The sequence below is a fragment of the Anabas testudineus genome, chromosome 1 (assembly GCF_900324465.2).
Source record: "Anabas testudineus chromosome 1, fAnaTes1.2, whole genome shotgun sequence".
Classification (NCBI taxonomy): domain Eukaryota; kingdom Metazoa; phylum Chordata; class Actinopteri; order Anabantiformes; family Anabantidae; genus Anabas; species Anabas testudineus.
In genome coordinates this window covers 11,231,952-11,352,547 of record NC_046610.1, presented here as the reverse complement: position 1 = coordinate 11,352,547, position 120,596 = coordinate 11,231,952, and the positions used below count along the sequence as shown (strand labels likewise).

Below are 120,596 nucleotides of genomic sequence, written 5' to 3'. Positions count from 1 at the left end.
TAATTTAAACTTATACAATATAATATTTTATATGATTTATCAGGTTTATTGGAGCAGAAACACACAAATAGCTCCCTCAAACACCACACTATGATGCTATGAGGGCTGCACCAAAATCAGTTACTGGGAAGAGAATATGTCAGCATTATCATTTAGGTGACCACTTTGTCCACTCTACCCATTATGGTTTTACTGGTCAGAAAAACACAGCAATTACCATTTGGTTTATACAGAGAAGGTACGTTAAGGTCACACAACAGTATTTGTTAGGTATGAGAGCTTCTGCTAAATGAAAGATAAATAAAGAGCATTGTTATATATATAATATTTCCATGTGCCTTGTGATTGTACTAAAGAATACTGAGGGGCTGTTTTGACTGGGCTGCTTTGTGAACATGAGAGTGATGCTGAGAAAATCAGTTGGAACCAACAAGGTGAAAGTCACAGTTATCCCTCATAGTGACCAAATCTACTTGATGATATATGGGAGTATTGCATTGACAGTTTGTTTCTGCTGACAAAACAAACATGAAAAACAAACATGAAAACAGTTATTGAATATTCAAGAGAAGAATGTATTCACGGGAAATTATGAAAACAAATGAGTCCAGGTTGAATTCATCTTTGTTTATTTTTTATGAGATATTTATTATAAAGGAAAAAACAATGAATTGAATGATTTTCAATGTCCACAGGTAGTAAAGTGAAAAGATGATTAATAAGAAGTGTCATTGCTAGTTTTCTTTACTGGTGTGTTTCATGCTGCCTCAGTAGATGTTATAGTTTCTTGTGGCCGCAGTCTCGGACCTGGTTTCCCTGTGTGTGTTGGAGTTTCGGTTGAACAGGTGTTTGGACTGTGGCTGCATCCTGCGGTGCTTTTTCCAAACCTACAGGGACTTTGTTTGTGTCCAGCTGTGGTCCGGAGGCAGCCAGCCTCTGTGTCTGTGGGGCTCCTGCTGATGGCGTCCCGACAGTTGGTACAATGCCTTGTTGTTCTGGATTAGCGAGCCCCGCGGCCTGGCTCACAGGCTGAGTTTGTACAGCTCCTGCCGGCGGGTTTGTGAGAACAGTGGGCATGTACACACCCAGCTGACTCATTTTAGCTGCAATCTGAGATGAGAGACGAGAGGAAAGGTACAGTACAGTAAGAGGGTAAGAAGGAGGAGGACAGTTGGATCATTATTGGGATCAGTGAGTTCATTTAGCAGATTGTTTGAACAAGCTAAGAGTCAGATTAAAATCTTGGCTGTGTTACTGTACCTCAAGCTCCTCTGAGCTAAGGCTGCCAAGTGGAGAGCGCTATTAAAGAATGACAACACACATCATCAGTTAGAAAATTGTGAAATGATGATCAATTATATAATATCCAAGTTTGCAAAAAGCATTTACCATAGGTTGCTGGAGCATGTACATGATCTGGGCATTCTGTGGATGAAATTAGAACTTTAGGTTATTTATTACATGATTATATTTTATTTTATTTATTTTATAAATGTTGCCTTTTCATTATATGGTCTCTGCGGTCAGATTCAAATTTATCTAAAAAACAAAAACTAAAAATACTACAACACCTGTTGCATTGGCTGTTGTGCGTCTCCTGGAGGAGCAACTGCGGAGGGTGCTTCTGCAGGTAACAATGGATTGTTTGGAGGAAGATTTGCTGGACTTTGGGGGAGAGGTGCGTTAACACGCATTGGTAATCCATAAGTAGAGAACTGGAGAAGCGAAATATGAAATTTTCACGTAGATACAACACATTATAAGTAGAATATAATATCACTGACAGAAACAAACACATGCAAGACACAGCAGCATCTGAGTTTTCATTCCAGAGTCATGCTTCATCTGACAGATTGCAGCAATCAGATAACTCTATTTCCACAACACAGTCTGTTAGGAAAGAGTTGAAGGGTTGTTTCAGTTTCCGTACACAGTGACAGCACATGTAAGCACATGTAAAAGACAGAACTCCTGCCCTGCACTGTGGAGACATGTTAAAGATCCCCTAGGTGGAATATTTTAAGGTGGATTGTGGTCGGAAAATATTTTTGTGCGCAGGATTGCACAGACAGCACTATTGTAATGTATGGGAAGCTAAGCACAGTTTCCAATGACTGTGTTTATAATAACTTACCAGCTGGTTCATGTATGGTGAGATAAACATAGGGTAGTATCCATAAGGGGGGTAAACCTGAAAACACAAACAAGCTCAAAATGAACAAGAAATAATTTGGGCTATTGTATTAAATATACTGTCTGTTCTGTTTGCTGTAACTTTATCTCTAGATTATGATTTTCTCTCTCTCTTTCCTACCAGAGGCTGCTGTGGTAGTGCTGGCTGGTTAGCAGGCAGAGATTCCTGGATGCTTGGCTGCAGAGGCATCATCATCAGACTGCCCCCCAGTGGAGACCAGGTAAACTGTTGCACTGAAGGAACAAACTGAGGACCACCTTGTGGACCCTGCTGCTGTAAAACTTCAGGCTTTGCTGGCTCTAGACTGGGGGATAGTGGGGCCAGAGTCAGAGGTTTCTGGTTTGTGGCTTCAGAAGGTTGAACTTGTGGAGCTTGAGTGGCTCCTCCTTGTGACACCGGTGGAGGAAGGACATCAGGACGGACCTGAAAATAAAAAAGAAAATGTCAGTGTGATACCTGTTGCAGCAAATCTAACATAATGTGAATTTAACTAACTATAGACAAATAGCAAGTGTTAAAAAATAAATTTTGAAAATATAAGTCCACTTACTGGTACTGTAGACACCCTAATGGTGACACATGCCAACAGGATTAGAATAATCATTTCCAGGACTAAAACAAAATGAAACTGAATCTATCCTAATATCAGTGAAATCTGTCAATGAATGTCCACTTAGAGCTCTAAGAGTAAATGAATGAATGAAAACTGCAAGGAAGGGAAGCCTAACTTATGCATTGCTCTCAGGGTGAAACAACCAATCACACAACAGAAAAAGCAGACAAATTCAACATAATCTTTTAGTGTGAATGAAGCAATGAAGGAAATTGACTGAATACCCTAAACTGCATGTTCCCCTTCAATTATGATGCTGTAATGTCTACAGAAAAGAATAAGCAAACCTGTGGGTACGAGTGATGTGTCAGAGTCTCGCTGTTGTAATTACGGAAAACCAAATGTGCAACAAGCTGCGAAAAAAGGGGGTACGAGGCAATGATGGAAGAGCTGGCTCAAGGTTTCAGTCATGAATCGCCATTGTGCATCAAATTCACAATATAAACTAATGTCAAACTCCTGTGTTGAATTTAGAGTGGGAATCAAACCAATATCTCTGAGATGTGAGGTAAACTAAATTAATCAAATAGAACATAGGTATACATACAGTGTGTGTTGATTAATTCCTGTGTGAGAGGAACATTATGTCGTTAAAATGCTTACAAACACACAATTATTAACTCATCATGCTAATCTGATTATTTGTACTGTATTTTTGTACAGAAACGCACTCAACACGTTATATTAATACCAGGTTTTGGTCATTTTGAGATTCAACCAATAAATTAAATCTAGTATCTACAAACAGACAAAGGATTCATGATAAAAGAAGATTTTACAACAAAAATGCCAACCCAACAAAGAAATTCTTTCAAAGTAAGATTTATTGCTCAGAAACTGTAAACCCTCAACATTTTCAAGTACAAATAATAAAACATACAAAAGACATAATCCAAAAGTGTCAGTTCACACCAACCATATTTTTTGGCTGTTTTACTTTGTCTCAAATGTCAAGTTAAACTGACATTAAAACACAAACTTAGAGATGAGATCACATAAAACCTACTGTTGGGGAACAAACATAACACAAGCAAAAACTGTGATTTGGTGGTACAATAAGAAACAGCTGTATATTTGTGAGAATGCTAATGCAGTGGTACAAGTTTCTGTGTATAAATTCAGCAGAGATCTGGCAGTACAGGGAGCAAAACACTGGTCAAGAGGCTGAGTCATGATAAAAAATAAAAAAAAACCGTCTAACACACTTCACTGATGAAGCAGAAAGTTGGGTATTATAGGCTTAACGCTCATCCTTTTCCTAAGCTGTGTTCATCCAGGGGTGGTGATATGTGTGCACACTGAGTGGATATTACAGCAGTATGTCATCAGGATACTCCCTCTGGTGTCTCTGAGACCAGCATCCAACAAAAACTAATTATACCTGTCTTTATAGCTTCCAAATTACAATTTATGACTACATTCTACAGGTTTTTTATAGTCTTGGCATGACACGATAAGAAAATGCTAATACGACATTATGCCGACAACTACAACATATTCGAATTATTGAAAAGTGATAAACATGAATCAAATACATTTCTATTTTTGTAAACATCAGCAATGTCTTCCAAAATCAAAAATACTACAAACATGCAAAAACACACACAAACAGTGGACATTTTCCTATCACTGAGCACAATTTCTGTTTTTGAAAGAAATTCAACGTAAAGCAAATTTTCGTTGATCAGCACCGATCATCTGCTGTCTCCTCGTGGGTTTGTGGTAGTAGCAATGGTGGTCTGAGGGGTTGGGTTTATAGTTGTAGTTGTGGTTGTAGTTGGAGTTGGAGTTGGAGTTGTGGTTGGAGTTGTGGTTGTAGTTGTAGTCGTGGTTGGAGTTGTGGTTGTAGTTGTAGTTGTGGTTGGAGTTGGAGTTGTGGTTGTAGTCGTGGTTGGAGTTGGAGTTGTGGTTGTAGTCGTGGTTGGAGTTGGAGTTGTGGTTGTAGTCGTGGTTGGAGTTGTGGTTGTAGTCGTGGTTGGAGTTGGAGTTGTGGTTGTAGTCGTGGTTGGAGTTGTGGTTGTAGTTGTAGTCGTGGTTGTGGTTGGAGTCGGAGTTGTGGTTGGGGTCGTGGTCCGAGTCGTGGTTTTGGTTGGGGTCGTGGTCCGAGTCGTGGTTTTGGTTGGGGTCGTGGTCCGAGTCGTGGTTTTGGTTGGGGATCGTGGTCTGAGTCGTGGTTTTGGTTGTGGTTTTGGTCTGTGCCGTTGTTGTAGTTGATTTTGGTGGAGATGTGGCAGGAGCAGGTGGTGGTGGAAACAGACCTGGAATCAGTGGCCAGAGAGGGAAGGAAGGCTGCGGAGGCTGTGGCCTAAACCCCGGGTAACGACTGCCTCTCTGCACCCAGACAAAACAAAAATAAACTCAGTGGCATATTTTAAATACCAACCCTGTTTTGCTGAACTCCATGGTTACTAAATGATCAGATTCACTTTATTCTTACCTCGTCACTGTCAGACTCACTGCTATAAAGATGAGAATTTTTTCTTACCTCACCACTGTCTGAGTGACTTCCAGAATGATGATGGCCATCCTGCAAAGGACAATAAATAAAACACTGATTTGCTTTTTTGGATTAGCTGAGTTCATTTATAAGTAACATTAATTCTCCCCAGTAAAGAGTATTTGTAGAATTGTTTTGTACTTACAGAGGAACCGATGAAGAAGAAAATCAACAGAAGAAAAAATGTCATCTTGCAATTCAGGTCCATTATGAGTGAGAGCGTCCTGCGCACCTTCAGTCCACGAGTGTTAAGTGCTTAATAATAATTAAAATATCAAGCTCGTCGATTTTGTCTTGAAGTGAGTCCCTCCAAGAAACTCCAATTGCTTTTAAACAGCTTCAATGTGTCCACAGCTCACACACTTTAAAGGTGTGTTACTTCACGTCAGATGTGATGGGTTTCATCGCAGTGTGACAAAACCAGTATAGGTGTGACTAATGTGATCTTATTATCTGACTAGACTGTGTTTTATGCAATATTAGGCTCCACATCCTGTTTATAATCCTAATGACACATGCAGACGTACATACTCCACATCCCTTTGATTAAATATGGTATATTATTAGGTATTAAATACAGTACAGTGATTTTTTAGAGGACAATTTCAAATATTTGCTGTCAAAGTCTGGATTAATATGTTGTTTCTTCATACATGCAGTACAGTAATACCTGTTGCCTAGAGCTATGTTTCGATGTGATTCAATACTTACTCAGCGCTTTCCAAATATTACAATCACCTTGATTACTAATGATTAAAAGCAGTGATTACATTTCATGATCCATTGCATGTATCATCCAGGGATTAACCTCTCACTAAAAATCAATTAATCTTTTATTTCTCAATGATGAATAGACATGTGGAAACAAACACTGCTAAAACTTTGATGTACTGCAAAAAGCAGAGGAGTGAGAGGCTTTAGGACTTTTAGAGTATAGTATAGTACAGCATCATTTTGTCTTCAAGGAATTGTTTTGATGTTGGTTTTTATGCTTAACAGCCATTCCTGTCTCCTTAATCAATGTAAAAATAGTAAAACATTGTAATAAATGTGAAGAAGTGTTTTATATGAATGAAGCGGAACAGCTGTTTCACCTGTTCAAGCAGCTACAACAATGTTCAATCCGATATCTGCTTGTAGCTGCATGATCATGACTAATGTTGAGGATTGGCTAATGAAAGGATTATGGTATTGGTTAAATATTTTTAAAAAGTCAAAATTGATCTTGAAAAGGCCGCAGTCAGTGTGAAGGCCCAGTCGTGTTTATTGCTTCTTGAGCCTTTCATTTGATTTTGCATCTATCATTGTTTAATATGATAAGTTAAATGAAGACAGTTTCATAAAACATACATTATTTAACAGTACTAATAAGTTGATATATTTTACTTTTTAACTCTGTGTTCTGTTTTCCATATGAGGTAGTCCTCCAGCAAAAAGGAGAGCCCAGGGCATGGAGTTAGATACTGTAAAGACTACGGGTGTATCTTATCTTATCTCCAACATTGCAGGTGTGATTCTGAACTAAAAGGGATACAGGAAACTTGAGGGGAGAGAGAGGGATGTGACATGCAGCAAAGGTCCCAAGAAAGACTAGAAACCAGGACAGTGTGTACATTTGATGATCCTTTGCTGGCCCATTTCACCTCCTAGCATCCACTTTGGCATTCTTTATATTACACCACTTAGCTTTCTACATTGCCCTTTTTTTATTTCATTTATGACATCTTCCTTAAGAACACTTTTTTCCCCCTCGGGGAGAAAAGCATAAGGAATCACCGTGAAATGTGAACCACTGACAGGTAACTCATAAAAACTTATCTCAGCAAGAGGTTGTAGGTGGTTTCCTGAAAAGATGTATGTTCACTTAACATCTGACATAATGTTAAAACATTGACTTTACTCATCATAATAATCACAATAGACCCCTGCATTGCAGAAATGAAGCCCTGCAGCCACAACATTAAAGCAACCTGGTGGTTTCAATGCTGTGGTGGAGAGGGTGGAGGCGCCTCACTATGCACACAAGTCTGCAGCCATACACACAGCTAACTGCGGTGCACTGTGTGTTCTGACCCCTGCTGAACATGACCAGGATTACAGTTTTCCCATGCTGAGCCCTGTCTACCACAACAACTGATAATTTTATTGTTTTGAATGTAATTGCTTATTTGTTTTTAGCATTTTATTTCTGCACAGTATTTTTAAGAGATCATATGCAAATAAATGTACAAGACTCTTTCTCTATTTTTGGGTGGTACAATTTTAATGATCAATGCCACTTTCTGTGCTGTGATTTTCTGTTCATCTATAGAATTGCTTATCTGTTTCTGCCACCACATAAAAAATTAAGATCTTTGTACTTTCACCCAAAGTGTGAAGCAAAGTATGATTCAATACAAGAAACAGCTGGTAACATACTTTAAAAAAATAATGTGCTAACACAAACAAGTTCATTAGATGGGAAACAGATAACACAGAGAATAACATATTAAACAAGACATTTGCCTCCTGGGAAAGTTTTTTCAGCTCTTTGAATTTTTTGTAGAATCCAAAAACAATGATTGTTAAGACAGTTGAACCGTAATTTGTATATTTTTTTAATTTTGGTATTTAAACCTGATGTTTGTGTCCACAGCAGCAAGTACTGCTTTCAAGATTACATACTGCACCACATTTAAGTGTTAAGTGAGTACACCAGAAACTAGATACTCAGACACCCAGAAAATATAGACAAGGAGGAAAGAAGCACATCATATAACATTTAGTTGTATGAAACTAGTAATTTATTTATTCAGAGCCTGATTACATCATGATTTTATAGCAGAAGTCAGTTTCTCTCAGTAAGCTGAGAAAATATGTTATTTGTGGTAGAGCAGCTGTTGGGGAAAAAATCAAGATGTGTACAAGAACTTAATTCTAATATATACTAATACTACTATTTTATACTGATATATAAAATCAGACAGACTGCAACCAGGGTGTGATCTTGTTGTAGGTTTTCGTGGAGTACAGTAGAGTAGATCAACTTTTGTGTGGCTGCTGTGCTTCATCTAAAGTTTCCCTGTCATTAACAAACAAACTTTCATTCATAAAGGGCATATGTGCAAAAATCTATGAGAATACAAATGCGGTGTTTTTTATTGCCTCTGTAAATACAGTAAATAAAAACAAAGATCTGGCACTGCAGTGAGGAAAATATTGGTCAAGAGGCTGAGTCATGATAAAAAGAACAGCCTAACACACTTCAATGATGAAGTAGAGAGTCGAGAATTACAGGGTCAATCCCTTTTCTAAGCTGTGTTGATCCAAGGGTGGTGATTTGTGTGCACACTGAGTGGATATTACAGCGGTGTGTCGTCAGGATACTCCCACTGGTGTCTCTGACCAGCCTCCAACAAAACTCATAATTACACCTTGAACAAAACACCAAGTCGCTAAAACTGATTGCAAAGCAGATAAACATGACAGATGTTAACAGAGAGATGCATACCGTGCTCAATCAGTACTGAAATGTGTAAACATGCAAACAAATAGATTTATATTTTTAAAAAAGCCAATAATATAGCTTTATAATCACAAATGCAGAACACACAGACAAAGCACTATTATTGAAGAATGCAAACAAAAGGATTTCTGCCCTCAGATCAGACCAGATCATCCGTTGTCTCCTCGTGGATTTGTGGTCTGAGGGGGCAGTGGGCTAGGGGTCGGGCTTGGGGTTGTGGCTGGTATAGGTGCTGGAGGTGGAGCTGTAGCAGGAGCAGGTGGCGGCTGCGGCAGCAGACCTGGAATCAGTGGCCAGAGAGGATATGAAGGCCATGGACGAATCGGCCTCATCCAAAACACCGGGTAACGATAGCCTCTCTGCAGCAAGAGAAAATAAGCACAATGTGTAAAACCCAGCCTTGCTTTGCTGAACTCTCATTATTGTTGATAAATGATCAGATTAACTTTATTCTTACCTCATCACTGTCAGACTCACTGCTATAGTGATGAGAAATCTTTCTTACCTCACCACTGCCTGAATATCTTCTATAATAATGATGAGAATTCTGCGGAAAACAATAAATAAAATATTGATTTGCTTACTACATTGGCTGCAAATTATTTCTGAGTCACACAAATTAACAAGTACAGAGTGTATGTTGATCTTTTGTACTTACAGCAACAGGGAAACTGATCAAGAAGAAAATCAACAGAAGAAAAAATGTCATCCTGCAATTCAGATCCCTCGACAGCGAGAGCTTCCTGCATGCCACGTAGAGTACGAGTGCTTAGCGATGATTTAATTATCAAGCTCGTCTATTTTGTCTTGGAGCCAGTCCCTCCAAGAAACTCAAATAGCTTTTAAACAGCCTCTGTGTGTCCACGTCTCACACACTTTAAAGGTGTGTTACTTCACCGCCGATGCGGTTGGTGTCATAGCAGCCACCAGAGACAATCCAAAACACAGTTTCATTATCTGACTAGACTGTGTTTTTGTAAAATTAAGCTCCCCATCCTGTTTATGATCCTCATAGATTTAAAGTATTAATGACACATGCAGAGCCGAATAAACCACACAGACTGTACCACAGACACACACGCACACACTTTGTTTAGAATCCAAAGAAGTATTTGATTTCTGAGGTAAAAGCAGGATATTGATCTGCTATAACACAGATGCTGTTAGAGGAGAGGGAACATTGATATGTTATCTTAATACCTACAACATCTGTTGCCTAGAATTATATTTCTGCCTGTATCATAACTTGCTCAGAGCTGCAATCACACTATTTACTAAGGGTGGACCTCATGAAGGTCCCTGTATTACCAACATCACATTATTCAATTTGATGCAAGAGTTTATCCCTAACTAATAGGAGATTAAAAAGCATGTCTGGAATGATGTCCTAAATCAACACTATACATAATAATAAAACCTTAGATGAAGGCTGAGGAGTGGCAGTTTTTAAAGTACATTGTCATATTTAAATAATAATAAATTATAATATTTATTTAATTTAAATTACTTGCTTAGGTTTAGGAAAAGATTGTGATTTACTGTAAGTTCTTCTCTAAAGCCAGATGACCTTTGTCATCTTGGTTACAATAAGAAAAAAAAACATGTAGATCAGACTTTTAGAAACCTGAGCTCCCCCAGAAGTAAAAAAAAAAAACTGCCAAATATATAGTTAAGATAAGATTTCTTATGCTGTAAAAAGTAGCATATAGACGACATTACAATAACAAAACTCACTCTGAGACATCTGTTTTATCCTCATCTTAAAAAAAACACACACACATTTGAAAAGTCTTGTGACACTAATTGCCACACAGTCAGTGCAGCCATAATCAAATCATTTCTTCATACCAGCCCAATGTTGAACATCAAAACTATTAAATATTCTGTTTAATTAACCACTCACCTGCTCAACACCTGCCCTTTGAAATTCAAGACATCTTCTTATGTCTGATGTTCTCCTGCAGCCCGTTTGCTCTGCTCCTCTCTGCTGCTGTCACCAAGTAACTGCTGTTTGCACTTCACAATGCTTTAGATTACAGCCCGCGATTCACCATGTAATTAACAAAAACCTGTACAAAAAGAACGCACAAATGCATACTTTTAGGTATATAGTAATGAGATCAAATAAAGGGGTAACAAGCTGGAAACTGAAAGTTTGCTATAGGATTTTTCCATTCATGGGGTATCATAACAAGCACCATTTTATCTTGCAGCCCACATTTGTTAGTCCGGAACAAGGGGGTATACTTACATAGTGATTACCTAAACAAATGGAGCATATTTTTTATTTTTATCATTTAAAACCCCAAATCTATCTAAAACCAAGCTAAATCAATTACATTATAAATTTTAAATGCACTGACATCCACATGTTTAATTTATCATGTCTGTATTTTTTATTTATTTATTTTAATTTATTTATGTTTTTTAATTTATGTTTTGTTTTTTTTTTCGTGGGGTTGAAAGTTCTGCATAGTGGTAAAAAGGTAAGCTTGTTTTTCACTATAGTGCCTCTTCATGATCTGAATGCTGATGAGCAGACGACTGTGGTGGGTAACATTTCCTACTAACAAGAAAGACATCCAGATCTCACGACTCAACTTCTAGATAACCTTAGTTTAGGGACTTTTTACAACTATGACAATTACTGTTGTAGCTAAATGCAAAGACTGTGATCCTATGTAAAAATGTTCCCTTCTCTTTTCAAATGGTTGTTGTTGTTTCAAACAAGCATTGCTGTGTCTGGGATAAATGTCTGTGAGTCAATCACAGACCGCGTTTTGCAGGGCAACAACACATCACTAACAATCACACACCAGCGTCCAGACATTGCTCTGTAAACCACATGCCATCACTTCACGTAATTACTAATTATTGTTTGTTTGCTCAATTTCATGTATGTATTAATAAATCATTTTGACAGTTTTGACTCCACCCTATTTCAAAGAAAAGGATGAATTGAGGTATCTAACATTGGACTGAATTGCTGAATGTTGTAAAAACAAACTCGGTCAAATGTGTACTTCAAAAATCCATCAAATGTGTTTTTTTCCTAGTCTATAGTGTAAACTACAGACTGGGAGAGCTGCCCACAAATATGTATCATATGAAACTTTATGTGAAGATTCTTCAACTGATTGATTGGATTGTGAAATTGAAGTGATTTATTCCTTTACCTCCATCTTTCTGCTTCACCGTCATGTTCACTTCAGTTTTCTTAAATTAAATATTTTATTGCTAACTAAGTATTTTGACATTGGTATTGGTGTTAGATACCAATATTATGAAGTATTGCAATGTATAATAACATAATCACAACTGCAAAGATAAATATAATCTAGATTATTATTGGGATGTCCAACATACTATGACATAAATATTTTTCATAATACCTATAATGATAACTGAAAATATAAATAATTGTGGTCTATAGAATAGAATATCATTTTTTTATGTTTATGGGTTTTTTTGTTTATTTTTAGATGAAAATAATAGGTTTAACCAACACATTTTTTATTTCTTTTGTTTATTTAGCAGATATTATAGAGAACTTGAAGACATGTTAAAGAGTCATGTCGTTTAACAGTAAAATTTCCGGATTTATATTGTAGTTGCACTTGGAGCTGCAGAAGGGGTAGGTTCAATTGTAGTAGATGCACTAGTAGCTTCAGTAGTAGTAGCAGCTGTAGTAGTAGCAGCAGTAGTAACTGTGGTAGTGGTAGTTGGAGCAGTAGTAGTTGCAGCAGTAGTAGCTGTGGTAGTGGTGGCTGCAGCTGTGGTAGTTGTAGCAGGTGTTGTAGTAGCTTGTGATGCAAGGAGCCTTCGAAGAGTCTCAATCAAACCTGCAATCTGAGAAGGATCAATGTTGACAGGAAAGACAGGGCCATTGGGACGTGGCTGATGAGGACGTGGCTGTTGAGGACGTGGCTGATGAGGACGTGGCTGTTGAGGACGTGGCTGATGAGGACGTGGCTGCAAGAAAAAAGCAACATTCATCATCACATATACACTGTCATGTGTGGCATGTTGAATATTGACGTTTAGTGCATACAGGAACACACTCACCTGACGGGGGCCAAAGCGTTCATGTGAGCGCGCCAGTCGTTGGGGTGCCTTGTCATCAATCTGTGGAATAAAAAGAAAGACATTTTAAAGTGTTGTTTGGATGTTACAGTACAAGAACAGTGATACAATCTTTGTCACACTTACAGAATTAGAATTAGCCAGAGCAAGGCAGAGGAGGCATCCCAGCACAATCACTGTCTTCAGCATGATTTCACTGTTCACACCTGTTGAATAATAACAATAATATAGGCTTGCTTAGATAAATGGCTTCTCAGACCTAAATAAAACCGCCACCCCACCAACCTCACACAGAAAACACAAAAAGAAATGAAGGAATATTAGAATTACAGTCAAGTCTTCACGTCAGCAGAGAGCAGGGAGGTTGTGGTGATGTTCTGAACGCTGAACTCCTCTTATAAACAGTTACAGGAGTGGATTTAATCTCATTAGCAAATAGGTTTGCTGGGAAATTTCAGTTATTAGGACACTGCATATTGCCACATTTCTATATTATGTCCAAATTAAGAAATAAGTTTGTAAGATAATTGCAGACACACCTAGACAACATGACATATACAGTTAATTAAACTGCTGATATCGGAAGTATATTCCGTTTGTTTATTCATTTTCAGTTACTCATGCTGAGGTTTCCTCCACCCCAGTACAGACTGCTGAATCATAGACTCAGCTCAAAGATCAAACTTCTGAAATCTAAATCATATTGGGTAATATAGAGGATGGGCATTAGTATTTCATATTTCAATGATCAAGCTAATCCAGTGTAGTAAGATAAGAAACTGGGGGTTCCTGTATGCTTAAGATTGAAAAACTATTCGAGAATTGTTGTTTCGTTTTCTTTGAATGCCTTCAAGACAGCAGGCTTGTTTTCTATTGAAGCTGGTATAGATTTGTAAGTTCAAACAACTAACTTGTTCATTAAACAAAAAAATTTAAATTACCAGCAGTACCCAAAGAAGGTTAACAATTACCGTACTTGTTTAGGAATGACAAATTCCATTTCTTGATGTGACGTAAACATTTTAAAATGTAACCCTTTGACTCAAATTTTAAATGTGGTTAAACACAAATCTATTTCTAGGTAGACTTCTCTTTTTGTTCCTCTAGCAATATTTGATTTATTTCAGTGAAGTTTAGTTTAGCTGTAGCCTTTTTAGTGGTGGTTTCAGCAGCAGTGCTCTAGTTGGCTAAGAAGAGAAATCAAATAGAAGAACAGAAGGACTAGGATAATCTGGAAGAGAAGTGTGAGGGCCCTGCGAAAAAAAAATAGAGACAAATGTGTAGAAATCATAGTATATTTAATTATACTTCTACATTAGAAATGAGTTGTGGAGCCTCTTAAGTACTATACATAGGCCACAGGTAAGCAGTTGGTGTAGTGCATGTATGATATTCAATTCATTTTAATTTAGTTCAATTCAATTTTATTTGTATTAGTGTCACATGACAACAGAAGTCATGTCAAGGCACTTTACAGTGGAAGGTTAAAAACTTACAGAGTATAATTGTATAAGAAATGATACAGAAAACCCAACAATCAGATTTGAGAAAGAATTAGGCAACAGTGGAGACCGGGCTCAGGGTGGGCGGCGATCTGCCTCTATTGCTTGGGGTGAGTGGAAAAAAGAGAGACAAAAGAACAGCAGGCAACAAAAACACAACAGCAAGCAGCAAAAATATTGGACAGGACGGTAGGATCAGTAACTGAACTCAGCTCCAAGGCAGAAGATACCTGCAGAAGGTACAGAGAGAGGGAGACAGAGAGGAGGAAACACAACTATGGTAGAGAGAAGACACAGAGTTAATGATATCCAATGGTGGCATTTGAATGAATAAAGGAGAAAGCAGAACGGAGGTCAGTGTATCAGTAGAGGTCCCCTAGCAGACTAACCTTTGGCAGCATAACTAAGAGATGGTTTAGAGTCACCTGAGCCATCTCTAACTATACTTTACAGTATATTAAAAATGTAAGTTCTAAGTCTAGTCTTAAATGTGGAGAGGGTGTCTGCCTCCGGAACCCAAACTGGGAGCGGGTTCCACAGTAGAGGAGCTTGATAGCTATGAAACTATGTGTGAAAATTGTCCAAATATTTGACTGGATTTTAAAAATTGAAATGATTTTATCTTGAATCTCCATCTATCTGCTCCACTGTCACATTTAATTTTGTTATCTCATCAAAAAGCTTTGATTAAATATGTTATCCCTAACTGTCCAAAGTATTTGGCCTTGTTATATTAGAGATAAAAAAAAATAATATTATTGGGATCATAAATGTCCAACATTCCATAAGATACAAGATGTACCACATGACCTATAATGATGATAATTGTCAGTATCATTAATTGTGATCCAAATTATATAAATGTGAAAAACAGGATATTACATTTCTGTAATTTAATACATTAAATAATTATTTCGATTTTGTTTTTTTTTTTAAATAAAGAAATTATTTAACATACTGTCTATTTTTATTTATTATTTAGCAGACATTACAAAGATCATAAGCCACATGTTAGCAGACAACAATTCATGTAATTTAACACAGGTTTTCTATAGTAACATGTGAACTTTATACTGTAGTTGCAGCAGTAGTAGCTGTGGTAGTGGTAGTTGGAGCAGTAGTAGTTGCAGCAGGAGTAGCTGTGGTAGTGGTAGTTGGAGCAGTAGTAGTTGCAGCAGTAGTAGCTCTGGTAGTGGTGGCTGCAGCTGTAGTAGTTGTAGCAGATGTTGTAGTAGCTTGTGACGCAAGGAGCCTTCGAAGAAGCTCAATCAAACTTGCATTCAGAGAAGGATCAATGTTGACAGGAAAGCCAGGGCCATTGGGACGTGGGTGATGAGGACGTGGCTGTTGAGGACGTGGGTGATGAGGACGTGGCTGCAAGAAAAAAGGAACATTCATCATCACATATACACTGTCATGTGTTGCATGTTGAATATTGACGTTTCGTGCATACAGGAACACACTCACCTGACGGGGGCCAAAGCGTTCATGTGAGCGCGCCAGTCGTTGGGGTGCCTTGTCATCAATCTGTGGAATAAAAAGAAAGACATTTTAAAAAGTTGTAAGTGTTGTTTGGATGTTACAGTACAAGAACAGTGATACAATCTTTGTCACACTTACAGAATTAGAATTAGCCAGAGCAAGGCAGAGGAGGCATCCCAGCACAATCACTGTCTTCAGCATGATTTCACTGTTCACACCTGTTGAAAAATAACAATAATATAGGCTTGCTTAGATAAATGGCTTCTCAGATCTCAATAAAACCGCCGCCCCCCCAACTTCAGATAGAAAACACAAAAAGAAATTAAGGAATATTAGAATTACAGTCAAGTCTTCACGTCAGCAGAGAGCAGGGAGGTTGTGGTGATGTTCTGAACGCTGAACTCCTCTTATAAACAGTTACAGGAGTGGATTTAATCTCATTAGCAAACAGGATTACTGGGAAATTGCAGTTATTAGGACACTGCATATTTCCACATTTCAAAATTAGGAAATAGGCTGGTAAGGTAAGGACACACCTAGACAACATGACGTATACAATTAATTAAACTGCTGATATCAGAAGTAAATTCCATTTGTTCATTCATTTTCAGTTACTCATGTTGTGGCTTCTTAGGCCCCAGTAAAGACTGCTGAGGCAAATCTAAATATTATTGGGAAATAGAGTATAAGTAACTTAACAGGACATTAGTATTTCATATCAAAATGATCAGGTAAATCCAATGATAAGACAAGAAACTGGGAGTGTCTGTATGTTTAAGATTAAAAAATTGTTTCAGAATTATTGTTTCATTTCATCTGAATGTCTGCAAGACAGCAGGTAAAACCTTCTAATGATTTACAAGTTCAATCTAATTTTTTCACTAAACTAACAAATTTAAACTATTCTGCAGCAGTAAAACAAGATAACATTGACAGTAGTTGTTTAAAAGAAATAAAAATAAAATCCCTTCTATTTTAATCTATTAATCTAGGAAAGAAAACAATGGCACTGACAATTTATTATGGTTTTCCATCAAACATTCAATTCAATTCAATTCAGTTTTATTTGTATAGCGCCAATTCACAACAGAAGTTATCTCAAGGTACTTTACAGTGTAAGGTTTGAGACCTTACAGAGAACAATTATACAAAAGAATTATACAGAAAACCCAACAATCCCATTTGAGCAAAACATACAATTATACATACAAGTTTTTTTTATTTTTGTATTTTGTATTTGGCAGATGTAATAAAGAAAAAAGTGGTTTAAATCCAGACATTTGAAACTATGCACTGTAAAAACTCATTATGTGAATCAGCTAATATTTTTTAATGAATCTGAAAAGTTTCACATTTTCTAAATAATTCAACTTTATTCAACCTAGTTTTTATTGTCAGAATATACACAAGTATTTTTCCTTAAAAATTATGACTTTACTCAATTGTATTATTACTCACTGATTTCATTTCATTTATATAGATATAAGTTCAAACTTACTGTCTAACTTGTTCAATAAACCACCAACTCTAAATTAACCTGCAGATGAAATTTACAGTACTTGTTCAAGAGTAACAAATTCTACATTGAAACATTGCAACATCATGCTACATTAAATATAAAACTTTAATGTAGCCCTTTGACTATTTAATTATACTGCTACATTAAAGAACTGAGTTGCAGAGCATCTTAAGCACTATACATAGGCCACACGTAAGCATTTTTATGTGGACAACAATGAAGGATAATACTGGTCAGAGAGTGAGAGGGGTGGGGGGGTTAGAAGGAAGTTGAGGGGGTGAATGACAGAAAGAGCAAAATGGGAATTTGTGTTACAGTACAACATTTTGGGTAAATGTACTGATAGTGTTTTGTGTTTGGAACATATTTTCACATCTGTACACACCTTTACGTGTGTGTATTCATCACAAAATGCTGCTATGCCCTGCACAAAGGAAAAGCTAAAAACATTTTGTTTCCTTGCTCAAACAATGGTTTGTGTGTACTGCATTGATGGAAAAAGTTTAAAGAGACAGGTTAAGGCATGTCATAAATCTAGTTGTCTAAGTGAAAAACCTATTTAAAGCTGGACATGGCACAGACAATTTACTTTCATTCAAACATACAAATATATCCATAGTCAACTTTTTTTATTTCTGTTCTTTATTAAGGAGTTCCAAGTGTAACACAGAATACAGCGATTTTGTCCACATATTGGAAACTCTGGCTAGGACAAAAATCCATGTCAGTACCAGTGTTAAAGTTAACATGTTATGATGTAGCCTTGGCAGTGGTGGTGGTAGCAGCAGTTGTAGTAGTAGCTTGTGTTTGAAAGAGCTGCATAATCAAATACTGCATCAGCAGTGGATTCATTGGACGACTGGGATTGTAGGGATAGTAGGGATACCCATAGAAACCAGGACGCTGCAAGAAAACAAGAAACATTCATCACATGCTGATCATCTAGTAGTGTTAATAGATTAAAGTCTAGTAGGTAGGTGGGGAGGTGAAGGCACTTACCATATAGCCCAAATGTCGTGCAAGTCGTTTGGGCTCCTTTTCATCCGTCTGTGGAAAAAGACAAAAGTTTTTAATTTGTTGTTTGACCATTGCGGTGTAGAAATATTGATACTATCTGTCATACTTACAGGATCGGCCAGAGTGAGGCACAGGAGGCATCCAAGCACAAATACTAGCTTCAGCATGGCTCCACTGTTCACACCTGTTGAAAAAAAATAAAAAAAATATGGGCTTGCTTAGATAAATGTCCTTTAAAATACCAGCAAGATCACCACCAATACAGAAAGCAATAAATTAATGCTAGAATTACAGTCGAGTCTTCACAACTTCAACAGATGGTCAAAATGGCTGTCACAATGTTGTCGTGAACAGTTGGCTCTTCTTATATAGAGGTACAGGTGTGGTCTTTATCTCTTCTGCATACAAACAAATACGGTTAGGAAATTGTAGTTAGGAAACCTTCACATGTCCAAGTGAGGAAACACGTTGATATGGTAATCTTCAGAGACACACCTGTACAGTATGACATGTCCGCCAAGAAATGTGCAATGGTTATTTGTATATTTGTATGCAATAGCTATTATTTTAATGTAAGAGACCAAGAAGGAAACACAAAACATCTGGGTGGTCTATTCAATTAAGCACTGCCAAGCAACTTCTTGCTGTTTGTATGCTGAGATGAGACATTTGAGAAAATTAATCTAATATAGCAAATACATAGAAAGAACAGAATTATGCCTAGAATGTAAGTGACCTGTTTTAAAACTTGAGATCACAGTAGTGTCAGAAAGATTTTGTGGCTGTAAAATATTATTCACAATGCACATGTATACAAATCTGTAATATGTACTGTAAAAATGTTTTTGCATTTGTTTTTTTTTTGTTTTTTTTTTTTTGCATTTATAATAAAAAGAGAGATGTGAATGATTTATTGTTCAATTCAATTAAATTGTTCAATTATTCATATAGCACCAATCATCACAAAATGTATCTTAAGGCACTTTACAGTGTAAGGTTTAAGACCTTACCCAATGTAACTGTATACAGAATTAATAATTATATACAAAACCCCAAATTCCCACTTGAACACACAAGTGCTGGGCTACAGCGGAAAGGAAAAATTAATTTTAACGTAGAACGAGACGTGCAGACTCAGGTTGAGCGGCAATCTACCTCAACTGGTTGGGGTAAATTGATAATAAAATCTATATGTTTATTAGTTCAAACATAAAAGAATTAAAACTAATAGCTGCAATAAAAAATTTATCCACAGACTAGCAGAGGGCTCTCTAGAGCTCCTTACACACAAAAGTCAGATGGCCTAGAGGTTACTTGGACTTTATCCTGTGACTGTTTTATTTGGGATTTGTACTCATGCAGGGACAAAGATGCAATAATAAGTGCCACACTTAAGCACGTAAGTGCTTAAATGTGGCACTTAAGTGCTTAAGAATGGCATTGTCTAAAACTCTCTGTATTACAAACTCACACGTCTTCTTATTATCACCCCTATTTTAAAGGATTGCTCACATGAGAACAGTGCAACTAGTTGGATAGACTTGGTGGTCCAACAACCTTCAAGGTGAGACATTATGACTGCTCCAGTGTCCTTTTGTCGGCATGTTGCCAGGACAACAAGATCAACATGTCATTGGAAAAACCAATAGCTCTGGGATCAAAGTGATCAATAAAAACAGAGTCTAGCTCTTTATTTGTGCTCTGCTGCCTGCCTACTTGATGCAAAATAACTTTTCCACAACAGAATGTTAAAACATGGTGAATATAATGCTGATCAAAGTCAGTTTGGTTGTTTTTGGTTTCAAGTTGTCATAATTAAAAGAAAGCAGCTTTTTTTCCATCATACTGTCTGGGTGTGGCTCTGGAGACTACCTTACCTACATGTTTCCTCACTTTGGCATAAGAAGGTAAAGGTTTCCTAACTGCAGTTTCCCAACAACACTTATTTGTTAATGAGATTAAATCCACTTCACTAACTGTATATAAGAAGAGCTCATTCACAACAGCACTACAACAACATCCTTGAACATCTCAGAGACTGTTTGCTGAAGTTGTGAAGACTCAACTGTAAGTATATTATTATGATATTGTTTTCTGTGTTTTCTGTTGTGTGTATGACAGTGGTAGTTTTGCTCACATTTCATGAACATATTCATCACAGCAAGTCCTTAGTGTTGTTGTTTTTTAACAGTGACACCATGCTGAAGGTAGCATTTGTGCTTGGATGCCTCATGTGCTTGGCTCTGGCCGATCCTGTAAGTGTGACAGAGGCAGTATCACTGTTTTTCGGCTGTAAGAGGCAAATGTACTTACAGCCTCTGTTTCTTTTACAGATGGATGACAAGGAGCTTAGGCGCCTTGCACGCTCACATGGCTCAGACTCCGATGAGGTGAGCGCCTTTCAGACTTCAGCATTTAACACACGACTTTCAGTTAATATTATTAGCGAATCCTCCGCTGTGTGTATATGATTATGAATGTTTCTTATTTTCTTGCAGAGACCTCGTTATCCTTCTCCTCCTTTTTATCCTCCTAATTCAAACATTCCCTACAATCCCAATAATGCTCAAGTTTCACCCTTGCTCCAGATGCTTATTGCCCTATTGCAACAGCAACTCGCTACACCACCTCCTGCTACTACTACTACTGCAGCTGCAACTACCGCCACCACAGCTACAACCAAAGCTGCTACAACATAAAATCTGAAACGTAACTGGAGATCAGTAAATGAGTGAAACAGACATCTGGATGTTTCCAACATCTGGGTCAAACTCACTTTATTCTCTGTAATGTCTCCTAAATAAAGAGAAGAAAGTAAAACGTACACTGACTTAATGTTTGTGTTCCTTATTCTAAAACACTCATAAATTATATTTGTGTATGATTTCATACATTGTAAATGTATTTTTCACATATAGAAATACATAGACAGATCAATAGATAGCAGCAAGACTAATTTCTTAATTAATTTAATTCTTTTGTTATACACCAAGACATTTGAGTTTAACATAAAAAGATAAATACGAGATGAATATCTCAGAATTTCAGCTTTTATTTGATTGTAATCACATTTTAATATGTTAAATGACAGAACGGAGCACGTTTATATAATGTCATACTACTGGTGTCTCAAATGCTGTGGTGCATATTCATAACAGTACCATAGCAGCAAAACTTTAAATCTGATTCATTTAACACAGCTGAAAACTTATTTTTTAACTCATTACACCACCTCCTGCTACTACTACTACTACTACTGCAGCTACAACTACCACCACCACAGCTACAACCAAAGCTGCTACAAGATAAAATCTGAAGATTTTAACTGGAGATCAGTAAATGAGTGAAAACTAGTGTTAAGTGCCATTAGCTTTTGTCTCAATAGTTTCACTGTATTCTCTGTAATGTCTCCTAAATAAAGAGAAGAAAGTAAAATGTCCCAATGTCCAAAATCCCATGCCTATAAACAGAGGCTGATGCTGGGAGCAGCAAATTGCGAGTGGATATACACAGTGACAAATGCGAAAATAGCAAAACCTACATTGGCAGTGCAGACGGGGATAATCATTAGGCACTGTAACAGCACTGATGCTTACACAGATAAGTTAAAAGGTGGCATATTGCGTACTGCGATATCTGCAGCACACACATTAACCTGTTATACTGATGCATTTGTGTAATGCTCTGCGTCGATGGTGCTCAACTGGTCATTCAACACTGTCAACGAGTGAGTTAAGCAAAACTCAAATGGATGTCTCATGGACAGAAATTACAACGAGATTTCTCCTCCTTTTTGTAGGAAGGGAAGGAAAAAAACACTGCAATGTAATTAAATTCACTTTGAACTCAAGCAAGAAATGTATTATTTTAGACATAAACATAGGATTTTGCCTCAGAATGTCCAAACTCCTGTCCTCTATCAGAATTAGGAGAGCTGAGGTCAGGGGAATACTTTCTTTAATCTCTGATTATATTTAACTTGTAAGGACATTATTGCTTGAAATGTTAAACAGGAAGTTTATTTCTCAGGGACTGTGGGGACAGCAGGGGCAGATCTACAGGGGGACAAGGAAGGCAGCCTTACTTCTTTGTGTTGCTTGCCAAGGCACTCCAACTAGTCTAGTCTACTTTTTTTTTTTAACTTTTCTTTTGTTCAAAGCTGTAATTGGATCGTAAAATTATACATTTTGAAAATGGTGTCCATAAGTTGTTCAAATCAATAAAAGAAACGAGGCAAAGAAAGTCAGTAATTATATTCTAAATAACTTTTCAGAACCCATTTCATGTGGGATTGTACTGTCTGAAATTTTAAGCTGCTTTTTTGGCCAAGTGTGTTTAAAAAGAGATGATCTCAAATGGTAAAATACATTTTCAGCTATGTTAAATGAATCAGATATAAGCCGCTTTGGTACTGTTATGGCAGAAGGAAGCACCTTTTATATAATGTCATACATTAATGTAAATACAAATGTATGACATTATATAAAACGTGCTCCGTTCTGTCATTTAACACATTAAGATGTAATTACAATCAAATAAAAGCTGAAATTCTGAGATATTCATCTCGTATTTATCTTTTTATGTTAAACTCAAATGTCTTGGTGTATAACAAAAGAATTAAATTAATTAAGAATTAGTCTTGCTGCTATCTATTGATCTGTCTATGTATTTCTATATGTGAAAAATACATTTACAATGTATGAAATCATACACAAATATAATTTATGAGTTTTTAGAATAAGAAACACAAACATTAAGTCAGTGTACGTTTTACTTTCTTCTCTTTATTTAGGAGACATTACAGAGAATAAAGTGAGTTTGATCCAGATGTTGGAAACATCCAGATGTCTGTTTCACTCATTTACTGATCTCCAGTTACGTTTCAGATTTTATGTTGTAGCAGCTTTGGTTGTAGCTGTGGTGGCGGTAGTTGCAGCTGCAGTAGTAGTAGTAGCAGGAGGTGGTGTAGCGAGTTGCTTTTGCAATAGGGCAATAAGCATCTGGAGCAAGGGTGAAACTTGAGCATTATTGGGATTGTAGGGAATGTTTGAATTAGGAGGATAAAAAGGAGGAGAAGGATAACGAGGTCTCTGCAAGAAAATAAGAAACATTCATAATCATATATACACAGCGGAGGATTCGCTAATAATATTAACAGAAAGTCGTGTGTTAAATGCTGAAGTCTGAAAGGCGCTCACCTCATCGGAGTCTGAGCCATGTGAGCGTGCAAGGCGCCTAAGCTCCTTGTCATCCATCTGTAAAAGAAACAGAGACTGTAAGTTCATTTGCCTCTTACAGTCGAGAAACAGTGATACTGCCTTTGTCACACTTACAGGATCGGCCAGAGCCAAGCACATGAGGCATCCAAGCACAAATGCTACCTTCAGCATGGTGTCACTGTTAAAAAACAACAACACTAAGGACTTGCTGTGATGAATATGTTGTGAAATTTGAGCAAAACTACCACTGTCATACACACAACAGAAAACACAGAAAACAATATCATAATAATATACTTACAGTTGAGTCTTCACAACTTCAGCAAACAGTCTCTGAGATGTTCAAGGATGTTGTTGTAGTGCTGTTGTGAATGAGCTCTTCTTATATACAGTTAGTGAAGTGGATTTAATCTCATTAACAAATAAGTGTTGTTGGGAAACTGCAGTTAGGAAACCTTTACCTTCTTATGCCAAAGTGAGGAAACATGTAGGTAAGGTACTCTCCAGGGACACACCCAGACAGTATGATGTGTGCAGTTAATTAAAACTCTTTACAAAACCTCTTAATTTAGCTTGGTTTACTTTTATCATGTTGATTCATCCCCAGTTAAATGCTAAATTGTGTTTTGTATGTTTATATTGGTTGATTTTGGTCAACAAGCCTAGTGACCACTTCTGTAACGCGCTCCAGTGACCACAATATACAGTCTCATTAAAGTTTTCTGTCTCTGAAAATAATGCATCAATCCCCAGCCTCATCTGTTTTCCCCACCCCCCACACACAAACGCACACAAACAAGTACAGACAGACACTCAAGGAACATAGACAAATACTGAGAATCCAGCTTAATAATGATTAGTAAATTATACTGTGTGACTGTTGAGTAATTAGCAGTTCCAAGCGCCGTCACATCCTTTCAAAATAAAAGGACAAATCAGAAAAGCTTAAACAGCTAAATTACACAACAAAATATGAGTGTGAAGATTATTGGTCATCCAGGTCATGGTTTTCCAAAAATGTTCAGTAGCAACTGGACTTGTTTTAAATTAAAGACATTAAACTTTCTATCAGTAGGTAAAAAATGCTAACCTGAAAAAAATGCACACGATAAAGCCTGATTCAGCATAATAAAAAACACGAATAGATAATATGATATTAGAATATGATATTATACTATACTATAATATGATATTATTAGAATATGATGTCTATTACATAGGGTAATAGACATCTATTACCCTATGTATAGGCTGAACAGAGCATAATTTAAAATCATTGTGCCTATTATCATCTGCCTTTTGGATGTCAAAAACAGATGCAACATTATATATTGATCCTTTTTGTGCTGCATGTGTTATTGAACAAATAAGCATTGTTGAAACTGCAGTTAGGAAACCTTCACCTTCTTATGTAGAAGTGAGGAAACATGTGGGTAAGGTCGACTCCAGAAACACACCCAGGCCATATGATGTGTGCAGTTTATTAAAACTCTTACTGTAATTCAGAAATCAAATGTGAGGATAACATATTAAAAGCAGACAGATTAAGAGTGTATGTAGATCTGCACCTTTTTTCAGTAAAGACCATTTTGTCTCCCAGTTTACAGGTAGTTATTTTAAAATGAAGTTGGTGTGGTTCATTTGGGCACGTCTGAACACAGCAGTTGCACTCGGGTGCAGACCAAAAACAAGTCTACTGAGAAGCTTTAATACATGTGGTCTCGGTGTGGCCCCAAACAAATTCTGGAGCAGTTTGTGATTAATTAGTTCTTCACTAGGTGGGAAATGATACTGTTTTGCAAGTTTATTAAAATGCATTCTGCCAGAAGAGTTTTGCTTGGTTTAATTGGCAAGATAATAATCACAAAGGGGTAAAAATTGACATTTTGCACAGTTTTTTATTTGTTTAATTTGAATCCTTTAATTTACGGAATTTTATGAAGACTCAGTCCAAACCTAAGAATTAGCTATGTTTGATGACAAAGTCATAATCTCTGCACTAGTCTCCCAGAGACAAATGTTATATTTCATCAAGCTGTTGCACATATTGGGATGTGGTAGGGCTTTAACCACTTTTGGGATTTATGATCTCTGACAAAATCAGGGAGTTTATCTTAAAGCTTATTAATTACTTATAATAAATAAGCTGTAATTGAATTCACCCTCCTAATTTTCCATGCAGTACAGCGTCAGCTGTGATGGACCATACAAAGTTTGACTAAAACGGCTTTACTGACCACATCTCCTCCATCTCAAGATCCTTCTCTGCCTTTCTGTGTTTGCTGCTTAAATCCTCGTTCAGGTGTACTTGGTATTCGTATGTCCCTTCTGTAGTGACACTTCCCAGCTAAAGTAAGAGAGGTCGTTTATGAGTTTGCTTTTTATTTGTCAGGTGGTACATTTTTCCATTTTTCTTATTCTTTGACGGTGGAGGTGGTTGTGTGTGATGAGCGGTCCATCCCTGGCCCTTTGTCTTTCTTCTGAGTGTTGGGCTCATTGGTGGGAGAGCTGTCATTTAAACAGGACGCGGACATGGACATGGACACGGACACGTAGAGTGGTCACCACCAAACATGGTACATATACTGAAGGGACAAAAATAAGTACTTAGAATCCAGCTAATGACTGGTTAATAATGTTTAGTGAATAATACTGAGTGGCTGTTGAGCAATTGACAGTCCCTACTTATACAAAATAGAAGCACAAATCAGAAGCACTTGCTTAAACACCTCATTTATAAATGAAAATTTTAGCTTCTTGCTTATTATTAGTGCTCAAAATCCTTTTAAATACTCAAATTAAGTTGCTCCAGTAGCTGAATTAAATAAATTTCTGCTTCTGATTGGTTAATTATGATCTTTACCTGCCCAAAATTGCTTTCTCTAGTTATTCATTATCATCATTATCATCAGTAGTTATAATTGTTAGATAGTTATATGAATCTAGTAAAGTCAGTTTTTAGCATATTTTTAGTATATTTTTTTATCATGTTTATAATTAGATTAATATTAAAGACATTAAACAATTTGTTTTGAATTTGACAGCTTTTAAATTGTAAAATGAAAGTTTAGTTCATCTTACAATTTTTCTTTTACCATGATCCTTTGTCTCTGTTAGTTTTTGACTGCATAGATTATTGAAATTTATTGCTATGTGAAAATTTAATAGCTTTTATGGTGAACTTGTATGAACTTTGATGCTTTCTCAAATTAAACTTAAAAGCAACACAAACTTTGGGGCATCATGTCAAACAGAGTTTAGTTTAGTGGTCACTACACTGCCTTTTAACAGGGCTACCAGCAAGCACAAGCCTCTCCAGGAAATTCTGTTACATCTGCTGATTGATGTTTTTTTGGGGGGAGAATAAGACTGCAACTGCGTATGATGGTAGGTGTAAGATGTAGGTGCGATGGAGGCACCTACACCCACCTTGACAAGCCTGGGGGCTTAGTGAGGATCATGTTTTTTGATTTCTCTAGTGCATTCAACACCATCCGGCCTTTTCTTTCTGTCTGTTTTGACAATAATTGTAATGAGGCAAAATAATTTCCCTCTGGGATTAATAAAGTTTTTTGAATCTTTGAATCTTGAATCTTGAAGAATAACAATATAATAAAGATATGTGGACAGTTTGGACTTATATGTCTGGGAAGATTATCCAGGTGATGATTTTCCAAAAACTGTTCTGTGTCACCTGGACTTGTTTTAAATTCTTGGGGAACGTTTCGCCTTCTATCAGTGAGTCAGTAAAAGCAGAAATCCAAACCTGAAAGAAAATGATGCACACATGATTTCCTTGATCATTTTGTTCTTTATTTTTGATTTTTAGTGATTTCTTTATTCAGCTCTTTTGAAAAACTGAATGTGAAATGAAACTGGTGAACATTTGTTGTGTTTCATCTTTGCTCTGTCCGCCAGTTTGTTTTATTGTTTCATCATTTTCCTGTTGCGGGAGCAGCAGTTGGCAGTCTAGACATCAAATACAGCAGCAATGTTGTCAGGTCATTATTGTTGGCGGCTGGATAGCCAGAGTAAGGCGGATACTGAGGATACGAAGGATAGGGACCCATGTATCTATTTCGGTTCTTCTGGAGAACAAATAAAAATAGATTTTAGAGCATTATATAGAAAAACATCACTTTAATATATTTAGATTAGAGTAGGAATACAATGATTTTTTGGATGAATAACATTTCTTGCAAATACACTGACCTCACTACTCCCTGAACGCTTGACTCGATCATTCTCCTCAGAGGCCTGTAAGGTTTAAATTTCATGATTCATATGGTACCTGAATTAAAAGCAATTAAAAAACATAATTGTCTTTTACAATATAATATTTTACCAATAGATGAATAGAAGTACTCACAGGAAAGGCATAACTCAATGCCAAGAAGCACAGAACGAGGACCAGCAGTTTCATAGCTGAAAAATTAAAGGATGTTTCCTGAAACAGAAATGGGAAAAAACACAATGATCATTCAGTTATAGACGCAGCAGGCTGCACTTACAAACTGTCAATGGTCCCTGGTGATCAAAATCTTACCTTTAAAGTGAAGAGTGTTGAGTTCAGTGGGGACTTTGCTCTGAAGTTACTTGTGTGTCCATGAGCTTTTTATAGACAAATGTTCTACCTCCAGTCGTCCAATCAGCTGTTAAAGCAGTTTTCATTTCATCATTGTGAAATAAAGGTGTGGGTGAAATGAAGTAATTTGTTCTGTATTTCAGTGTTGGAATTAGTATCAAGGCTTGTTGTCCATAGAAAGACTTGAAGCTAATCTTATTACTGTTTGGCAACTGTGGTGATTTTAGACTTCAGTCATGTGCACACTTTTATGTTCTTTGTACAGATTTACATAAGATGTATGTAATAGTCAATGATACTAATGAACAACTAGATCTATTACTATTCCTGGACAAGCCTGGGGGCTTAGTGAGGATCGTGTTTTTTGATATCTCCACTGCATTCAACACCATCCGGCCTGCACTGCTGGGAGAGAAATTTAAAAACATGCAGGTCAACACTCCCCTGATTTCCTGGACCATGGACTACCTCACTAACTGCCCACAGTATGTCCGCCTGCAGAACTGTGTGTCTGACACTGTGGTCTGTAGCACAGGTGCTCCACAGGGGACAGTCCTGTCTCCATTCCTCTTCACCCGGTACACCTCAGAGTTCAGGTACAACTCAGAGTCCTGTCATCTTCAGACGTTCTCTGATGACTCTGCAGTTGTAGGATGTCTTAAGGGTGGAGATGTCACAGAGTACCGTGGAGTGGTGGACAGTTTTGTTGGCTGGTGTGGACTCAACCATCTGCAATTGAACATCAATAAAACAAAGGAGCTGGTGATGGACTTCAGGAAATCTGGGAGTCCTGTCATCCCTCTCTCTATACAGGGAGGAGGAGGAGGTAGAGGTTGTGTCCGAGTACAAATACCTGGGAGTGTATTAGGATAACAAACTGGACTGGACCAAAAACTCATCAGCATTGTACAGAAAGGCTCAGAGCCGGATGTACTTCCTGAGGAGACTCAGGACCTTCAACGTCTGCAGCACCATGCTGCGGATGTTTTATGAGTCTGTGGTGGCCAGTGTCATCTTTTATGCTGTGGTCTGCTGGGGCGCCAACATGAAGGTGGCAGATTCTAACAGACTCAACAAACTAATTAGGAGGGCTGGCTCTGTTCTGAGGGTGGAGCTGGACCTTCTACATGTTGTGGCTGAGGAGCACGTTCAGCCAAAGGATAATTAATATTAAATGCTCCACAGAGCGCCACAGGAGATCCTTTCTCCCTGTGGCAATCAATCTGTACAATTCCTCCCCCCTCTGTAAGGGGTGGGGGAAGTGAAAGTGTCATATACTTGCTGTGAATCTATGTGTTTTGACTCAATTTCATTTATCTATTTTACATATTCTTTATATATATTGAGTTTTTCTGTGTTGATGTTATTGTGTATTTATGTTGGTGTTGGATCTTTCCTGGTTGTGGTTCCTTTTCTTTCTGTCTGTTTTGAGAACAATTGTAATGAGCCAAAATAATTTCCCTCTGGGATTAATAAAGTTTTTTGAATCTTTGAATCTTGAATCTTGAAGAATAACAATATAATAAAGATATGTGGACAGTTTGGACTTATATGTCTGGGAAGATTATCCAGGTGATGATTTTCCAAAAACTGTTCTGTGTCACCTGGACTTGTTTTAAATTCTTGGGGGACGTTTCGCCTTCTATCAGTGAGTAAGTAAAAGCAGAAATCCAAACCTGAAAGAAAATGATGCACACATGATTTCCTTGATCATTTTGTTCTTTATTTTTGATTTTTAGTGATTTCTTTATTCAGCTCTTTTGAAAAACTGAATGTGAAATAAAACTGGTGAACATTTGTTGTGTTTCATCTTTGCTCTGTCCGCCAGTTTGTTTTATTGTTTCATCATTTTCCTGTTGCGGGAGCAGCAGTTGGCAGTCTAGACATCAAATACAGCAGCAATGTTGTCAGGTCATTATTGTTGGCGGCTGGATAGCCAGAGTAAGGCGGATACTGAGGATACGAAGGATAGGGACCCATGTATCTATTTCGGTTCTTCTGGAGAACAAATAAAAAAAGATTTTAGAGCATTATATAGAAAAACATCACTTTAATATATTTAGATTAGAGTAGGAATACAATGATTTTTTGGATGAATAACATTTCTTGCAAATACACTGACCTCACTACTCCCTGAACGCTTGACTCGATCATTCTCCTCAGAGGCCTGTAAGGTTTAAATTTCATGATTCATATGGTACCTGAATTAAAAGCAATTAAAAAACATAATTGTCCTTTACAATATAATATTTTACCAATAGAAGTACTCACAGGAAAGGCATAACTCAATGCCAAGAAGCACAGAACGAGGACCAGCAGTTTCATAGCTGAAAAATTAAAGGATGTTTCCTGAAACAGAAATGGGAAAAAACAAAATGATCATTCAGTTAAAGACGCAGCAGGCTGCACTTACAAACTGTCAATGGTCCCTGGTGATGAAAATCTTACCTTTAAAGTGAAGAGTGTTGAGTTCAGTGGGGACTTTGCTCTGAAGTTACTTGTGTGTCCATGTGCTTTTTATAGACAAATATTCTACCTCCAGTCGTCCAATCAGCTGTTAAAGCAGTTTTCATTTCATCATTGTGAAATAAAGGTGTGGGTGAAATGAAGTAATTTGTTCTGTATTTCAGTGTTGGAATTAGTATCAAGGCTTGTTGTCCATAGAAAGACTTGAAGCTAATCTTATTACTGTTTGGCAACTGTGGTGATTTTAGACTTCAGTCATGTGCACACTTTTATGTTCTTTGTACAGATTTACATAAGATGTATGTAATAGTCAATGATACTAATGAACAACTAGATCTATTACTACTCCTGGACAAGCCTGGGGGCTTAGTGAGGATCATGTTTTTTGATATCTCCAGTGCATTCAACACCATCCGGCCTGCACTGCTGGGAGAGAAATTAAAAAACATGCAGGTCAACACTCCCCTGATTTCCTGGATCATGGACTACCTCACTAACTGCCCACAGTATGTCCGCCTGCAGAGCTGTGTGTCTGACACTGTGGTCTGTAGCACAGGTGCTCCATAGGGGACAGTCCTGTCTCCATTCCTCTTCACCCGGTACACCTCAGAGTTCAGGTACAACTCAGAGTCCTGTCATCTTCAGACGTTCTCTGATGACTCTGCAGTTGTAGGATGTCTTAAGGGTGGAGATGTAACGGAGTACCGTGGAGTGGTGGACAGTTTTGTTGACTGGTGTGGACTCAACCATCTGCAACTGAACATCAACAAAATAAAGGAGCTGGTGATGGACTTCAGGAAATCTGGGAGTCCTGTCATCCCTCTCTCTATACAGGGAGGAGGAGGAGGTAGAGGTTGTGTCCGAGTACAAATACCTGGGAGTGTATTAGGATAATAAACTGGACTGGACCAAAAACTCATCAGCATTGTACAGAAAGGCTCAGAGCCGGATGTACTTCCTGAGGAGACTCAGGACCTTCAACGTCTGCAGCACCATGCTGCGGATGTTTTATGAGTCTGTGGTGGCCAGTGTCATCTTTTATGCTGTGGTCTGCTGGGGGAGCCAACATGAAGGTGGCAGACACTAACAGACTCAACAAACTAGTTAGGAGGGCTGGCTCTGTTCTGAGGGTGGAGCTGGACCTTCTACATGTTGTGGCTGAGGAGCACGTTCAGCCAAAGGATAATTCATATTAAATGCTCCACAGAGTGCCACAGGAGATCCTTTCTCCCTGTGGCAATCAATCTGTACGATTCCTCCCCCCTCTGTAAGGGGTGGGGGAAGTGAAAGTGTCATATACTTGCTGTGAATCTATGTGTTTTGACTCAATTTCATTTATCTATTTTACATATTCTTTATATATATTGAGTTTTTCTGTGTTGATGTTATTGTGTATTTATGTTGGTGTTGGATCTCTCCTGGTTGTGGTTCCTTTTCTTTCTGTCTGTTTTGAGAACAATTGTAATGAGGCAAAATAATTTCCCTCTGGGATTAATAAAGTTTTTTGAATCTTTGAATCTTGAATCTTGAAGAATAACAATATAATAAAGATATGTGGACAGTTTGGATTTATATGTCTGGGAAGATTATCCAGGTGATGATTTTCCAATAACTGTTCTGTGTCACCTGGACTTGTTTTAAATTCTTGGGGAACGTTTCGCCTTCTATCAGTAAGTCAGTAAAAGCAGAAACCCAAACCTGAAAGAAAATGATGCACACATGATTTCCTTGATCATTTTGTTCTTTATTTTTGATTTTTAGTGATTTCTTTATTCAGCTCTTTTGAAAAACTGAATGTGAAATAAAACTGGTGAACATTTGTTGTGTTTCATCTTTGCTCTGTCCGCCAGTTTGTTTTATTGTTTCATCATTTTCCTGTTGCGGGAGCAGCAGTTGGCAGTCTAGACATCAAATACAGCAGCAATGTTGTCAGGTCATTATTGTTGGCAGGTGGATAGACAGGGTAAGGCGGATACTGAGGATACGAAGGATAGGGACCCATGTATCTATTTCGGTTCTTCTGGAGAACAAATAAAAATAGATTTTAGAGCATTATATAGAAAAACATCACTTTAATATACTTAGATTAGAGTAGGAATACAATGATTTTTTTGGATGAATAACATTTCTTGCAAATACACTGACCTCACTACTCCCTGAACGCTTGACTCGATCATTCTCCTCAGAGGCCTGTAAGGTTTAAATTTCATGATTCATATGGTACCTGAATTAAAAGCAATTAAAAAACATAATTGTCCTTTACAATATAATATTTTACCAATAGATGAATAGAAGTACTCACAGGAAAGGCATAACTCAATGCCAAGAAGCACAGAACGAGGACCAGCAGTTTCATAGCTGAAAAATTAAAGGATGTTTCCTGAAACAGAAATGGGAAAAAACACAATGATCATTCAGTTATAAGACGCAGCAGGCTGCACTTACAAACTGTCAATGGTCCCTGGTGATCAAAATCTTACCTTTAAAGTGAAGAGTGTTGAGTTCAGTGGGGACTTTGCTCTGAAGTTACTTGTGTGTCCATGAACTTTTTATAGACAAATATTCTACCTCCAGTTGTCCAATCAGCTGTTAAAGCATCATTGTGAAATAAAGGTGTGGGTGAAATGAAGTAATCTTATTACTGTTTGGCAACTGTGGTGATTTTAGACTTCAGTCATGTGCCACTTTTATGTTCTTTGTACAGATTTACATAAGATGTATGTAATAGTCAATGATACTAATGAACAACTAGATCTATTATTTGCATTAGATGACATATTCATTTTCATGTGCAGCAGTCTCCAGGCTCTAATCATCTAAAACTCTTCTCATATAACATATGTTATTTAATGTAGAGGCAAAACATTCATTCATTACCATCGGTCTATTTTTTATTTCAAAAACAGATGCAACATGATAAATTGATCATTTTAGTCCTGCATCTGTACCCAGCAGAGGTATAGGCATGTATTTAACCTTTTTTACTTATATTACCTACCTATAAACCCTTTTTTATATTTTATGATTGATAACTGATGTGAGTCTGTCGTGGTATTTGATATTAGACAAACATACAATTATTTTGTTTTTTGTTTTGGTATTTTTAAAAGCTAAGCACTTAAACAATAGTAAAGTTGACACCTGCTGTGTCAGGTGATTGTTCACCTCCACATTTCATGATGAAGCTACTATCCAGATGCCAAAACCACACCCGGACTAAAATATGTATAATGTTTATAGCTATATCAGTAGTAGTGCACAGTGCAGCATATGTGTCTAAAGTAGAAATTTAAAAGGTTGGTTTTACTATAGTGAGAGAATATTTTATATTGCCATTGTAATGTAGGTTCAGTTTTGTTACTGTTCCCTGTTATTGCCAAACAGATGCAAGACAAATACATGGCCTTATCATTACAGATCAAGTGTCTTATTGGCTTGGGGAGGTAACACCAAAACCCGATCAAGTGTCCTTCTCCCTGCTCCCTATTGTGGTAAGAAATTAGTAAAGTTAAAAAGTTTGCAAAATAAAATCACATATTGTTCAGAAAATATTTCAAATATCTAATTGATCTTTTGTTATTTTTCTTAATGCTACCAATCACCTTGTTGTTATCACATACTGCTGCTTAGAGAACTGATTAAAAATATTTAAGACATCAGTAGGAAACACTGAGTGGAGAACTACAGTAGTTTATTGGGATCATTACGAAATGCCTGGTGTTTCTCAGTGGACACAAACATACAAGTATACCCTGTGTACTTTGGGCAAACCGCTGATAAATTTCACTGGCAAAATATATAACCATGATTTACAGTGTTTTGTCTACTTGACCATCAGCACAGTGTACAAAATGTAATAGCCAATAATATACAAAGAAGCTACCCCCTAGTAGCAGTATCTTATTATGTACCTGACAATAAGTTGTTAATTTTGCAACATCAGTCCTTTTCCATGCTATAACTTAGGTAAATTTAACGGCATGCTCACCGGAATATTACTTGGTACAATTTTGTACTAATAATATTGTATTATATTTTTGGCACTACTGTCATTTCGTTATATGTAATAATAAAGAACTTCACTCACATGCTTGCTGAGGCCTAATCATAGTTAAACATTGGGCAACTGTAACTTGCTAATGCTAATGTAACTCTGGCTCTAATTTTAAGACAGGACCTTTATTTGTTAAGCTCTTAACCTTTTTTGGACACTGTTTATTAATGATGAACAACACAAATTAGGTTATTACAGGGTTTTGGCATGTCCACTGCAGACACTTCCTCATTTTCTGCTGTTGTTCAAAGAGTAAACCTCATTAAAGCTCAGAAGGGTGTCATAAGAAGTTACTTCTTCTTTGTTCTTCAAGTTTAAATTGTTATTTCTTATATTATACAGAATAATAGTCCATTTTGTGCTTTTTGTAAAAATTATCAAGTTCACAATACATTTGATAAAACAGACATAGACAAAAAGAGTTTTTTCTAGCATGTGATCATATTTGCATTTCCTTTGAAATAAAATGCTAAGTTAAACACGTAGAATTCTTAATGCAAATGCAAACCAGAAAAAGAAAACAGTAGATAGTACATAGTTATTCATTTGATAAATTTTTTTTATGTCAATGTATAGTTAATAAAAAAAAAATCTGAATGTGGAAGAACTGGTGAACAGTGTTTGATTTCAGCTTTGCTTTGTTCACTAGTTTGATGAATCAGCGTTTTCCTGTTGCAGCAGTAGTAGTTGCAAAATTTGTCAACAACAGCTGAAGCAATAATGTTGTGTCTTGGGTGGTTGATGGATAGCCATAGTAGGGCGGCAGGTACTGAGGAAAGTATCCACCCATAGGCATGTATCCGTATCTGCCTCTCTGGTAAACAGAAAAAAATGCATTTTATGGGATTATATAGAAAGGCCTTTAAACAATATAACAGAATGAGTTTGTTTGTAAAAGACTTTGTTATAAATACACTGACCTCTCCACTCCCAGAGCGCTTGACTCGATTGTTCTCCTCAGAGGCCTTTAAGAGTGAAGATTTTAATCATGATTCAATTTTGCATCTAAACTGAAAGTTTTATAAAAGCATGCATGACTCCTACAGTGTTGTAGTAAACAGATAAATACTTACAGGAAAGGCATAACTCAATGCCAAGAAGCACAGAACGAGGACCAGCAGTTTCATAGCCAAATATTAAAGAATCCCTCCTAAAACAGAAAAGGAAAAAAAAAAAGGCTAATACGGTTGTAGAAGCTTCAGGCTGCACTACCAAACTGTTTATTGTCCCTAGTGTTGAAAATCTCACCTCCAAGTCAGAGTCCAGTGGTGAATTCACTCTGAAGTTACCTGTATATCTATCTGCACTTTATAAAGTATTTTTTCACCTCCAGTCGTCCAATCCCATGTCAGCTTTGTTTTGATTTGACATTTGCCCAAAAAGGTGTGAAATGTGATCAAGTGAAATGTTTTCAAATGTTGAAATATATTTGTGAGATTACCTTAAAAACATGTTGTCAAAAGCCCAGGCTAGATTTAGATTTAATCTCATTGGTGTTGAGAAACAGTGTTGTCCATTAAACATGATTCATGTACACACCAGTGGCAACTTGTTTTAATTTACAGACAACCACTAACTCACTTAATTAACATTTCACCCAAATGACTTCAAAGTACAGCAAACCAAAAATTAGTTTTGCCATTCCAGCTCTTTCTGCGACTGGATGACACTGTATATTAACCTCTGAAGACCCAGGCTCTAATTTAATATGCATTTCTCTTTGCTATCTAGGCTTATTGGAACCCTGATAAGTATAAAGACTAAACATCATCTTTTCACAAACAGTTTCAGGAAGATATCATATGCCTACAACAGCAAATTAAAACACATCCAAAACATTTTGCATTAAAAACTAGCAATGTCCTTTTTTCACACACCTATTTGTGAAAGGCTGTGAAACAGTTGCGATCAGCTTGAACCCAAAATATAATAAACACACATGTGTACGCCAGGTCCTAAGAGATCAAAGGAAATATCCGTAATGTAGTTACATTTATAAAATCACTATAATGTGTAATCAGATTTAAGCTTGAGGTGTTTATTCCAGAGCTCAATGACCACTGACAGAGTAAAACATGAATATTACAGCCCAGAAGGATTACAGCCAGAGGCCTACAGTAGTTGACAGATTTTCTTCTGAAGAGGTACACACTAAATTTCAGCTAGAGTTAACTAACTTCTCCTTCTCATCAAGCATATACTGACAACAGTATAAAACCCACCTGAGCTGGTTTATAATTTTCAAATAATAAAAAACGAAAACCTATACATTATCTAATCAACCTACAGGACTCATCATTATTTGCTATTGTAGAAATTTAAGGGAGGAGGCATCAGGCAAAAGTATTGTCTTAAATTTATACTGCAGAAACCCTTTTAAATGCTTAGTGTCAGTGCTGCACATGTTGCCTTTAAAATGCTAATGTTTTAATCCTCAAACGTAACAGCTGCAGATAATGTAAGGACGCTCTGTCATGATCTTTATGAATGACATTTCAAGTGGACAATTTAAAAGTGTCCTGAAGCCAGGTTTTCCCTGACAGTAGTGTACGTTTCCAGTAGAAAAAATGACTGCTATAAAAAGAAAAGAAAAAAAAAAAACAAGTGTGGGAAAAGGGAAACCAAAGGGCTGTGGAAATGGCGTGGCAGCGCAGGCTGAGTCTGCATGCACTTTATTTGTAAAGCTGAAGCCAAAAGCTGAACAAGATTACCTATGTTTTCTATTACATTTGTTTAATTGAATACTTTGTTGAAGAAATAAACAAAATAACCAGCATTTCATTCTTCTGTAGCTTGGTGTAGAAGGGTGTTCTTACTCTTATTATCATTTAATCCATTTTGTCACATCTGAAAAGCATTACATCTGTCCCATGTGTTTCCAACTACTCTCTGAGAGCTCATTTGGATAATTGTAAGAGTGCTACATTTGTGGGTATTTTTATATTAGTCTAAGTAATCTGTAAAGAAATATTTTGCAATAGTAATATGGCAATATGTTATAAATATTTTTCGACAGTAAAACCTGTCACACAAGAAAAACGTTGATTTGTAAGCACATAGAGATAGAAAAGGAGCTCTTTTCACTGTGCTATAACTTCTGCACGCCCTCTCACACAAAGTACTGTTCAGTATGTAGAAGCTAAAATCCAAATTAAAACAGAAAGGAAAACATCATAGACGGTGTCAATCATGTCTTTCTTTATTTGGAATGATTTCCTTATTCAGTCATTTAAACAAATTGAATGTGAAATGAACTGAACATTATTGAACTCCAGTTTTGTTCTGTCAGCCACTTTGTTTTATCATTATCCAGTAGTAGTGGTAGCTGCCAGTCTTGCCAACAAAAGCTGCAGCAATACTGTCATGTCTTGGTTGGTTGTTGGTGGATAGACAGGGTAAGGATATCCCATCATGGGAAACTGAGGAAATCCCATCATAGGATTATATCCATATCCACCACCCCTCTAGTAAACAGAAAAAAAATTTATATGTTAGAGGATCATACAGAAAAAATGATTTTAAACAGCATAACAGAATGATTTTGTGTGTAAAAGCATCTCTTATAAATACACTGACCTCTCCACTCCCAGAGCGTTTGACTCGATCGTTCTCCTCAGAGGCCTTTAAGAGTGAAGAAGTTTAAATGTCATGATTCACTTTGCATCTGAACTAAAAGTATTATAAAAAAACATGCATGACTGCTACAGTGTTATAGTGAACAGATAAATACTTACAGGAAAGGCATAACTCAATGCCAGGAAGCACAGAACGAGGACCAGCAGTTTCATAGCTGAAAACTTAAAGAATCCTTCCTGAAACAGAATTGGGAAAAAAACTAAATGATCATTCAGTTGCAGAAGTTGCAGGCTGCACTTCACTAACTGTTAATGGTTGCTAGTGATGAAAATCTTACCTCCAAAGTGAAGAATAATTGTGACAAAATAGTTGGATATTCTAAGTCCAGTGGTGAATTCACTCTGAAGTTACCTGTATATCTATCTGCATTTTATAGTATTTTTTCTCTTCCAGTCGTCCAATCCGATGTCAGCTGTGTTTTTATTTGACATTTGCCCAAAAAGGTGTGAAATGTGATTAAGTGTAAGGTTTTTAAATGTTGAAACATATTTGTAAGATTATCTTAAAAACTTGTTGTCCACAGCCCAGGCTAGACTTAGAGTTAATCTCATTGGTGTTGAGAAACAGTGTTGTCCATTAGACATGATTCATGTACACACCTTATGTTGTTAGTGCACATTTTTACCAAGGAGTGGGAGAGTGGCAACCTGATGTATGTATTTGACAGACAGCTGCTAACTCATGACACAATTCTGTCCAAAACCACAAGTACTCAAAACAGGTATCCCCAGCCTCAAAGTTTCCAGTATGCTCTTGCTGGTCCTACCAACCTGCCCAGTGGTTTTGCTGCTTCTTGTTGATATTCTTGTTGCGTGCTGTTGTTTTCTCTATTCTCTTTCAACTCATCCCAACCAGTCGAGGCAGATGGCGGCCCACCCTGGTCCTGGTTCTGATGGATCCTGGTTTCTCCCATTAAGGGGATTAAGGGAAGTTTTTACCTCTGCACTGTGACATAGTGATTGCTCAAGTGGGATTGGTCGGTGTTCTGTATAGTTTTATCTATATACTATCAACTATCTATATAGTTGTGACATTTGTCCTTACGCTCTCACATTCCTTTTAAATACTGCCCCTTGTGGTAGCAGACATCTGTTGAAATGTCAATACTTTGGTCTGAAAAGTGAATTCCTTTTCTCCAATCGAGAACTCTGTGCTTTTCATGCTGGTTTGTCTTTTAGACAGCACATAAATTATTCACAGGCAAGGATTAAACTACTGTAGTCATTTATAGATATTTATAGTTTGAATAATATGTGCACACAGACAATAGGTAAACACTGAGCTTTAAATTAGGTTAACTAACTTAATTGGCTGGCTAGCACTGTCATGTTAACATATAGTCATATCAGTTGCTCAAGAGGCCTAGATGGCCCTTGTGGTTCGAGTCTTACCTCCAGCAAGACTCCCTTATGTTTATCTTGTACCTCACTTGTAAATCGCATTGGAAAAGACTAAACGTAATTTGCCATTAAGCAAAAATGGTTAAGGAATGGTTTGAAGTAAATTGCCCAGATTTCAATTCAATCACAGCTATCTGTCCCTACACAGGTTGTAGCCCTTTTCACAACGCATGCCCATTGAAAACAAGAACAAGGATTTCATACTGTAAACTGTAGTTATTAGTCTGTGTGGACAAAGACAAAGACCTCCTTATGCTTACTCTGCCTACCCTTGTTAGTCACTTTGGATAAAAGCATCTGCCAAATTACTAAATGTAAATGTAAATGAGCACATCCATTATGCTATAACTTCTGCACGCCTTCTCACACAAAGTACTGTTAAGTATGTAGAAGCAAAAATCTAAATAAAACAGAAAGGAAAACATCATACAGGGTGTCAATCATGTCTTTCTTTATTTGGAATGATTTCCTTATTCAGTTATTTAAACAAATTGAATGTGAAACAAACTCTGAACATTATTGAATTCCAGTTTTGTTCTGTCAGCCACTTTGTTTTATCATTATCCAGTAGTAGGGGTAGCTGCCAGTCTTGCCAACAAAAGCTGGAGAAATATTGTCATGTCTTGGTTGGTTGTTGGTGGATAGACAGGGTAAGGATTTCCAATGGGATACTGAGGATATCCCATCATAGCCATATATCCATATCCACCACCCCACTGGTAAACAGAAAAAAAAATTTATTTTAGAAGATCATACTGAAAATTTCAAGCAATATAACAGAATGATTTTGGGTGTAAAAGAATCTCTTATAAATACACTGACCTCTCTACTCCCAGAGCGTTTGACTCGATCGTTCTCCTCAGAGGCCTTTAAGAGTGAAGAATTTTAAATGTCATGATTCACTTTGCATCTGATCTAAAAGTATTATAAAACAATATCATGACAATATGATAGTTCACAAATAGTTGAATACAAGTACTCACAGGAAAGGCATAACTCAATGCCAAGAAGCAAAAAACGAGGACCAGCAGTTTCATAGCTGAAAATTTGAAGAATCCTTCCTGAAACAGAAATTGAAAAAACACAACTACCTTTCAGTTTTAGACGCAGCAGGCTGCACTTACAGACTGTCAATGGTCCCTGGTGATGAAAATCTCACCTTTAAAGTGAAGAGTGTTGAGTTCAGTGGTGACTCTGGTCTCATGTTACCTGCCTGTCCTTGTGCTCTTTATATACAATTATTGTACCACCTGTTGTCCAATGAGCTGTTAAAGGTATTTTGATTTGATGTTTGTCAAAACAATGTGTAATGAAACTATTTGTATTTGAATGATGAAATATATTTGCAACAAAACTTGTTGTTCACACCCTGGGTCACACTTATTTATTTTCATAGCTGTTGGGAAAACAGTGGTATTAATTAGATTCGTGTGCACACCTTTAGGTTGTTTGGTAATGCTTCAGTTTCAGTGTCTTATTGTGTAATCCACTGAAAGAAATTTTTGATTAACTCTACAAGTATTAATTAATTAACAATCCTGTTTATTGGTTTTAGCTGTATATTGTATGTTAAAAGGCAACTGAGCAGCAATATTCAAGGATCAAGTAAGTACTGTTGTGTTTGTAACACAAATGTTGTGTAAACTACAAAAGTTTAGGCAATTCAATTTTTTTATTTAGGAAAAATCCCCTTTATTCAAGCACTAGGCAACAGCGGAGAGGAAAAAACTCTCTTTGACAGAAAAATGCTCCTGCAGATCCAGGCGCAGACATTTTTAATTTATTGTGTATTTTATAGCTGATTTGATAAAAAAATGAACTATCTGCAGATACATGCACAGCTTTACTGGGAGCATTAAATACACGTGAAAATTACTGCGTATGAATTAGGTAATCGATACCAGGTCGAGTGACTCACCTGAATGTATTTGATTAGCTGTGAGCAAGATTAGCAGTTTTGAAACTACAGTTCTGGTGGTTGTACTGCAGCCTCTGCTCTCTGTGGCCTCTCCTCAGAGTGGACAACAGGCAGGAAACCAGAGGGAATAAATAAACTAAAAACCTAATATAATAAGAATAAACTCTCCAAATAACTGCTGAGGCATTCAGGGACAGTACAGAATTGTCCGTGTTTCTCAAACTTTTTATTTTGAAACAATATAAATAACTTAAATTGTTGATTCTGGTGTCGTCTTTCTTTCTTTCTTTTTAAAAACTGCCCCTTTGGCAGCAGACATCTGTTGAAATGTCAATACTTTGGGCTGAAAATGTGGCTTCCTTTTCTCCCATTGAGAGCTCTGTCAAGTCATGGAGATCCCACCGGATCACTACGTGGTGCTCAGTTTCCACTCACAGCTATCTGTGCCTACACAAGTTGTAGCCCACGTCACGACGCATGCTCATTAAGAACAAGAACAAGGATTTAATACTGTAAACTGTGGTTGTTACTCTGTGTGGATATATAGTGAGATTAACTGTTTATTATTTACCAGATGATATGATGCAGACCTATTTTAAAAAAAATTGGAATCGTAACCAACTCATCAAAATCATAAAATCATCCAACCCTGCCTCCTAAAAAATAAAACACACATACATGTTTTATCACACAGTTGCTGTTATAACTCTGTAATTACACTAACTTTAACAGAGGACGTGGTGCACGTGTCTGTGTCTATGAGTCATGATTAAATTAGTATTTTATACTTGTTCATTTTAGTAAAATATTTGTATGCAAATAAACTGCAATCACAAATGTCCGTCAGTTGGTAGATCAGTCATTTACAAAGCCCAGTGTTGTAGGTTCGATTCCTGGTTCCTCCTAGCTACCTGTCGAGGTGTCCCTGGACAAGATATCGAAACCCCGTAGTAGTGCTGATATGTACTCTCTGGCAGCTGTCCAACCACAATTTCTCCAAGGGGATCAATAAAGTATGTAATTATTATTATTATAATTTCCAGCTGCTCAGTTACACTCAGTCACACACTTTATTCCTTTGGACACTTTTAAAAGTGTACTGAGATCAGGTTATCCCTGATCGTCATGTGCTTATCTAATTTTCCAATTGGATTAGAAAAAATGACTGCTGCAAACAAAAAAAGGAGAAAGGAAAGGAAAACATCATACAGGGTGTCAATCATGTCTTTCTTTATTTGGAATGATTTCCTTATTCAGTTGTTTAAACAAACTGAATGTGAAGTAAACTCTGAACATTATTGAACTCCAGCTTTGTTCTGTCAGCCACTTTGTTTTACTATTTTCCATTAGTAGTAGCTGCCAGTCTTGTCAACAAAGCCTGCAGCAATACTGTCATGTCTTGGTTGGTTGTTGGTGGATAGACAGGTGGATAAGGACCCATCATGGGATTTTGAGGATATACCATCGGAGGCATAAATCCATATCTACCACCCCTCTGGTAAACAGAAAAAAAACTTTATTTTAGAAGATCATACAGAAAAAAAAATTTTAAACCATATAACAGAATGATTTTGTGTGTAAAAGAATCTCTTATAAATACACTGACCTCTCTACTCCCAGAGCGTTTGACTCGATCGTTCTCCTCAGAGGCCTTTAAGAGTGAAGAAGCTTAAATGTCATGATTCACTTTGCATCTGAACTAAAAGTATTATAAAACCATACCATGACAATATGATAGTTCACAAATAGTTGAATACAAGTACTCACAGGAAAGGCATAACTCAATGCCAAGAAGCAAAAAACGAGGACCAGCAGTTTCATAGCTGAAAATTTGAAGAATCCTTCCTGAAACAGAAATTGAAAAAACAAAACTACCTTTCAGTTTTAGACGCAGCAGGCTGCACTTACAGACTGTCAATGGTCCCTGGTGATGAAAATCTCACCTTTAAAGTGAAGAGTGTGGAGTTCAGTGGGGACTCTGCTCTAATGTTACCTGCCTGTCCTTGTGCTCTTTATAAACAATTATTCTACCACCTGTTGTCCAATCAGCTGTTAATTTGATGTTTGTCAAAACGATGTGAAATGAAACTATTTGTATTTGAATGATGAAATATATTTGCAACAAAACTATGTTCACACCCTGGGTCAGACTTAGAGTTATTATCATAGCTGTTGGGAAAACAGTGGTGTTAATTTGATTCGTGTGCACACCTTTAGGTTGTTTGGTAATGCTTCAGTTTCAGTGTCTTATTGTGTAATCCACTGAAAGAAATTTTTGATTAACTCTACAAGTATTAAGTCTTTATTGGTTTTAGCTGTATATTGTATGTTAAAAGGCAACTGAGCAGCAATATTCAAGGATCATGTAAGTACTGTTGTGTGAACGTTGTGTGAACTACAAAAGTTTAGGCAATTCAATTTTTTTATTTAGGAAAAATCCCCTTTATTCAAGCACTAGGCAACAGCGGAGAGGAAAAAACTCTCTTTGACAGAAAAATGCTCCTGCAGAACCAGATTTTAGATTTATTGTGTATTTTATAGCTGATTCAATAAAAAAAAAAAGCATTTGCAGATACATGCACAGCTTTACTGGGAGCATTTAATACACATGTGACTGAAAATTACGGCGTATGAATTAGGTAATCGGTACCAGGTCGAGTGACTCACCTGAATGTATTGGATTAGCTGTGAGTAAGATTAGCAAATGTGAAACTAGAGTTCTGGTGGTTGCACTGCAGCCTCTGCTCTCTGTGGCCTCTCCTCAGAGTGGACAACAGGCAGGAAACCAGAGGGAGTAAATAAACTAAAAATATAAAATAATAAGAATAAACTCTCCAAAATAACTGCTGAGGCATTCAGGGACAGTACAGAATTGTCCGTGTTTCTCAAACTTTTTATTTTGAAACACTTCAATAACAGTAACTTAAATTGTTGATTCTGGTGTCTTCTTTCTTTCTTTCTTTTTAAAAACTGCCCCTTTGGCAGCAGACATCTGTTGAAATGTCAATACTTTGGTCTGAAAAAGTGGCTTCCTTTTCTCCCATTGAGAGCTCTGTCAAGTCATGGAGATCCCACCGGATCACTACGTGGTGCTCACCTTCCACTCACAGCTATCTGTGCCTACACAAGTTGTAGCCCACGTCACGACGCATGCTCATTAAGAACAAGAACAAGGATTTAATACTGTGAACTGTGGTTTAGTACTCTGTGCGGATATATGGTGAGATTTACTGTTTATTATTTACAGTATTGTCGTACCAGATGATATGATGCAGACCTATTTAAAAAAAATGGGAATCTTAAGCAACGGTTCATCAAATCATCCAACCCTGCCTCCTAAAACAAAATACACACATACATATTTTATTACACAGTTGCTGTTATAACTCTGTAATTACATTAACTTTAACAGAGGACATAGTGCACGTGTCTGTGTCTATGAGTCAGGATGAAATTTGTACTTGTACTGAAATCAGGTTTTCCCTGATCGTCATGTGCTTATCTAAATTTCCAATAGGATTAGAAAAAATTGCTGCTGCAAACAAAAAAAGAGCAGGTGTGGGAAAAGGGAAACCAAATGGCTGTGGAAATGGCGTCACAGTGGAGGCAGGAAATAACTGGAACTGAGGCTGCATGCACTTCACTTGTAAAACTAAAGAATAAAGCCAAAAGCTGAATAAGGTGAACGAATTGTCCCATTAAATGTGTTGATTTGAATACTTTGTCAAAGTAATAAACAAAATAACAAGTATTTCAGTCATTTTTACTCAGTGATTATTTATATTGTGCAGTGTGTTAAAATATATTATCTGTACTGTCTATCTGTACAAAACATATTTTGCCATGGTGTGACATTAAAAGCTGTCACACAACAAACACATATAAACTTATAAGCACACAGATATAAAAGGAGCTCTTTTCACAGTGCTATAACTTCTGCACGCCCTCTCACACAAAGTACTGTTAGGTATTGAGAAGCTATAATCCAAATAAAACAGAAAGGAAAACATCATACAGGGTGTCAATCATGTCTTTCTTTATTTGGAATGATTTCCTTATTCAGTTATTTAAACAAACTCTGAACATTATTGAATTCCAGTTTTGTTCTGTCAGCCACTTTGTTTTATCATTATCCAGTAGTAGTGGCAGCTGCCAGTCTTGCCAACAAAAGCTGCACAAATGTTGTCATTTCTTGGTTGGTTGTTGCTGGTGGAAAGACAGGGTAAGGATATCCAATGGGATACGGAGGATATCCCATCGGAGGCATAAATCCATATCTACCACCCCTCTGGTAAAAAGAAAAAAACTTTATTTTAGAAGATCATACAAAAAATAAAAATTTTAAACAATACAACAGAATGATTTTGTGTGTAAAAGAATCTCTTATAAATACACTGACCTCTCTACTCCCAGAGCGTTTGACTCGATCGTTCTCCTCAGAGGCCTATAAGAGTGAAGAAGTTTAATTGTCATGATTCACTTTGCATCTGATCTAAGTAAAAAAAAAAAAAAAAAAAAATCATGTAAATATGATAGTTCACAAATAGCTGAATACAAGTACTCACAGGAAAGGCATAACTCAATGCCAAGAAGCAAAAAACGAGGACCAGCAGTTTCATAGCTGAAAATTTGAAGAATCCTTTTCTGAAACAGAAATGGAGAAAAACAAAACTACCATTCAGTTATCGACGCAGCAGGCTGCACTTACAGACTGTCAATGGTCCCTGGTGATGAAAATCTCACCTTTAAAGTGAAGAGTGTTGAGTTCAGTGATGACTCTGGTCTCATGTTACCTGCCTGTCCTTGTGCTCTTTATATACAATTATTGTACCACCTGTTGTCCAATGAGCTGTTAAAGGTATTTTGATTTGATGTTTGTCAAAACGCTGTGTAATGAAACTATTTGTATTTGAATGATGAAATATATTTGCAATTCACACCCTGGGCCAGCTGTTATCATATCTGTTGGGAAAACAGTGGTATTAATTAGATTCATGTGCACACATGGTAATGCTTCAAGTTTAGTGTTTTATTGTGTAATCCACTGAAACACATTTTTGATCAGCTTTACGAGTATTGAATAATTAACAATGCTGTTTACTGGTTTTAAGTGTATATTGTATGTTAAAAGGCAACAGTGCAGCAATATACAAGGATCATGTGGTGTTTGAAGTTTTGAACTACAAAAGTTTAGGCAATTCTAATTTTCAACTTAGAGAAGAAAGAAAAAAACTCTCTTTGACAGAACAATGCTCCTGCAGAACCAGACACAGACATTTAATTTATTGTCATGTCCGCCCTCATGCAGCTGATTCAATAACGAAAAGCAACTGCAGATACACTCACAGCTTTACTGGGAGCATTTAATACACATGTGACTGAAAATCACAGCCTATTAATTAGGTAAGTTTTATGTGTGCACCAGAGTGACTCACCTGAATGTATTTGATTAGCTGTACGTGAGATTAGCAATTCTGAAACTACAGTTCAGGTGGCTGTACTGCAACCTCTGCTCTCTGTGGCCTCTCCTCAGAGTGGACAACAGGCAGGAAACCAGAGGGAATAAATAAACTAAAAACCTAAAATAATAAAAATAACTTTGAATAACTGCTGAGGCAATCAGGGACAATACAGAGTTGTCTGTGTTTCTCAAACTCTTTATTTTGAAACACTTCAATATAAATAACTTAAATATGTTCAGAATTCTTCTTCATCTTAATTGTTTATTTAATTCATTATATTTGTGTCTCATTTCTAATTAATAAATTCTTGGCTCTGGTGTCTTCTTTCATTCTCTTCGGCTCTAATTGCTGGTTGACTGAAGAAAGCATTAAAATGTTTTAAAATGTGAAAGACACATAAAATACACTATTGATTGAGACAAGTGACTTTCAGAGCAAAACAAAACAACTATTCTATTTAACAGATAGTGTTTATGTGTCTGGCAGTTTCAAATCTGCTGCTATAAAAACATATTCTGGTGTCCCATTAAAATCTAAGGCACTATATGTTTAATCTATACTTCTGCCTGGCTGAATTATTAGGAATCATGTAGCACATTATTATATATGCTGATGACACACAGCTCTTTGTCTCTTTCTTCTCTGTCTTGCCTCCTGAGAAAGCTGGTAAGCTTTTCACCTATGACATTAGTTGATGTTATTTTCATTTTATATTATTTTTTACAAAATATTTGATATGATTATTTGATGTACATCAATGTGTATATGTATAATATTAATAATTCAATTTAATATACTGATGTGAAGGACTTTGATCCTGACAGCAGGTACTGATCTTACCATTATCTGAGCATTTGACTCCTTTCTATCCTTAACAAAAACTAAACACAAATTATCATCAAAACACTGTGTACACCAATCAAGTTTATTAAACCCTCAGAGATATAATACAATTCCACCAAAGGTAAGTGATATGACTCACAGATTTTTTTACATGCAAGTGATAAAATAAGCTGCAGTTTAATATATTTTCCCTAGCTATAAAATGTAATCAAACCTTACTTTTGGTTGCCCCCTCTGACCACAGTCAATTCTGGCCTGGTTTAGGCTCAGACGTATAGTGAAACCTGCTGAAACTGGATATGATTCATGTGTTTTGTTGATCATTTTAATCAGTATGTACTTAAGGCTGTAAGTAACCATAAATGTTTACAAAATGCAAAGTTTCACTGTCAACTCAAACTCACACTGGTTGAAGTATAAAGACATAATGTCTAATAAAGACGTAAATCAAAACCAATAGTCCACATATGTGAATTGATGAAGTTTATTTAGTAAACAGTACAAACACAATGACTTATGGTGAAACACTGGTTAAGACAAGAGGATTTAAATTTGGACCAAGGATTGGTCATCATCCAATACTGGTTACTCTCTACTTTGGTTTCACATCTTATTATGTAGCAGCAGCAGGAGTTGTAGGTTTCGTAGTAGTAGTAGTTGTAGCGGCAGTTGTTGTAGTTGCTGCTGTAGTAGTAGTTTGTTGCATGAGGAGTAAAATGAGGCGGAGTATGTCTAGTTGTTGCTGTTGGTTCAGTTGTGGGTTAAAAAAGGGCGGCATTGGCAGACGCTTGAAGAAAAAATAAATAGTGGGTGGTCATTTACCAGCAGAGGATTATTTAAGGACTTTTGCAGTACAGGTTTGTTAAAAAAGTTTGTTAAACTGTGAAACAGAGAACACACTCACCTCGTTGGAGTTGGAGTTGGAGAAAGAGTACGAGCGGGCATCTCGTTTGGGAGCTGTGTCCAACTGTAGAAAATCCAAAAGTTGCTTGTATTATACAATTGTGATGATACTGATATTGACAACTGCTAATGATTTAAAGAATTTCACTTACAGGTGTAGCCAGAGCAAGGCTCAGGAGGCATCCAAGCACAAATGCTACCTTCAGCATGGTTTCAGTTTTCACACCTGCTGAAAAAAATACACAACATACAATTCACATCACACAAAGTACATTTGATTAGCTCAGACAAAGAGTTGTATAAATTATAAATCTCATACAGAAAGAATATTCTAAATAACTAGAATAGAAAAATTACTAGAAGTTATCGCCAGACTGTCTCACAGATGGTTCAGACTGTTGTCGCGTTGCTCTGAGTGCTAGGCCTTTCTTTTATACAGGTACAGGAGTAAGTGTTATGTCTTTTTTTTTTATAACCAACACAATGCTGTTGGGAAATTGCAGTTATTAGGAAATCCTCCACCTCCATGTTTCCAGGTGTGACTACTAATCAGACATCAAAACCACACGTAAGCCTAAATATTTTATATGAATACTATAGCTTGCATCAGAAATAATGTGCTATAGTGCATTGTTTTTGTCTTAAAATCAAATCTAAATATTAGTTTTAATAATGTCAGAAAACATTTTATGTTATCTCTGTTACTTTATATAGATAAAGCTTCTTAATTATCAGCCCTTTACTATTGGCAGATAGTAAGCAGAAGCAACAACAACACAAACACCTGCTCTTATGATTACCTATCAAATGTCTTTGTGGTTTGGGCAGGTAACAGACAACACCCAGTGAAGTATGCCACTCTGTCTGCTTCCTCTTGTTTTAGGAAATTAGTTTTTGGTCTTCCTTAAGCAACCTAAATTAGTGTTTTGGTAAATTCACATGTTTATCAGACAATATTTTCAGTGTCCAGTTTTTATTTCACCATGCTACCAATGAGATTGTTGTCAGCATGCACTGTATTGAGAAAAGAGGATTAAAGCCAGTGGAGAAAACATTAGGAAACAATGTGTGGGAGATAATTCAGCGGGATTAAAAATGTTTTGTTTTGAGAAATGCAAGGTGTGCCCTCAATGTCAGATGTCTGATATAAGTATCAATGCCTGATCAGGCCAGACACAGCAGCTCAGGTGAGTGGACACATACAGTCGACGCTCCACAGTGAGTAGCTTTCTCTATAAAATCTTTGGCCTGGTTAAAGAATAATTTGACTTCATTTTAATAATATTTTCTTGCAGGTTCTTCTGAAGCAATGCAGCTCTTTTTGGTCGCAGCTTTTCTCCTGTCAGCAGTTGCTGCTCTTGTGAGTGTTGCTTTAATTAATATTGTAATTTATCCAAGTAAATCAAGCAAAGTTAACACATCAAACAAAGCAGGGGAATCTTAAAGCTAGCAGCACGTAACTTTCTACAAATGAAGTCACATTTTGTTATTCTGACACACAAACTAAACATGCTGAGAATAAGGTAAGAAATAAAACTACAAATGGGACAAAATATGTCAGGGGTTAGGTAATAAAATACAAGACAGAAAACAGTCTTATTATAAACTTAGCTGACAGGTGCTGCTGTCTCTGAATCTGCACACTCAGTTAATAAACACATTAAATAAACGAGAATAAACATCATCTTAACTTGCTGTAACTTTTGGCTAGCTGTAACAAAAGTCTAGCATTTGGTAATGCCTGACACTCTATGTACAATCTTCTTATCTACTGTAAATCAGGTTATAGCTTAATTTACTGTACTGTGTTGTGCTTTTTATGTGCTTCACACAGCCTCCTGCCTCTGGGCGACCTGGGAAACCCCCAGGACCACCAAAAGGTGACCTGCCCCCGATGAACAGACCTGTTCCCCAGGGCCCAGGTGGCCAACCTGGGAAATCCCAGTCACCACCAAAAATGGAGGAGAACCACATGAACAAGACTGGACCCTTTGGCAAAGGTGGGAAACCTGGGAAACACCAAGGAGGGTCAAAAAGTGAGGAGAGGCACATGAAGAACCCTGGTCCCCCGGTAAGCTCACAATGAAAGACTATAATTATTCTGACATGTACAGTAAGTGGACGAAAGTGTAATGAATCTTAAATGTCTAGGGTTCTGTGGTTATATTTCTGTTGGAGGGAAACTACTGACAATGTTATCAAAAATTAGAAAAGAATCAGGAGAGCCGTTCATTAAATGATGTCTCTGTTTGGTTTGACGTTTTTACCTTTTCACTCGCATTTAATGTCTGTTGTTTTTGTGAATATTCATGTGAAACACTGTTTGATGTCTGCTCTAAAAGTTGCTTTTCATAATAATTTTATTTAATCACTGTTTATTTAACCTGTTCAGCATTACGATGAAAAAAACAATATAAAATCCTTCTTTCTTTTTTTTTAGGGCAACATCGAGTTTTCTCCCGCATTCAAGGTAGGTCTACTGTACTCCGTACTGTACTGTTTATTAATGTGACATAACAAAAAGAAAATCTCATCATCTCATTTTCTTGTGCTTTTAAATACTTCTTAGGTTGACAATGTGACATTCCAGGTATTTTATTATTATTTTTATTATTATTACATACAGTAAATTAATTTGGACATACCAGAGTAACAAATGTAATTATATATTAAACCTGGTTAACTAAACATGTGGCTTTCCTCTTTAGAACATCACCAATGTCACCTTACAGCAGGTAAATCTTTACTAACTGTTTCTTTGATGCTTTAAACTACAAAACCTGGTGAAATTTTACATTCCCACTAATCTGCTGTGTTCAAATGTTTGCAGGGTGAGAACCTATTTTTGATGCCGAAGGTGGGTCTGAACGTGTCGTAATTCACAGTAAACACTTTTAACACTTTAATCGCAGTTAAAGAAAGAGCTCTAGAGATGATTTGTTCTTCGTTCACAGCACGGTGAAAGAGTCCCTCGCCATTTCCAGGTACAAACAGTCACTTCGTCACTGAAGCAATGATTACATTATCAAACACTGAGCACATTTGATCTTTACTGTTACTTTTTTACAGGGAAGAAAACATGGACCTCCTAGAAATGGGGTATAATGACTTTTTATCATTTCCAGTGAAATAATCATTGTAATTATATAAGCTTTGGATTGAGAATCTGCTCAGTAACAACAAACAACATCTCTTTATCTCAATTTCAGCAATATGTGAAGCTCATCTATAACTCCACACTGCCGGTAATCTATCTTTACTTTATATTCATATGTTTTATTAAATTAACAACTAATATAATTTCCCTTTTTATTTTTGAAGAACATGTTCTCCATGGAGTTTGGGGTGTTTAGACCTGTAAGTAGAGACAGATTGTTTTGGTTCTTTGTTATTATTAGTTTATTAGAAGTTTAGTCTCCATTAGTTAATTTTTCTTTTTCAGAAGAACGTGTCTGAGCTAGTGGCAGAGGGAGACGATGATGAAGGAGCTGATTGGTAACTGCCTGTATTTAAAGGTGATTACATTTATAAAGTAGTACTGATCCCATCTGATCACCTGAACATTGATTTGCTAACTAATCCTGAGTGTTTCTTTATCTCTCATCAGGATGAATCCAGCAGCTTTATTCCAACTTCATAATGTTTAAACAGAGATTATGATAATTGACTTTTCTGTGGTATACTCTTCAAAATAATTTCTGTACATCAGCATTTCACTATAAAACTAAATTTCTGTGTGCCACAATAAAAGAATCTGAAACACTTATCTTTGGCAAAGTTCTTTATTGTGTTGTGAAGAAGAGGAAGCTATTTGTGGAACAAACAACACAGTTTCCATTTATTACAAAAAGAGTTGGGAACAAACAAATTGCATTTGGATAAATGGCACATCCAGTGAGTGTGCAGTGACTACAGTCAAGCAGCTAGAATTAATTTCTGCTTAACCACCTCATTCCCTGGTTGACATCTAGGGTTCAAAAAGGAAGGGGAAGTTGGTCTGACCCTGGAGAAATATTGAGAAAAGCACTTGTTTAGTTATTAGCAATGATGTCACAATGTTAAAACACCAACAAGTGAGTGTTATAATACAAAAAGTACAAAAGCTGCAGTGCTATCGTACAAAATGTTACCTCATCAACTCCAGGGCCAGATGCATCACCACGAGGATCAGGAGGAATTGTCGTTGATTCTTTCTGTGTCACGACTGGCCACGTCTGAAGTAGGAAGGTTATAAAAACACAGTAGTTAGACTGGTGCACACTCTTTCCTAGGTTTATTGGTGAAATTATGAATTAGAAAGTAGTGAAGTGTTCTCACTGTTTCTGTCTGCCCCTTTGGCTGGGAAGCATGCTGAAATGAGACATGCATTAAAATTAGCCTGAAGTAGCTCCTTTTAAATTTCACAGTTCAAAATAAACTTCTTCAGATGCAACGACTGGCAACAACTCAGCACGCACATAGGTCTGCGATGACATGACTTCAGTCCACTGCTAGGCCAGACAGGCTGCATGTGGTCAGCATTCGTAGACATGTTGTCATTACGTCCACACAGTCGTGACTCAACAACTGCAGCTATGTTATTATATTGAAATCTTGTCTTTGAGTCATTGTGTATGTCACAAAACTTAATTCAAAGTAGTAAGTAGTAGTAAGTAAGTAAAATGGGTACCTGGCGTAATATATTTGATCTATACTTATTTTTTTCCCTTAATAATTGTCAGTGTTCTAGTTGTTAAGGATTAAAAAGTAAATTTATTCAACATCTGAAGAGAGTAATGACTTCAGTTTGTTTGTTTGACTGTAACCTTTCCTTTCCTTTACTTCATCATCTTGCGACTCACCTGCAGAGGGAGCTGTGGTCTCTGTGTGGTTCTCTCCGGGTTCTGCTGAGCGTTGTTGGGCTGCAGCATCATAGTATTCCTCTGCTGAGGATAGCCGTAAGGAGGCATAAAGTAAGGGAAGCCCTGCGGATGAACAAATCGATTTAAATCTGCAGAAAAATGTGGATAAGGATGTTGGAATTCACAAACAAGTACATTGTTTGCCATCATACCTGTTGCCTGGGAAGCTGAGGAAATCCATAAACAGGGTACTGAAATTGTGGATACATCTGAAAGAGATTTAAAAGAATCATTTATTTTTCCTTTAAGTATCACTGCAAAAATATACAATAACTGAGAGATGTTTTCTTGTACCTGCACAGGGTTTTGGGCCTGCTGAGGGACATTAGGAGCATTGGGGTCCTGTGGAGGTACAATCTGGTCTTGCTGGCCGTTGGGCACAAGCATAGGTGTTAGCTGGTTGCCCTGGTTGGGAAATAACAACTGGGGCCCCTGTGGACCAAAAGGACCAGCCACCTGTGGATTCAAGTTCACCACCTGTGGAGTGAGCAGCACCTCAGGCTGCTGCTGCTGCAGCACGTACTGGGGTAACAGTGAAGACCCCTGGAGACAAAGAGAATTTGTTTCACTTTACTTTCCCTTTTTTTTTTTATGTTTAAGCTAAAATCTGGCAAAGAAAAAGTTTTAACAAGTCTTTGTGATCTTCTTGTACCTGTGTTTGTCCAAGAGCTGCCAGAGTTAGTCCATTCAGTCTCAGGATCTGAGCATACAAAATGGTTAGATTAGCTTTAGTAACATTGTCCTCATGTGAACTCATTGACATAAAAGTCGTAATAACTATTTACCTCATTGCTGTTGCTTGCAAGAATTCCTATTTGCACCTGTTAGAGTAATACAGTATGAAAAATAACACTTTAACTGTAGTTTGAGATGATACACTATGAGCAAAATGTAACAGAAGCATGAAGATTAACTCACTGGAAGAGCAAAGCTTGTCTTGAATAGACAGATCAACAGTAGTGCAGTTTGCAGCTTCATGATGTCCTGCACTTTGTAAAAGCAAAAGGTGTAGCATGTAACATAAACTTCATCTTCTTATACAATTTTACTACCCTTTTAATCAAGACAAAAAGAAATACAAGCTGATCTTACCGTTTCTCCAGCTCTGGATTTCTGTGGATTCCTGTGCGTCTGTCTCCTCACCTGCTTCATGTCCCTTTTAAATTCTCTCCACTTGAGTGGTGTTAGTCCACCACCAAGCCATCCAGACAATGTGTGGTCTGTGTGACAGACATTTCTCATGGCATCAGACTCAGACACGTACAACACAGAACAGGTGAGTCTGTTATTATGTCTACGTCATGTCTCTAAACGCCATGACGCGGTCTTTGTCAAGTTTTTAACAAGTCTCTGCAGAACTTTAAAATGAATAAATTACAGTGATTATAAAATTATGATTTCTACATAGGCTGTTTTCTTTAGTTTGTGTTCTTGTTTTCTTTGTTTTTTTGCTTTAACAGGCCACAACTCAGTCACCTTTTGCTCCGGAGTCATGCTTATAGTTCACACTTCTTATATGCACCCTTAAGTAAAGTTTATATTTCAGAGTGTGGCATTTCAGTGTTCATGTAATTACAGACATGTTGTAAGATTTGAAAGAATTTTGGCATGTCATGAGAAAAAAGGGAAAACAGGAGCTGGGAGCTTATAATCAGACATTTGTCTGATTCATCATGCCCAGACTGATGGTGGCAAATCAGTGTTGACTGTGTTGCGATTCATGTTAAAGATACACAGCAAAAAGGAGAAGCGTGTATTTAGTGCTGTATTTGTTGTCAAATTTTCTGTTGCGTTTATTTTATTCATTCATTTTTCAACTTAATCTTGCACCTGCTTGAGGACTAGGAGACATTTTGACTTTCATTCATTGTCATTGTAAGAGCAGAAGTGTCCACCTGCAATGACAGTTATGTAAGTTATGTACTGGATATTTAATAGAACAATTGTTTGTTTTAATTACTTTTTTTACGTTCATATATAAAGCTATCTAAAAACCTGTCCTGAACAACAAAAACAATTTCATTTATTTTTACAGTGTCAGTAGTTACAAACTACACACATGTCAAAAAGTAATGTAACTTCTTTAATGTAAACTCTGATAAAAATGCAGTAGAAATACCAGTAGACTACTGTAAAATGTAGAAGATGAATGTTGTTTATCCCTCCCCAACACTACAGTTTAAAACACAGCTGTTTTCTCAGGTTTAGCACTCATTTGTATGTGTGTGCATTTGTGCTTCAACTCATGTGATTTTCACTTTTTGTTACACAATTATTTATTATTTGTTTTTCGTCTTTGGGCCAAACACAGACTACGTGAGTCTCTCTGTCCTCTGTGTTGCTCCTCCTTTTTATCATTGATTAGCTTTTCTGTTGACGAGAAGCACCTTAAATTTTCACATCTATGAAAAGTGCTTAACAGAACACTCACTTACTAATACCATTAACCAGCATTTCCTCATGTGTCCATGGGCTAAGACACCATTGAGTGAGTGTCTTGCATGAAAGTTTCACTGTCATCAGTCTAAAGTAAATTTTAACAGTTAGTTTGGTTTAGTTACTTAATTCAAGTCTATCAGACTGTGTCATGAAGCAGATAACTGAGCTCTTCGATTGTATGAAATGAAGCCCAGGAAACCTTCTTTATAGCAACTCTGTCATGCTTGAATCTTGGAGGGTGTAAGTTTTATTTAGTAAAATAGTTAGACAGTCAGCTTCACTAAGGCATTAGAGTAGTAGATTCATGTTCCAACGCTGTTTCCTGAAAAATTACCTCCCAACCACACTGCAAGAGTTGCATTTCACCATTTTAATCCATATTGTTTTTTATGCTCATCATGCTTTAGATGGCAGCAGAGATCCACTGTAAATCCCATTCATTTTTCTGCTGCTTTTTCAGTTGGTATAAAATCAGAACAACCAAACAAATTGTAATTTTACATAGAATTTAATTTTAAGTGAAAGTACACATGTACAGTCAACGGTCATGTTTATTAATGATGATTCATACTACAGTTCTACTTTCAGAATAAAACATAACACACACAGCTGCCATGGTCATTGCTAACTGGTGACATAATCATGTTTCATTGTCATATTGCAGTTTCATCTTAATTGTCTTCGTGACGATCATGTTCTTCACACAGAGTTGTAGCTGTTGTGTCAGTAGGAGTTGGAACCTGGGAAAACAGAGAGCGGTCAGTGAAACTTTGTCTTTCACGATTTAATAACACTATCGACCTTAATCAGTTTCTTTCTTTGTGAACTATACATTCTTACCTGAGTATCCACAGTAGCTTTCAAGGCATCCCTCTGTTTCATAAGCTGACGCTGGAGAGTCAAAGAACAGTTAGCAAATGTAGCTGTCATCACTATTCATGCACAGTACATATAAATTCTTCTTTTTTTTTTTTTTCTTACCCTGAATCTTGTCAGAGGACCTGGCTGAGGGGCAAGTTGCTGTGGCATGGCACCACCTGCCACCCCCTAAACAAAGACAGCAAGCTGTGATTAGTTTCTACAAGTCATTGTGTAAATTCTAATAAAAGAATATGGCTAAAAATAAAAAAAATCAGTGGTAATGAAAACATTATTTTATAATTATTATAATATTATTATTACCGCTGCAGGCTGCTGAGGAGCATTCATTGGTGCCATGGGTGCCATGGGTGCCATGGGTGCTATGGGTGCCATTTGAGGGACTCCCATGTAAGGATACTGATACTAAGAAAGACAGAAATCCCATTTTTATGTGGTATTTTGATACATGAATCACTATCATCATCACCATTATTACGTGAGTGCTGCTGTGTGTTGTTAACACACACACTAACCGCATTGACTGCAGGGACAGGGTACATGTTGGGAACACCAGCCTGAACAGCAAAGGCAGGAACTCCAGGAACAAACTGTAGGAGGTAAATATACTTCTGTATTACTGTATAATTGTTCATATGAAAGTTCTAATCAGGTATTTGGACTTCTGTCAAAAATACATCCTTAACATAGAGCAAAGTGTTCATTAAAGCACTGACCTGAGCAATCTGGGGCTGCCCAATCAGACCTGCTCCAGCACCAATACCCCCAACTCCTCCAACACCACCAACTCCTCCAACACCACCTACACCTCCAACGAGGATAGGTGGGTTCAGGCCTGCAGCTAACAGTGCAGGGTTTGCTCCATTCGCCACTGCTGCGTTTACCATCATGGCTGCAAGCAACCTGTCAGTCTGCATGGAGGGAGAAAGCATGTTCATTGTACAGTTTGAATTATGCCATTAATCATGCATGAATTATGAGACGTATGAATGTTGTTTTACCTTTCCTGCATTGACCTGCAATAAAGAAAAAGATATAAGTTGTTACATGCATCTTAGATAGATAGATAGATAGATAGATAGATAGATAGATAGATAGATAGATAGATAGATAGATAGATAGATAGATAGATAGATAGATAGATAGATAGATAGATAGATAGATAGACTCACATAGCACAGTGTGGCTACAAATGTTGTGAGGAGAAGAAGCTTCATTGTGCAGATCTCAACCTGTAAAACAATGTGTTTGCGTTAATATGTGCACATGTAGATAACATAGAAGTATATACAACTCTTAGCTTCCCCACACATACCTGATATTTCTGTTCTTCCTGCAAATAGTATGCGCCAAGAAGGACAATAGTTGCTGTCTGATAGTAGAACACCTTTTATCAGTCCCACAGATTATAATGAGCCAATTAGAGAGAAGAACCCTGACTTGCTCACAGACTGGATTTGTCACCTGTGTGTCATGGGGTTTTGTGATGTGACATATTTTTCCATAATACACGATTTAAAGAAATGTAACACAGTAAGCTGCCTGTCTTTAAAGACACCTGATCCCACTGAACCACTTAACGTTGTTCTCAATGCAGCTCAATGACCACAAACAAAAACAGGGTGATTCACTGTCTTAGGTTTGCGGACATTTCTGGAAGCTACAAAACTACAAACCAGTGGGAACCATCTAAGCTTTGCGGGTCGTGGTCATCGGTAGGCAAACATCATCATCAGCTGGTTTTGTAGGAAAAGCCATGAAAAACACCTGCATGCGCTTAGATTTAATTAAAGATTTAAGCCAGCAGACAGCACGCTGTTTGTGACAGTAAAACATCAAAGTAAGAATGACAACTTGTGATTTGATTCATGTTCAGAAGTGCATAGGATTTCATGTTTCCCACTGCTGTAATTTAAAACAGAAGAGGTAGAAGAGGAGGCTCATCTGTAATTAGTGAAGAGTTCATCATTTATTTGCCATTTGCCTAAAATAACTACTCACATGTTGCTTCCAACCCAGGGATGAAGATCACAAACAGCAAAAAGACCAGACCTGTTTTACTTACTGTTTTAAAATCCTCTGATATTGCTGATACACAGATATTTGTTTGTCACATTGCATCAGCCCATTTTCTAAAGACTTCGAGACATTACATTCATTCACAGTGTGGTTAGCTGGGTATGTTGTGACATACTGAGGCTGTCTGGGGGATGGCTTTTTTAGTGCTGACTGGACAGGCCACAGTAGACCAGGTAAACAGTCTCTGTGGAAGTCTGGTCTGGAGCTTTATACTAATTATACGCTGTCATGTAGTTCAAATTTAGAAACTATTTTATTGCTGTTTGCAGTTTAATGTTGGGACATATTCTTTATTTTCCAATGCAATAATGCTCATTTGAGTATCTTGTCATATTTTGTAAATGTCAGTTTTATGATTTTATAGAGAAGTTCAGATTTCTTTCATTATCTCTGGTTCTAACAAGTAGCTCTCACTCCAGGAATCCTGCCATGGTGTGAATAACGTGTTAAGGATGTTTTTCATATTTAGGGACGTAAATCAACATGTTGAAAGCAGCATACTGTATATAGAAAATATTTGTACCAGGCTCTCACACAAAAATAACTACCACGATAGGAGCCACACCCGTAACGTTGGTGTATTGCTCAAGCATACCATGACATACTTTGGATTCTTGTATCAAATCAAATGAGTATTTTATTTATATATTGGGATAAAATCAACAACGAGTCAACGATTGATTTAAACTGTTTATTATTTATTACAGCAATAATTTATTAAGTCAAGATTCAAGCAAGAGACAGAATGAGGACATGAGAATCAATCACAAGATGTTTATGATGTCTGTTCACTGTGGAGTCTCAATTAATTTGCTTCTCCTCCACTTCCATCCCAGAGCATTCCTCCTCTTCTTCAGTTGCAACCTCCTTCATCGCGGGGAGCTGTGTCCTCCTGAGGCGAGCTGCCGCTGAACGCTGAAACCTCAGTCTGCCAGCCTTAGCCCCAGCAGCCTGTTGCTGGTTGTTCGGCCCCGCCAAAGGGATCAACTGCACTTGGCCTGGAGTAAACACGGCACCCTGTGGGTCTCCTCCAGCATTTCTCTGTGACAGCAGGGCAAGCAGTGTGACCGGCCCACCCCTGGCACCCTGAGCCCCCTGCCCCAGTGGGTTTACATTGGCTCCTCCTGTCTGACCCAAAAGGAGTACCCCACCCTGTTGGAGACCTCCAATGGGGATTAGCTGCTGCAGGGCAGGTTGGCCAACAGGGTTCCCGACTGGCTGGATGAAAAGTGACCCACCGACTTGGACTAAGCGTCCCACAATGGGTTCCCCGTTCAGTGGAACCCCATTTTGAACCCCAGGATTGGCATTGTTGCCAGCTGCCGTTCCTCCATTATTATTCACTCCCCCATTGGCAAGTGCCTCAGCACTCTGAGAAGACACACCTCCCCCCTCCGCAACAGCCAAGATCTGAAAGATGACCCAAAGTACGCAGAACATGTTTTATCTCATTGAAGTCACGCTGTCGACAGGTGAAGGGCTGCGTCTTTCTTTGCTTATATAGAGAGCGTCAGATTCAGTGATCACCAAGGAAGGTCCAATCACAGTGCAGCCTCAAAGTCTCAAAACAACAAGTCACGGTAATCATCATGACCAAGCTCTAGTAGGCTATTTTTTGCTTTGTTACCTTACAGAGGGCCATTATTCAAGATTATGTGGCAAACCTAAACTAGGCATCAGTGACTTGCATTGTCATGACCATTGCTGTAGAGGCCACATTTTCACGTCATAGTGGCATCAGGGTGACTGAACAATGAATACAATTAATAAAACATGACATTAGAGAATAAACTGATGAGTCCCAGGACCTTTTACGGTCAACCAGGATCCACCGACACGATGCAATAACTTTATTTCAGGACTCTAGAGGAATACAAATTATCAACAACAGGGTACACTGAAATATTCCATGTCATGATATCATGACAGTCATTGCTGTCTGTAAGGCTTTAAACAGAGCTATAATCAAACATGAGATATGAAGATAAGCATTTACAGCTAAAATGAGCAACACAGTTATTAATTCACATTTTCTAGCTTAACATAAGGGTCTGAAATATCTACTTAACTTTGATTTCAAAAGTAATTCTCAACCAAATCGCTCTACCAAACCACAACTCATTTGCAGTTTTACACTTATTTCAAGTTTGGAATGCATCAGAAAACAGTTTCAGAGTAAAACCAGGTAAGTTTAATTGCTTATTTATATTTTAACATACATAGTCTAGATTCTAAATTTCCAAGCTGAGTCTGACAGTAAAAAATAGAAACGACAATCAACACTTATTCTTTATAGCACAGCGTAAAATGATTATCTGTACTTGTCAGGATTCCTTATGATCCAGAGGTTCATGAAGGTCTTTGTCTTCGATACTTGAGCATCTTCCATAAGCTCATGTAGAAGAGGAGCTAAAAAACGACACTCAGAAAAGCAGGCTGACATCCATATCCTCTGTGGAGAATGAATAGAATAGAAAATAGCTTTAATTTTGCGAAGTTATGTAAACGTATTATCATTATAGCTAATGATTCTAAAAGTTGAAGACACTATCAATGTTACCATAGTATCATGATCATTTGTTGCTGCTCTTACCACTTTTGATCCCAAAACAGGAAGTCCACTCTTTAAAGGACACCTGCTTGTCCTTGTCAGCATCACACTCCTGGAAAAAGCGTGAGGTGCAGTGCTCCATGGGCACCAGAGGGACCCTGAGTGGGGCCAGTTCTGAGTGGGACAACAGCCTGCAGACCAAGATTACATTTTTATTATATACAGCACATGCATATTACAATCACTGATCACAATACATATAAACCAATTTGTTTATGTAATATATAATATCTTAAACTGTAATTAAAAAAAATCAAATGTATAATCATTCAGTTAAACATAACACAGGAGAAGACCAACCTGTCAGAAGGATGTTGGTCCAGTTGGGCAAACTGCCAGTGCACTGGGTAGATGTACATGTTGTAGTTCTTCTCAAAGTCCTGAGCGAGAAGCTCAACAGAGTGATCACCAGCATGAAGACGGCGCTCACTCTCGAAGATTTTCTTCACCTACAAATTACAAAACACCAGATTTGTTTTCTTTTGTTTGTTTTTTTTTTTATTATTTATTTTTCCCCCAAAATATGTGATTTTCTGACTCACTCTGACTAATTGGTTAGATTGATGAACACAATTACAGGCAAGTCATGCAATACATCTGGATTAAAATGCATAATCTAAAGGAGAATCCTAATCATTCTGAGACTTTATCTTACTCTAAAACGTTGTTTAGGAGTGAGGAAGCCTGGGGTTGTGAACTCATAGAGCTGCAGCAGCACATTTTTCAGCCAATCCCTCATTCGTAGAGGGAACTGGACCAGCTCAGCGTCTACACATGGAGGTATGACTGGAAGAGAGTTGGACAGTGAGGGATAAAGAGCAGGGTCCATTTTTTTGTCTTGTAATGTACTAAAACGTTGTTGCTGAAACCACATGGCATGGTTAACTCTCACATTTGCATGGCCCAGTGTAGTCCAGATGAAGCCTGTGACCTTTCTTGGTGCCCTCCAGGTTGCATTTGGTAGCAAAGAGTTCACAAGATGTGTCATATGTTCTGTTGTCCGTTCCACAAACCTAAAAAGAAAATGAGCGCAACGATCAGATCCAAACAGTAGCTACACATTTCCTGCAGTTTGTGCCACTAAAGAGGTTACGTATACTTACATGGTCAAACTCATTCACACTATGAGGACATTTCGATGGTTCTTGACACACACAACCAGGTTTATTGTTGGCATCGAGTTTACACATCTTTCCACGTTTGCAGTGGAAACTGTCACATGGATCTAGAAGAGATCACAAACACAATGTACATTGTGGAGTATACGTTGTAAGACTGTAAATGGTGTTTACAGTGTGAGGAGTTTAAACCAAACAAGCCACACGAATAACCACTACACGCCATCCTTTACATTCCAGTGCCATTTGAGTTTGTACAGTGATTGAATTCAACTTGATCTCACTTTTTCACTCTTTAAGCCTCCAGAGCTGTGTTTTCGTAGCGACCATAAAGCACAGTGACACTATTCATGCGGAAGTTTTAGCTAAATTATCTGGTCAGCAGATTCCTCTATCAGACTGTTGGCATAGTGCGTTGGTCAGTAAGGTGAATGTGAATAAACCAACCAACCAGCAGGGGTTTCTGGGTGATGTGCGCTTTCACCAAGAGAGGGTCTGGAACTGGGGTAGAGATCCACTGTAGCGCGTATCTGCACTGGGTTCATTCCTACTAAAGGTCCCTGGAAAACATACACAGGTAACACACAGATGTCACCAGACAATGAAAAAACATATTTAGGATTGCAGCTGCACATCCTAAGCAAATGTCACATTTCCCAAATGGAAACCTGCAATAACCTTTTTTGGGAACTCAGGAGTTATGAAAACCAGCAGTAAACACAAGATGGTGAAATTAAAATGTTTTGTTGATGTGAGTAACTTTAGCAAACTGCAGCTTATTTATTCAGCCAGGGTAATTATCATGCATTTGGTCTGTTTTTGTCTCCACCTACTCCTGAGGGAAACATCTAGCTCTTTAGTTGCTAAATGCTCCGCCGTGATCCCAGTTAGTTGTTAACTTGGTTGGTAAGCTGTGTTGTGCTGGGCAAAACAGGTGCTGGCACTGAAAATGAATCAAACCAGTAAAGCTGCAGGCCATGAAACTGAGACATTGAGTCAATAAGGTGACTCCAAAGTTGTCACGTTATCCATTGTTAACCTAAATACATTTATTGATGAGTTACCCATTTTCCTTCCCTTCTCCTTTTTGCCTTGTGGACTGTATTGTCGGTGCTGCTGCTCTCAGATTCTGGAGGCTCCTGCTGGTTCTGTTCCTGTCCAGATTGGGTTTCCTCCCTCTGTGGAGAGTGATTTCTTGCCCTCTGGTTCTTCTTTTGCTTCTTCATCTTTCCCTTGGTCTGACTTTCACTGTCATTCTTCCTCTTCTCTTCCTCCTTCTCAGCCGCTCGGGATCCTGAGTCAAGCTCTGTGTTGCCCTTTGGTTCTTGTGGATCCATTGATCCATCTTGAGGATCTTTAGGTTTAGGTGGAGAGTCTGAATCCTTGTCATCTTTGTCTTCTTGAAACCTCTCCTGATCCTCCTCACTGTCCACCGCCTCAGTGTTTTGTACGTCTTGCTCATAGTCATCAGCTATGATGAGAAGTTCTTTCTCACTCGTTTCCTTCTCTCGCTCTGCTTTAGAAAGGTGCTGGGTGACATCTGTGTGGGATTTTACTTGAGCAGAAACAGACGGTAGAGGTTGTAAGACACCGCTGTCGGGAGCGTAGTCAGGATTGGCTGGAATCTCTGACTCTGTGCTGCCCGTTTCCATGCCGTCTTCTTTGTCTTCCACCTTGTCAGCAAACTCTTCCTTGTGGTCTTTCTGGGGCATCATCTCTACCTCCTCCTGTACGTCATCTTCCACGCTCTCTTCCTCCACCTCCTCATCTGTTACTTCTTCATCATCTTTCTTCCCCTCCTCCACCCCAGCTTTCTCCTTGCTTCCCACAGCCTCACCAGACTCCACTTCGCCCTTGTTTTCTCTGTCCTCTTCCTCTTCCAGCTCTCTTTCCTCCAACTCTTCCTCTTCTTCTGCCTCTTTCTTCAGGAGATCCACCAGTTCCTCCTCACTCAACAGGACTACAGTGCTTTTATCTCTTCCGTCAGTCACATCAAGTTCTCCATCCTCCTTGTTAGTGTTAACATTGCCCTCGGAGCTCAGCTCCTCATCTTCCTGCACCTGGGTGCTGGCTTCACGCGTGACTGGAGTGGGTGAGATCTGTGGCCTGTTGGTCACCTCTGGGATAATATCCTTAAGTGCGAGAAAATTAGTAAATTATTATTGTATTATAATATTTTCCAGTATGAAACAATCTTGGTTGGAATAAAAAATGAAAAACTGTTTCCTGTTTTACCTTTTCTTTCACAGTGTGTAGAGTTTTACGCAATCCATGATGCTTTCCATGAGGCTTACTTTTGACCTGAACATAGCAGAAATGATTGATAATGATTACTGTTAAGTTAATGCAAAACTTACTTGTTCAAATAGGAAAGATAATACCAACTTTGATACTCACAGACAGGGCAAATGTGGCTGCCAGTAAGCACAGGAAAACTAAGCAGACCCTCATACCTAAAAGATTCAAAAAGTAGTATACGTTTTTGTGAAGGCACAAATTAAAAGCCCATCCTAAACAATCGAGGCATTGTCTCCTGACTTCTAACTTGTCACAACAAAGATGTGAACTTGGCAGATCTTACAAAGTCAAAAGAGATGAGTGCATCTGTATGCTACCAACACGTCCATGACAAGCAGAGCTGCAGGATTGACTCCGCTGTTGTTATGGTGATAGTCCTTTGGGATGCACCGCTCCCTCAAAATCACATTCAGGGCTAAAGTAAACATCAGAGGCTACCAGACTGGAAAAAGTTCACTAAGTCCACAAACTTTTTATCTCTGGACGGAAACAAAACAGACATTGCTGGGCCCGTCCAGTGGACCGATCCCTGGTTCAACTCAGTAAACAGCGTACTGCATGAGAGATGTTTGTGCATGAAAATGTACATAAAGTGGGATATTATTCATTCGTATTTCACCAACAATTATGAGGAAAGGTTTCAAATGACACATTTTAGGTATATGATAAATGTATTTGTTTCACAAGTTAATTTAAACTAGATTTTTTGATATCTTACAAATCAAAACAATGTACACACAGTATATTACACATCTACCTATTACACACAGTATATTAGAAGGTTAAAGTATAAACACAAGGTTGCAGTAATTAATAGTCACTTTATATTAATAAATACAAAAATAATCTTCTTTCACTATTTATTGAGAGCATTTAAGACAAAATATGGTCATCACTAAAGAAGCTGTAGTATAACGAAGCCCGTAGTAGCTGCACATCAACTTCGAACAGCACAAACAAGTTAGTGAACAAGACACACAACACACACAAATTAAGATATGATTTCAAAATAGTGTTAATGTCTCCGAAATTAGGATTTTACCTGAGGCTCGCAGTTGCAAACGAAATGAGAACCGCACAAACAGCCCTACGTGCCTGTGCTAGACCTGTGAAGATGTCCTTTTGTATTCAAGACTGAGCTCAGTGTCCACACAAACTTGCCTAGTGCAAGCACACACACATACACACACACACACACACACACACACACACACACACACACAAATGATTCTGCAGCGATACAGAGATAGAGGGAGAAAGAGACCCCACATTAAGCTTCAGTTGGATGCTCAGATGAAAAAAAAATGCAAGAAAAATAAAATAGAAAAAATACAATGTATGAAAAAAATTATTAAATTAATAACAATTTAAATTAAGAAATATTTGGTTTGAGAATAAATTCAAACCAAACCACTGTGACCTTGTGATGGAAATAATGCAGGATTTTTATCACTAGGTGTCACTCTATCATAAGTCTGTTTTCCTGGAGCCACTGATTTGGTCTATAAATAGTGTTAATACATGAACATAATGAGACAGAAAGAAACAGTTCTCTATTTTAACACGTATTTGTCTTTATAAAACTCTTCTACTCTTACATTGTAATAATAAAATCTATTCTCTTCAAGTGAGTGGATGTTTTTGATCAGATGAGCCTTAGCAGAAGATGACGTTTGCGCAAACGTCATGGTCATTAACATGTTAACATGTTTTCAGTAGGTTTTGTTCTGTTGCATCAAAATCATGACCAGTACTGGGAACCGGTGGGTATTAAAGGAATTCACCTGATCAGCTTAAAAAACAAAAAAACATCTAACGACACAAATAATAAAAGAAAAATAATAAAAGTTGTTTTTGGGCATTGCTCAACATTGTACAACTGAAACAGATATGGGGTTGCTGGAGCATTTATTTTTTCACATGATCCCATCAACTGGGAAAATGATCTCTGCTGATGGAGATCATGTGATAAGAGCAACACTTCCTCTGTGAATCTCAACTATTATTTGCATATCGTGGTTGTGATGTGGTTTTTATCACAATATTTCCATTTCTGGTTATGACAGAGACTGTATTTCTTTAACTTTATCACAGTTTAGTGATTTAGTTTGTAATAATCAATCAAAACCAGCTTAGCCTGGTGCAAAGCTCTTTTATTCTGTTAACATTAGGTCCAGATAAGAGGAACCAGAAATCTGCAGCACACTGGCTGCACTATCACTAGCTGTAACTGCTGTAAATGTCAAATCAAGATAATAAATAATGTTATTATGTCATAAAATCTTAAGTAACCTTAAGGTGAATGCGGGGACACTGTTAACTACCGGCCTATGTGCTTCAGCAATCATCAATCATGCTCTCCTCACTCCTCCGCTTACTAAACCAGGACCATACAATGACTGAGAGTTGTGGTTTTGGCAAACAGATCCAGTCTGGTGAACATCCAGTCTAATTACATGTTTCTTTTGCACCACTGAAATCTAAAGTGAGGTTAAACAAGGAATTCTGTAATCTTCTTTTAGTCCTTGGCCATATAAGGATATCCAGGAAACACTTTTGAGGCTTTAGGGAGGAAATACAGAGCTCTTTCTTTAGGTTTTCTACTGTATGTGCTATCATTCCAAGAACATCATGTAACTCAGAGGATGGGCTGGTTTACACACCATGTTTATGTGTTCTTTTATATATACAGTATTATACAGTATATATATATATATATATGTGTGTGTGTGTGTGTGTGTGTGTGTGTGTGTGTGTGTGTGTGTGTGTGTGTGTGTGTGTGTGTCTTAAAAGATCTAAGTCTAAATTTGTCTTGTCTGGATAAACATTACTAATCTGTGTTTGGTGAAAGCTGTATCTCTCACCTGTAATTTAATATTAGACAATAAATAAAAGTCTAACTGTTGGACAACTACTTAGTAAATAAAAAACACCCTTTTCACCGGAAACAAGCACGATCCCGTCTGGCCCTCCTTTCCCCTCTGAGTGGGTGACTTTGTTTTTCCAGCAGGCCACAAACCCTATGGTTTAGTATGCTGCACTATATTTCACTTCAGATTTGAGAGTGGGAGGAACGTCAGTGCCTGAATGTAACAGCTGTATGTGTGTGTGTGTGTGTGTGTGTTTGTGTGTGTCGTGTGCAAGTTGATGTGCAATCATCGTGCCAGCGACTGTTTTGTTTAGCATTTGCTCTCCAGACCAAATACACCTTTGCATGTTGGCAGACATCCGGGAGGAAGTGATGCAATCATCTTAATTGAGGTTCCTCATATACATAAGTCGAGCTTCGTACAGCGTATCCACACACCGTGCTTTTACTGTCTCAACAGCCAGCTTCCATACGTGGCTTGAAAATAGACACTAGGTTCTGCTGCTTGCTGCTAAGGCACTACTAACGTTTCTTACAGCTCTGAATCTAAGAGACACAAAAGGTGAGTCATCTTTAATTTATCAATTTTAACAATGTGCAGAATTTTTCTAACTTTTTGCTCTATTTTGTGTTTTGGTTTCATAATTCTAAATATTTATAAGTGAACCTTTAGCTTCTTTTCATCATTAGACATTTTCTTACATTTTTTATTTTTTAACTTTGCTCATTATAATCACATATTTAAAATTATTATTTTTTCCAATGTTTTATTTGTTTAAAATAATTATTTGCATGTGTGTATTTATAGTTATTATTATTATTTCTTTGCAGAATGAAGGTTACCATAATAACATTTTGCCTGATTGGAGCAGTTTTTGCCAACCCAGTAAGTATCACATTCTGGAAATACATTTTATGTACACTTACACATCAATTTAAAACATGTCTATACTTATTATATTGTGCAGTGAATGATAACTCAACAGCAGACGTCTTTATTTAGTTTATACGACTATTACTACAAAGACTCAAGTTACACTCATAAATGCACAATTATTAAATACCTTCCATTCATCTGATCTTTACCCTTTGTGTCTACTTTCATGCAGATTTCATACAATGTCATTTCACAATCAAGCGAGCTCAATTCAAACACGGTGAGTTCTAAATTGTTTGTTTATTTATTTTGACTCTTGGTGTTTCTGTGCTACAAGAATTCCACATTAATCACTCTGGCTCCCACACAGTCGGCATAAAAACTGAGAACAGGCGTGGTTACTCGAAGGTTCTCCAGCGCTTAAGACATTTCAGAGACTATTGTTTACATTGCATGTCTGTTTCATGCAGTTCACAGTCTGAGCTGGGCGAAGTCTGACACGAATAGATCCTAAATGATTGGGATGATCGTCGGTGCTGCCGTGAAACCATATAATTAAATATATGCTTGTTTTTGTTTCACAGACTGAAAGTTTGTCTCTTTCACAATCATCTGAAAATGACACCTCGGAGCCTCAGGTACTAGACTATACTACTACTACTATACGTTTATGCCAGTATGTAGTAAATGATTATTTTCACGTCACCTTTGAACCTTGATTTTCATCCAAATTGATCTATATCTCTCTTCATGTAGCAGAGCTCTGAAGAAAATACCTCAAATCAAGTGAGTCATGCTGATTTTTGTCTCTTACCCGACACTGAAGTAGCAAAATCTAAACATGCAGATTTTAATCAAGCTAATGTTGTGAGTGAATTCATCTTGTCAACATATTTTTTTCCAGAGTTCAGAGTCTGAATCATTGGAAACCACATCAGAGGACAAGGTGGGTTGTGTCAGCACTGTCATCAATTCCTATTAGTACATACAACATGTTACTGCTGGATCCAGCTTCAATCACTGGAGTGTGGCTTCATTTTGATTTTTTTTTTATCTCTGCATTACATAACTGTAACACCTTTGTAACTGTCCCTACTCCAAATGCATGGTTTTGTTTTGTTTCCTTTCTGCATTATCTGTCTGGTTTATTATTTTCTAAAACTGTGTGTATCTCTTTTAAAATCAGACTTCAGAGGAGAGTAACAGTGAATCAGATGAGGATAATCAGGTAAACCTCGTACATGTGCCTACCTCCTAATGCACTCACGTTATTCTGATCTCTCCCATAGCTGACATTATTCACTGACTTTCCACAGGTCTCTCAAGATTTCATCTCTGAAACCAGAGACAACAGCATGAGCAGTGAGGAAAATGTCCGAAAGGTGAGATGAACACTTTGGACGCTGACTTCTTTTAAAGCTGTGTTTCAGCCGACATTAACACTGAGTAACACAACGCTCTGCTCATTCTCTGCCTCAGAATTTGGTTCCAGTGTATGCAAGCGTTGCCAACGTCCTGAGCGCGGAGGACAACAGCAGCACAGAGGTCAAAGGTCAGTCAGACCTGAGCAAGGAGCCCGTCTCCCCCACGTTCAAACAGAAGGCCACGACTCTTGAGGGTCAAACCAACCTGCAACTGGTGGAGACCCCCACCGACAGCAGTGACACCACCAGCGAGAGCGCAGACAGCACTGACATCATTACACCCACCACCAGTGACAGCAGTGACAGCACCAGCAGCGAGAGCAACGAGACCAGCGAGACCAGCGATGACAGCAAGAGCACAGAGGACAGCAACGCCAGCGACAGCTCCGAGTTGGTGCAACTCCAAACCAACGACTGCGTGAATGGAACTCAGAGCTGTGAGAGTGATGAGCACTTCTTCCAAAATGTAGGAGACGATGCCCATCATTCAGTGGACAGTGTGGACAATCTGATGGTGCCAGACGAGGAGGAAAGGGAGCTAAGCCTAAGGAGATGATGACAGACACTGCTGCAGCTTTCTGTTTCCCATATGAACTACAACACCGTTAAAAGGCCTGTCTACAGATTTCAGGATGATGTTTCTCTCTTGTCCGTCGCCTCTGAATGTTGGTTTTGATGATATCATGTTACCTGCAGCTGTTTGGTTTGTGTGATTGTGTGTGATTATTATTGTGTTTGATGTAGTTTAGGATTTATCATATTTTGATAATAGCCTAATAAACAAATTATACCCTGAAACCATGCTACTGTGGGTTCACATGTTTTAAAGCCTAACAGACTCGGGCAGTAGTGGAGGGTGGCAGGTGTCTGCATTAAGCCTATTTGAATGCTTTAATGTGCTGTTTGAAAATACTCAGTACTTCAGGTACAACTTCTAATCTAAACCTTTTTATTATTTACACATGCTCTCTAATACTGAGCTAAATTTCTTTGGAGTTTAATATGATATGTACAAAACATACCTGAAATATTATTCACCACAGACAAAGTAAATAGTTGTCTGTAATAATAATGTCTGTAATATTATGCTTTATTTGATAGAATTGGAATTGGACCATTTTTCCCTTGTTACAAGCACATTGTGGTGATCTGAGGGGATTTTGCGGCACAGATACTTTGTAATTACTACAGTACAATAAAGATCTATAGTGTGTTTCTAATGAGGCTAACATTACATAGGTTAACTAAGGCCCACAGTTGGCTGTCTCATAAAGCAACTATTTTATATCTATATAATTACTTCATATTAGTTTTCACTTCCTGTTTGTGACATGGTAATATTTTTGGCCGTGAACGTGGCCGGTTAGCTCAGTTGGTTAGAGCGTGGTGCTAATAACGCCAAGGTCGCGGGTTCGATCCCCGTACGGGCCATAGAGGTTTTGTTTTTATTTTTGCTCTCTCAAAACCATTTCCCACTTACTAAAACTTCAAAATGGGAAATTCACACTTCATCACAAATCTAATTTTATTACCTAACATCTACTATTACTAACTTGTATTGACTATGGTGCTCACTGTGAAACCTAAATGTATTTAAACCTCTAGATTGCATTGGAGCTTTAGAGTCTATGAGATTTTACAAAGTTGTAATTTAATAGCAGATCGGTATTAAAAAAAGTTTATTGCATGTCCGCTTGTCTTTCTATATATAAAACCATAACACTAGATGGCGACAAACCCTCACTCTGCTCAGTTGACATTAAGGCAGATGTACAGGGGGATGCACTTGTTTCTCCTTGTAATATTTTAGACAGACTCATGCTCTTACAAACATTTCAGATGGTTTCAATGTTTAGTAACACCCGGTAAGATAATACGATGTGATGCGTGTCCTCTCTTTTATCAGTTTATCTTATGAGGCAGGTTTTGTTTTTTTGTTTTTTTTACAATGTCATCGAAATCTATCAGTACTATCAGAAGAATTACAACAAACCTTTGTTTTCCTTTATTTTTTTACATTTAGTGTTTGTTTTCTACAAAACATTTAGTACAACATGTTTGAGAATTTAGGAACAAAAAATGAAACCTCTGGACTTATGAGAAAATAAATGAATGCGTCTTTACAGTGAATCCTGTGCTTGAACTCACTTATATAATGAACAATTAACCAAAGTTATGGAAACTGCGAAACCATGAATCAGAATTATCAGGGAAAAATAAAGTCCACTGTGCCAGCAGTCCTATGTTGAACCTGAGGACCTGTTTCTTTGAGGCCACATTCTCATCTGGGAAAGTGGGACTTCAGGTGTTCCTTCAGAGCTGGTATAGTGGGAAGCTCTTTGCGACACACGTGACAGCGAAGAGGTAGTTTCAGCAATTCGCTGGTGCCTTCTTTGACAGTGACCTTTCCATTTGTTTCAAGCATCTGAATAACATCTGCAGATTCAGAAAAGTGTGAAATTAATTTAAATTTGCAGTATTGGACAAAGTAAAAGACCATAAACAGATTTGTTCTCACCATGAGACTCAATGAAGTAATCGGTTGTGAATGAGTTCCAGTGTTTTTTGTTTTTTAAACAAGGAGAGTCAAAGTCTTGGCTTATTACATGGAGATGAACATGACTGTAAAAGAGAATACATACAAAATTAGTTTATCGTGCATAATGTCTAAAAAATTAAACGTGTCATAAAAGACGCATTAAAACAAAGCAGGAATAGAAAGTCCCGGAATTGAGAGCTTCTTTGACTTTGAAACAAAATCTCAATTCTTAATTTTGGTGTGACACATTGATGCATTGAAAATTTTAAGTGAGCTTGATGTGTGCAAGTTAAATACAATACAATCATAAACTCAATTCAGTGGTAGATTAAAATATTGCATGTTCATTTAAAATAAAAACATGCTTATTATTTTGTAATAAATGGAATAAAACACATACAGTTATTACCTCATACTTGGGATGGCATGGTATCCTGTGCGGAAGCGTAGCGAGCCAGCATCAGGGCACTGCTGAATCATCTGGGCAGCAACTTGCTGCATGTGTTTCACAAGGTCACAGTGCTCATCACGCAACGCCTTCAGACTGGGAATGGACTGCCATGGGAGAACCAGCCAGTGGTAACGAGCTTTGGGATATTTATCTTTAATTACTACGACTGTATCATCCTTGTACACCTATGGGAACACAAAGGAAATACAGTTAGTGAGAAGATCTTGTTCAGAGGTACAATCATGCCAAAGTAAATCTTTTTTTTCACCACTGCTACCTGCATCTTTGGGTCTTGCATTGAAGCCTTGAGACCCTGGCTCCAGTGTCCAACACTTTCCTAAAACAGATATCAGGTTAACATGTTTCATTTGTATAAAGTCTACATATCAGGTCTTCAGATGATTATACAAGATGGGTACATCAAAACAATAAAAACAATAATTTTAATGCTCGCACACATAGATTTTTTTCTTACGCTGTTTTTTGTGGCTTCTCCGTGGCTGACCGACACAGAGGCCTTTTCTGTCTGTTTAGGTACTTTCACACTCTGAGCCTCTCTCTGGCTTTGTCTATCCTCTAAGACTGACTCGCGTGGTCTTTTGGTGCCGCACTGATTACCACTGGGATCTTCTTTGAACTGTACAGTGTATGGGTAGAGCTGATTGACAATATGAAGCCGCTGTCCAGGCTTCATTCTGGCCTCATTGCCTGTACCCACCACCACAGAATCTACAGAGGTGGGGTTTAGCCCCAGCTTTGGAAGAGATGAGATCAGACACATGAGTATAGAAGTGGTAGGAAACATAAACAATGTATAGTATGTGGCCAAAATGACCAGCTGTGTGACTTACCTGTTTAACTTTGACATAACCTTTGTTGCATTCTGCTTTCAATTCGACTGGTTGAGAAGGGACAACGTGCACAAGTTAAAGTTTTTACTAAATTAGAAGTTAACTATAAAATATATGAACATATGCAATAGCTCATGGCAGCTAAATAAACAACTACCAGAGGAGATTATAATTAAGGGCATTTATTCCATTCCATTAAATCAATCTGTACACGTTTAGCTGCTTGCTAACGCAGTCAGTGTGTCAAATTGAAATGTGTTATTTTTACCTTGATGCCGAGAACATTTTTTGTCTTTAATTGTCGTTTCTGGGCTTCGACCCAGGACAACTGCCTGTAAGTGAGGCAGCTGGATGGGTTTATGATTTCCCTCCTCGCTGATGAGCCAGCAAATAGGCATTTTATCATCTTATGAATCTTTTTTTATGAATCTTTTATGTTTCTTTTCGTACTGATCTACAAATCCACAGCCCGCAGCAGCGCACGCTTGTTGTGATGCCTGGTGCCGTCGCGGGATGTTGACGTCACTCGGTCGCATGATTCTGTGTGTGTGTGTTTCAGAAGCTTCTCGAAGAGACGCTGTGAGCTAAAGTCTGCGCTGAACTTATGAGGGCTCAAAGTAACGTTTCTGTCTTCATATAAGGTTGGACAATAATATTACAACTGCACATATGTGTATTTAATACCAGTGTACGGGTTGAGTTGTTTGTAATATTAGAAAACAGCCTAACGAGCGAGTTAGCGTTAGCTAAGCTAACATTGGCTGGGCTAAGTAGCTAAATTAAGGCCTGATAACTAGCTAACTAGATCTGTTTTTGTTTTCATCCTAAGAACCGTAACAAGTAGTTATTAATAGTGGTGCTATGTCATCAAACGTTTTGGTTAGTTATCTGATTATTATATTATTTTAACTAGGCAGATTCCTTTCATTTTCAGCTTCTCGTTGCTACATATTTAAATCCAGAGACTTTGTTGATATTTATTTAAATAAATATTTAATTATAATTTACCTGTGCCGTGCCAGTTCACAACAACAATTATCTCAATGTTACTTTACATCGTGAGGGTAGTGAGATCTTGTAGATTTTTTATAATGGCTATGTTTATGATCTCTTATGTATGTTAAAGGTCTTTCTTTGGGTTAAGAACTAAATGTAGAAGTATTAATTGCATTTGTATTTTTCATCTGCTTTTCCAGTGTTATCTACTAAAGGCAAACATGGTCAAGGAAACGGGCTTCTATGACATTTTGGGGGTAAAACCTAATGCTACACCTGATGAACTGAAAAGGGCCTACCGCAAACTAGCCTTGAAATACCACCCCGACAAAAATCCCACAGAAGGAGAGAAGGTAAGTCCATAAGCATTATACATAAAGATAAAAATTTGTACTTCATTTTAATTGCAAACTCAAATGTTGTCATTACATTTTCTTCACAACAGCTAAAATTTATGTCGGTATTTCTTTGAATTACTAGTAGTGTTCACCATCTTAATATCTAGTCAGGTATTATCCAGTGTTTAACTAATATTTCTTGTTGCATTTGTAATATTTGAAGAGATCAGTCACTATTTAGCAAACAGTGTCTAATATATTTTATATAGCTGTATCTTCTTGGAAATGTTTGTGCATATGTAAGATGTAGTGGTGGGAGATATAGCCTTAAAATTATAACACAATACTTAAAGAAAATTTGTGATAATGTTATTTTTGAAGATGGTGAAAAAAATACTGAACAATGTTTTATGAGTGATTGCAGCTTAGAATAAGCATTTAGATGCACTTAACTGACCATGTTAATTAGGGAATGGAGTTTACTTAAACTTAAGAAACCTGTTTACTGGAAATCTTTGTATATAATTTGATTGCTCTTTCATCGCCGACATATATCGACAAAAAATGCCACTTTCTGACTTCCTTTAAGTTTCACAGCTGACGCACAGTCTGAATAGAAAAGAAACCCATGGTGGAAAGCCACTCCTTTACAGTTCTACAGGCACTTTTGTCTTAGTTTCATTTTCAGTCATTTTTCTCCGTAATGATCTCCTCCCTATTCAGCCATCGGCAGCCTTTTGGTTTGCACATGTGCTCTGCGGGAGAGATCTACTTGGGGAAAACATCCATGCTATAAGCTCCCATCTGAGATCATCATAGAAGACTGACATGCTGCTCTCTCAGAAATTGGGCTTGTGTCGTGTCAGTGATATTGCAAAATGGCACTTTTTTTTTTATCACATACAAATTTATACTGGTGTTATTGTGGAAGGTATGATATGGCACACTTCTAGTAGTATGTACGTTTTGTTTCTTTTCTGTCATAGTTCAAGCAGATCTCACAGGCATATGAGGTGTTGTCAGATGCCAAGAAGAGAGAGCTGTATGATCGTGGAGGTGAAAAAGCGATAAAGGAAGGAGGAACTGGTGGTGGTGGTGGTGGTGGTGGGAGCTTTATGTCTCCCATGGACATATTTGACATGTTTTTTGGAGGTGGTAGTCGAATGCACAGAGAACGAAAAGGTAAAGGAATGTTCGAGAAATAATTACTAAGCTGAGCAAGCTCTGTTTAGTATGTAATTGCAATATCAAACAGTTGTAACCCTACTGCTGCAACTAACGATATTAATTGATTAATCAGTTATTTTCTAGATAAATTAATCATCTATTTGGTTTATTAGATTTCAACAATTGTTGCAGCCCTAGAACGTTTTGCCCAGAGGTTTTTGTTTGTATGCTGTTACATTATAGCCCAAACACACAGCTGTCAAACAAAAATCAAAGGTTTTTAAGGTTTTTAAACAACTTATTTTTTTCTACTTAGGACTGGTAGCAGAAGTTTAGGGGTGTTTACATAGAATCACAGTTTATGTTTATTATTTATTGTATTAAGTCTTTACTGCCAGTCTCATTCTACTATGATGCACTTTAGTGTTTTCTTTTTTTAACTTATTTAATATCCTGCAGTGTATTAGTTTTTATGTCTACCTGTCAAGGAACTGAAGATGGAAATTAGCCAGTAGCTAAATCTAAAGCTAAAGAGATATTTTCTCTCTGAATGGGATAGTTCCTGACAAATAAATATAAATGTAAAATATCAAAAAATAATATCATTAAATTGTAAGATTTGTCTCACGATAAAATATTTTGTTCCACCCCAGGAAAGAATATTGTTCATCAGATTACAGTGACTCTGGAAGATCTTTATAATGGAGCTACAAGAAAACTTGCTGTCCAGAAGAATGCTGTTTGCGAGAGATGTGAAGGTACGTTATTTTGCTATGTGACCCTTATCTGATAATCCAATCAGACTTTAGACAGCTTATAAATTGGAATTAAATGTAACACAAAGATACCCTTTAGTTTTTATAATAGTGTTTTGTTTTTTTGTTTTGTTTTTTTAAATAGGTCGTGGGAGTCGGAAAGGAGCGGCACAGATGTGTATGTCTTGCAATGGCACAGGCATGCAGGTCCGTGTGCACCAACTACTTCCTGGTATGGTCCAGCAAGTGTCCACAGTTTGCCACAGCTGTCAGGGCCAAGGACAGAGAATCAGTCACAAAGACCGCTGCAAAGCATGTGGAGGCCGGAAGATCCTGCGACAGAAGAAGATCTTGGAGGTCCACATCGACAAAGGTGAGAACGTAGGGAGGGATAATCTAAATACATCTGTGACCTGTCGGAGATCAAATTAAATTTAAGCAAAAAAATGCTCAAAAATGTGACTGGTGACTTCAATATCACAGGGATGAGAGATGGCCAGAAGATTGTTTTCCATGGCGAGGGGGACCAGGAGCCCGGACTTGAGCCAGGAGATATCATCATTGTGCTGGACCAGCGTGAACATCCACGTTTCACCAGGTAATGATCCTTGTTATTAGGTGTCTTTTGTTAAAGATGTTATCTGTTATAGCAGATTCAGTGAAGGTTGTAAATATTATATGGGGATATATGACCTTTTTCATTCAGTTAAATAAGTCGAATCACTTATCACAACTTGTTGTCATCAGGAGAGGACAGGACCTAATGATGTCCATGGAGCTGCAGCTGGTTGAGGCTTTGTGTGGGTTCAAGAAGCCTGTTCAGACACTGGACGGCAGAACTATCCTCATCACCTCACATCCAGGTGAACAGCATCACTAAATGCACAGATAACCCTTAACCTGCAAGAAATTGAGTTGTCCGTTAACACCTGACAGTGTCCTTGATTTGATTGATATTTTAATGGGTTAAGATTGAGGGACAATTCTTTAATTTTTAGATTTCAGCATTTAAAAGTGACTGTTTTTACATGAAAAATACAGAATTTGCACAAGTAGATGGTTGTGAATGTGCATGTACAATGCCTCTTTCAAATTGGATATTTAAATAGTACAAAGACTGTGTGTTTGGCATCAGTATTTGTTGGATACTTGCTCATACATTATTATCAGAGGAGACATATTATTCATTTACTTTAAAGTTGGGGCCGGACCTTATTACCAGGGTGAACAGTGTTGTTTTCTTTTTACACCAGGTGAATTGATCAAACCTGGAGACACAAAGTGCGTCCTTAATGAGGGGATGCCCACATATCGGAGACCATTTGAAAAGGGACGTCTCATTATTCACTTCTCCGTAAGCCATTTTTTCAAATTTACCTTTAAATCCCCCTTTTCTCCTTTAAACATTTTGCTTATCAATAATATTTTTATCTAATGTTGATCTTGGTTAGTGTGAAAGGGAATAAATCTACATGCTGCCGTGATTAAATTGTGTGACTGTCTCCGTTAGGTGGTGTTTCCACAAGACAACTTCCTCCCCCAGAACAAGCTGAAGGAGCTAGAGAGCTACCTCCCAGAAAAGATGGAAGCAGCGCATCCAGACAGCATGGACGACGACCTCTACATCTACGCTGACCTGGAGGAGTGTGACTTTGAGAACAGAAAAAGACACAACCATCATTACTACTACATGGATGAAGACGACTACGCCAGCACTGGGGGTGTTCAGTGCCAGACGTCTTAAATAACAACTGGCCTGTTCTTATACCAGAAGCCCAAACCATCATCTCTAAAGCAAAGCACCTTTTTTGAAAATTTGTGCACTTTCTATTTTATTGCGTTTCATAAAATCATAACTGTACTCAAAGTTTCCTTTCAAGCTGAATCATAAAACTGTGTCCCAGCGCCCTGCTAACTTCCTGGATGGAGCAAAGCATCTTCAAATTCCAGGATTAAACTTGTATCGAGGTGAATGGGATTTCTCATCATCTCTCGGATGTTATATATAGATTTTTTTTTTTTCTTTTTCCAATCACACTGTGATGTAGATGAGGGCTGGTATTACAGCAGCGTCAGAAGAAGAAGAAAAACTTCATTGTCTAAACAATGACTGCCTGCTTTTGATGCAGTTACACTAAAACTGTTGCCAACATTAATATGAACTTAACCTTTTTCTATAGTGTCACTAAATCGGATGTTGTTGTGAACTGCTTGGTCGATGACTTGTTGAGTCTTTTGTGCGTGAAGACCCGGTGTTCAGACGGCAGTGGAGGGGGGGGATGCATGTTGAAACTTGAGTTTATTATGTTTCACCTTTTAAAGGGCTATTTTCGAAACAATCTTGACAATGTGACAGGAAGACGTAAAGGTGATAACGGTTCAACCAGAGAGAGTATTTAGGTTCAAGCCACTAGATTGTAGATTATTCAAACTAATATTTAAGTTTAGTTTAATATTTTTGCCTTTGAGCTGCAGTCAGTTGTCTGTTGTTATCCCGCACAGTTGGTCTGCAAACCTTGAGTGGAAAGTGGTACATCTTGTGTGTGTGTGTGTGTGTGTGTGTGTGTGTGTGTATGTGTATTTGTATATAGTACATGTATGAGACAAATATGTATGCATTGCAGGGAAGGTATAAAGAAACAAACGGCCAAACATAAGTAAGATGTCACTTTATATTGAAATGAATCAAAAAGCAGGTTATCTAGGTCATTTTCCTCAAGCTCAGAATGGGTATTTTAACTAAAGCCTGTTTCACATTTTGTTGGATTTTGGGTTTTACTTAGTAGAAAGTTAATCAAATGAATAGACGCCTGTGTTATGTTTTAATGGTAAATGTTTCCCCTCTGTTTAAAAAATGTGTCAATGTGCCAAGTTGAACAAAAGAGAGAGGCAGATGTCTAGGTTATTATCTAAAGGTTAATTAATGTGAAATGTGATGTTAAAACCTAAATCCAGAATTGGAATAACTATTTTTAATCAAACCTATAGATGTTTTTTGCTGGTGTTGTCCCACAAGCTATTAAGCGCATCTTGTTTTATATGTCTAATCCTAATAGTAAATGCCAAATGAGCGGGCGGGAGGTTATGGAGGGACACCACATACCTCACTGAAGTGTTTGCTAAATTGAAATCATAGCTTAACTTGAAGCTACTTGAAAATGCTACTTGATATTTGCCTTGAATATTTTGAAACACAACTCTCAGCAGTTCCTTAATATATTTTTGACAGTTCTGGAAAGCAGATGCAAATTCACGAGTGCAGGGGGTTCATCGGAAATAAGTGTTGTCAAAGTCTTAATTTGACTGCATGAGTGTTAGGACCAATGATCTACTTGTTTGTGCTTATGTTTTCTAATTAAATGCAGTTTGATGGTCTTTCTAATTTGTGGTGTTGCTGTGTGTGTGAGAGATTTATTTTTGTAGCCTGGAGATCGTCAACAACTACCAACACAAAACAACATGTGCTTGCATTATTGTCATCATCTGGGGGTTTTGGTTTGTATGCGACAGTACCGCTTGCCAGAAGGCAGGAGGGCCTGTGGTTGTGGTGGTGGGTGGAATCTGACATCCCTGGTGAAGCGTTTTTATGAAATATGTCCTGAATAGTTGATAAAAAAAAAAGTCCTGATGGTATTTTATGAAATAACTTTTGTAAAGAATCTGTACAACAGTTAATTTTACACCAGGATATTACATTTTAGAAAATCATGATACTATTGTTACACTCTGAATGTGTTGTCTTATAAATTATAAAAACTAAACTCTAAATTAATTGTTGATGAATCAACATTTTTAAATTCAGTTTTAGCAGAGATACCATGGTCTGGTATCCACCTTCATTTACATTTGGAAATAGTTTTTTTCTTTTTATTAGCTTTTCCCGATTTTAAAATATTAGAGCATTCATTTACAATGTATGGTCTAGTTTGTTTTGACATTGATTTCAGATTTTACTAAATCGGACTGTGTTGAATTATGAAAACTATGATAAATATCTTTTTTACATTTTATTGATCATCATTTTGACATGGCTGGCTGGCAGTGTTATATACAATATTAGTAATATACAAAAGAGATGCAAGGAGTAAAACAATGATGACAGCTGATGTAGTGACAAATACTGGCAGAGGCAGTAGATAGATTCATGTCCTAATGATGCACAGGAACAGCAATTACAGTCAACGCAACAAAATGACAGTAACATGACCATATAAATCGTATTTACTGAATACACACAGGTACAGAATGTGTCACTGAAGCTCCATTGTGGTTTATCATCAGTCATCATGCAAATTTGTGAAGTATTAAAATTATTGTTCAGTCACATTTAGACAGTGCAGCTGAGGTAGCATGCAGGGAGGACACAGAGAGAAGACAGAACAATTTATTACATCTGAATCTGAATCATTAAGTTAAAAAAGTATATATTTATAAACCAAAGCTGACAAATCATATACCTGATATTGTTTGTTTATGCCCAAACAAGAAGCATTTTGTTTTCTTTATTATAAATATGTTCACGACAGTTCACCATCATGCATTTTCATGTCTAATAAAGACAGAAGAGATGAAAATGGGGATTCAAACTGCACAGGTGAAGTAGTATCCACGAGGAAGAGTGTGTACAGTACGGAGGACCTAGACAGTGCCATAAAAGTCTTTAGATATAAATGAATCAATAAATAAAACAAATCACATCCACGTACAGATTAGAGTTTGTGCAGTTGTCAGTTTGTTGTTAAAATTGACAAAATAAATTTCTAAAGTGCTCAAAAAATGGTGAATTTTACCATCTAAGGTTCCACGAAAACTAGAGAAATCCATCTGCTCAAGAAGATCGGGTTCCTGGTGGTTAGATTGTTTTCTCAATATGCATTTGTAAAGTGTTTTATTAGTTGATTTTTATTGTGCAATTAAGCAGAAATAAACAAACTGCTTCAAAACCTTATGCATGACTCTCTAGGTCCTCCATATCATGATGGAGGCGACGACTTAAGGTTTCCATAGCCTCAGGAGGCCGTCCTCGCTGAATGTGGCGATCAGATTCTCGTGTGGGTGGTGAGTGATGCCAATTACATCTTTCTCGTGAACCTGTGGGCGCAGACAAACACAGATCACCACACATTCTCTGTTTCCCATCAGCCTGCCTGCTGTGGCGTTACACAGCAGCAGTGCCAGTCAAAGTGCCAATTCACACAAGATGGAAAAACGCTGGCAGCACAGTTTCCTAATAAATCAAACTGGATGTGAGTGTAGATGAACTGCGCCCCCCTCTCACAGATAATGAGTAAATATTAGCAGCAGAGCTTACGGTCAGAGTTTTTTCCAGTTTTCCCGTCGTATAGTTGAAGCAATACAGCACCATGTCCTCTCCCACACAGTAGATCCACTCCCCGCGCGGTGACAGTGTGCAACACACAAAGTCTGCTGCTTCCTTTCTTTCTGAGCTCAGAGTCTTCACCGTCTAATAATACAGACAAACACTGAGCTTCAAGAAGACTTTCAGACACCGTGTGGGCGTTAGAATACCTACAATATTCAATCACACTCTCACATGCAAGAAAAAAAACAGAGATAAATAATGCACGCTGTATAACTTAAGAGTAGTTGAACATTTTTACATATTCACTTTCTTTTCCAAAGTTTTAGAAGAAGAGACTTCTTATATAACCTTTTTTGGTCTTGTGCCTCTTGTGCATTAGATTCGATTATTCATTATGGAGACATTATAGAGAGCTCTCACCTGGCCGTGCATGTTCATGATGACCACTGTGTTGGAGTGGTTACAAACCACAAAGTGCTCTGGGTTTTGGGGTAGAGGGATCACATTATTGACGGGGACCTCCGATGTCCGGGACAGAGATTTTAAAGTGTGGATGCATTCGCACGTCTTCATGCTCCAAATCTATAACAACACAAAAGGGAACGATCTCACTGACAGATAGAGTTCATATTCCTTCCCAACTACATCACTTTCCCAGCCGTATGGTAAAATCAATGAAGACAGAAGTATTACAGTGATTTAATTTGGGTCTATACTGTACCTTAACAGTGCCATCAGATGAGGCACTGATGATGTGAAGTCCATCATGGGTGAAAGATGCATCATTTACAAAAGACGAGTGGCCGTTTAACTCCTTTAGTGTCTTGCCTGACCTCAGTTCATGGATTCTGAAAATGATATTGTTGGATAATTGCAGACACAAAAGCTGTTAGAATAATAAATGTTGATGGATTAAGAAAATCTACGTTAATTCAGCTCAACAGGGCATGTTTTTTAGGGGCAGACAGCACGTGTTGCTGAGCTGCCGTTGTTATTTTTAGCTCCTGTGGAGCGACTGGGCGCAGATTAGCTAAACCATGACAAAAGGCCTAATGCTCTCCGATTCACGTCTCTGAGAGAATGACATAGCATATGCAAACAATTCAGACTCCCGTCTTGTGGGACTGTAAGCGCAGAAACACGTTGCCTGAGCACATGGTATCTCTACTGCTACACCCACACTGCACATGTGCTTCCATCAGAACCGAGAGGCTCAGCCCACACCCCCCAGTCAGAAATAGATATTCAGCTCCTCAAAAGGGGATTCAGTGTGCGTTTGAGTCTAAAAGACAAACATCCTTGCCATAAGTAAGTACTGGGCATTTACATTCAGGTGCACTATGCATTAAAGCAACATGTGTGATATGTCAATGGAAAACAATTTACAAATGTTTTATAGTGAATTAATTCCACTTCACTTTTTGGACAACAAAGCAGTAAATAGAAAAAAATATTAAGTCTAACTCTTAATCAATAGTGTTTGAAATCAGTTTCATAATACAGCCAATAAAGTTTTTAGGCTTTATTAAACAAATGATTCAGCACAGCGAACTACTGTAGTTTGCATTACATTTGTTTGTTTTTTTTGAAAGTGTAGCCATTAACAGGCTACATGCCAAGATCTCTATTTTTTTGACGGCAAACTGTTTGAAAAATGGGGATTTTGGAGTCTTAATTACTGATTAAGAGTTAAAGATAAATAGTTGGGTCGACTGAAGTACATTTTCAGACAGGATATGACATTTCAAAATGTGCTCTGCCAGACATTTAGAGCCATTTAAAGGGTTATGGAGCAGTGATAAGCTGCCAACGTTGCAAATATAACAATGAAGCTTTTGAACTTTAAGGAAATTAAAAGATAATTACTTTTAAATATCAGTTTTCTTATCATTTCTTTATCCTTGGTCTGGCAACATTTTGCTAATCTACTGTGGGATGGAAAAAAGATCTCACTGGCTTCCAGCTGAACTGTGGCAGCCTGTGAAACTTTTGTGAATCATGTCTGAGGTCAGTGAGAGTGTTTGCTTCCTCCCACAGTAAAAAAACAAAGCTCTGCCACAACAAGGCGGCAGAAATTGAGAAAGACACCCACCATGAGTTCTTCTGTTTGTTTATTCTTTTAAAGTGATAGCTACTTAATTAAACACTTTCTAAATAGATCTTTTTAATGGGAAACAATTAACTGTATATTGAGTTATTCTTTCTTATGGCTCAATCATCTGCCACTATACTGTCCAACTAAATATGTGTGTGATTTAATGTAAGATCAGCAATTATGGCTCTCTTACACTGACATACAGCATATAAAGCTATCGTTTGTACTTTAGTTAGTCTAAAGGTCAAATGTAGCTTACACAAGTTATGTTACTACATTATTTACCAATCAGCCATGCAAATTTCTTTTTCTTCAAGAAAAATTCTAAATATTTTTAATAAAATTACAGCGTTGCACTCCTATTAACTGAAAACAAAGATAAACCTGTGTAACACCAGCTTTCTGTTCACAAAAGACATAATGTTAAATCTCACCTGATGATCTGGTCAAAAGGAGGCACTCAGGATCTGGTTGCTGTCCTTGGAGAAACTGAGACAAGTCACGCCTTTGTTGTGAGCATGCTCAAACCTGCGCAGGCACAGGCCACTCTGGATCTTCCACACCTTGCACACATTTTTCAGAGAGAAGCTATAATCACACTTCCACTTAATAACATTATCTCAGCTCATAGTAGTATATAATGTTTAAATATTTTGATATTGTGTTAGCATCTTTTTCCATTTCCATACAGTTATAACAAGACTTAGCTTTAAACAACGAAACACTAATTGGTTTCTCATGTTAAGAAATATACAAACTAACATAATGATAACACAATACAGTATGTTCCAACCTTTATTTTGCCATTCTGAGCTCCAGTTGCCAGCAGATCAGTATCCTTACTGAAGCACATACATAGCACAGCATCATCCATCATCATGTAGCTGTCCTGGGCCTGGTATTTCAAATCCTATTTAATTTGTGCAAACACATACATAGACATGCACACACAGAACAGAAAAACAAAGTAAGAAATCAGAGAAATCAGATTATTATTTTTTTTTTTTTAAAAACCTTGCAAACTGTAGACTTTTTTCAGGTATAAGTCTTGTTAGGATTAAAGTCTCTTTGTGAAGACAGAATTAAACATTATGAAAAAATATAATAATATTGAAAAGGAAGTACAGAGTATTACTGCATAAACAGGTATGAGTTTCCAAACCCGTCTAAAATACAGTAACTACAAAACTTGTCATCCTATGAACCACACTTACCTTACTAATTTTTCCAGTGATGAAGTTCCAGACCTCGATGAACCCGTCCACCGAGCCAGTGATTAAATACTTTCCATCCGGAGAGAAACGGGCACATTCTACATGCGACCGTCGTCCAAACTGAAGATTAAAATCAAATCCAGAAAGAAATGATTAATGCTCATCTACCGCGCAGAAAACATGCTTTTCTGTTTGGTTTGAAATTAGGAAAGTGTGTAATTATAATCAGCTAGAAAGTTTCTTCAACACTTTGCTGTTGTGTGGGATGACCACACTTTTAACCTTGGGCAGAGAGAAAGCAAGGACAAGAAGCTCATGCAGCTCCATGTGTATGCAAGTGATGAAAACACAGCCAGAGCCCAAGACAAGTGCCCTCAGGTGAGTATAAAGCAATTATTTGTGTGTGTGTATGTGAATATACAGCATGTGTGTTTGCCCTAGTATATTTTAGGAAACAAGGACATAAAAACCTACAGATAACTTGTTTATTGAAAATACTATATGGTAATACAATGTTTTTATAGCTTCAGCTCTCACAGCTGCAGCAAAACCAAATTTAAAATGTAGAAAGACAATGCTTAACATTGTTGTATTGAAGTTTGGTAGCATACAGAATAAAACTCATTGTTAATCAGAACCTTGATGTGGCGATACAGCTGTGTTGGAAAGTTGTCTTTCTCCACATGTTTTTCCTTGTTGCCAGATGTTTCGATGGCCATGTCAGGTGAGAGCTGACCGGGACAGTGCTGTAGCCTCATAGTCTGTGGACACAGGTGAGGAAGAACAGTTAAAAGATAACAGTGAGTAGCTGTAGCTATTTTACTGTATCAATGTCCGTAACTCAATAAAATCCAGATTACTACAAATATACCAATTTATTATGAGCATATTTAAATTAATCCTATATACTGATTATAGTATTATCACAGACCAGCATACTCACACTGACTTGTTCCAGGAGACCCATGAGGCGAGAGGGAGGCACCACACTCACTTCCCTCGCCAGCGCCTCCGCTATTGCTCTGCGTCGCTTCTCCTTGCTGCTGCCTTTTGGGTACGCCTGCAGTGGGATGATAATTGTGTTGCTGTATAAAGCACTTGTCAGTTCAGTTGTTTAACAGGCTAAACAAACTGAGCAGGAGGGCTGGCTCTGTTCTGGGGGGGAAGCTGCACCCACATGTTGCTACATGTTGTAGCTAAGAGGAGGATGCTGTCCAATCTCCTCCAATCCACCCACTGCACAGTGTGCTGGCTGGAGATCCTTTCTTCCTGTGGCCATCAAACTGTGCAACCCCCCACCCCCCACCCACGTAAGGAGATGGGGAACTGGCAATCTTCAGTATCATTATTTGTCATATATTTGGTGTCATTCCACCCTGGACTATTATTATTGACCTATTTTCATCCATCTTACATATTCTGTATATACACTGAGTTCTCTGTATTGATGTTATTCTGCTGCATTTGTTTTGGTGTGGATCCTTCCTGGTTATGGTTCCTTTTCTTTCTGTCTGAGTTGAGAGCAACATGGCAAAAGAGTTTCCCTCTGGGATTAATAAAGTTTTTGGAATCTTTAATCTTAAATGAAAAACCATTATTGTCTCACCTCACGAGGGTCAAAGTAGGAGCTTGCAATCAGGTTCTCCAAGTGGTTGTACCTCTCTGGCTGAGTCTGCTTCAGCATGATCATTGGGTCAGTTTGTCTGAGGAGTGAGCGAGCTGCACCCAGCTCCCTCATTTCAATGAGCTCCATCACAACCTGTTGGAGTAATGAGCGCACATCAAACGCTGCTAATTTTAAAATCAAGCCAAGAAAAGCATTAACAGATCAATGTGAGTCTCACCTGCTCATAAAGGTCAATGAGTGTGTTGTCGGGCAACTTAAGGGACTCGATAGCCATCAGGACGGAGTCCCAGTGGCCACAGTTGATGTCTGCAATGAAGCTGTCAATACTTTCCACTGTGTTGAGTGAAACAGTGGTTTCCTCCTGTAAGGTGGTCAGTGTTCGATAGAGGTTGTTCTCCTTGAGATACTGCATGATCAGGCGGATCACACTGTAATGACAAGAAGAAATCACAAATTGAGCTATAAGACTGTGCTGTGTTATGAGTGGGATGGATCTGTTTAAACACTGGTTTTATACACTTGAGCAGAGGTTAATTATCAGAGCTTATTCTAGAAGAATTAATTATGTTAATACATAATATCCAGTTCAAAACAAGACGACTATAGAGATCCTGCTTCCCGTGGACTTCTGTCCCACTTCAGAGCCATCTGCTGGGCATTTTCACAACTCTCTGTTGTCTCTTTATGTGAATGTCACCGTCACTCTGCAGGACTAAGAGTTGTGGTCTTTCCTGCTCAGTTTTCTGTACAGACTTGGATTATTGGCATTGACTGGTTTCCACATTCACACAAGCCACATATGCCAAAACAGTTATGTCCCATCATAAGAAACCACATGATCCGTTTCAGTTTAACAAAAATACTGCATCTCCACGTTTCCTCAAAGAAAGAAAAAAAAAAAAACTAACCAATAAAAAAGACCCAACCCACTCCCTGACCACGGGTGGAGGGCCTATTAGTTCAACAGGCACATGTGGGCGAAGCAGATGTATAGTGACTGCAGACCAGCCTGGGTCCGCCTCTCTCTCTCTCTCTCTCTCTCTTTCAGCACAACCAACAAGGAGATCAGGGTACATGGCTCAAAACTGCTGTAACATAACATCACCTGGAAAACTAACTAAGCTGCATAGTACAATAACCACAATAAACTGCATGTTCATAATGCAAGCGTGTCTGTGATTGGATGGGATGTTCCACAACCAATCACACACACACACACACCACACACACACACACACCACATGGTGTGTAAACAAATTGGGCGCAGACAATAAATAACAGCGTCATGACAGACAGCTTCTCAACACTAAAGAGATGATCACTCATCATCTCCACATAATAAGAATAAACTTTTTAGAGATTATAACCCCCAGAAAAAAATGTCAACAACAGCACAGACACAGGTTGTCTTCCAACTTAATGCGCACACCTGATTATTAATAAAGCTTCTAATATGTAAAAAAAAAAATGGATGCACACAGGTGGTATTATTATCTCCCTAATCATCACCAAACCATCACTGCAATCCTGTTATTCAATATGAATACCCCCCAGCACGAAAGCACACTTACTCCGAGGGCTCCAGCTCCGTAGCCATGCTGATGTTGTCTCCTGCTGTTGCAGCGGCGGACTGACGGTGCGGCGGCTCGTCTCGGGCTCGTCGCTCGCTAGAGCCACGTGAAATCCGTATGCTGAGGACCACCCACTACACGTGCTTCTCCTGTGCCTCTCTCGTTTTGTTTTTTTTTTTTTTGCGGCGGGAAGCCGTCCCAAACCCTGTGACTGCCGCTGCCACACAAGTCTTAGAGGTACACCTCCTCCCTGACGCATGCCGATATATAAAAAAGACATTTTGTGGGCACGTTGTGCGCAGGAGACGCGGTGTGCGCTCCGAGATGCTGCAGCCGCAGTTAGACACGACAACAACGGCAGCATCAGCACCACGGACAGAACCTCGTGGCTCAGAGCGTGCTCGCCTTTAGGAGCAGGAGCCAAAACGAAACGCTCCAAACGTCCTCTAATGGAAAATCACCTCGGTCCTGCTCATCAATATGCAGATACAGAGCTGGGTGCGTCCGTGCCTTTGAACAGCTTTGCTTTAAGTAGCCTATTGTTTCCCAAACTTAACCTTCTTCAACATGTATTTCCCTATAATTAGATGGAAATTGCTGGAAACAGTGCTGTAACTACGATGTCTGCCGTTTTTTATACCACATCCTCAGATAAACCTGTTGGTAAACCGGTGCACAAGGTTTCATTAATATTCTGTGGCTTTGGGCCTGCAACCTCAGAAGAAAATAACTGCAGCACAGCATTGTAGCAGCCAAACAGGGTGCAAACACACACACACACACACACACACACACACTACACAAGGATGCAATTAGCAAAGAGTTTTAATAAATAACCCTGACAGTATGATTCAACAAGTCAGGTGATGACAGACTGGAAGAAAACCATGACCTGAGCTTCGGATGGTCAGATTGTGTGTGTTTATTTAATACAATGGGGGCAGAAAAGATTGTTCATGACAATAATTAAACATTTTAAAACTTCCACTGTCGAAACTAATAAGAAACTACTTCTAAACACGCATAGATTTGTGTCTGCTGAGGGCCAGTAGATCAGCAATGGACCTTGTCCATTGTGCACACAGAGTGCACCAGCGTCTCAGAATAATTTGATGACATCAAAGAGACTCCTTTATTCCTACAAAGATGCACGGGTGGGGCCACTTGTTCTTCGGATGCACTAAAGAACAGCATTAAAGGAGCTGTGATGGCCGAGTGGTTAAGGCGTTGGACTCGAAATCCAATGGGGTTTCCCCGCGCAGGTTCAAATCCTGCTCACAGCGGTTTCCTGCTTTGATCACCTGGATCAGTCAGTCCAGTCACCTGAAGAGGTACCTGGGTCACACCTGGTGTGAGAAAGTAGCCTATTTAACAACATAATAGGCAGAACTGATGCGTTATTTAAGAATAATTCTGGCTTTTTCTGACAAATGGCTATTGAACCTGGTACCAATTCATTATGTAGAGGAGCATTCATTAATTGTAATTAATTTCGAGCGTGTTAATCACTGTTTCAGACAGTGTAGTAGATCAATTAAACCAGAACTGGTGTCACCGTCACTCACAGATTGATTGATTGATTGATTGATTGATTGATTGATTGATTGATTGATTGATTGATGGGTCATCAGCTGATCAGCTCCGTGCGACATCTCGCGAGAACACGCGGGGACCCGCTCGGCAGCATTTAGACGCGCAGGTGAGCGCTAATTGACGTGTGCGTCACGCAATGTGAGCAAAACTTTCCCCATGAACCAGCGTTTTGCAGGGTGAGTGCTGAGTTTTAAGCCGACAAAAACATACAGGTGATTTCAAGTTTTGAATTGTTGACTCTGTTAAGACGTTTTCCTCTTCTATTGAAGTGTCCGAAACATGCCGACGAACAACAACCAGGTGAGTAGTACAATCCAGGGGAAGTGAGTCTTTACCTGTATCCAAACGAAATCCTGCCTGAACTCATTAAAACTCGCCAAGTAGTTTGTTAAATTATCCCAGAGGATTTGATAAACGTTCAACTTTTGACACTTTTATTTATGTGTGCGCATTAGTATGGGTGGAGGAACTTTAAATCATGAATTGTGGGTCCAAGCGTCAGAGAACTCAACCACGTGTTTCAGCACTTCAGCTTTATTTTTTTGTCCTTCGGTCTTTTTTCCTCACAGAAGGGACCGAGTGCAGTTGCCAGACTGGCCCAGCTGCCCGTGGTTCACTCGGCTTGTAGCAAGCTTTTAGTCCTGTACGCCGACACTAAATGCAATCACCCCAGCCTGAAGTCTGTGTGCGAGGTGCTGGAGAACAAAGTGACAGCTTTGGGCTCAGCTGCCTGCCACAGAGTTTCACCTGTGATGGTCAAGCTGGAGCCTCAGAGTGAGTACTGACTGTACTGTACTGCAAACTGCTCTGCTGCCTTCAAAGATGAGATGAACTCTATTAATCCCTGAAGGATGGAGAAAGTCAGGATGGCAGTGGGCAATGAATAAATGCAGTTTTTGTACCAGCTCATTTTTAGCATGTATTCCTAAAGAATGAGTTACTGGCTGACTAATTATGCTAAATGACAACAGGCTTGTTATAGTAGTGCTGAGATCTTTTTAGTAATTACTCCTCTGTCTTTACTCTCCTAGTTTCCATTGCGAATGATGTCGCATGTAGGAGTCTGGACTGGCTTGAGACTACATTTCCTGTGCTTCATGCGCCCCCAGAGCAGGTGAACCTTTCATTCCCTCTTCAATCCTAAAAATCCCCCCCCCCCCCAACATTTCACGGCTCACCTTAAATCTATTTGTACCCAGGTTGTTGTTACTGCCAAGAACAAGATGCACGAGCTCCAGGATGCTGTCGGCATTGCAGCCAATGGAACCGTGGGCTGTGTACAGCACTCGGTCGCATGGGTGATGGAGAGGGTGCAGCAGGTCGATGATGGGACTGAGCGGTCGCTTGTGAAGAGAGCCATCAGTGTGGCCAGTGTGGGACTGGACTCTGCACTGAACATGTCTGAGGCCTTGGTGGACCAGGTTCTTCCTCCCACTGAAGAAGATAAAGGTATTTACTGTATATATTGGTGTGAAACACCATTTCTGAGCCAGTGTACTTTAAAGCCTTTAAAATATCCTCTCCTGACTTTGCAGAAGCAGCAGCCCACGTGGTTGGCTTTGAGGTTGCTACGGTCAGAAGTTGCCCCGTGCGACTCGTTTCACTCGCCGCCAAACTGTGTCGAAGAAGTTACCACATGGTTTGGGCCAAGATGCAGTCTGTTCAGGTGTGCTGTGAGTACAGTTTATGGGAGTTGTTTGACACTGTCAGGAATAAGCTTGATCACTTACTTGCTAAGAGCTGCATGAAAAGAGTGAAAACACTCTGTTAGCTGTAGATTAAAGCCATTTAGCTTAGTGCAGCATGAAGAGTGAAAATGGGGGGAAAAAACTCTCACAGGTAACACTTTACCTCTAAATATCATTAATTAACATTCCTTAGTTTGAATAATCTGAACAAAATGGAAACTCTACATTTTAGTGTGGGTCTGTTTCTTGGCTGACAGCAGTAGCATACAGCATTATCGGGACCCTGAAATTGGAACAGTTAAAATATATAATTTAATTAAATTTATTTCCTTTGACACTTAATTTCCTCAGTTCGTTCTTTAATATATCCAGCTTTGGTCAAACTACATTTTGCCCTTTGATCAACAGGTTTTGGCGATTTTGTCCCGGTCATCATCTCTGGTTCCAGACCTGCAGACTACCTGTTTGACCTTGGTCTGGAGCATCCAGGGTTTGCCTCAGTATCTGCAACATCGGGTTGTGTCTGCGTTTTTCTTTATCTCCCAGATGTACACCTTGAGCTGCCCACCGTCTAATCAAAACCACTCAGGCCAAGTCAGAAGTCAACTGAGTACAGCTGATTCTTCATCATACAAGGATGTGGTTGAGGTCCACCCACAGGGGTTTCCTACCTGCCGACTGAGGCCTACAAAGATGGCAGCGTTTGAGAATGGGTGTACAGTTAGAGGATATGTGCGCCGTTGATGCAGACTGCTGTAACTATTTGCTAAATGTTTGTGCTCAATTTGGATTCCAGTCTGCACAGATGTCTGATAATTGGTGTTCTGTTAAGGGATATGACTTGAGATAGTAACTATTTGATATACTTGTTTGTGTACTTTAATTTGTGATACAGATTTCAGCAAGTGGTGAATATTCAGAGTATTGGTGTAAAATAAAAGTTGAACATTCATGAACTTAATCTCCTTGTTCTGATTCTGGCAGTTGGTGATGATTTGGTACAAACAGCATTTACACACTAAAGCATCACAGTAATTTTGGACTATTGTAAGAGTCAAAGCTGGGGAAACGGCTTGTAGCAGTGGCACACATTATTCATAAAGCACCTCCCAGTTAACTTTCATGCAGTATGAGTTCAGATGTTCACCAGATTCCATATTTGGACACAACCCTAAGTTTTTTTTAGTTTCTCTGCAGCTTTAAACTATATAAGATTGAGTTTTTCAACTGACAGGTTAATATACTTGATCCCTTGGGGAAATTGGACAGCTGCAGTAGATGGTGCTACTGGGGGGTTTGTTTCTTTTCCAAAGACAGACATAGCCGGTAGGGGCCAGGAATCAAATCAGAAATTCTGGGGTTTATAGACTGAGCTGACACCCTGAGTGCCATTTTAAATAGAGTATAGCAAATTTCACTATTTTAAGTGCATCCATACAAAATTATTTTAGCCTACAACACTTTCTCCAGTTACTACTACACATTTCTGCATTTAGATAACTCACTACCACATTTGCTTGTAATAATTCCATTTTTGACAACCGCCTAAGAAGTCATCTCTAAAACCTGCAACCCTACATTACATATTCAGTCTATGCTCTGGTTTCCAGCTACTGAAGAGTGAGAATAAATTACATTACACAGACGTTTCAGCAAAACATTACTTTATTTGATTTTGATTTCACTTTTGGCTGGACTCTGACTTGGATGTGGACGCCCTCAGAGAAGAAAGGCGACGCCTCTTGGCGATCTGTTCCTGCCGCTTCTCCTTGGCCTCCTGTTTGCACAAACAAATGTTTTATTAAAATGTGCAACACATGAAGCAGCACACATTTGCACCTAATATGCTCCTTGCATTCAACATCACACTCATGCAATCTGATGACAGAGCTGAGGTTAAAACAAATCCATACATCCTCTACAAAATGACTTAGCACTACATTCAAGATTTTAATGTGACTAAACCTTAGTGTAACTGAAATGCAAATTTTTTTTGAGAAAAATTATAACTATGTACTATCGTATATATGCAAACACCTTAAGATGTATCAGTAGTTTATTCAATTTAGTCCAGTAATCAAGCAAACATCTGACGTTTCTCAGTTTCTGCTTTTTAGAGAAAGTCACATTCTGAAATCTTGCAGACATGAATCCCCAAGATATTACTATTAACAGGGAACAAAATCCAGAGCAATCAAGAAATGCTACCAACAGAGCTGCTGGATAACAGAAAAACAAAAAATAAGACATACCTTCATTCTCTTGGCCAGCAGCTTGGCGTACTCAGAGGCCTCCTCCTTGTTCTTCTGGGTGCGCTGTCTCTTCAGGGCAATGCGGCGACGCTTGTGCTGCAGCACACGAGGGGTCACCAGTCTCTGGATCCTGGGAGCCTTAGTTCTGGGCTTCTTGCCTAACAAGGACAGAGAAGATACAGCAGTTTGTTTAGAACAAATATGTGCAACATGTGGTGAAAGGACTTGTCACTTTGTTTACATTAATTATAACATATGCTGATGAGGAAGATATATACTACAACATTTTTCCTTTCAGGATTTTAACTGGTGTTACTATTTAGCAACATTAGTTCTTTTATTTATCTTCCCATACTGTCCAATGTTTTTGTGGATATGCAAGTAGCATTTTTATTAAGGACCACAAAGACACCTAATGAAATTAGCATCAAGTAGTCATTATGTTCTTTGATTCCAAGGTTTTATCTGGAAAAGACATCTGGTCACAAGGCCAGAAACCACTCTGCTGCTCTTTGGACTAATTCCATCAACATTTGCAGGATTGCAATATAGAGAAATACTGACAACTAATCATGGCATCTAAATATTAGCTATATAATAAAACATTAACACTTAGCCATGTTACCATCGGCTCTTACCAAAATTACTCTTGCAGTATACATTTGAAATATAATAATATGAAACAATAAACCTAATATTTCCTTCAATTTTGTACTAAAGAAAACAAATCAACTTCACATTTCTAGTGATTAACCTGAGGAAAGATGCTTCTTCCATGCAATGTGACTCAAAGTTACAATCAAACACTTGATTGCCAGAATGGTTTCAAAATTAAAATCTGAGATACACCTTTAGATAAATGAATCCACTTTTAATCCTATTTAGCATATAAATACATCTCTTACCTTCTTTAGTCAGGGGTCTCCTCACAACATACTGCCTAACATCATCCTCTTTAGCCAGGTTGAAGAGCTTGCGGATCTTGCTGGCCCTCTTGGGACCAAGACGGCGAGGGACAGTGCTGTCGGTCAGTCCAGGGATGTCCTTCTCACCTAAGAATAACCAGGATAGGAGATTAGATGATGACTGCTGAGTCAAATAACTGACTTGTTTAACACCAAGTTCGCTTTTATTGCACAACTACTGTTTTCATAGCTGTATGATTTACAACAAAATAAAAGTTGATACAGAATACAGATACAGCGTTTACTTCCCCAGATAACTGGGGTAGCTGCTTGAAGCCTGAAGGAGCAAAATGAATATAACACTATGTGGAAATGTGACTACATCTAAAAAGACATTTAAGGAAATGCTTACTACCTTTCATCAATGGAATAAGAAACAAAGGCTGCCCAAAGATGTTTTCCCCTTAATTACATTGATTGCATGTTTAAAGGACCAGCAAAAGTAACACATACACCCAACACAACACAACAAGGTACAGCGCCATTCTGCGACTAGTGTACACAATGACAGAGCAATGCAGTTCAACCATCCACGGATCCTGGACCTGGTCGCATCTGGTAAGCAGCTCCACAGTTACTCTGGCAACACACTGTCCCCCCTTAATGACTACTGACCAATCAAAAAGGGTCTACTGGTGTGCCTTAAACATTATTTACTAATTATATAAAGAAAACTGAGTAAATCATCACTTATAAACTTGAAACACAAAATCTTCAAGAATTAAGTGGCAATTTGACTCAATTGTTTTCTTCGGTGTTTGAAACTTTTTTTTTTTAAGTTAAACTGTTGCAGTATGCATGTTTGCCGACTAATTGAACATTTTTCTAAGTCTGATTCGAGCCACAAGAAACAGTACCTTTCTTGACAATGACCAAGTTAAGAACGCTGAGGTTGGCGTCAACGATGCAACCACGCACAGACTTGCGTTTACGCTCTCCAGTCCTACGAGGACGGTAGCAAGAGTGGCCCTTGCTGAGCAGCAGGCGCACACGACCATGGGTCAGCACACCCTGCTTCATGGGGAAGCCCTGCTTGTCGTTGCCTCCGCTGATGCGCACCACATAACCCTGCAAAAGTTGAGAAAATGAGTCGACTGTATACTGTTGACTAGCTGAAATCTTTAACCATTAAAAACCCAACTTTTAACATGTTCACATAGTTCAGCATTAGCCTCTCTTTCCCATTTAGATTTAAATTAAGTCAACAAGTTATTTATTTAGGCACAAGTGGTAAGTGTGAGAGCAGTACTGTTTCTATCAGCCAGTTATGTGGTCTGATCGAATCTGGTAAGCAGCTCTGCAGTTTCTTTGGCATCACACTGTCCCCCCTTAATGACTACTGATCAGTCAGAAAGGGTCTACTGGTGTGCAACATTTAGTTTTCTACCAGTGTTACACATTTTTACCAAACCAATACAAATCTTGTCTAACAGTTGGGAAACTAACAAGGGTGATGTGAGGAGTTAACATCAGAGCTCACCTTCCACTCGTCTCCCAGAGGGTCAGCAGGCACTTCAGTGGCCATACGCTTCTCATAGAATATACGAAGCTTACGCTCATCATCAACTTCAATAAGCTTCTGGCAGCCAGTAGCGGGGAATGAGATGTTCAGCTGCAATAAAGTTGCAATAGAGTTGTTAGTAGATGTACAGGTATCATGTCTGACTCCATACAGATTGACAGGTAGATAACCACTACCTACAAGCAGGTATGGTAAACTTTTTAAGACGTGTAATAAATAAACATACTGGACCCTGCCACAAGTAAAAGAACTCAGCTACACTTAATGGTGTGCGTATGTATATTAAAGTTTGAATCAGAAATGATGGTGGTTAGGAGGCCTCTTAGCTTCACAGCCCGCTAACGTTAGCATTAGCCATTTGGACGTGGCTAATAATAAAACGGTTTAACGGAAAACTTAATTTACGAACAAAGCGAATAAGGCCGTAAGTTCAGATTACGTTGGCGAAAGAGTCTAAAAACTATTTATTGCGTTAAACCGACACGTGAACTCTGTGCACATTTCTCTGAGTGTGCGGCCATGTTTCCAGAGCCCAGTTGCCGACAGGCTCATTCAGCGCTAGCTATCATAATCAAAGCTCATCCTACGAATCTGAGCCATTAATGGTAAAACAAACCATTCTTACTTAAAGTGCAGAATCGTGGCTTTAATCATACAAGAATATTTGAAAGAAAATGGCTACACATATTAAAAATACAGTTAAGGAAACATTGTACCTTCATTTTGCCAAACCGACCCTGTGACGGTCCGCCACGGAAAAGAGAGCGGATATCCGCTTCGTGGTCTCACATAGACCCGACAAGTTCTCGCGATAACTGCCTCTCTGCACTTTTCTCATCAAATAGCGGTGTGTTATTAAGCAAATTAGTAGTAAAGTGGTGAAATTATCCTATTTTACTGAAATATAAGAATTACTGTGTGTTTCAAAACTATTTTATTTTCCATTAACCATCTCTCGGCCCCTCAGATTTATCTTGTGACCTCTGTGGGAAAGTTACACATGTGTACACGTGTGCTTGCAGTATTAAAAATCCAATATTGTACTATACAAATATATAATGTACGTTGTACATTGTTGCAACTCATTTCTAACTACCTAATTAAAAGTTTATCACTTTAGCGTTCACACAGAAATAGGCATCCGCGTTTTAAATTTAATTTGCCTTTTCACAGCTGCTCAAGGAAAGGAATAAACCACAACCAGAATCTAAGAATAGATAAAAGATGTAAATAGTCAGAGATGTATGCAGTGCAATACAAAGTGATGACAGAATAACTTAAATAATGATCAAGGCTACAAGTTGAATGTGGGGATATGGTAATGCAACAATCTGTTTCAGCTACAGTCCACCATGGCACTTAAAAATATTGTATTGCCAGGTAAATTAAAAACTGATCCTAAAGTTGAAAACAAGATTAATAATAAATTCAGTCTATTGCAAAACTATTTCTATAATTTAATATTTGTAACCATGGATGTGTTATTGTATCGGCAAAAAGAAGGCATTGTTGAGCATGCTTCAACTAGAGGGTGCCAAAGAGTAATAAAAAACAGTAGAATAGTTTGAAGATAAATATCATCCTACTTCAACCTTCAAGCCCTTATTAACTTTACTGTTACCGAGTGTAAAAAAACAGATGATGCAAACAGCTGCTTCCATTTTATTCAAGTAAAATTAATATTACCATAATGTAAAAGCACAGTCCCCAATAATTCTAAATCTGGTAAGTGTGCAAGTATTGTCTTTATTTAAATATAGGAACAAATTACGTGGAGTGGGTTCTGTCAGGGATGTCATGTGAATTTCCATATAAATTTGCTGTAAGTTGTTAGGTGGTGTCTTTACAATGCTCATGCTGCAGCAGCAGTAGTCTGAAAAATAGACCTGCTCATGTTGAAACAGAGAAAAATAGCTAATGCCCCACCTGGAACTATCAAATGTTGGTTCTTAATGATACGTGGCTCAAACAATAAATCAGAAATGGTCGATACAGTAAATTTTTTATTTTACCTAAATCTATAATGTGCATGTAGAGTTCACAGTAATGTACACTACAACGTACAATATCTATATATCTATATATATATATCTATCTCTATCTATCTATAGATAGATAGATAGATAGATAGATAGATAGATATTTATATATAATCTGGAGGATAAATGCTTTAACAGGGAAATACTCACCATAGAGTATTTGAGTAGTACTTAAATATGGGCCTACTTATCTTAATCTGAGAAGATGACCTGGAAAACTGAGCAGATAACTTGAAAGATACATTTATTCAAGTTCTGTACGAAGGGGTTTATTTTCTCTTAATTTTAAGTTTAATCTACAACAAGTTACAGTACTTTGGTTCCACATCAAGTCTAGAAAAGTACATTTGAACCTTAAGTGCACATAGCCTACTTACTGCAGACCAGGCAGCCAATTGGGGCCCTTGAGGGCCACTGTCCTGCTTGGATTCAGCCAATCAGAAGGTGTCAGTGCAGGAATGGTTAGAAAACAAACAGGACAGAGACTCTTGAAGATGAGAGCTGACCAGTAATCGGTAGACTAAAGCATCTGCTAAGATAGTTAAAGTTTTCTTTTAAACGCATAAACGTATAATATTTGCATGTTTTACATTCTAAAATATATACTAAACTATTCCCCTCTTTTATTGGTTTAATGGTTAACATTTAGACTACGTGAGATAATTTTTTAGGATAGTAGTTCCGGACCCGAAAGCGAAGGAGGAAGTAGGTCGGCGTGAGTCCTCTTGCAGCACGTTTGCTCTTTGGCCCCAGATGGAGCAGCTGTCATTGTTCAGGACGGAGCGTCACGACGAGCAGGAGCCTTTGAGGACTGACTCTTAAAATGCAGCTCAGCGACGAGGACTGCTGTAGTTCACCACTTAGTCTGGTGTGCAGTGCACATCAGGTGTTAAGCTTTAACATTTAGCGTTTGACCGATGAGGCGCTAGATTGTGACTTTTCTCTGCTGCTGTTGTTTTTGTTCTTTTTAATCTCAGAGCTGACGGTGCAGTGTTGTCCGCTTTACACCGTCCATCCGACGGAACAAGTCCAGACATGAGTACCGTTAATCTGATTTTTTGGGACCAGTTGCAGGCTGGCAGCTCCGATGTGGACTGGTGTGAAGGCAATTACCTAATTTACCCCAGCATCGCTGAATTTTACAACACGGTCGGTGTGAGGGTCGTTGCACTTGTAGCTATCGACGTGTGCTTCTTGTTTTGCATAATGCAGTTTTGCTCAGAGTCAACAGCTAGACCACAGCTTTGCTGTTTTCCTGCTTCGTTATAGCTTCTGGTATTAATCTCATGTTAGCTTCAGCTAGCTGTCGCACAGTCTTTCTGCTTTTCAGCATCATGAGGTTTACTGTTTACTGTTTACTTTACTTTTTCACCGAGATCAGCTGATCCACTTTGTTTCTAAGCTGCATGATCGGTTCAGCTGCTCTGTGTCGTTTTGCTCATCGTCTTTTTTTTTTTGTTTGTTTGTCATTGCAGATCAGCAACATTTTGTTTTTTGTTTTGCCTCCCATATTAATGTGGCTGTTCCGCCAGTATGCGAGACATTTCAACAGTGGGATTTACCTCATATGGATCCTGCTAGTTGTGGTTGGTAAGTTTGTCTGTATCTTATGATGTGTCAGTACTGTGTGATGACCTTTTAACCCCTCAGCTTTATGGGGAGATCTTCATCATCTCAGTTTAGCCTCACACCAACAGAAGTGTCCAGCGGATATTAAATGCATTCTGTTGTATGACAAAAACAACATAACTTATAAAATACAAAAAACTTTTTTTTCTGTTTCATATACAAGCTTATATTTATTGACTACTGTGGTGGGACCTGTAGATTATAAGCACTGTGCCATTTATTCCTTCTTTAACAAAGTTTGTCATGTTGCCAGTTGTACTGGCCTGGTCAGAACATTAGAAGCACTTTTAAATATAGTATCTAGCACAACACCACCAGCATAACTGGCTAAGATTTACATATACAGCCATAGCTAATTATGTGGCCACTGACTGTATAATAATATAGTGTTTATAGTGTGAAATGTGGTTGGAAATGAGCATTTTGATGATTTAGATCATCTGCTTGATATGATTTATGTTTGCCATAATTGGTCGATTCATCAAAAAAACAAAACACCAGATTAAGAGAGATGATGATGTAATATGATGAAAGATTTGGTAATATTTCAATATTTCTGGATCATGTATATCTCATTGTTAAACTAAAAACCAGAGCTCTCCAGGAGAAATCCAAAGCTGAGAGCTGAGTGTAACCTGGCAACTTAAGTGCATGTAAACTGGCTGATTGTTAGGATCCAGGTTTACAAAGGTGTTGCTGCTGTTACTGTTGTTCTTAATCATTTCCCCCCTGCTTTTATTTGCTGATTGGGTGATTGGGTCTTGTTTGTTTGACTGTCAGGTGGTGCTACTGTATGCACTGTAGGCAACACAATGTCAGGGAGATTAAATGCTCTGTTGCTTTAATGATGTTGCATAGTCAGCAAAGATGGCCTGACAGACCGGCCCATTTCTGAGAGGTGTCCTTGGTGGATGTTAGGGGAAAAAAAACTGAGTAGCATTTAAATGGGACTTGTATGACTGACTTAGCCACTGAAACCTGAACTATGGGTCATATGGGAAAAGTAGGTCATTTCTTCTCTAACTGGACTGAGTAAATATCAATCTTGTCTTTTCCTGTCAGAGTAGCCACATGCCTTCTGTAAAAACCAAACTTAAAGGGGAAATAAAAAGTAGTCTCACTGTTTCCTTCACTTGTTGTAGCCTATTTGTTTCTATTTCTTGTGCCTCGCAACAAACCACTGTGTACTGTTAGTGCATAAGCTCCGAACTGTATTTATTTTCAGGAATGTGGACATGCTGCTGACATGGGGGGGTTACGAGGTTTCATTTCTCTGTAGTTGGGTCAGTTTGAGCAGAAAGACAGATCTTTAAGTCCGAGTCCAACAGTTTTTTTTGTTGTTGTTTGTCTGATTTTTGGCCTTGGCCTCAGCTGACTGTGGACTGAACCAGTCATTTCGGTTGGGTTGTTGGGCGCTTTTCCCGTTAGCAATACCAATACATATCCAGTGTTTCCATGTAGAACTGCAAGTCTGCTGTTTATTTTCTCTGTTAATTTGTCTATAAAATGTCAGATGATACTACTAATGTCTTGTCTAACAGCGAAAAAAAATATTTTGGTTTTATTTCACAGAATAAATATGCTGCATTTTTACTAGGGGGGGAAAAAAAGTCACAAACAATTAACCAGTTATTACAATAATTATGTGAACTCTCTTCCCATGACACTTGACTTCCAGTGATCTTCAAGTACACTGACAGTTTGTCATGATTAGTAACCTCTGACTGGGAGCAGCAGTCCCTTTCGGATAAGAAGTTTGTTGAAATGTAGCACTCTCCTCCAGCGCCCGTTATGAAAACAGATTATGCAGATAATAGAAGGCCTGCTAGAGCGTGATAACAAAGGCGTATAATGGATCCATCCCAGTTAAAGTAACGTGGAGTTCTGAGTAACTATCTGTAACAGCGAGCATTTCCCAGTATTATCTCACTAAGCTGCTTTTGTTCTTGGCACACAGCCAGTTACACTGTAGATGATAGACGGTCGGTACTCATTCACATCTCCGAGGTCTGTTACTTGTCTGTCTAAACATTTGATGTCTTTGTTTTCACATGTGAAGTCTTTTTTCATTGGTCTTTTTCAGATGTTGCATTCAGATCAGTTTTAATTAGACTATTTCTTTCCAGCCTTATTTATACACTTAATGATTTTAGATCATACCTTTCTTCTGATAAACGTTTCCCTGCATCCCTTTCTCTCAGGTATTGGATCAACATATTTCCATGCCACCCTCAGCTTTCTTGGCCAGATGCTGGATGAGTTGGCCATCTTATGGGTGCTCATGTGTGCTATTGCCATGTGGTTCCCCAAGAGATACCTACCCAGGATGTTCAGGAGGGATCGGTATGTTAAAATATTAATATAACTATGTTTAGAGGATATGAGTGTGTATATATCTTACATCAGGGTAGTTATCAGGCCAGTATCATCCAATATCATATTTGTTTGACGGAAGAGAATTAATGGTGATTTTCACTTGAACTTCCTCTTACTGAATCTGAGGAAGTCATTATTAGTGTTTAGGTGGACTGGAACTGTGCAAACACAGCTGCAGGCCTCTGATGTAGTAAGAGCTGTATCTACAAGATTATAGATACAGTGGCAAGAAAAAGTGTTTTGAAATGCTGTGGTTTTCTGCATTAATTTGTCATAAAATGTGATGTGATCTTCATCTAAGTCAAGAGTATTAACAAACAGTATGTAGCTAAAGTAATTACACGAAATATTATCTTTCATGTCTTCATTGAGAACAACCATGGTGCTAGTGGAAAAAGTATGTGAACCCTTGAAATTAATAATAGTAATAAGCTTCTTTCTTGGTGTCCTGCCATAAGCACATTCTTCTTGTGCAGAGCAAACCTAAAAAGTTAGAATGTTTTTTTTTTGTCAGTCGAAGTAGCTCTAATCCACACCTCCAAACTAATTGTTTAAACAACGGTCCAGGTTTGCTAGCACTTGACTCCATTTAACTTTTTTTGTGGTCATTATTCTAAGGGTTCACATACTTTTTTTCACTAGCACTATAAGGTTTTTATGGTTATTCTCAATAAAGACATTAAAGATCAGAATTGTATTTGTGTTATTTCTTTGGGCACATTATATTTGTTAATATTCTTGACTTGGATGAAGATCAGATCATATTTTATGACAAATTAATGCAAAAAAACACAAAAACCCAAAAGGTTTACATGCATTTTCTTGCCACTGTACATTTCCCAAACACTAAATGAAAAGCAGGGTTGTTTTCACTGACAAACAAGACCGAAGAACAACGTGAACAAGACGAACATCACTAAACAATTTAAGTAAACAATTTTTTCATTTCCGTCTGTGTACAGCAGGTTCATCTGTAGGAGCTCTTCATCTTGTCATATGATGTGTCCATTGCTATGACTCTCCTGTTTAATAATAGGCCCGTCTGAAATAGCTGACACCAGTAAAAGCGGCATCACATGTCCACACTTCTCTTTCCTTTGTCACAGAGCTGTCTGGGCTGCTCTTTCTCTTCATAGTGTCACTTATATTGTGCACAGCCTTTGGAGCAGAGTGATGCTTGTTTATTATCTGTATCAGTGTATTAAAAGTCCCTCGAGTCATCTGAACATGAACGAATGAACAACAGTGTCATTCAAACACTGCTGAGTTGCTTCACATTCTGTTTTTCTGACTTCATCTAGGTCACGGTTCAAAGTGGTCATTGGCATCTTGTCAGGGATCACCACTGGCCTGGCCTTTGTTAAACCTGTCGTCAACTCACTGTCGCTTATGACTCTGGGCATCCCCTGCACCGCACTGCTCATTACTGAGCTTAAAAGGTCAGTCAAACATTTTTGTTTTTTGTTCTGATCCAGAACCATCGTACCACATATGCCCATCTCTTCAGTCACTTAGTGGGTCATAAAATTGGCGTAGGAAGGATGTTGAACCACACTTGATGGAAGGAATTAAATTAAAAAGGCAAAAATGATGTGAGGCTGGTGCAAAGTAACTAAAGACGAGATTTTCTTCAATCCAGAAGTCTCCTTCATTAAAATCAATATAAACATTGTAACCTCAATCTGAATCATCTGTCATTCTTAACAATGTTTTGTTTTCCTAAAAAGACTTGTAGTGTGTATATTAGCTGCCAGTCCAATTATACACTAAGTCAAATATTGTAACTACACTACCATTCTGCACTAAGAGGTCACACATTTCCTTGTTCTTATAAGAAGAGCAGATTGGATAACATTGAATTTATCAGAAATGTTGTAAATGATGATTGTAGCTATAAACAGCTGTTTCTTTAAATCTGCATAGGTATGTTAAGGCCTAGTATCAGCAAACATTAATCCAGTCTTCCAACGGCACATTGTTTTTGCTAATGTAAGTTTATCAGTTTAACAGAAGTGACCCCAAACTGTAGCATCACAAAGTGTGACGTACTCTAACTTCCTAATTTGTTTTTGGTGGGGGTTTGGGGGATTTGGGCTTTGGGTTGCACATTTTTGAAAATAAAATACATTTAATCTATTAAAATTTGCCCGTGAAAAGTAATTTAAGATCTTCTTAATTTACATTGTTAATAAACATCATCATCATCTGTTGAGTATGTTAAGCAGCTTTCACATAAGATTGATTTACGGTTTTAATATCTGTCATTTCTGCTCTCTATCTGAACCAATGGTTGGTGGTGTTAACTATGGAACCGTTACACCTGGCAGTTTCTGGGTGTGAGTTGGTGTGTTACTGTAGATTAGATTTTTAGTCAAATGGTGAGAAGAGAGGAAACATGTGACAACTAAGTTTAAATTTGCAAATTTTAAATACAAAATGTAAAACGGGAGTTAACGAAGAAATCAGCTAATATAATACATTTTAATTATAATATCAACAGGTTAATGTAGCACAATAACATGGCACCTTTGGCCTTTTGTACTTTTTACGCTGTCAGTTCTTATCTAATTATATGAAAGAATGTTCCTGAAAACACAAAACAAGCCATTCACGAACCATTAATGTGTGCACGTGTGGGCGTGTGCGTCTCTAATGCCTTCCTCTGTCACAGTAATGTGGAGCCCTGCTCTGTTGTTTCCGTTTCCCACAACCCTCACACGCTGCCATCGGTCTTGTAACCCTAAGTCATCTATTGTTCAACCTGTTTGTAATTCTTGACATTGCTGCCAGTGCCAGTCATCTACTGGAGGCGCTTGTTTTTTGTTCTGTTAAGTGGGAAAGCGATAGCCGGTGGTCTTTTGACTGTTTTGTTGTTGTTTGTTTTGTTTGTTTTTTTTTTTCTTTTACACTATGACCGTCTGCTCCTATTCAAGTCACTTCCAGTTAGACAAAAACATGTCCGGCGTGTAGGATATCCCTTACAAATATTACGTAAACTGGAAGTGTTGCAGCAATCGTGCCAGTCAGTCGCCAGAGTTATTCATAAAACACGTGTGTGATCCAATCAAACCAGGTTTTTATATTTGTTATTCAGTTTCTGTCACAGACTGACTGATGTCTCGGCTTTACGTTTACCTACTTTCGTTTTTGCATCTGAATAAAATGACTTTGACCCTCCTCCAGGCGGTGGCTCATTTGAGCCCGTTCATAAAGACCATAAAGTTCATAAAGTATCATGTTTTGAATCACTGATCATATGGAGCCTCTTCTTTTCTAGTCCCTCGAGGGAACAAAGTGTCTCTGCAGGACTCCACCCCAGATAGACAGGCTGGGCCTTTACTTATCTTTGCCTCCAAGAGTTCAACTCCACATCACACTGTCTCTGAGGAGAAATCCTGGTTTCATGCTGTGTTTTTCCACAAGGATTCCAGATATCCTGCTCTGTGGTGTTCCTTTTGTCACAGTGTGTTATTTGTTGGCAGGAAGCGGTGTGGTCTGACTTATGGAAGTTGTACATATATGTATATACAGGAAGCTGCTAAGTGTAGCCGTCTTAGACTGGGTTCACTTTGATATGGTCTAATTTTCCTTCTTGTATCTAGTGAAATGCTCACAGTGTAGAGCCCAGCTATTGTTAATGAGAGCAACCCTGTACCAGTAACAGTGAGATGGGCAAAACAAAGCAACACACCAGAGTTCAGTCAAGAAAGAATCCGTTTTGAAAACCCTCTTTGAATTGACTAGTTTAATAAGCTCTCTTATTATTTTCTTTTCCAGCCTGCAACTTTCCTCTGATCATCCTAATTTCCAGTATTTTCACATTACATACATTTTAATTAAATTCTTTTTTTCATTGCGGTTCGACCGCCATGGTAAGCCAGCACTTAAAACTTTCCCGTGACATCTGCAGCTGACTGATGATGGTTGTTCGTGTTGTTGTGCTCTCCGAGCGACTCTGGGTCATCCCATCACATTCTTTTTGTGTTGAATCAATCATTACACAAAGTAAAGACTTGTAACATGGGTTGACTTCATCAAATGCTATGCCCTAAGGGAAGGTGACAGAGTGTGTCACAGTGCATCATCGACGCAGTTTACTCACCCTTCCTTGTCCCCGTCTTTGTTTTGACACACAGCACTATGCTGTATCTAAGGAAGACAAGGCTAAGAATAGCTTATTAACAGCACTTTGAATATGTACAGGTCAGTAGTGTGTCCACTAGGAGACATTTCTACAGAAGTAAACAAGAAAAAAGAGCTGATAATCCCTTTATACTAAAGCTGAATGTGCCAATGTAAGACCCTGATACATACATTGAATTACATAGAATTTCACTCAAATTTAACTACTTAAATATTATTTTTTATCCTAATGTTGTGTTGGACTGTACAGTACAATTAGTTTTCACAGTTTTCACTTTTATATGACATTCACGCCTAATGACAGCTGGGGTTGGGTCCAGCATTTCTATGAGCCATAACAGGAAAAGTGCTTAAGATAATGAATGGATAAAGGGAAATGAGGACTATTCATCAGGTATCTGCCTGTAAACTTTAACATTGATAATATATAACTGTCAGGTTATAGACAGCTTGTCTGCTCATGGTTGTTTTCCAGTAAAGTACATTTTGGGTAAAAAACCTTTTTTATATATATGTAAGTGTGTTCTCACAGTTGTACACTTTTTTTTTTGTGTGTGTGTGTTCTGTTTGGTCATTGCAGGTGTGAAAACCCACGGGTGTTCAAGCTGGGCCTGATCTCAGGGATCTGGTGGGCGCTGGCTCTGCTTTGCTGGATCAGTGACAGGATATTCTGTGAAATGTGGTCATCTGTCAACTTTCCCTACTTACACTGTGCTTGGTAAGCGCCAAGTCTACTCAGAAACCTCAGAGCAGAGAACATTTTATGGACAATATGCATCCTCTTGACACAAAAAGGGAAAAATAACATTTTTAAAAAAACATGTGCTGTTACAGTTTAATACCAGTCTCAGATCACTGAGGAAAACTGTTGCTGAATATTTTTTCTTGTTATAACTGTAGACATTGTTAATCTTTCACAGATGTACCTGTAAACACAGATTTTTTTTTCTATGTTTATATAAAACTGTGTGTCAGACCTTCTGGTTCATTCAGACTCTTCTAACTCTTACAGGCACATTCTTATTTGTCTGGCGTCCTACCTGGGTTGTGTTTGCTTCGCCTACTTTGATGTTGCGACTGAGGCCCCCGAGCGAGGACCCGTCATCATGTTCTGGCCCAATGAGAAATGGGCCTTCATTGGTGTTCCCTACGTCTCCTTCCTCTGTGTCCACAAAAAGTCTACTGTCAAGGTGACTTAAAGTGCCGTGAGTCTGCTGCTACACTCTAAAACAGGATGTGTCCGAACAACATGAAGAAGAGATATTTCCACCACGACATGTGTGGGTCAGGTTGCATCCACTGGTGCTCTTCAGGCTGCACGGTGTAGGCAATAGGTGATATATTTTCCAATTTGCTGCCTTGGTCTGGTCTTCGCTTGACAACACTATTTATGCAACTCACCACGCAGGGTGACATTTCACATAACACAGTATCAAAGCCAAGAAACCGTCACAGTGTTCAAAACACATTCTCAGGCTTTGCATGTGAGATCACGCTCTCTCCTGAAGATCTCCTTCAGAATGAAAGTATTAGTATTTTGTACGTTTTATAGCAACTCAGAAAACCTCATAATAAAGGATTATTCTGCCTTTAAAAATAGAAATATAGCATCTCACAGGTGCAGCCAGCCACTGGGTTCGTTAACTGTGATTAATGCATAATACATTAAAACTCAAAGAATCCCCGAGCTGGTTTGTGTCGCCAAAGTGTTACGAGAAGGTAATTCACACAAAGCCTTATGTGTTTTAAATTTAATTTATAATGCATTGATGCTGTTAGACCTGCCCTCCATGTTGAAATGTAAAATAAATATTTATGACGAACGTTAAAAACACAGAAGGCTTCTTTCTCTTATAGGTGTGCTGTGTTTTACTTCCAGCATGCCACTGTGATTGTTACATGAGAAATGTGTTTAATATATTCCTGTGTATACATATTGAAAACTAACAATGTAATATGTAGTTATTTTCCTAGGAAAATCATATTATTCACATAGTATTTAATGAATAGGTGCCCTTTGGTATTTGCCAAAATTCAAACAAAGCTGAATTTGAAACCAGATTTTTAAAAACATGATTGACAATTCAGTGAAAATTTATTATTTTTTTGTACAATGGTTCTAAAAGCCTTTGGCTAAATGCACAGTATTTCATAATATGATGACTACTATTTACCCAAACATGGTTTCTAATCTGCAACCTTTAATTGCACAAAGGTTTTCATTACACATTTCTTGAACCCAGACATCTGCACTTTTAAACTGTTCTTCAACGTGAAGTATTTCACATTCAGTATTTACTCGTGCTCTCACTAAACTGTGTAAAAAGTCTAAATCAAAATAGGATAAGAGAATGTGACATGATTAATTGCATTATTTGAAGCAGTTTGTTCTAAAAGGAAAAAAATAGACTATCAATTACATGAATAAATTAATGAAATGTGTAGCTTACAGCACATAAAATAGTGAGTTTGATTAGCTTGTGTTGCCTCAGACGTAAAACTGAAGCTCTAATTTACGAGTGTTCATTTGAATAATAAAAAAAATCAACAGGGTTTCAGTATGTAGAGGTAAAAGGGAAGCATGTTTGAGTACTGCAAAGCAAAAACACTAAACCTGAAAGACAAAGATGATCAAAACTGCCTCAAGCTATTTTGTCCAACTAAAGAAGATTCTGGTAACTAAAATAACTCTCACATAAGGGGTCAAATGAAGGATTGTGATGATATTTTACAGACATTCCTAAGTGGAATTTTTGTTATCAACAAAGTATTTTGTTAAATCCAAAAGAATGTGTATTTTTGTAAGTGAAATGCAGCCAAAATACTACTTTATTACTGTGTTATTACTACTTTTGTATTGCCAAATATTAGTACAAACAGTTTTTTTTTATTGCATCTTCATGAGAATTCATGTGCTGGGAAAACGGCAGACCATGATACAGCAGAAATGCAGTTTATGTGAGGGGAAATCTAAGAATAAAATAAGGTCATTAGTAAACTGTAATATTTCTGTATTGTAGTATTGACAATGTGAACAAAGTAGTTGTAGTGCTCGACAGTTTTGACAGATTTTGCTGCCGGTTACATGTAACTGTACATCTGACTATGATAAAGTGGGTTATTTGTACTATGCATCTGATTTGTGTGAGCAGAGCAGTCTGTTTATTGCTGTCCTATGCATCACAATATTTGTGTTGGCACAAGGTGTGATTTTGATCTCACAACAGTGAGTTATGGACTTAAATGTGTATGGAAATCTTTTTTTTGTTTTGTTTTGTTTTTTTTTGCTTGCATTGACAATACAAAAATAAAACGACATCAACGCACAGAATATTTATTTTGATAATTTATCCTGTTTTGTAAATAAATATTTGTAGTAAAATATTACATTAGTACTTTATTTTGTGTTTATCCATACATTTTTATAGCTTTATGTGTATTGTTGGACTCAGTAAGGGTGAGGCAACAAGTATTACCACAAGGGGGCACAGTTTTATTTCTCAGCACTAAGAAACTGAACCAGACAAAGTTCTTGAGGTTAAATTTGAATAGTGGAAAATATATATGTAATATAATATATAATATATAATATAATGACACACAGAGCTACTACATGTCTCCACAGACGGTCTTTGAGCTTTTTAAATTATATTGTACATGTTGACACAGTGGGCAGGTGAGTTAGGATGCTCCCTTAAAAAGTTTTTTATTTATGTTGTGTGCATCATAGGATCCTTAGAAGGCAGTTTATCTACTACTGTGCTGCAAGATAATGTATAGAAGTATTATAAATAACATAAGATAGAATATGAAAGCAACATACAACAACATGCACTGCATTAAAAAAAATACATTTTAAAATATCACGTAGTTTCTTAGATTGATTTACTTATTTCATGGTTCTATAAAATAAGAATGGTTTGACATTCAACAATTTGTAACTTATATGGTTGAATGAAGCTGCTTTTGCACATATTTAGCAGTGGCTTCATCATCATGTTCTCTCTCTTATTCTACACTAATAAAGTAACAAGCACCTGTCTTTTGTCATATTATAGCGTTTAGATGATATCTTTCACGCTTTCAAAATGATTAGATTATTAGGATGTTTTCTTATTACCGTTACCACATTTGTGTAATTTCAAATCAATTAATCAATCTCTCCAGTTTGACTGATTTCAATATTCAGGCTCTCTGTCATTTAAAGTTTGCTTATTTATTCTGTAATAACTAAGTGTATTAAATATTGTCTCTCCATAGACGTACAGGTATTAATAGGCTTTCATTTTAAAGTCTATTTAAAGCCATATTCATTAGCCCATGATGAATTAATTATTCTCCACCACACTAAACCCTGTTTCATATGTGAGGCGTCTCTCCTGGAGGAAGTCCCGCCTCTTTTGGGCACCGAGGACACTGATTGGTTCTCACGCGTGTCAATCACGCAACAGCCATGTCTAGATTATGGGTCAGATAAACCACTGGTTTTAATCTTCAGGGGATTATTTCATCGTTTTACCTGTCGGAGGTCCGTACTGGGATGAACCGACGTCGTTAGAGGGACACTGACGAATAAAAACGCTGCTCTGCGGATGAGCTGCGCCGTTTGTCAGCGGAAATACAGCAAGATGTTTCTAATAAGACGCTGGAAGCAGTGACCGCTCGTTTGTTGTAGAGCCTTTAAAAAAAAAAAAAAAAAAATTATAAGAGGGTGTTTCCGCATCCAAGCTGTGAAACACACAGAGGACCATAGATGTGAGTGTTTTCCAGTACGGGTGGCGTTTGAGGAAAAACCAAAAATCCATCCAGATGATGTCAGGAAAGCATTTCAAGGCTCACGAAGTGAGCTGCTGCATCAAGTATTTCATCTTCGGCTTCAACATCATATTCTGGGTAAGTCCGCCGCTCGGGCCTAATCAGCAGCAGCACGTTGATCTCTCTCTGTCTCTCTCTCTCTCTCTGTTTGTCTGTCAGCCTTTATTTTTTATTTCTCCTCCCTACAATAAGCTCCCTGCTGCCGTGCGCACTTGCTCCCACTGTCAGCACGCTGCCTTTTGTTTTTACACCCGTCTGACATGAGTGTTTAAGCAGCTGGGATGAAGGGGCTTTACTGACTTGTTTACATCCTGGTACCCTCATCTGACAACATGTCACCGCATTGTGTAGCTGGGAGTAGTCACTGATCTATGATCATCCTCCATACTGACCGAGAGCAAACATCTCCTATTCTGGTTCCTGCTTCCTTAATGTGGAGAAGAAGTATTATAAGGTTTAGAAAAGGGTATTTGGATGTAAGGAGCAAGAACTGGCCTTAGTAATGCTGTAGGTATTAGTAATAAGTATTTTGAGTCTTTTTCTTTATTTTTAATTTTTATGGCTGCAGCTCACAGCTCATTAAAATCCTGTATCTCAAAATATTTCTTCTTAAGTTTAGGTAAATTGCTATTTTAAGAGATGCTACATTCCTATGATGCCCTGAACTAAAATTGCGATTTAGATGTTTTATAGATTGAACAGAGAGGATGGCTGTGTCATGATTGATAGAGTAGTTGTCCACAAGCTCCAGGATTATCAATTTAAAGTAAAGTAAACCTAAATAAATAAATATATCAAATGCTTGTGGCAAATCCGGACTACATTAAATGAATCTATAACGAGCCAGAAAGGAGATTTGTGTAAAATCTTAAATCTGAAAAGGAGTTTCTATACCCTGTGGTACAATAGTCCCCTCCGAAATACAGTGGAGTTAAAGCGTAAAGTAGAATCACCTGAAAAGTAAAGTAAAAATATATTAAAGTTGAACTTAAATACAAATAAATGTATGCTTTTCTTTTCATATGTCTTTTATTTGTAGTTCTTACATTTAAATGTGAGCACACAGAAACTGAAGCAGCAATCATACATTTTTATTGATTACTTTTACTGCTTTCTTTCTCATTGTTGGCACAAAGAACCAGACGTTTTCCCAAAAAACAAGCTGAAACCTGGACTAATCTGACCTCAAACACATTTCCTTTTCCTTTTTCACTCCATCTGACATGAGTTTGGGCTCAGAGAAGTCAGGGACGCTTCTGCACAAAACAGTGATGTGTTGATCAGGGTGTTGGAAACATTAAACTCTACCTTTGCTTATATTTATTAATCAGTAAAAATGAAAACATGAACATTCTTTTTCTGTTCTTCATATAAAAATGCCAATAAAGCTATTTATTTCTCGGTTGTGAATTGATGCACTGTAGGTGGAAGCTTACATCTACATAATGCGTTTAAACTGGTTAAAGATGTCATTTCCTGTGGGAGACCCCTGCCGATTCTGCAGTCTGAGATGAGAAATATTTAGTAAATGGACCACAGCCAGGAAAATCTCCGTGGTTTCCTTCTCTCTCTACTTCTGTGTGATGACTACATGTTGCAGTCACAGCAAAATAATCCTGCTGTCTTGTCTCTTTCTTCTTTTTTATTCCCTGTAGTTCCTTGGAGTGGCGTTCCTTGGCATCGGGCTGTGGGCATGGAGTGAAAAGGTGAGTTTTATACATCAGTGGGATGAGAAGTAGCGTTCATTAAGTGTATGTTTTCACTTATGAACATCTGCAAACGATTCATAACGTAAGTGAATTATTTACCACTTCTGTCTGCATGAAATGGTAGCCGCAGCTTTACTGAATCAGAAAGGAATGTCATGCTTTCCGTTGGGACTCTGAACAATAGGTTGAATGAATCTGATGTATTTCACAGATTTATTCGTTGTGTAATCTCAGTACTTGGGGTGTAAAAAGAGGACGGACAGTCTAGTGAGAGTGTCTTTACTTCCAGTGAAGAAAATCTGAAGCTTGAGATGTTTCTTCTTGATTTTTGCTTCTGTCTTTTTCATTATTTATTAATTTGCTGATTATCATATTTATTACTCAATTAAGAGTTTGGTCAATAAAATATTAAAAGGTAGGAAAGAAAACTCATCACTGTTTTTGAAAAGTCTTGTCCAACAAAGACATTGAATTTATACATAGTATAAAACACAAAAGTGGAAATCCTCGCATTTGAGAAGCTGGAACCAGGGAGTTCATGTAATTTTTGAATTTAAAAAATACAGTTGGAGGAATAGTGTCATGCTGCCTCCTCATCTAAAAGGGTGGATGATGTTTCTTGGCATGGAAATCATATAAGGAGTAGTGCAAAAGAGTAGAATTTTTAACAAACATATTTATTGAACAAAGGCAGAAAAGCTGCCGGGAAGATCAACCTAAAAAACACTGATAAAAACTGCAGCCTCACAGCAAGCTATTGCTGCCTCCTCTTCCTATTCAACAGCGTCTCACCTGACTGGGACCTACCACCTGTTCAGGTTAACACTTGGTGAGCTGAGCAGACATGAAAGGATAAAAGGTAAATCAAACAGGAACAAACCTCTAGGATAGGATGCTGCTAATAATCAAACTCTATGGATGTTTCTAAGTTCACTGTATCTAAAACAACTAAACTGTGTGTATAAGTGGTATCAATCACATTGAGTCATTTATTCTATTAGCAAAATAGCTGCTAAATAATTTGCTAAATAATCCTTTTAGCTCTAATTTACCATTATTAAAGTTTGGTCCGAGGGAGCGTGTACACTTTAGATTTATGGCGACTATGACTAACTTAGACTACAATACATTCTGAAATATATTTTCTCCCTCTCTTTTTTTCTGCAGGGTGTTCTGTCCAACATCTCGTCCATCACAGACCTGGGGGGTTTCGACCCGGTCTGGCTCTTTCTTGTGGTAGGTGGTGTGATGTTCATCCTTGGATTTGCTGGTTGCATCGGAGCACTGCGAGAAAACTCTTTCCTGCTCAAGTTTGTACGTTCCCTAAATATTTCCTGCTGAAGTTTGTACGTTCCCTAAATATTTTCTGCTTCGGTTCATAATAACACTGTCTAAATTCAGGAAACTGTGATGTTTATATATTTCCAGTTCTCTGTGTTCCTTGGTATCATCTTTTTCCTGGAGCTGACTGCAGGAGTCCTGGCCTTTGTCTTCAAAGATTGGATCAAGGATCAGCTCAACTTTTTCATTAACAACAACATTCGGGCCTACAGGGACGACATCGATCTGCAGAACCTGATAGATTTCACCCAAGAATATGTGAGCACTGCGTTTGTTTGCATTCATTTACATTCACTGATTTCAGAGTCGTAGTTGTTCATTTCTGTGGGACGTTGTTGACATGAGGTGTTGTTTATTTAACCTTGTAGTGGGAGTGTTGTGGAGCTTTTGGGGCCGACGACTGGAATTTGAACATCTACTTCAACTGTACTGACTCAAACCCAAGTCGAGAGAAGTGTGGGGTGCCCTTCTCCTGCTGCACCAAAGATCCAGCGGTATGTCTTTCCCAGAATCACCCAAAAGGTTCACCACCCATTAATTCCTATTTATGGGAAAGCAAAGCAAGCGAATGGGTGTAACTAGATGTTTTGTGTGTTAGAGTTAGAATTTAAGTTAAATAGGTCAGTTTCTAACATGCTGAAACTTTAGGGGGAAATTGTGAAAGTATTCTCTGTGACAGATAGCTTGGTTATCTGTGCTTTCCAGAAGGTCATGGCTGACTTCCAACAGGACATCCAGGCCACAATGTTTAGTCCGCTCAGACTCTGCCAGCACAGCAATGTCTGACAGCAGTTGGGTGGAGGTGTCTTGGCTAAGTTTTCTTTCTTTTTTTTTTGCCTGAAAATACAGACTTCACTGAAATGAAAGTTGCGCAAGAGTCTGTTTTTATTTGCTGACCTAGGGGCATGCTGTTCTACTAATGTCATCCACTCTGAGAACAACACCTAGTCTTACCAAGGACTAAATGTAAAAACAAAAGGGGTTTAGGCGCAACAGACCTCTAACCTAATAACATTTTCAATCAATCTTTCATGACGGATTTCATGTTTTACGTGGCAGAGAAGTTATTGTTATTCAAAAGACTAATTTAATATTATTCAATTCAATGAAAAATAATTTAATATACTTGTAAAATGTTTTGAATTACCAGCCTTTCACTGTTAGTTTCAGGGTTTTACTGGGTCACAATGTGAGTCAGGGCTCAAAGCAGTCAAGTCCAGCAGAAGTCCTAATCTGTATTATCTCATTTTGGCATGAGTCTGATTAAGTCTCATTTCTGCAGCTGTCATCTGTCATTCTGGACATATGTTTACAGGTTTGGGTTTCACTGGCAGTACTGTTTGTTCAAATCAATACACTTAATAGTATTGTCAGCAATGCTGCTGCTGATGTAATGGAACAGCATAAGTTTTTTCTCTAAAAGAAGAACATATATAATAAGAAACATTGTCTCTTCACAGGAGGACGTTATCAACACTCAGTGTGGCTATGACATTCGAGCAAAAACGGTGAGAAAACTTTTCCTAACACACGCTCTAACGCTAAGTCAAAATAAAACAGCTGTGACACAGAATGAATAGTAGAAGTTGTTCTCGCTTATTTTGCTTCAGGCAGGTTTATTTGACTACATGAGGTCATCAAGTACTCCACCCTGGACACAGTTATTGTCCACTAGTGTGTTTCCCAATTCCTTGCTCTTCCTCAGTGCGACAGCTGGCTCTCCATCAGTACTTTGGGCTGTGTGGTATTACTCATGCTGCAGAAATGCAATGGGAATTGAAAGCCCTCCCCCATCATTAGCTTTGGCCTTACTCCATAGAAGCATAATATAAGGAAAAGGCTGAGTTTGTTTTCTTGTGTCAGGAATAAGCCAGAATGAAGCAGTTTTAATGGGTTGGATCAGGAAAAGACTGAGCTGAGTGTGTGTTAACAACAGGGTAACATTAGTTCAGAGAGATTTTATTGGGAAGGGCTTTCGAGGAGACCACAAGATGAAAAGGAGACTCATGTGTTGCTATTAAACACACAAGGATGTTGTAAAGTGTGAGAAAAGTATTTCCCATCATCACTGCATACAGTAAAGGTTGTCAAAACATTTCATTTGCACTTGATGATTAGTCTTTCATATTAGTTTGACTTGTAAATGCTTTTTTAAATGTGTTTCCAGGATTCTGAGCAGAGAACCTTCATCTACATCAAAGGCTGTGTGCCTCAGTTTGAGAAGTGGCTTCAGGACAACCTGACGGTGGTGGCAGGCATCTTTATTGGGATTGCATTACTACAGGTGAGCAGCAGTATCAACAGTTTACTATTACATCTAATCTTTGTAAACTTTTCACAAACCTTTTGTTTTTCCCGTCAGATTTTCGGCATCTGTTTAGCACAGAATCTTGTGAGTGACATAGAAGCTGTGAGAGAAAGTTGGTACGTAACAGCAATTCATCAATTCAATTGAAATCTCACTGAGAGCAGTGATTTTAAATATTGTGAAATTGATGTATAAAACATTAGCTGCTCAAATTGAGTTGCACTGAAATTTTTACACAACCATTTTGGACTATTTTGGAATTTAAGTAGAAAATGTTAGCATGCTAATGCATTAAATAAACATTTATACTCACTATACTCTAGTACAAACAGAAAAAGGGTAAATACTCTGATGCATTTTACCCAATAGTCTTTAAACTTTACAAGTAGGTGAAGGCAGCAGGTCTTGTTGTGCATGTATGTATAATATCTATGCATGCATCTGTGCACTCTTTCTTAAATCTGCCTTATTTTTGTGCAGCTTGTTTACTTAAGACCCCCACAGATGTTCAAAGGCAAGAAGGATGTAACAGGTAAGCACTGTAGGATTTAATTATCCAAATTGGATTATAAACTATGGACCCCCCCATCCCCTGTGGCTTGTGTTTGTACTGAAATGTTTATTTTCTCCCAAAGGACTCTGCAGTTTGGATGCCAGCAATGAAGGGGAATAAATGAATTAGTTGATGTGTCCAGAACTGAGAGTTTATTTCATATGTACATAGTAAATTTAGAGTTATTTTTAGAGTTATTTGAGGCCCTGTTTTTGAATGAAGCACAGCCTCTGACATGTAATGTAGCTCTTAAGAGTAAAAACTGAAGAAATGCAGTATAAGCAGATATGATGGTAAACGTATAACACTCAGTTGATTGTGGAAGTCTGGAAAAATGGAGGAGGGGATTACAACTTGTCAAGAAGACCCACAAAGGTGGGTTTGATTTGAAAGGTTTCTTTCGAGGCAGCGCTTCATTTATATGAGGGCCTTGGTTTTATATGTCTCTCAGCTGCAGTGACACTTGACACTGCACGTGAGGGGTGTGTTCAAAGCTAAAGTGATCCTGGAAATGCACTGCATGCCTATTGTCTACTAGTAGGACATTGGCTCTCCTAAATGTGTTTTGTTAATGTTAAGTATTTAAAAATACTTGTAAAATAGACGGTAGTTTAGAGTGAATTGGCTGGTAGCACTTTGTTGAATGTTTGATGAGATCTACTTAAAGGTACGGAGAATCAACTTCAAATTTATTTTTGTCCTTGAGATGATTTCACTCATAACATACAGATCAGGTCAGAACAGTTTGCGAGCAGAGTCTTGTAGGACTAAGGTGAACATAATAACATGCAGGGAATTCATACATGTGCTAGGTTTGTACAGTTGCAGTTTGTATGAGTTTCTACATTGTAATGTACTAAAAAGAAGCAGAAGATCTAAGTCAAAGGTCGGCCTTAAGCACTTTAATCCTCATACAAGAGTGACGAAGCTTATTGCAGCCACTCGGTGTTTTGTCATGATGAACTGTTATTGTAGTGCAACAGCTACCACAGCAGGGGACGTTTTCTTTAATCAAAAAAAACATCCAGACGACATCTGTAACGTGTTGGTGCTCCTTAACTATCAGATTTATCACGACTTTATCCACAAGCAGCTTGACAGAGGTAATGTTTCACCACAGGTGTTGTGCTGTTCCCTGCACATTGTATTAGTTTACAGTATCAACATATATAAGTTAATTTTCTTATCTTTTTTTTATTATTATTATGGCCAGTGAATTTATTTTATTAACTCTGCCTCATTGATGACGTTCTGCACCTTTTTTGTTGGTTGTGTTTTAATTCTCTTGTATTTAATTCTCTTGATCTGGAAGTTTTCACTGTTAAATTAGGAAACAAGCAATTTGCAAGACTATTAATGAACTGCATGCAGGTAGCTCTTCGTGGCACTTAACTGAACATTCATTTATAGCCTAGACACAGATGATATTTGAAAGTAGTGCAAAAGCTGTCTCACCAGCATAATTTTTTGTGCATACAGCATATTTGTTATTCTTTCTTGACATCACCTGGAAGCATGCATTTTCAACCTTTAACAGAACAGTATAGCATGGAGGTTAAAGCAGCCATTTCATCTAAACTCAGAGGGAACTTGCAGGTTACACAACTTTTCCTTCGCAGTCAGATATTCTGCAGCCTTGACGAGCCAAGCATTCTTACACAAAGGCTGTTGAACGTGTATTCAATGTATTTCTGCATTTTGAAATGTTATAATAAAGCAGTGATGGTGTCAAATATCCTTTTCCCCCACTAAAGACTTCATATGAGTGTTGTTTACTGATCACACTCTTTCTCACCACTCAGTGCCATACTTGTAATTTCTATTTACTCCTGATTATAACTTCACCTCTGTTTCATGTGTACTCCTGATTCATGTAAATAATTGGATTGTGACAAGTTGTAAATATATATCTGAATAAATGTGGTTCTTTGTACTTATTTGTCTGTGTTTACATCTTTTAATTATCTCTACACAGGCACTTAAAAGGTGATATAACCTATACAGACTACAGACCGATGACGATATGCCTTTCTTAAAAAAATCAAATTAAATTACAACAAGTTAAACTCTGATAATGTCGGTGAGTGACTCGTCTTTCCTTATCGCAATTTAACAACGGTGCTGTTGTTAAAAGTGAACAAAGTGTACTTTAATGTCAGCACTGCAGATTAATTGTGCTTTATTTGTTCTACACTCTATAAAGAGTAAAGGTGTACTCATGACCTCCATCTAGTGTTGGATCCAAACTGATGTCACTGTGGTCCTGCAAGTCCTTCACACCACTTCATGTGTTGCCTAAGTTCAGGCTTTTGAAATAAACAATACACAAAAGGAGAACATGTA

The 120,596-nt window shown here is 38.0% G+C and overlaps 11 protein-coding genes, 1 long non-coding RNA gene, 2 other non-coding genes and 1 pseudogene across 17 annotated transcripts; 8 read left to right on the top strand and 7 right to left on the bottom strand.

Moving 5' to 3' along the window:
• Window positions 1–23,415: 23,415 nt before the first annotated feature.
• On the bottom strand, window positions 23,416–23,976 carry LOC113161239. The gene is made up of 4 exons (XR_003298738.1): window positions 23,933–23,976; window positions 23,746–23,809; window positions 23,611–23,667; window positions 23,416–23,502 (listed from the first exon to the last, which is right to left on the bottom strand). It is a non-coding gene; the product is annotated as an uncharacterized LOC113161239 (long non-coding RNA).
• Window positions 23,977–50,091: 26,115 nt separating this feature from the next.
• On the top strand, window positions 50,092–52,643 carry LOC113162319 (basic salivary proline-rich protein 1-like). The gene is made up of 13 exons (XM_026360386.1): window positions 50,092–50,116; window positions 50,194–50,258; window positions 50,733–50,969; window positions 51,339–51,368; window positions 51,468–51,488; window positions 51,607–51,633; window positions 51,729–51,755; window positions 51,853–51,882; window positions 51,968–51,997; window positions 52,108–52,143; window positions 52,220–52,255; window positions 52,341–52,413; window positions 52,506–52,643. The coding sequence occupies exons 2-12, from the start codon at window positions 50,208–50,210 to the stop codon at window positions 52,395–52,397; spliced, it is 582 nt and encodes a 193-aa protein (XP_026216171.1). The 5' UTR covers window positions 50,092–50,116; window positions 50,194–50,207; the 3' UTR covers window positions 52,398–52,413; window positions 52,506–52,643.
• Window positions 52,644–52,761: 118 nt separating this feature from the next.
• odam (odontogenic, ameloblast associated) lies at window positions 52,762–54,778 on the bottom strand. Its single transcript, XM_026360595.1, has 9 exons — window positions 54,718–54,778; window positions 54,585–54,620; window positions 54,452–54,499; window positions 54,094–54,342; window positions 53,952–54,008; window positions 53,740–53,862; window positions 53,216–53,248; window positions 53,029–53,112; window positions 52,762–52,901 (listed from the first exon to the last, which is right to left on the bottom strand). Exons 1-9 carry the CDS (start codon window positions 54,775–54,777, stop codon window positions 52,866–52,868), a joined length of 726 nt encoding a protein of 241 aa, XP_026216380.1. The 5' UTR covers window position 54,778; the 3' UTR covers window positions 52,762–52,865.
• Window positions 54,779–56,825: 2,047 nt separating this feature from the next.
• scpp9 (secretory calcium-binding phosphoprotein 9) lies at window positions 56,826–58,452 on the bottom strand. The gene is made up of 9 exons (XM_026360596.1): window positions 58,433–58,452; window positions 58,290–58,349; window positions 58,119–58,133; window positions 57,834–58,028; window positions 57,633–57,707; window positions 57,421–57,522; window positions 57,220–57,285; window positions 57,079–57,129; window positions 56,826–56,978 (listed from the first exon to the last, which is right to left on the bottom strand). The coding sequence occupies exons 2-9, from the start codon at window positions 58,332–58,334 to the stop codon at window positions 56,910–56,912; spliced, it is 618 nt and encodes a 205-aa protein (XP_026216381.1). The 5' UTR covers window positions 58,335–58,349; window positions 58,433–58,452; the 3' UTR covers window positions 56,826–56,909.
• Window positions 58,453–61,027: 2,575 nt separating this feature from the next.
• sparcl1 (SPARC-like 1) lies at window positions 61,028–66,344 on the bottom strand. The gene is made up of 11 exons (XM_026358974.1): window positions 66,266–66,344; window positions 65,323–65,378; window positions 65,161–65,226; window positions 63,990–65,057; window positions 63,377–63,485; window positions 62,911–63,032; window positions 62,700–62,820; window positions 62,463–62,593; window positions 62,108–62,256; window positions 61,790–61,938; window positions 61,028–61,648 (listed from the first exon to the last, which is right to left on the bottom strand). The coding sequence occupies exons 2-11, from the start codon at window positions 65,374–65,376 to the stop codon at window positions 61,620–61,622; spliced, it is 1,998 nt and encodes a 665-aa protein (XP_026214759.1). The 5' UTR covers window positions 65,377–65,378; window positions 66,266–66,344; the 3' UTR covers window positions 61,028–61,619.
• Window positions 66,345–68,520: 2,176 nt separating this feature from the next.
• scpp1 (secretory calcium-binding phosphoprotein 1) lies at window positions 68,521–72,016 on the top strand. 2 transcript variants are annotated; one of them, XM_026359932.1, is made up of 9 exons: window positions 68,521–68,654; window positions 68,924–68,978; window positions 69,202–69,249; window positions 69,554–69,607; window positions 69,729–69,755; window positions 69,874–69,915; window positions 70,156–70,197; window positions 70,286–70,351; window positions 70,449–72,016. In XM_026359932.1, the coding sequence occupies exons 2-9, from the start codon at window positions 68,925–68,927 to the stop codon at window positions 70,947–70,949; spliced, it is 834 nt and encodes a 277-aa protein (XP_026215717.1). In that variant the 5' UTR covers window positions 68,521–68,654; window position 68,924; the 3' UTR covers window positions 70,950–72,016. The 2 variants fall into 2 exon arrangements, with proteins under 2 accessions (XP_026215717.1, XP_026215716.1); XM_026359931.1 differs by having other exon boundaries at window positions 69,726–69,755.
• trnai-aau lies at window positions 71,751–71,824 on the top strand. Its single transcript has one exon. It is a non-coding gene; the product is annotated as a tRNA-Ile (tRNA).
• Window positions 72,017–72,129: 113 nt separating the features above from the next.
• Window positions 72,130–74,734, bottom strand: aptx (aprataxin). Its single transcript, XM_026359930.1, has 8 exons — window positions 74,681–74,734; window positions 74,503–74,650; window positions 74,235–74,281; window positions 73,859–74,137; window positions 73,661–73,720; window positions 73,342–73,568; window positions 72,912–73,015; window positions 72,130–72,829 (listed from the first exon to the last, which is right to left on the bottom strand). The coding sequence occupies exons 2-8, from the start codon at window positions 74,630–74,632 to the stop codon at window positions 72,675–72,677; spliced, it is 1,002 nt and encodes a 333-aa protein (XP_026215715.1). The 5' UTR covers window positions 74,633–74,650; window positions 74,681–74,734; the 3' UTR covers window positions 72,130–72,674.
• A 21-nt stretch (window positions 74,735–74,755) lies between these two features.
• On the top strand, window positions 74,756–80,872 carry dnaja1 (DnaJ heat shock protein family (Hsp40) member A1). Its single transcript, XM_026359929.1, has 9 exons — window positions 74,756–74,875; window positions 75,431–75,583; window positions 76,555–76,750; window positions 77,389–77,493; window positions 77,636–77,863; window positions 77,974–78,088; window positions 78,238–78,353; window positions 78,744–78,844; window positions 79,001–80,872. Exons 2-9 carry the CDS (start codon window positions 75,452–75,454, stop codon window positions 79,232–79,234), a joined length of 1,227 nt encoding a protein of 408 aa, XP_026215714.1. The 5' UTR covers window positions 74,756–74,875; window positions 75,431–75,451; the 3' UTR covers window positions 79,235–80,872.
• A 667-nt stretch (window positions 80,873–81,539) lies between these two features.
• LOC113162218 lies at window positions 81,540–89,440 on the bottom strand (annotated as a pseudogene).
• Window positions 89,441–90,521: 1,081 nt separating this feature from the next.
• On the top strand, window positions 90,522–90,603 carry trnas-cga. The gene has a single exon. It is a non-coding gene; the product is annotated as a tRNA-Ser (tRNA).
• A 383-nt stretch (window positions 90,604–90,986) lies between these two features.
• On the top strand, window positions 90,987–93,734 carry LOC113161791 (perilipin-2-like). 2 transcript variants are annotated; one of them, XM_026359592.1, is made up of 7 exons: window positions 90,987–91,089; window positions 91,183–91,213; window positions 91,483–91,687; window positions 91,945–92,027; window positions 92,113–92,362; window positions 92,449–92,579; window positions 93,010–93,734. In XM_026359592.1, exons 1-7 carry the CDS (start codon window positions 91,070–91,072, stop codon window positions 93,343–93,345), a joined length of 1,056 nt encoding a protein of 351 aa, XP_026215377.1. In that variant the 5' UTR covers window positions 90,987–91,069; the 3' UTR covers window positions 93,346–93,734. The 2 variants fall into 2 exon arrangements, with proteins under 2 accessions (XP_026215377.1, XP_026215378.1); XM_026359593.1 differs by having other exon boundaries at window positions 92,449–92,586; window positions 93,010–93,327.
• A 514-nt stretch (window positions 93,735–94,248) lies between these two features.
• Window positions 94,249–98,118, bottom strand: rps6 (ribosomal protein S6). The gene is made up of 6 exons (XM_026359591.1): window positions 98,057–98,118; window positions 97,299–97,430; window positions 96,676–96,886; window positions 95,759–95,905; window positions 94,854–95,011; window positions 94,249–94,378 (listed from the first exon to the last, which is right to left on the bottom strand). Exons 1-6 carry the CDS (start codon window positions 98,060–98,062, stop codon window positions 94,283–94,285), a joined length of 750 nt encoding a protein of 249 aa, XP_026215376.1. The 5' UTR covers window positions 98,063–98,118; the 3' UTR covers window positions 94,249–94,282.
• A 2,017-nt stretch (window positions 98,119–100,135) lies between these two features.
• acer2 (alkaline ceramidase 2) lies at window positions 100,136–110,119 on the top strand. Its single transcript, XM_026359589.1, has 6 exons — window positions 100,136–100,528; window positions 100,855–100,969; window positions 103,210–103,351; window positions 104,686–104,823; window positions 108,108–108,245; window positions 108,540–110,119. The coding sequence occupies exons 1-6, from the start codon at window positions 100,415–100,417 to the stop codon at window positions 108,724–108,726; spliced, it is 834 nt and encodes a 277-aa protein (XP_026215374.1). The 5' UTR covers window positions 100,136–100,414; the 3' UTR covers window positions 108,727–110,119.
• Window positions 110,120–111,983: 1,864 nt separating this feature from the next.
• On the top strand, window positions 111,984–120,190 carry LOC113162255 (tetraspanin-5). 2 transcript variants are annotated; one of them, XM_026360306.1, is made up of 10 exons: window positions 111,984–112,420; window positions 113,998–114,048; window positions 115,219–115,287; window positions 115,480–115,650; window positions 115,761–115,886; window positions 116,853–116,900; window positions 117,560–117,676; window positions 117,755–117,816; window positions 118,181–118,232; window positions 118,336–120,190. In XM_026360306.1, exons 1-9 carry the CDS (start codon window positions 112,337–112,339, stop codon window positions 118,191–118,193), a joined length of 741 nt encoding a protein of 246 aa, XP_026216091.1. In that variant the 5' UTR covers window positions 111,984–112,336; the 3' UTR covers window positions 118,194–118,232; window positions 118,336–120,190. The 2 variants fall into 2 exon arrangements, with proteins under 2 accessions (XP_026216091.1, XP_026216090.1); XM_026360305.1 differs by having other exon boundaries at window positions 115,219–115,365.
• Window positions 120,191–120,596: the final 406 nt, after the last annotated feature.

What these genes read in the sequence shown, in the direction of transcription:
- LOC113162319 (XM_026360386.1), top strand. Translation starts at nt 50,208, where the DNA reads ATGCAGCTCTTTTTGGTCGCAGCTTTTCTCCTGTCAGCAGTTGCTGCT. An exon ending in ATGGACCTCCTAGAAATGGG is followed by an intron (nt 51,998 to 52,107) that starts GTATAATGACTT and finishes TCTCAATTTCAG; the next exon opens with CAATATGTGAAGCTCATCTA. An exon ending in TCTATAACTCCACACTGCCG is followed by an intron (nt 52,144 to 52,219) that starts GTAATCTATCTT and finishes TTATTTTTGAAG; the next exon opens with AACATGTTCTCCATGGAGTT.
- odam (XM_026360595.1), bottom strand. Translation starts at nt 54,777, where the DNA reads ATGAAGCTGCAAACTGCACTACTGTTGATCTGTCTATTCAAGACAAGC. An exon ending in TTGCAAGCAACAGCAATGAG is followed by an intron (nt 54,500 to 54,584) that starts GTAAATAGTTAT and finishes TTGTATGCTCAG; the next exon opens with ATCCTGAGACTGAATGGACT. An exon ending in CTCAGCTTCCCAGGCAACAG is followed by an intron (nt 53,863 to 53,951) that starts GTATGATGGCAA and finishes GTTCATCCGCAG; the next exon opens with GGCTTCCCTTACTTTATGCC.
- scpp9 (XM_026360596.1), bottom strand. Translation starts at nt 58,334, where the DNA reads ATGAAGCTTCTTCTCCTCACAACATTTGTAGCCACACTGTGCTAT. An exon ending in GGCAGCCCCAGATTGCTCAG is followed by an intron (nt 57,708 to 57,833) that starts GTCAGTGCTTTA and finishes TACCTCCTACAG; the next exon opens with TTTGTTCCTGGAGTTCCTGC. An exon ending in CTCCTCAGCAGCCTGCAGCG is followed by an intron (nt 57,286 to 57,420) that starts GTAATAATAATA and finishes GTCTTTGTTTAG; the next exon opens with GGGGTGGCAGGTGGTGCCAT.
- sparcl1 (XM_026358974.1), bottom strand. Translation starts at nt 65,376, where the DNA reads ATGAGGGTCTGCTTAGTTTTCCTGTGCTTACTGGCAGCCACATTTGCC. An exon ending in TACACACTGTGAAAGAAAAG is followed by an intron (nt 65,058 to 65,160) that starts GTAAAACAGGAA and finishes CTCGCACTTAAG; the next exon opens with GATATTATCCCAGAGGTGAC. An exon ending in CTCCTAAACAACGTTTTAGA is followed by an intron (nt 62,257 to 62,462) that starts GTAAGATAAAGT and finishes TGTAATTTGTAG; the next exon opens with GTGAAGAAAATCTTCGAGAG.
- scpp1 (XM_026359931.1), top strand. Translation starts at nt 68,925, where the DNA reads ATGAAGGTTACCATAATAACATTTTGCCTGATTGGAGCAGTTTTTGCC. An exon ending in GAGCAGTTTTTGCCAACCCA is followed by an intron (nt 68,979 to 69,201) that starts GTAAGTATCACA and finishes ACTTTCATGCAG; the next exon opens with ATTTCATACAATGTCATTTC. An exon ending in AAACCACATCAGAGGACAAG is followed by an intron (nt 69,916 to 70,155) that starts GTGGGTTGTGTC and finishes TTTTAAAATCAG; the next exon opens with ACTTCAGAGGAGAGTAACAG.
- aptx (XM_026359930.1), bottom strand. Translation starts at nt 74,632, where the DNA reads ATGCCTATTTGCTGGCTCATCAGCGAGGAGGGAAATCATAAACCCATC. An exon ending in AAAATGTTCTCGGCATCAAG is followed by an intron (nt 74,282 to 74,502) that starts GTAAAAATAACA and finishes CTTCTCAACCAG; the next exon opens with TCGAATTGAAAGCAGAATGC. An exon ending in CATGCCATCCCAAGTATGAG is followed by an intron (nt 73,016 to 73,341) that starts GTAATAACTGTA and finishes TCTCTTTTACAG; the next exon opens with TCATGTTCATCTCCATGTAA.
- dnaja1 (XM_026359929.1), top strand. Translation starts at nt 75,452, where the DNA reads ATGGTCAAGGAAACGGGCTTCTATGACATTTTGGGGGTAAAACCTAAT. An exon ending in ATCCCACAGAAGGAGAGAAG is followed by an intron (nt 75,584 to 76,554) that starts GTAAGTCCATAA and finishes TTTCTGTCATAG; the next exon opens with TTCAAGCAGATCTCACAGGC. An exon ending in TGTTTGCGAGAGATGTGAAG is followed by an intron (nt 77,494 to 77,635) that starts GTACGTTATTTT and finishes TTTTTTAAATAG; the next exon opens with GTCGTGGGAGTCGGAAAGGA.
- LOC113161791 (XM_026359592.1), top strand. Translation starts at nt 91,070, where the DNA reads ATGAACCAGCGTTTTGCAGG. An exon ending in TCCCACTGAAGAAGATAAAG is followed by an intron (nt 92,363 to 92,448) that starts GTATTTACTGTA and finishes CTGACTTTGCAG; the next exon opens with AAGCAGCAGCCCACGTGGTT. An exon ending in CCAAGATGCAGTCTGTTCAG is followed by an intron (nt 92,580 to 93,009) that starts GTGTGCTGTGAG and finishes TTTGATCAACAG; the next exon opens with GTTTTGGCGATTTTGTCCCG.
- rps6 (XM_026359591.1), bottom strand. An exon ending in CTCTGGGAGACGAGTGGAAG is followed by an intron (nt 96,887 to 97,298) that starts GTGAGCTCTGAT and finishes CAACTTTTGCAG; the next exon opens with GGTTATGTGGTGCGCATCAG. An exon ending in TGCTGGCCAAGAGAATGAAG is followed by an intron (nt 94,379 to 94,853) that starts GTATGTCTTATT and finishes TTGTGCAAACAG; the next exon opens with GAGGCCAAGGAGAAGCGGCA.
- acer2 (XM_026359589.1), top strand. Translation starts at nt 100,415, where the DNA reads ATGAGTACCGTTAATCTGATTTTTTGGGACCAGTTGCAGGCTGGCAGC. An exon ending in TCGCTGAATTTTACAACACG is followed by an intron (nt 100,529 to 100,854) that starts GTCGGTGTGAGG and finishes TTGTCATTGCAG; the next exon opens with ATCAGCAACATTTTGTTTTT. An exon ending in AGGATGTTCAGGAGGGATCG is followed by an intron (nt 103,352 to 104,685) that starts GTATGTTAAAAT and finishes GACTTCATCTAG; the next exon opens with GTCACGGTTCAAAGTGGTCA.
- LOC113162255 (XM_026360305.1), top strand. Translation starts at nt 112,337, where the DNA reads ATGATGTCAGGAAAGCATTTCAAGGCTCACGAAGTGAGCTGCTGCATC. An exon ending in ACTCTTTCCTGCTCAAGTTT is followed by an intron (nt 115,366 to 115,479) that starts GTACGTTCCCTA and finishes ATATATTTCCAG; the next exon opens with TTCTCTGTGTTCCTTGGTAT. An exon ending in TTGGGATTGCATTACTACAG is followed by an intron (nt 117,677 to 117,754) that starts GTGAGCAGCAGT and finishes TTTTCCCGTCAG; the next exon opens with ATTTTCGGCATCTGTTTAGC.